This window comes from Phlebotomus argentipes, unplaced genomic scaffold (genome assembly GCF_947086385.1).
Source record: "Phlebotomus argentipes unplaced genomic scaffold, Phlebotomus argentipes genome assembly contig_6, whole genome shotgun sequence".
NCBI classification, from domain to species: Eukaryota; Metazoa; Arthropoda; class Insecta; order Diptera; family Psychodidae; genus Phlebotomus; species Phlebotomus argentipes.
Window position 1 is genome coordinate 1122374 of NW_026776145.1, and position 141446 is coordinate 1263819.

General features: G+C 39.8%; 15 protein-coding genes and 1 non-coding gene across 17 annotated transcripts; 6 read left to right on the forward strand and 10 right to left on the reverse strand.

Moving 5' to 3' along the window:
• The first annotated feature begins 2522 nt into the window (after positions 1-2522).
• On the forward strand, positions 2523-2602 carry Trnal-uag (transfer RNA leucine (anticodon UAG)). Its single transcript has one exon. It is a non-coding gene; the product is annotated as a tRNA-Leu (tRNA).
• Positions 2603-27310: 24708 nt separating this feature from the next.
• LOC132262728 (WD repeat-containing protein 5) lies at positions 27311-28840 on the reverse strand. The gene is made up of 4 exons (XM_059762130.1): positions 28436-28840; positions 28271-28367; positions 27586-28211; positions 27311-27532 (listed from the first exon to the last, which is right to left on the reverse strand). Exons 1-4 carry the CDS (start codon positions 28580-28582, stop codon positions 27344-27346), a joined length of 1059 nt encoding a protein of 352 aa, XP_059618113.1. The 5' UTR covers positions 28583-28840; the 3' UTR covers positions 27311-27343.
• A 569-nt stretch (positions 28841-29409) lies between these two features.
• On the forward strand, positions 29410-30098 carry LOC132257397 (uncharacterized). Its single transcript, XM_059754280.1, has 2 exons — positions 29410-29626; positions 29682-30098. The coding sequence occupies exons 1-2, from the start codon at positions 29459-29461 to the stop codon at positions 29817-29819; spliced, it is 306 nt and encodes a 101-aa protein (XP_059610263.1). The 5' UTR covers positions 29410-29458; the 3' UTR covers positions 29820-30098.
• Positions 30099-30415: 317 nt separating this feature from the next.
• On the reverse strand, positions 30416-30997 carry LOC132258011 (allergen Api m 6.03 / Api m 6.04-like). Its single transcript, XM_059755108.1, has 2 exons — positions 30758-30997; positions 30416-30692 (listed from the first exon to the last, which is right to left on the reverse strand). Exons 1-2 carry the CDS (start codon positions 30959-30961, stop codon positions 30444-30446), a joined length of 453 nt encoding a protein of 150 aa, XP_059611091.1. The 5' UTR covers positions 30962-30997; the 3' UTR covers positions 30416-30443.
• Positions 30998-32889: 1892 nt separating this feature from the next.
• LOC132257343 (uncharacterized) lies at positions 32890-36088 on the forward strand. The gene is made up of 3 exons (XM_059754209.1): positions 32890-33310; positions 33379-33522; positions 34229-36088. The coding sequence occupies exons 1-3, from the start codon at positions 32996-32998 to the stop codon at positions 35924-35926; spliced, it is 2157 nt and encodes a 718-aa protein (XP_059610192.1). The 5' UTR covers positions 32890-32995; the 3' UTR covers positions 35927-36088.
• Positions 36089-37956: 1868 nt separating this feature from the next.
• Positions 37957-41881, forward strand: LOC132259874 (uncharacterized). Its single transcript, XM_059757683.1, has 5 exons — positions 37957-38424; positions 39107-39193; positions 39284-39601; positions 40253-40998; positions 41498-41881. Exons 2-5 carry the CDS (start codon positions 39131-39133, stop codon positions 41862-41864), a joined length of 1494 nt encoding a protein of 497 aa, XP_059613666.1. The 5' UTR covers positions 37957-38424; positions 39107-39130; the 3' UTR covers positions 41865-41881.
• Positions 41882-43242: 1361 nt separating this feature from the next.
• Positions 43243-46682, reverse strand: LOC132259856 (actin-interacting protein 1). Its single transcript, XM_059757657.1, has 7 exons — positions 46509-46682; positions 46015-46136; positions 45814-45904; positions 44420-45477; positions 44098-44358; positions 43423-43573; positions 43243-43362 (listed from the first exon to the last, which is right to left on the reverse strand). The coding sequence occupies exons 1-7, from the start codon at positions 46522-46524 to the stop codon at positions 43253-43255; spliced, it is 1809 nt and encodes a 602-aa protein (XP_059613640.1). The 5' UTR covers positions 46525-46682; the 3' UTR covers positions 43243-43252.
• Positions 46683-46893: 211 nt separating this feature from the next.
• LOC132259882 (GPN-loop GTPase 2) lies at positions 46894-49482 on the reverse strand. Its single transcript, XM_059757694.1, has 2 exons — positions 48302-49482; positions 46894-47030 (listed from the first exon to the last, which is right to left on the reverse strand). The coding sequence occupies exons 1-2, from the start codon at positions 49118-49120 to the stop codon at positions 46998-47000; spliced, it is 852 nt and encodes a 283-aa protein (XP_059613677.1). The 5' UTR covers positions 49121-49482; the 3' UTR covers positions 46894-46997.
• A 220-nt stretch (positions 49483-49702) lies between these two features.
• LOC132259865 (serine protease inhibitor 77Ba) lies at positions 49703-53304 on the reverse strand. The gene is made up of 8 exons (XM_059757669.1): positions 53033-53304; positions 51663-51904; positions 51198-51344; positions 50937-51127; positions 50605-50881; positions 50172-50534; positions 49969-50107; positions 49703-49904 (listed from the first exon to the last, which is right to left on the reverse strand). Exons 1-8 carry the CDS (start codon positions 53046-53048, stop codon positions 49768-49770), a joined length of 1512 nt encoding a protein of 503 aa, XP_059613652.1. The 5' UTR covers positions 53049-53304; the 3' UTR covers positions 49703-49767.
• A 570-nt stretch (positions 53305-53874) lies between these two features.
• Positions 53875-57392, reverse strand: LOC132260004 (alpha-soluble NSF attachment protein). Of its 2 annotated transcripts, XM_059757905.1 has the most exons (5): positions 57197-57392; positions 56596-56914; positions 55793-56113; positions 55542-55717; positions 53875-54151 (listed from the first exon to the last, which is right to left on the reverse strand). In XM_059757905.1, exons 1-4 carry the CDS (start codon positions 57286-57288, stop codon positions 55568-55570), a joined length of 882 nt encoding a protein of 293 aa, XP_059613888.1. In that variant the 5' UTR covers positions 57289-57392; the 3' UTR covers positions 53875-54151; positions 55542-55567. The 2 variants fall into 2 exon arrangements, with proteins under 2 accessions (XP_059613888.1, XP_059613880.1); XM_059757897.1 differs by having other exon boundaries at positions 53875-55717; positions 57197-57375.
• A 37-nt stretch (positions 57393-57429) lies between these two features.
• Positions 57430-59213, forward strand: LOC132259998 (peroxisomal biogenesis factor 3). Its single transcript, XM_059757882.1, has 2 exons — positions 57430-57591; positions 57875-59213. The coding sequence occupies exon 2, from the start codon at positions 57926-57928 to the stop codon at positions 59036-59038; it is 1113 nt and encodes a 370-aa protein (XP_059613865.1). The 5' UTR covers positions 57430-57591; positions 57875-57925; the 3' UTR covers positions 59039-59213.
• Positions 59214-60240: 1027 nt separating this feature from the next.
• LOC132259988 (glycoprotein 3-alpha-L-fucosyltransferase A) lies at positions 60241-65833 on the forward strand. The gene is made up of 6 exons (XM_059757872.1): positions 60241-60731; positions 62450-62581; positions 62644-63279; positions 64239-64422; positions 64500-64697; positions 64772-65833. Exons 2-6 carry the CDS (start codon positions 62469-62471, stop codon positions 65081-65083), a joined length of 1443 nt encoding a protein of 480 aa, XP_059613855.1. The 5' UTR covers positions 60241-60731; positions 62450-62468; the 3' UTR covers positions 65084-65833.
• An 11-nt stretch (positions 65834-65844) lies between these two features.
• Positions 65845-69555, reverse strand: LOC132259983 (probable DNA mismatch repair protein Msh6). The gene is made up of 3 exons (XM_059757859.1): positions 69319-69555; positions 66145-69254; positions 65845-66060 (listed from the first exon to the last, which is right to left on the reverse strand). Exons 1-3 carry the CDS (start codon positions 69479-69481, stop codon positions 65932-65934), a joined length of 3402 nt encoding a protein of 1133 aa, XP_059613842.1. The 5' UTR covers positions 69482-69555; the 3' UTR covers positions 65845-65931.
• A 118-nt stretch (positions 69556-69673) lies between these two features.
• Positions 69674-106398, reverse strand: LOC132260580 (uncharacterized). Its single transcript, XM_059758839.1, has 9 exons — positions 106302-106398; positions 92191-92891; positions 91141-91495; positions 79647-79777; positions 74634-75123; positions 73445-73588; positions 73078-73387; positions 71896-72253; positions 69674-71771 (listed from the first exon to the last, which is right to left on the reverse strand). Exons 1-9 carry the CDS (start codon positions 106387-106389, stop codon positions 71106-71108), a joined length of 3243 nt encoding a protein of 1080 aa, XP_059614822.1. The 5' UTR covers positions 106390-106398; the 3' UTR covers positions 69674-71105.
• On the reverse strand, positions 76285-78027 carry LOC132257092 (cilia- and flagella-associated protein 157). The gene has a single exon (XM_059753825.1). It carries the CDS (start codon positions 77827-77829, stop codon positions 76285-76287), a length of 1545 nt encoding a protein of 514 aa, XP_059609808.1. The 5' UTR covers positions 77830-78027.
• Positions 106399-120627: 14229 nt separating the features above from the next.
• Positions 120628-126446, reverse strand: LOC132257250 (uncharacterized). The gene is made up of 2 exons (XM_059754092.1): positions 126404-126446; positions 120628-121343 (listed from the first exon to the last, which is right to left on the reverse strand). Exons 1-2 carry the CDS (start codon positions 126444-126446, stop codon positions 120745-120747), a joined length of 642 nt encoding a protein of 213 aa, XP_059610075.1. The 3' UTR covers positions 120628-120744.
• Between the last annotated feature and the right edge of the window lie 15000 nt (positions 126447-141446).

The window sequence follows — 141446 nt, forward strand, 5'->3', positions numbered from 1 at the left end:
CAATTTGACAAAAAGGCTGATTTGTTGCTCAATTTGGATCTCATACGTTCGCCGTCAACATGTGAAAGGTCTTTGGCGTTTTTTTCCTTAATTTCATTCGTCAAATGTGTGCCACATTTGTATGCATTCTCCTATGTATCATGGCCTTTTCTGAATAACGAAGAAGAAAAAAAAATCTTTTCACGTGGTGCACAAAAGAGGAACGCTGTCTAACTCAATTTAGATGTTTATCGTGTAATATGATTGTCTTTCTTCGACGCTAGAGACACCTCTTCTTCCAGAGCCATCGCATTGTTTGGGGAATAGTGAAAATTTTCCACCAACACGTGACTCTTTTTGTCTAATTGTCGCTGCCTTTCGGATTTATGAATATTGAAGGATCTCCGCCTCAGAGGCAAACAATTAATTTGTGATGAAAATTGCTCAAGGGGTTGAAAAACACCCACACACCATTTCACCATAAATCTATATTTGCGCCAAGTTGTACACTCTGTGGCATTAATTAATTTAATTGGTATCTACCCCAGATTGTTTGACACTGTCGACAAACCATCAGGATGCCATTCCTCGGCCCAAATATAGTAATATAGGGGTAAGTGGGGCAGCTTCAGATTCAAAATGCTGTTCCAACTTTAGGATTTTTTCTTGAAAAATTGGCTGAATATATTGAAATAATCACAACGCTCAAATAAACTCTCGTCTGTTGAGCTTCAGAAAATGCCTTTCATTGGGCATTAAAACTGATCCTTTTTCCTCTAAAGGAGAATGAAAATAATATTGTAAATAATCTGAAACTGCCCCGCACGGGGATGTTTCGGATTGCTCTGGGGCAGTTTCAGATTTTCACTGATATTTACCATAAATTCCATTGTGGAATTGTCGAATCGCGGGCAAATGATCACTTTGATATCTATTCTACACACTGACACTGTTTATTTTGCTAAAAATCGCCTTTAAATTACTATTTTCGCGACTTTTCTGGACCCTTGCACGCACTGTCAAAATGTCTGAGCGAAAAGCAAGTTGCCCGTCATTTTTCCTGTGTCGCAACGCCACCATGCGTGAGTGGTGGCAACTTCAGTGCCACCACAAATCAAATCAGTGCAAATCAGTGTTTTTCGCGTGTATTTTCTCACTTTTCCACTAAGAAGTTGTTTAACGTGATGAAGCAATGCAGCACAGAATGGCACTTTGTGAAAAATCTTCAATATTTGCCACAAGAAAATTTCCACCGTGATGTTGCGTCAGACTGTCAGAGCGCGCTGTTGTCAGTCCGTGGCGATCCGAAACTGCCCCGTGTGCAGTGTTTGTGCATTTTCCACCACCCACTGAAAGGGCCGTGCCAAGGAGGAAAAGTTCGGGCACATTTAGAATCTCTACTTAACTCTCAATAACCTTTGATTGTGTTTCACGCGAATTGTGGCTTTTTTAATGGAGAAAACACGCAATCAATTCGGCAGCAAAATTCTAGTTTGTGAGTGATTTTCAATTTTCACTTATTTTATCTAAACAGTCAAGGCAATCCTGTGCAAATTTTCGTCAATTGTAGTCCTTAAGGACTACAAACATTGTGTGAAGACCAGGAATTTATTCATGTAAAAATCTCTGAGAAAATTAAGAAATCTGAAACTGCCCCAATCTGAAGCTGCCCCATTTACCCCTACTTTCGGATGACCGTGGCGGTTTTCTGGATTTATAAATTTATAAGTTGGATATTTCTTTTGTGCTCAATTGACATGTAGAATATTTATCAATATTCTTGATTAGCTTATTTCGAGGATAATAAAAATGCACTTTTATTTTCTCCCAATCAGTAGATTATCGGAACGGAAAGCTGTCACCATAACCCCTTACTTCAACCAATATCCTTCCATCACTGGGAGTCTGAAGGGGCGGCAAAAGAGGTAGAACGCCTGACAATCATGGACGTCCCGCAAAGTCTAGCAAGCGAGTTCAGCCAAGTAGAAAAATCGCAATAAGCTAATTGCGAATGAATGTCTCAATGCAGCAGGAGCAGCATAATTCTGTTAGCCGAAATCAGTACAATAGAGTGAAAGGCAATTGAGGGTGGAATCCTACAGGCAATCGATCTGTGGTACAAATTAAATTTTGAACACTTTTCACTGCCTTTCATCCCGAATGCCAAGAATGATGGATTGACTAAGAAGAGGAGGAGACAAATGAAGCCATTTCAATTTGCGACAATTACATAATAATGCTCAGTTAAGGGTTTAAGATGAAAATATTATGCATCTCCACTTTGGAAACTGTTATTCTGCGATTTAATAAAGCCTTGAGTAACAAACACACACACACACACACACACATTGTGTAGTTTGCACAGAAAGCATAATTTCGAATACTTACATACATGAGAAAGCTTTATAGTCGTGAGGTTTTTGTTTCGCGAGCGCAAAATGCGTCATTGATGTTGATAGCTATTCTTATCGCGCACTGAGCGAATTCGCGCTTGAGCAGTGGCGCCTGAGTTTATGTGGAAAGTTTGACGCAAAATACCATGAGGCAGCGTGGCCGAGCGGTCTAAGGCGCTGGTTTTAGGCACCAGTCTGAAAGGGCGTGGGTTCGAATCCCACCGCTGTCAATAGCTTTTTCTTCATTTTTTACCACTCTCTTATCTATATTATATCCACTTTTTGCATTTGTTCTTTATGAAAATGATCTCCAGAGGCAATTTGGGTGTCCAATTGCCACCGATAGAATTGTGAAATTCACTATTTCGAAGTCGCATTGGCGCCCATTTCAATAATGAAGTGGGAAAGCGCGTAATTAAAAGTGTCACGGGCAAATTTGCTGTATCTGGGCCTTATGAAAATAGCCAGGGAATTCATAGTGTGACACATTGTTTGCAATTTACAACTCACCACATCATTTTCCCGCTTAATTGTTCTACGGGATTGTCAGCCACTCTATAATCTTTCTCACTTACAAATGTGACTCTTTTGTCGTGACACCGGCTAACCGATGGCTTGGAGGACTTCAAGGCAAACAGTCGAGACAGGGGAGCCTCACTCACCCCAGGAAAATCTCTGTTCGTGGCAAAAAGAGCGAAGGATGTCGTCTGGTCGAGATAGTTAATTAATTTCCAGCTTGTATAAATATATTTTCGATCGGCATTAATTAAAAGCAAGGGAGATACTTCACTGGTAAGAGCGGAATTGTGAACTCAGGTGTGGCGATGAGCTGAGAGCTCTCTTAATCTCTTCCACTGCACTCGCATCATATTTGAAGAGAGATGTACACACAAGAATTATTCCCGAGATTTCTGGCATTGGCACGGATGCCTTCCACCCACTTCCACTGTCACCAGTGTCACTCGACAGGCGGATAAGTAACTAAGCAAAGCGTCACACAGACATTTATTTAGTCAACTTGCTCTTCCTCAAATGAACTACAATAAATTGCAATATATCACAAAACAGCATAAGTAGTTTAGCTGGAATTTGTTAGTTCTTCCCTCTCAAGAACTAATTATCAGCCATTCACGAAGGTGTCAGCCAAACGCCAATGTGTAAAATAGACTAAATGAATTATTCTCTCTGAATGAAAATACAAAAGAAATAAAAGGGAGTCAAATCTGTCTTGGCAGCTCTCATCCTCGCACAATTCGCTTTCATCCACGCTCCTTGGGAAGAGGGCGAGCAGGAAATTCTAATTCGCCCTCAGAGACTCGGCACGTGACTCATCTAGAATTAACTATTCTTCAGCACAAACGCAGTTAAATCGCAAGTGAAAGTGTTTGTTGTGCCGTGCAATAAAACGTGGAAATATTCATACTTTTGCTGCGTGCGATGATGCGGGCGATTTACCCTTATGATCTATCAATTTGCATATGAAAATCCTACAATTATTCTTTCATTCACTCATGAGCCCATTCAATGATTTACAACTGCACGAGTCGCAGGAGTGGAAGAAAAATCAGGGTTATTTTCATACTTAATCCTTTCGGAATCTGCTAAAGAACTTTTTCCTTTAGAATCCTCCATTGATTCTCCGCCAAAATTGAGGGTTTCATACACCGATGAAACCCTCTCTCGATTTCCGCTAGCGTAAGTTACGATAATGATGGCCATTGGAAAAGAAAAGACACTCCAGTGTTGGCACTAATTGAGTTCTCTTCATTAATTTTATCATCATGTTCGCCACCGCAGCTGAGTCAGTCTTGTAGCGATTCCCGTTTATTGCTCGGCGACATACACGGCTCATTTAAGAGCTTTCGCCAATGTCTTTTCTGCGATTCAGAGATTTTCATGACGATGCTGATGGTCACACTCGCTATCACTCTCATGGAATCTCGTATTGCCAAAAGGTGGTTTTACTGCTTTTACTCTCAGCATCTCAAACATTTGGGCGCCCTCCCAGTAAATTCACCCTGAAATTCAGGAATTCCTGCTTGTTAATTAAAGGAGGATTCCCGGAGAATGCGGAAAGTATTTTAATTTTATTTCCCACTAGAAGAAGACAAGTACTTAAATTTTAGAGCGTTCTGCTGATGCTGAGAAAATTCCCTTGTATGAGATTTCTCCCTTAAAGGGCAATGCAGGTTAATGGTTACTAATTTATTAGGCGTCAGCATTCGGATAGTTTTTTCGGGGGAACATTCCACAGACTCAAATGAGTCGTATGACAGCTTCTCGGGACATTTATCTAGTGTGGGAGATCGAGAGTTCAAGAATCTGGGCAATTATTCAGAATTACACGCATCCGATGCATGGGTCCAAAATGCGACAGTTTTGTGTGAGGAAATTCATCCCAAATCTCAAAACCTAAATTATTCGTTTTACTTACATTTTTGAAGAGAAAATTGATTTAGGAAATACTATGGTTCACGTATTTCGGCCTGTAATTGACGAACTTCTGAGTAATTATTTTACTGCTTCTCGAGTTCTTTTACAGAGTGTCTCGCCTTTGACTATTCGCGAGTGAAATTAACAAAAAAGGATGTCTATAGCAGAGAACCCGAGAGTGCCCTGATGAATTATCCTCAACCGCGAAATCTATTTACCTAATAATCCCTCTGTGGCTGGCAAATAAGCAAATACACTTGAGCAGCACCCACTTAACCTCTCCGAGAAATTTTTATCGCATTACCACCCCACAAACAGCCCGAAAGGGTTGAAATTTTTAACCATTTTCGAGTGGTTTCAAATTTCGATACGCTTAATTAAGGAGGGATTTCACTCAAGTGCAGGATTTTTCACCCTCCAAGCAGTTTTATCATGGAAATTAGAGGCGCATTTTCTTGCGATGTTGCAAAATATACAACCATTGACGCGAGTTTCCTCTGCAGCGAGAGAGACGCTTTGAGACTTTATACATGGAAATTATGTGTAGATAATTTCTGCCTGTATTATTTAATAATTTTAAACGTGTTTTCCAAATCACTTTATTATACTCCTTCTGCATGCACTTGTGCACAATGGCCAATGCGCCGTGCAAGGTTAAATTGCATGATGTCTTTCTGGGCTGCAATAAATAACATTTTCCTCTCCGCTAATGCCGGTTGCTCAATCGCGCGAGCGTTTTTATTGTGACGGCGATCACTTGTGCAATTTAACATCTTCTGTCGTCACATGCTCACAATAGAGACATTCGGTCTGCATCGATATTTGCCACTAATGAATGCTGCACATATTAATTTTGCGAGCGCTCTTTTGCGTCTCCGAACATACAATATGCAATTTCGCAGCAATTTTCTCGCAAGATTTATTTTACAATCAGCTGGATTCTGCGAGAGTGGATGGAATTGGATTTTGGCCTATATAGTGTACAATTGTTGATTGTCTTTTACAGTAAAACAAGGTGTTGGCGTTGTTGGTCAATTTTGCGTGCTTCAATTGTTCCTCTCCAGACATGATAAGAAAACTTAATTTCCGCTCGAAGTAGCGTCATGTCTCTAATTCAGCAGCAAGTAATTCAATTTTTCCTTCAATAGCATTTCTGTGTGGATGCAGATAAAATAAAACAGTTGAAACAATCCTTCGGTCTCTTGGCAGAAAAAGCAAAATATCAAGTGAAACCTTCACCTCGACTTTCGACTGTATAAAATACACCGAAAAGTTTATATAAATGATAGTGCGGGAGGGAAAGCAGTGAAACTATATCCATGTGCAGTCATAAAACCCCTCCAACTCAACGTCAGGTTGGGCGCTTGGCTTGAATGATAAGGACTTGGGAGTGGGCGGCCGCCCGTTCGGGCGGCGATAGCAGAGAAAGAGGGAGAGAGAGAGAGAGAGCAAAAGAGAAAATGAGGAATATTTGCAGTACGACCACGTATTATATAAACAAAGGCTCACTGAAGGATACATTGGGGTAGGTTACGGAGAGCTTTTATATTGTCTCTTTGTGTTGCCAAAATGTGGGCGACTGGGGGATGATGTTGCAGCATTGCTAAACTTTTTATTTAACACGGATGAACTGGAATGGACGAAACAATTTTCCTCGGATGGAGTTAATTAAGTTTATCAAATTGTTTTATTCGCTCAGCTACCATGCATTGCAACTAATTTCTACACAAAAATTCACAACAAACTCCCTCTATTCTACCTTTAGTCGTTTCATGGAAGATTTTCAGCTGGATTTACTTTTCCACACTGGCGAATCAAGCTTGAGGGACATGAAAACTGACTGGATTAGGAATGATTGAGTCAAATAATGAAGCGTGAGACAGAAGCGATGTGTTTATATGACCTCAAAGTTCGTTCAACTCAAAGCATTTGTAAATTAGTTAAAGTTACATTTTAGGAACAAAAATATTCTGTTTAAATTTATTCTCAAATATGAAATTTCCTATTCCTTTCTTCAAAAGGTTTTCGTTATAATCCATTTGACATGATTTGATGTTCCTTTTATTCTTTGAATAAAAACGCGTTCTTTGTTCGATGACATTCAAATTTCTCTGAGATTGCAAGCAAGGCCAGAAGTATCATTAATTTTAATATTCGTCTTGAATGGCAAAAGAAATGAATTGTGCATATTTTTTTATGGAAATCATAAAGCTTTTTACCGCCCTAATAGTCTATCGCGATAAAAAGTAGTAGAATGTAATGATAATAATTATTTTACAGCACAATTCGGCAAAGAGCCACTTGTAAACAGAATCCCTCTCGAGATGCTCTCTCGTAAAAAATACTGCCGATGGACTAATTAATTTCCCCCTCGTACTCTACATCTTTTCACCCTCAGCTCTTCGATCTTCTTGGCAGATAATCCCTAGGAAATAAGATAAATTGAGGTGTGGCGCGAGGAAGTTTGTATTTTTAATTTCTCATTGCTCTAATCTCTCTTCTTTTGCTCCCCAACCGCCTGTGCTAATTAAGGATTCTGTTTTGTCTACAGATGGAAATGTTTGCAGCTGGATGTTTGAAGAAAGAAAAAAAAATGACGTAAAAATTTCATACATAATTCCGCTGAAGATTAAGTTGTATTTCTCTGTCTCGGATATAACGAATACCTCAAGATTTTCCAGCCCAAACTCCGCCTCGCCTTTTGAACACTTTCCTCTGAATGAGCAGAGAAATTGTGGGTGGAACTGTTGATTAATAGTTTGCTGCCACTGCCAGCTGAAAAACTATCTTTAACTTGTGGTTTTGGCTGAATTTACATACAACTTGGTAACTTTGGCATTTGAGCATTTCACTTCTGCCGAGGAGGTATTTCGGGGATCAAAGAGCCACCCACAAGATGCTGGAGTGACATGAGTGAAAAGCATCTCCTTTTATAGGCCTTCTTCTGACAGCTAATTTACAATCCTTGGAGGAGAATATGTGACTCAAGACACCCTCCTTTTAATTATCTTTAATTGGAATGTCACTACACTCTGTAATTCTCATTAATCCGAAATTTAATTTAAACCACTTTGCGGAGCATAAATTGCTTTTGGGTGTCAGTTGTTGGTGTTGAGAATTAACATAAATTATATAACTCAGTCAACGCACAACGCGATATTCCATTTGCTTGATTTGAGAATTGCCCGTTAATCGACAAGTGTGTGTGTTGCTAAATGTCCGATAAAATCAATTATTAACAACTCGCGATTTAATATTTAATATCAGTGTTTTAGCTGATGTGGTGAGACACAATTGCACGGAGGACCCCATCATCTGCATCATGGTAATTGATGGAGTACATAAATCGTGTTTGTATAGCAGCAAATTCACCACAATTGTCTCATCACGATCGATATATTTAAAGTGGGCAAATCTCCGACACTCGCATTTAATGCTAAACTCCAACAGCTAGCGTATGGCTTCGCTGGCGAGTTCAGGGTTTCATAAATCACGACTTCCATGCGACTATCTCAATTGAGCTCTCTTATGCAACACTGCAATCAGCTGTGGTGCTTGATTGATTAGCTGTTTTTGCTTCGCATCGCCAACGCCATTCAGCACACTTTTATTATCACATACACACCGAAGCAATTGAGATGTTTTGCTGCTCTATTCTCAAACTGAGGATCAAGATTCTGAAGAACAATTGAAAATTTCTCACCCATCGAAATAATCTAAAAGGATGCGATTTTTTTAATCAATAAATTCGTTTTTGTCAAACATCATGTTAAATTTAAAACCTTTCCTCAATGTGCGTTTTACACTATTTTTCTCACTTCAATCTGTCCCTCATAGGCATTAGTGCATGGCTTGGTGTTTTCTACACTCCCTGCAGTAAGGACATGTGCGTCATGTAGCTTGCGAATTGCTGTTGCGTATGCTTTTAATTAGAATCCCCCCCGGGAGATGCTCTCCAAGGAAGTGAATACACGCATTGATTGCGTAACGGCTCCCACTTTCAAGTACATATTTGAGTGGTGGAACACAAAGGCATCCCCCAGATGTTGCAGCTGAAAAATCCCAGTGTTTTCTGCACACTCTATTGCTGAGCAAACAATGGGCAAAAATGCAAAATGCGAGGGTGTTTTGCATTGGGGGAAGGAAATTGCTGTCCCATTTACCCACTGACATATTAATACGGTTCTGTGGCAACATGAGGGGATGTGTGGAGTAGAGTCATTGTTGGCATGGTGAAGGGTTGACTCACTTGATGCACCGCGCTATATGCAAAGTGCATCGAATGCACAGAGTTCAGTGACCCAGTTGGGCGAACCGGGGATGATTTTCTTCCCATTTGACAGCTCAATATACACAATTATGCACATAGCGTCCATTCAACCCGCTGAGAGGAATCTGCCGTGACATGCATTTGACGCCCTTTTTCCACCCCCTCGCTATATCCAAAGAGTACAAATTTCTGCAAGACAATGCAGTGGCGAAGGGGGATGAGCCTCTGAAGACCTGCACGATTGTTCCAATTGTGACACAATCATCAAGTCAACTGACACATGACACCATCAAGTGATATGAAGACAGAGTGGAATATCAATGAGGAATTAGAGATACTAACATGATATTTTGCAAATCAGTTCACACCATATTATGTAAATTGTTAAATCATTATCAATTTCCGTTTAGTAGTGATGTAAAGATAGATATAGTGCACCATTCTCCTCTGGTTGTTCTTGAAAAAGTCCGTAACATGTTCATGTTTTAAGGAATAAAGGATTTTATCCAATTGCCAATCACAGAAAATATAAGAAGTACAGTAAAGAACGGAAACGGTCCAGTCTTTCTATTTCCCTTTTCTGAAAAGGAAATTTCCACTCTTGTCCAACAAATGGAATGGAAATGCTGGTGCACAAGATGTATAAAGCGACAAAGGACAAATGCAACACTTGAAAGGACCGAGAAATATGGCAGCCGTCAACTTAATTAATATCTCGTTACATTAACTATTTCATATTCATGGGGCGTCTCACTGAAATCTTCCCTGTATCCCGCTTAAACGGTGTATTAAATTTCAGGTGGAGACGCGAAGATTAAGTATGAGCGTATGTGATGAATTTTGGCGAAAAGAAATCCCCATACAACGTATAATTTGTAACTCCATTTTCGCTTCACACCTTTCCGACATGCATTAACTCTTCTGCCCTGAAGGGCGAATATGTGTCTAATCCGATGAGAATAGCCAAACATGCTGAAGATCATGCATTTTGCAGGAATTTTTCGCCCTGCAGGTCATAAAAAGCTTAATTAAAACATATAAACGGGGATATTTTATAGCTGGAACGCCTTTTGCATATTTAAACAGGGAATTCAGCAAGTCAGGCATGAGTTTCGAGCGTTCCGAGGCACCCATATAAACCAGTAAGCTACCAAACCATTCATATGAAATTTGCTCTTATTTATATGTGTGAAATTGCAATGTTGTACCTTCGTTGTCTCCCACATTTTCCACCCACTGTCGTCCTTGCATCGCGTCATAAATTCAAATTCAAGAGCACACCGTCCAAAGAGAATGGCAAACAGTGAAATGCTCGCCCTCCATATCGTAAATTTCTTCCACCTCGCTTTTTCTTCCTCAACAATGCGACCAAAAATGGAAAAATGTCTCGCATGGGGAGAACAATAAAATGAAAATGCACTTAAAGAAATATTTAACATTGATTTTCATCCCACTTTCCTCCGCATCCACGTCAATCACAGCATGACAAAGGCGAGCAGCGTTCTCACAAGAAAATATTGATTGAAACTGATGTGCAATTTCACAAGAAGGAGCGTGAAATTGGAATTGAGTGTGGTGCATTAAAAATTCACAAGAATTGACAGATTAGCTTCTGAAACCCCTTCTTCTCAACCCCTTCCGTTCACATCGATTTCTGCTAAATCGATAGATAGGCGAAGGGATTGCGATAAAGTAACATAAATACCCACTGTTTAGAAATTTGTGACAGAACACAACCAAAGGGTGTTTTTTTTCTTGCACTGTAGCAATTTTGAATGGTAATAAAATTATCGATTTTTAGCGTTAAAAACGTTGAAAAAAACATTTCTCCTCCTCCCAAGGAGACCATTGCAAAGAATTTTCCTCACGACTTTTCCCACGAGAGAGAGGCAAGTTTCAACTTTTCCTGTCAGCTTTCTGGCTGGCTCAATAAATTACTTTTCACCATGTTTCACTCCATGCTGAAGAATTTACTGCTCCTCAGGGTGCATTTCGTCTTTCAGTGCATTCCGTGAGAGGAACTCAACAGCGTTATTGGCGACCTTGGCCAGAGGATGAAGCTCACCTTCGGAACAGTTGGGAACTTTTACAGCAGGTGCTCTGGCAAGTGCCCACCCACTTTCATGGTTCTGTTGCGAAAGGTAAGCACATTTATGTTTTATGTTCTCTCTGTTTTAAGCTCGGAGACATCTGTTGAAGTGCTTTATTTCCTTTTAACGATTGCATGTTAGAGAATCAATTGGTGGCATTGACGATGAAACTTCCAACGAGTTCTCCATATGGGAAATGCCATTGGGAGTTTCAGATATCTGTGGAATGCTTATTCCGGAGCTTCCATCCCTCATTATTACGAATTCTTTGTCAATTATAATGCCAAAAGGAATTCTATCTATTCGTGCAGAAGACTATTTGCATTTTAGCACATCAGAGTGATATTCAATTACTAAATCGTCAATCAAAATCTCTAAACGGAGAGCTTTGAGGATTTATGTAAAGCTTCCTCAGACTCTAAAAGATAAACTCATGAGAAACATGTCTTCTGGTCCACTTAAGTAAGCTTCTCATCCAATCGATTCTCTAGCAATTCTCCTCTTATCGACACACGCTTTGTCTCCACATTGGAGAGATGATATTAATGAAATATTCATTGTGCTAGTTGAATAGAAATTTTCGCTTGGGTGACTCTTTCAGAATAATACACCAAATATAACTGCAATATTGCTTGACACTCCGCAAAGAATTATTGATTAACATTTTCTCGACAAGAACAAACTCTGCTCACGAGAAGATTTATTGGAATTTTTACAAAACTTTCAGGATAATTTCAGTGCATTTTTCAGCGTCATAGTCTATTGCCAGGGAATTTATGACCAAAACCGAGTTGAATAAACAGCGTCTTGTTCTCCGACAATCAAAGATAGAGAAAAATATAAAAGATTTATGTTTACGAATCAGTGCGAATGAAGTTGATGCATCTGCATATCATTGGGGAAATCATTCACCACCTTTCGTGTGCATATGAAATTTCATGCAGTGAAATGGCTGCAGCAGAATGGCTACATTGTTGCAAACTTTGTAACAAAGTATCTGAACATGGCTTCTTTCAATAGTGCCAGCATGGTCCTAAAATTTGCATTTCATTACATCAGGCGCTGATTATGAGCTGCGTCTCCATCGCTAAATATCTTCCCAGCGGATCTTTTCTTCAACAATGTATGTCGCCCATAATTTGAGACGAAACAAGGAAAATCCCATTATCGCAGCATGGCGCCCCGGAACGGAAAATTGTAAGAGTGCACTGGATGCATTTTCACGGAAGCTGCAGCATGAGCCAGTTTAACTGCAATCCATGGTTATGATGATCGAATATCGTATATTTTTTTGCAGGAAATTGGAAATAAAGTAATCAAAAAATGATTTTCAACATATCTTCTATCTATCATTCCTCTAGATTTCGCAGCGCAGTTATCTCACACTGTAATTACGTGTAAGAAAGTTCCTTGTTAATTATCATTTCCTGCGTCCATAGGAGAAAATTGTCAACATGTTTTTCAATATCCCACCATTGTCAGTTCTCATGTAGACACAGAGTTCCTCTCTTAATTGCCATGGATTCATTTTATTACACATCCATAATGCCGTAATCTGATGCATCTCACTGTTCGCTTATACGTTCCACACAATCGCACTGTTAATTAAAACACTCATTTTCTCCGTATCGCGCATGGGGAATCCATTCAATTGTGCACCAGTCTTCCGGTGGAAAATCCATCAGCCCCGGTGGGTGGGCGTAGCTGCCGAAGGCATTTCCCGGGGATGTGCGTCCACTTCTGCATAGAATTCAGCTGCGCCTCGATGGCATTTGATGGTGTTGGCGGAGTCAATTTTGCATCAAAAGAGCGGGGGAGAGATGCACGTCTGCAGCCCCGTTGCATTTCTACCCCGTGGCAGTGCCGACCATGATGGCTAAAGTGGATTATCGATGATGCGCTGATTTAGTTTAGAATGGCGACAGAAATGCAACCATTCATTCTAAGTTGCATTCAATGCAAATTTCTCATGTCGGGGATTTCATATATTCGCTTATGCGAGCGTAATATCATTACAGGGGACTTGTATTGAATCATTAGCAGGAGTTTCCAATGCTCCGCGTCTAATTCCACATCCAATCCTATATTTCGATTTGATTAGACGGATTGAGATTGTCAAATGAAGAGGATTTCACCTCACACCACGCTCATCATCCGCTCCCCACAATTAACACTACGAATCTCGTTAACTACCCAAGATACACCTACAAATGGACTCTCTCCACCATTTATCGAATTGTGCTCTGCCATTGCAAGTGCATTTGTCCTGGAGGCGCGAACAGTGGCAGTTGAAAGTGTGTTTTGATGTACCTCAAATTTACTAAAACCACAGACTCTTGCCAATTTTCTTTCAGTATCTCTCATCTTTTACTCCATATTAATTTCTCTATGGAAGAACTGCAATGAAATACAAATTAACTGCAATTAAATAATCCTTAATTGATTCTCGAGCTCTGCTGTGTTCGTGCGCAAAACTTAATTGAATTGAATAAGGCCTTAATTGGACAATTACTTTATCGTCAGGAGAGGCAGAAATTGAAAGAGAAGCGGCACAAATGTAAATACAGTATCGCCGAGTATGTTGACGAGTGGTATTGAAAAAGTTAAATGAAAAATGTCATAAAGATCTCTCTTTCTCTCTCTCCACACTCTCGAAATATTGCACAGTGCAATTGCAGAAGAACTATGGCAAATATGATTGAGTGCGTAGGTCAGTAACCTATAGGGCTCACTCGTTTTCCGCCAGAGAGTATATGAATATTCTCTCCCCCTATGTACTAAACACCCTTTTACTCCATATATTTGCTGGGTGGCTCTCTATTTGTATATGTTGGCATCAAGGCAAATTCCGCTGCTTTGCTATTTGAGTATTTGCCATTACGCATAGGCGATATTTTGCGCCTGATTGCATCAATGCACAAGTGGAAGGATTCACATATGCATGTATTAAGGTGGTATACTTTGTGCAATATCGACGCATTCAAAGGCAAATTGTAAACCACTCTCTTCTTGCGATTACCCCGTCCACTGCATAATTATGTAAATAATTATGCATTCGAATAGGTAAATAGATTCTGGAGGGAAGTCCTTACATGTGGTTTGCCCACCCCAGGTAATGCTTGTATGCAGCTTCAAGGATTATACATTAAGTTATAAGTTACATCAGTACCTCGGGGTATTAGAAAATTTACAATGCACCAAGTTTCATCATATATTAAGAGCGTGATCCAGGTTTAGTAACTGACAAGGTAAAGCGCGATAAATAACATATGTGTCATGCTTGATGGATAGCGAACATTCGGACAGTATTTGATTCTTGGGCTCACAGTCACACTTATCCTCAGTATATGTATGTTATTTGCAAGTAAATTCATGCGCGAAGCAAAAGGTACAAATGTGCTTAAGTTATCCATCCCTTGGATAGAACTTGCGACATACGCTCTATAGAATTATTAATTGATTTTCCCAGACGCTGATAAACTAATGCATGTTGCTAAATGAATCCCTTCTGACGTTCTCCTCGGGTATCTTTGGGGAAAATGTGTTAAAGCGAATCCTGAGGAAAGATATTTTGCATCACAAAGTGTTATCAAAACGCTCGGGTAAATGGAAATCTAGTGGATTCCTTGAATGGTAAAGTTTATACTGAGACCATCCCCTCACATGCAGAGGTACTTATTATGAGCAGTACATAAGGTGTACGTGGGCGAACGCGGAGAAAGTGTGGGAACTTCAATAAGAAATCATAAAATGCGAAAGAGCTGAGATAGAGATGCTATCAGATGGTGAAGAAGCTCTACACATAAAATGATTCTCAATGCACAAAATTATTCAATTTTCTCCCCGGTTTATGGCCATGAGAGTTGCGATTTTTATTAAAAAGTCGCGAAGAAAAATATGGTAAGAGTGACTATTTTGATGTCTTTCCCACCCGCATAACATTGTCTGATATCCCATCCCCTCTTGTCATTTCCCGTCATTTTGAGGTTTCCCCAGGAAAGCGCATTCACACTGTGATGGAGTTCATTTAACTCAAATCATTCCATGTGCAAATGTTGTCATTTGTAATTGCCAAAGTAATTACCTCGGCAAATGCATTTCACCAAAATAGAATGTGAGCACATGAGACCAAAAGTATATGAAATGATAGAGTACAATCGTGAAAAGTGGAGTAATGCTCCCTTGTGAATTGGATGCCACCCGGTGGAAAATGGCTCAAATGACAGGAAACTATTTATCGACTGGCGCATTAACATTGTGGTAAAATTCGCACATTCAACTTAATGAAATTCATCCGCAGATTCGTTCAAATTATCAGCAATTTGGCAGCAGGAAAAGCACTCATAACACTATCAATAAATCCCTTTTATTCTCACAGCCAAATTCAATGCTCGCACCGTCATAAAAGCCACTCCCGCCCAACGCCCATCTAATCTTCCTTCCACATATTCTTCATCGCAATAAAATCATATAATTATTGCCCAGCCACTTTGCAGTGTCCGTGGAAGTTTAATGGGAAAACACCAAAAGCAGACGAAAAGCAAACATCATTTTCCCAGTGTTGCGATGGTTAATGTGAATTTTGCTCGCTCAACAGAACACAGGTATGTAGCATTAGAAAATCAAACCATCGCCAAACAACATGAAAATTTGCTCACTGGTGACATGTGGGGGTGAAATGCAAATTTGCATTTGGTTAACTTTTTTCCCCACTCTATCCGGTGTCGAAAGTGGAGGTAATTTAGGGCCACCAATCCAAATGGAGCAATTTTCATGTGAAATTTTTATAGTGCTGCCCACATGCGAGTGACATTTTTGCCCAAAACCCACAAATTCTATTGATAATGTGATTTAAAGAGAGACACCAAAGTTAAGAATATAGATTAAAATTTAAAACACCCAAAAAGCTAGAGAAATATTCAGAAAAAGCAATATGCAAACCAAATAAAATAACTTTCTTTAGGTTATTAAGGTTAATAAAAAAACATTTGTAAACCTAATCCAAATTTGTCTACATCGCAACTTGTCCTTTTGATCTCTTCCGGGCAATATTTTCCCGGATTGAATTTCACATAGTGTCCACAAAGTGTACACTTTATGGCAACTGGATCCGCTCATTCCATGTGCATGGGCAGAATTCTATCAATTAACGCATGGGACATGCTATGAAACCTGTCCGATGGAGTGGACTGGCGCCCCCGAACTTTGGTGGGGCTTCAGATCAAACGGGCTTTTGCAAATTGTGACTGACACAGTGATACGCGTGCGATTTTAAATCGCGGCCAAAGATTAATTAAATTGGTCACCGATGCGTTAACATATGTCGTCGCTATTACCCACAACAATGTATTGCAAAGGGGCGGAAGTGCCAGGGTGAAGTAGAAGCCCTGCACCCGAGTGGGAGCCGCATTAAAATGAATATAAAGTGCGCACAGGAATTTGATGAATTTCATAATTGTGCAAATTTGCCTTTCAGAGGAATTGAAAGGAAATCATTTGCTAGGCGAGCTCAATTTCATATTATATGCTGCTGTGATAGGGTATCTCATGTTGCGGGAAATCAAAGAGGATGGAAATTGGAGAAAGAATTAAATTAACTTTTGTCGTTTGTGACGAAAAAAAAATCGTAGTCAATCAGAAGGCATTTAAATTTCCAATTAAATTGCACCCCCAAAACATCCAACAATTTCACTTCATTTACCCCCGCACCACATTAGTGACTGGACCGAAGGCCTCCACTCAAACACGAAAATAATCATTCCCTGACCATCGTCAAAACAATGTAAATACAATATGCAAATTTCAACAATCTCCATCCCACCCACCACCGCCCACCCTCGGACAAATAACGGCAATCTGTGAGCGCGAATATGAAATTTGCCGAAGCGTTATAAAACAATTTCCTTGACTCAATCCGGTGCCAATTAAAAGATATGACTATGCGAAACCCTACATGAAGCGGAGAAGTCAGAGACCGACGCCCAGAGTGGGCGAACATTGTTGCTCCGGTCATCCGGCGTCCCCAGACAAAAATCCAATATCTCGCTTATTAGCCACATACAAACACATTAAAATGGATGGGAATTAAAATTACACGCTTCATGGGCTTCTCCACGACAATTCCACACAATCAGTCCGAAACATGCTCGGACAATTGAAAGAAAAGCAGGGATTTGCTAATGAAAATTCATCACCAATGCTGGAGACTCTCAACTGTCCAGTTCACGCTTCACTTGCAGATATGAAAGTTCAAGTAGCAGCAAAAGTACTCAAAATCTTTCTGTGTTACCTTAAAAAAGCATCAGAAGACTTATTACACTTTGCGCATAAAAGTGTTCTGCACACTCTTGATTAAAAGTTATGCAAAATATCATCTACGCTTTTCTTCATCATATTCCATGAAAAGCATGTTTTTGCAAATGCCATCATTAATTGACTTTTCTCCCCCGACACGCTTTGCCAAAGAGGTGAGATGTTTGCATTGCCTCTAATTCTTCCATTTCTGACGCCCCACAAAAAAATCTATTGCGCCAAAAAATGAAAGTACACTATTAAGCATTTTAATTACGCGCCACAGTCAGTGAGTCTACACTTGGGAAATGCGAAAAAGACTCCCTAGAGGCGGACAGCATGTCAGGAGTGTTACGTATTCTCACTTCCTCCGAGTCTGACCGGTGCTTCCTGCCCACCATCGGTCGAGGCCACCCATAAAACAGAATAATTACGTGGATAGTCTCCTCGTGCGACATTTTTCGAGTAATTATTCTCTACTTTGTAGATGGCGGAGGCGAGCTCGTCTATCTCCAGCTCAAACATACCTGCAGGACATGGTCAAATACAATTTATGTTGCGCATTCACCATATGTCTGTTGGGCTATTTGTGCGAATGACGAAAATATTGCAGACCAAACCAGACGTTTTTTATGGCATCAATTTTTCCCCGACAGAGTGTGGGCGCCCCCCTCGTCCCTGGGCGTCGGGTCGGCGGGGTATGGATTTGAGAAAAATGATAGCACGGAATTATCCACGAGCTCTGGCATCGTGTGAGTGCGGCTTTGACAGATTACACCCCGAAGCTGTGAAAATAATAAAAGAGATGGGTATACGAAAGTGAGCTTTGTGCAAACTTTGTGCATTTTTCACCATCCTTCCGCAAAAACGTGCACATCCCATTTCGCAGAGATATGCGAATTGTTGCGGAAAATATCCTCTGGGAAGGAAAATACACGGTGAAATTGCTGAAGATGGTTCGGGCAGAAACCAACCCATTGTACTGCATTTAGGAAGTCAAATTGAAATTGTAATCCCTCAATTTTCCCGGCGCACAACATCAGGCGGAGACCACTTTTTGCCTTGGAATAAATCTTCATAAAAGTAGCACTTAATCCATTTTGATATGGGGCTACACTATTCATTAAAACGGAAGTTTGCATTACATTAAACTCATAGTGTTCTTGTTCACACAGAAATGGTGGAGCACTATAAAACCGTTTTGAGACGAAACTTTGCATTTATGGGAATGAAATTTGCATAGTTATCCCTGGCTCAGGGATACTCCTCGTGAAGGACATAAACTTGACAAAAGTGACCGCTTTCGCAGACGACGTCGTAAAACATAAATTCCCACAATATCTCTTGAATGGATTTATGTCCATCATGCACTGGGAGAAAATTCATCGATATAGGAAACATAGTTAGGAAGTTATGCCATATTCCACCATAGATTGCTAAACAGGTTTAAACTATACCATTATCTTTATAGTAGGCGGAACAGTAAGTTTACTGATCTGAACACCCCTTCAAAGATCTGTTCGCAAACCAATTCATGGCTATTTGTTCTCGCGTCACCAGAGACATAGACAATCAATCTCACCGATTGACTACATGGACACTCACTCCCTCTTCGCTCACACAGAAAAGCAGATAAACGGTGTGAGAATCCGCGTTCCGTCGCCCAAACAGTGGACAATGAGCCGCACGCAATTACGCTCTCGAGTCCGTGGATCTGAATGCTTTAATGATGCCCCGCGATGGTCTGGGATTCAACCCGGGTGCGATGACATTCTCAGTGACCAGAAGGGTTGCAGTGGGCGATTTTCGCATAGGCGACCGATGATTAATTCGAGAGAAAGTCAGGGAACGACGAGACGTGAGAGTGAAAAAAACGTGACCACCCTCGGGGGACATTATGTGTAATTGTTTGCACGTTGAGGGTGAAAATATTCATGTAAGCCGGAGAGTGGATTTTTCGGCGTACCATGTTGCATAATATTTGTTTTCCTTTTCCAGGAAGCAATTGATTGATACAACGTCAACACCGAGTCAAAAATGAGAGCAATTATGTATTGTGATTAGGCCATAAGATGGAATTTATTCATGAGGCGCCCCAGCGGCCTCAAAACGTGATCTATTTCTAATCGGCGCTGAAAGTCAGATGCAATTAACAGCAATACACCTCCTGGACTACTTCAGCGATAAGCGCAGTTAATACCCACAATTTTTCTCTTGCACTCTAAAGTGGGGGTGTAATGAGCCTGCACTGACTCACTCGAAAAATTTATTATCTACAGTGAGCTGTGAAAAATTATGGTTGCGGAGAAGGTGAAGAATTTCACAATACTAAACTTCAATTGAACCTTCCGATATGAGTTTGCTCATTTTCCAATTAAAATTTAAAATGTAAAGAGAATAAACAACACACAATCTAATTTAATTTTTTCTTCAGCATATAAGCCTTTAATACAACTAATGATTACCCTCTTTTGTGGGTATATCTGCGAGAGTGAATCTCCCATTCCTGCTATCCCGATTTTCATCGACTCTATGCCAGCGGGATTCATCAATTTCCCGCGCGCGAAGTGAAATCAAATTGATTGCTTATTTGAACGGAGCGGGTGCAAATAGCGATTCTCATTCAATTAAACCCATTCACTTGCCTAGATTAAATTTTTAACGCGCACATACGACTTTGCTCAAATGCAGAGACTAGGAAGTTATCATGCCTTGGTTGCGGCATCACCAGGAACGAGGGGAGTATTTCTCAAGGGGTGGCCAGGAGGAAATGAGACTCCTTGTGAGATGGGAAAGTGACCGGAAAATGGTTGAGACGAATTTCACACTTGCTAGGATATTATTACATTATTGTACCATGACTGAGCAAAGGGTTGAAGGAGCTTTTAGTGGAACATTTGGTTTGGGGGGTCAATCGGCAGAGGATGTAATCACACAATTTCAATTACCGCTGCAGATATTGATGAGCATTACAATGTATCCCACTTGATGGTATGATAATACATCACGTAGAATCTGTGTAAATGTATTGCAGCTCGGAATCACTTTGGGGATAATCCTCGGGGCTGGGGTTCTATGCCTAAAGAGTTAATGCATTGACCATCTGCATAACGGAAATTTGATGCTTCGGCAAATTGAATTGATACATTTGTGGCCGCGAGGAGAGTGTTTGCACGGCTCTGCGACACCTAGTTTACATAATTGGCATTAGGGCAAGCAATGCATCTAATCGGAACCCTTTCGGCCTACACGCCTTGTCGCCCGCCAGCGTCGTAATCCAATATCGCAACGTCCATCCACCACCCGAACCCACGTAAGCCCCAGTCCGTATTTGCATACAAACCCAGGAATTGTCTCCAACTCAATCAGCGAGATAAATTTATAAGCATCTTAGTTGGGAGAATTTGCCGGAATGGGAAATATTCATGCTGAAAAATAACTTTTCCGATTGTTTACCTCCTTTAGAGAAATTTACATAACATCCACTCAGCCATTTTCCCCATCTTTCCACAATTTTACATTTACTTAATCATCCTGAATCACAATTTCACCGTCATCTTTTTTTCATCATTGCTCATTTCACCATTTTCTCCATTTAACCTTCTCTCTTATCTGTGCAGAAACATGCAAATGCAACCATTTTCATTGCAAATATCCACTCATATAAATCATTCGATATAAATCGATTGCATTGAACAGTGTTTTCGGGGAAAATACGAAAGCCCTTGAGAAAGTTTTCAGTCCAACCCCACAAGAATTGATTGGGTGGATTGGAGAGTCAAGGCCAATAGCACTACCATTCATTCTGATTTTTCGCAATTCAGCACCACCATTCAATACTTTATGGAGCATTTTGTTCTATCAAAAGTGTAGAAAAATGTTGGACATTTGCATAAATGCTTGGTGCTCCTTGTTCAATCACACTGAACGAGATAAACATTCAACCTCTTGCATTCACTTCTATTGAGAGAATTACTTCTCCATGCATTTTAAGTTGATTACAAGAGGACAATAGAAGCATTTTACAGCGAAGTACGGGGATACTTTGCACATACTAAGTCGTTCAAAAAGCGGAAATCCTACACACCAGCCACTTTCGAGGGTAATAATCTATTAATGAATTATATTGATTTGCCAGAATTTCATATATTCAATTTTCCCTTATGTTAAAAAAAATCTACACCCAAAGGCTGCACAATAAAAGATCCAACCATGCACAGAATATTAAATGAAAATGTCTTATCACGGCCTCTTCCCTGTCGTGTTGATTCTGCAGTGACAAAAGGGCGGGAAACGCCATGCCTGCAATTTGCTATCTCTCGCCCCAATCTAAAAGTGGAAGTGCCTCGGTGTCCAACTGTGCCATTAGTGCGATTGCTCCCCATATCTTAAGCGCTGCCCGCGTGAAGAATGCCCCCGCCGGGAGGCGTTGTGCGGCGTTTGATTTGCCTGATGGACATCCCCTCAGGGTTGGTTGTGAGTTACATTTTTGCAAACACTCGGCGGACGCGTAATTAATGGGCCAGCGACACGGCACAGACTGTTGCAAAATTTTAATCCCTCTTAAAATTACATTATAAACACTGCGGTGACACGACGCGGGCCGTGGATGGTGACTTATGCCGAGCATTTGCATTAAAAAGGCGGGATTGATGCGTTTCTGCATGCAACTCTGTTATCATGATTCCCTAGACAGATCTCGGCATTAGAGGGTGTGGTTTGTGTATTTAAATCGAATAATTTGTTTGGTTTTGCATCCACGACACGAGAGTGATATGTGGAGAGTTGGGTGTGCTTCGAGGCGAGTGTTTATTTAATTAAAAAACACCGCAATGGACTTGCGAACATTGTCACAAGAGATGGTCAGACGGACAAGGAAATTGCGCTTGCAGGGAAATGGGCGGGAAAACAGATGGTTTCCATGAGACTTTCAACCCCACATTTCGGCACCTTTTTTACCTAATTCACGCCACGATGAAGCTCAAAGTCAACAGACTGCAACGGCAAAAACTCCATTCATTGCTGATTGAGTGACGTGAAAAAGCGCTAAATGTGTTCTGAGTGGTAATTGATGTTCAATTGATTGACTCTTTGAGCATGTGAAAGCTCTTGATTTCAATTTTGATTATCTCGCCATCTCGTGTTTACAGACGCGCCACTGTTCCAGGGAAACACAGTTCACTTTTCCAGTTAATGTTATTTCACACAAAAAAAAGTTCTCCACTTTTCCCAATTCTATTCACCGGTCATGCTTTTCCCCAGCATTATTTTCACTCACTCTCGAGCAAAATGTTGCACGGCAAAACTGTTGCTTCCGCGGTTGATGTGCTACACTTTTTCCCCCCACCCGGGAAAGTGTCATTACAATATTTTTTAATTAAAAAAATCTACCGTTTTTCCAAGCGATTTCATCCTTCTGGCACGTTCACATGAACTTTCCGCTTTGCGCATCTTTGCCAGCAACATCCATGATTTTCCATTTGATTCTCCGGGAAAAATTGTGTAAAACTCATCCCGTCATGGAAATATACAATGTTGCAGCACAAAAGTGCAGAAAAATCTGTCTTTTCCACACAAATATGAAATGTTGTGTTTGTGGAAAAACTCCTCCTTTCAATTTATCCCGAACGGAAAACGCACACTTTACATCGGATTTCTGTGAACTTTATAAACTATCAGAGAACAATCATTTGCATAAACCTCAATATCGTGAAACTTCATAAACATCTCACATTCAAATTATTCCTCTAATTAAATTCAATAATTTTTTTAATTAATGTTTTGTCTGTCCCAGAAAATATGACACCGTCTATGCTATCACAGGAATGTTTTCTCTCGTGTTTCGGAACAATAAACTGGAGAATAATTGAATAAACGGCATATCAACATTGTCTCTGGAAAAAAGAGACTCTTTACATTGTATTGACTGGCAGCCAACATCGCAATTTGCTAAAAAAAAAAATTGCCTCCCATTTTTCTGTCACAATGTTTCAATATTAATGATACGATGTGCATTTATTAGCCAGACAATCATGACCAGAGCAAAAAAGGGACCCAATGGAAATCTCATTTTCCAATTTTCACCGAAAAATATGAATGTAATTAAAATTTGCCGGATGATTGTAATTGGAAGTTGAATTATATGTGTCGATTTTGCACATGGTGATAATGTTGGCGAGATTGAAGGATGGCCACTCGGCCTCAAGTGGTGCAAATTTCCCATTTAAATTTATTACCGACCGAGTGCATTCGTGGCGAATGGCTTTAATATTAATATGCTATTTTGCTCAGGCTTTAATCTCATCCCGAAACCCCCCTTTAAGGTGAGTGATTTCCAATACATTAGCATTGTTCAATTTTGAACATGCTGTATTACATTCATTCGGACGCAACAATGTGTATTGAATTGTGTGGACGAATAGGGTGGCGGTGTGGGTGGCCCACCGCACTTTGGTTTGGCGCAAACGAACATTCATCAAGTCTGTGTATCTCTCTGTATCGACACTTTGTCAGTTCGGATTGTCAGGCGGCCAACAAAGGGGTTTTGCATGCGTTTTTGGGGAATTTACCAGAGAAGTCGACACCCAAAGGGTGCGCGCCCTTTCACCACTGCACCATCAAGTGGATGAACTTGTGTACCCAGCGTCAATTCATAGAATCAATTAGTCTCCAATGGTGGCTGACAAAAAAGCGCCACGCCACCCCTCTCTCTCTCCCTCTCACTCTCCACCCCACACGAATTCCAACTGCTTGCGAATTAATTCAATTCATTTCGCGAATGCGAACCTCGAGGCCACATAACTCACATTCCCTCAGTGCAGAGTTGATGAGGAACTCCCCAGGAGGGAGTCAAGTTGCATTATCTCGATTGAGCCACCTGCCGTCACATCCAAATTCGCTGAAACCCATAAATTACTCTTCACCCATGCGATTGAGGTGATTTCGCCACTTGATTCCATCCTGGAGGATTTCAGAAGAACATCCATTTGACCACTTTGAGCCTTCAGCAGGTCATCTTTGTGAAACAGTAACTGAGAATCAAAGCATATTGAGGCAACTGAAGTAGCTTTGCAAATCATTATGACTGATACATAGTTAATTAGCAATTAAAAGCTCGAAAGCACAACATAATTACAAGAGTTAATTGAGGTGAATGGGGGATTCTGTATTTCAAGTTACGATGCGGTGACATTAGTGGGATTCGGCCGACAGAGGTCATTTGAATGCATCAGACTTCATTAGTCAACACTTTAATTGTGCATTTCAGAAGGATAAACTTGGATTCTGGATTATAGATATAGTTTAGTGCATTCAATTTAAGATAATTACATTCTGCAGTCTGTTTTGAGAAATAAAAACCTATTTTTGATCTATTTAATTGAATCTTAAATTAAATTATCAAAATTTTCCTTCAAAACTTCAAACAACGTACAAGAGATGTACACTATCGTCACTGTAAAAACCAATCTCAATCCAGTCGGGTCACTTTATAATCTGCTATGACCTTTCTAAATGCGTCCAGGTAAAGATAGTGGTTGACAAGAGTCAGAAGCAAGGTCAGAAGGCACTTGGATTTCACAGCGAACGGACGAACATGGCGAAAGAGTACATTTCCATCCAAATTGACAGCGAAGATCATTCTTCTGCCACTCAAGGTAAATCCCGAACACTTTTTGGGCTAATTGTGGACTTCTTCAGGAAGGAACTGGACATTGTGAAGCAGAGCTTCCAACAAGCTGAACCCATTCCCAATCTTGATGATTACGAGCTGGATTGCGGTGAAGGTTTCCTCTTTGGTTGAAAGTCGCACTTATCAACTTGTGCAGACATGATGTTTTCCGCAGGAATAAAATGTTATATTTGATTATCTCAAATTGCTTGTTTGCCTTCTCCTCGTGCCAGCATTATTGTCTCACGGACGTGCGTCTGTAGCTGAAGAGAGATTGTTTCTGGGAGCCCAGAAGGGAAATTGAGGGAATGATTCGCTGTTTCTCTTCACACTCCAGCGATCACGAGGGTTTTTCGATGTCTTCGGGCAAAAAAGAAGCGCTCATACTTGTGCGAATACATGTTGGACATTTTTGCGTGATGCTGAAACTTCACCTCCGCATCTGCACGAGACAGAATTCACCCAGGAGCCATTTATTGTCACACACCATTAGGAATATCGCGTTTTTATCGTCTCACGAGAGTCTCCGAGGCATGGAGGTGCTTTCGACGGAGAATAGGTGAGTAGAACAAAGGGAAATCGCAATCTTAAATGCGGATAATTGCCTGTTATCATCCTTTTGGGTGGAAAAAGGATTTGAGCTTGGAGGTGCACAAGTTCCTTTCTGACTTGACATGTTGTAAAATTACTCAAGCATCGCGATAGAATGTTCCAAAATATTCATGCAAATTTATTACCCCATAATGATATTTCCCATAATGAACATCTTCCCCTTGCAGTGCAACTGCAAAGGGGAGAAATTATTCACTTGAATGCCCAAGACATTTGATATGATAATACTCTGCCCATCAAGAGACGATATGACGAAAAATAGCCCAGGGAATGTTATCAAATCACAATCCACAAGCGAACCATAGAAGATGGTTAGTGATTCGGAAAAATGATGCATTTTGTGGTCTATGAAAGTCTCACATTTTCTTTCTCTTCTCTCTCGCTCCCTGGAATATTAAGCCATTGCACTTCCACCACCCCAAGCATTTAGCCCATCAGGATTCGTGTGATAGAGGAAACCGAGGAGTTGAGGTGGTTCTCTAAATTTCATCCCATTGCGGAGGGAAATGTTTATAAATGATACGCTCAACGGTCCTTTGTGCTCTCTCGCAAAAGCCAGGAGTTGGGCGCTGGAGAAAAGAACTCCACGATCTAGCGGGTGGGTTATTGAAGCAGTAAAGCTTAACAGTGGAAATGTTTTTATGCTATTTTCACTTAAATGCAGGACGACTCTGCCCATTTTGAGCTCCCTTGGAATCGACCCACTCTCACACGCCCGCTTGGCAAAGCATGAGAACTCTATTAAGCATTTTGATACTCCAAAGAACATTTTGAGAGACGTGAAAGAAAAAAAAACAGAGCTGCGGAGGACGAGAATAATGGGAATCATTCTCAGGAATCTTCCCACTTGAGTGATTTTCTCCAAGTTTCAGAGAAGACCAGTGGCGAAATAAGTTCAAAGGAGTTTGAAAAACATATGAAGTAATATTTACTTAAGAACTTTGGCTATTATTGAACCTTTGCGCTGTCGATTAAACTGAAATATATAACAAGGTTTGTCAACCCTTTTCCTAAATGTGCTTCAGTGTTATTAGAAAGAGTTTGCAATAGACTTCACTGCAGATTCTTACGAGATCCATTCGATTTTTCACTCCTTCACGAGAAAAACAAAATCAAAAAATCTCCTTCGTTTATATACATATCTTCAGCTTTTACTGGATGAACATTAGATTCCAAACTCACCACATTACTATAAAAATATTTATCTTTATTATTAATTTGAGATTTTGTGGCTTATAGATTTATACTTGAAGTGATTTAATAATAGTTGCAATAATTTAATTTATTTTTCTTAGTTTTCTAGGAACACTGCAATTTTGAAAATACAATTTGATAAGTGTTCACATTCATTCTCTTTTCCAAAAGGAATGCAAAGAAACATTCAAGTTTCACTCTGTATCTGCAAAACAGAATATTTTTAAGGGACAATTTTGCATGGAGATAAATAAAATATCCACAATCTCTTAAAGGAAGTGTATTTAAAATAATGGCGAATTTCCACAAAAGCATGCTGCCTCAGGAAGCCCTGAAGTCAGGGTTCCCAAAAGAGGCTCTCTATAAGAATAAAGTGTCGTGAGAGAGAATTTCATGTATTTTCGCGAAGATTTTAAGTATCGCTCTTCCAGAGTTTGATGGTTTTGTCATTCTCAAGGGCCGCGGAAGCGATAATGTTCTCAGTTGGGTGGCAGGCGGTGCAAAGAACTGTGTCAGTGTGTCCCTGAAGACGCTGCACCACTTCTTTGCTCTGCAGGTTCCAAATGTAAACCATATTGTCTTCACTCCCGGACACAATCCACTAAAACACAAACAGTTTGTCAAAAGAAAATAAGCATTAGGCGCAAGACTCACCTTTCCGCCGGTGACTGAGAAGTTGGCAAACACGCAGTATTTCTCGTTCTTGTGGCCCGTGTAGGTCTTCAGGCATTTGCCCTTGGAGTAGTCCCAAAGCTTGAGGGTGTTGTCCAGCGTGGCGGCCAGGATGTACTTTCCGTTTGGTGAGAACTTGACAAAGGACACTGGCGGATTGTCGTCATCGATGAGCGTCTTCAGACATTGTCCACTGGCTGTGTCCCAGATGCGACAGAGACCGTCATAGCTGGAGGAGACAATCAGCGATCCATCCCGATTGAAGTGCACTGCAGAGACGGGATCCGAGTGGGCGGGAAGCGTCTTCAAGCACTTCCCCGTTCGTACATCCCAGATTCGCACGGACTCATCGAAGCTGCCGGACACAATGAGATTGCTCTGCGGATTGAAGTTACAGCAGAAGACATAGTTCGTGTGACCTTTGAGCGTCTTCAGGCACTTGCCGGAGCTCAATTCCCAAATCTTCAGCGTCTTGTCATCACTGGCGCTGACCAAAAGACGACTGTCACTCGACCACGCCACATCGCTGATGCCCAGCTTGTGTCCGGCGATCGTCTTCTCGAACTTGCCATCATAAGCGCCCCAAATCTTGATCAATTTGTCCGCAGCTGTAAAACAAACACACGAAGTGAGGTTATGTCGGTCCGGGAGTCGGCCGTCAACTCACATGAACTAGCCAGCCATTCGCCATTTGGGCTGAATTTTACAGCGGAAACAGCTTTTGTGTGCCCAGCAAGAGTGAATTTGAGTGTGTAGTTTGGCTTCTGAAAGACACGAATGCGGAAAAACATGAGAAACTTCCCAAATGGATCACAAAAACAGAGAGTCTCACCACGGATGTCGAGGATGCTTTGTTTGACTGGCTATTCGTTGACAGAGTGTTGGGTCCCGATGGTGTACTCTGTATTGGCGGCGGAACACCGTGCACGGAATGTGGATTGTGTGGCCCGGAGCCCCCCAGAGGCCCCATTGGAACCATTATGCCGACCGCGCAAATCCTAACCTCACTCCCGCACGTCACACTTTCGAGCGATTTTTCACCCTTATCCCACTATCTCGCACAAACACCCCAATCACCACTCGGTAAATAACTCTTTGATCTACCGAATAAAAGTGATTTCACTCACAAAACTGCAATAATTGCGTGGAAAAAGAAGTTCAGAAAAACCGTGTTGTCAAACAGAGCGAATGTGCATCACTTCCAGAGGCGTCCAGTGGTTGTTTTCAACCCGTCTTAAATTCCCATTATTTTACGCAGTAAATTACATATTCAACGCATACTCCTTGACATACTCTAGAAACGGGTAAAGTAAAGAAATAAATTCAATGCCGTTTTAAAGAGAAGGAAAACAAGAATAAAAATTATATTTGTTTGTTATTTTATACGAAAAATTATCAAATTAAATCTACAAATAATCATTTTAGTTTTTTTCCTAAAAAAAGAATCTGATTAATTTTACCCTATATATTATACCGATATTTATCTACACACAATAAATTACCTATTGTATATTGCAACCATTTGTCTACTTTCTGGCTGCATTCAAAACAAGTTTGATTAGAATTTGATAAGTTTACATCGGGTTTGCGAAATTGATATTTTTCATCCACTGAAAAAGTAAAGAACCATGAAGAGCTGATAAAAACCACCTTTAATTGAAGAACAATAAAATACAACCTTTGCATGCTTTTGTCAATCATGTAAGACACTTATCAAATATTTGCATTAACAAGACTACACGAAAACAATGGGCACAATTTCACTTTCAACTGCCTCTCCGTTCCGCTTCTCACTCATCTTGAACATATAAAAGCTGGAGAATTTTGTGCCACCACATTAGTCTCTTTTTCAAGCATGAACGCTAAAAGTCTGCTAATTTGGACCGCTCTTTTCGTGACTTTCTGCGTGGTCACCACGCAGAGAAACGAAAACATGTTTTCACCAGCAGGATGTCCCCAAAATTCTCGCCCAGTGGATTGCGCCCCGAAGAACCAGAGATATTGTGGAGATAACCAGGAAGAAGTAAGTGATGCAACTCATACTCAAATTTTTTGCTAATTTTTTCTCTTTTGTGTAGAATCAAGTTGTGACCAATGAGGAAAAAGAGGCCGAAGAGGACAATTGTGAGGAAAATAACTGCATTTGTTTCGAAGGATACATCTGGAACGAAGATAAAACTAAATGTGTAGAACCCTCAGAGTGCGATAACAACTAAGAAAGAATCTTGAAAATTCGCTTAAGACAATATTGATAAGAGGAGCAATTTATTGTTCGGAAGTATTTGTCTTGTTAATTTAAGACACTCATTGTTTTGCGAATCAATAAATATTTATTCAGAAAAACATTGTCAGAACCTTGCTCTATATTTCAACTCTCACATTAACAGATGTCTGAAATTGCGTAAGCTTGAAAAGAATATTTGGGTTTGCCATTAACAGAAAAATATAGCATTAAATTGAAGGAGGACCCAAGAAAATGTAAAAATAAGTATTTGAAAAATGCAACATGCGACGTGACAGAATGAATTTCTCTCAAACGGCAGGGGAATGACCAACAGCACAAAAATATTTACAACTTGCTCCACGTGTCACAATATATATATTTTCTCAACAAATCGAAGTTCAATGCGTTCAAATTCGTAACATTTTCCAATTGAACCTAATCAATCTAAACTATTTTTTGCCCTGTGGCTTGAGAAGACTTGACCCATACAGTTGAAACAAGTAAAAAATTCATTTTTCTAAATTTATTCACACTTTTTAACGTTTCAATTCATTGCAGATCTATGAAGCATTAAGGAATAACAATCAAGCTTACAAGACCTATTGAAAGAATCGTCTTAGTATTTGTTGTAGTCGTTGTAGTAGTTACCAGCATCGTACTGGTTTCCGTACTGGAAGTTCTCGAACTGAGACTCGTACTGCTGCTGAGGGTAGAAGTAGGGCTGACGGTTGCCACGGGCGTGGTGGAAGTCAACGGATCCGGAGCACTGGCTCTTGGGCACGCACTTCTCCTGGTTGTTGCGAACGTATCCGCTCACGCACTTGCACCTGGGCACGCAGTTGCGGAGGCTGCAGTCGTCCTTGTTCTGGTAAAATTGATAGAAAAGAATGATGTAGGAAAGAACGTCTCTAAGAGAAGTCGCAAATTTACCTTCAGGTCGTAGTAGAACTGGGTGTTGTAGCAGGTCTCCTCGCAAGGGCTGGCGCACTTCTCGAAGTACTCGTACTCCTTGGTGCACTGGAGCTGGTTGGGGTAGGCATTGTAGCCAGCGGCTCCAGAAGTGGGGAAGTTGTTGAAGTATTCAGCACTGACGAGGGTGCCGAAAAGGGCGAGGAAGACCACAGCAGCCTGCATGATTATTGCTTGTTCACTATTGCCTGAGCTTCACTAATGGAAGAATCCACAGAACTTATGATGAGATGACTCCCGAATTCACTATTTATAAGCACGTAAATCCAAACACGTCGGCATAAAATTAATCTGAATATTTTTTGAATTGGAAATCACACTTGCTGATAAGACAAATTCGTGTAAATTATAACTATTCCATGATGTCTCCCCGTGAATTTCATGATATAACTATATTTCATATACATAGATATTTTCAATCATTTCTGGAGATAATTCTCATCCATTGATGAAAACAAGGATGAGAATGAGTATGCCTCGAGATGTGCTCGCAGGTGTTTATTGTTCCCAATAATAATTAAATGCCAGTCAGTTTATTCAATTAAAATCCCATTTCTCGAATCTTACCAAAGGGCACAAGAAGGTCGAATTCAATCAATTCATTCATCCCACTCATAGCATGATGAAATTCTTTTTCAATTTCTCTCATTTCACTCAGAGATTGTAAGAAATCTATGGGAGAAGATGATGTAAATCTTATCAGTTCACGTTTATATTTGCACGCGCAACCAATTTTTCACCCCAAGGCGACATTGCTGTTTATTTTGAATTCTACTCGAACAGTTCATTAATCCTCAACCCCGATTCATCACATATTCTCCACAACAAGAAATCAATCGATTTAGTGTATTACACCCTTTAAATGGACGTGTGGAAATAATAAAAGCATGTGCAAATATCAGTTTAGTGTGGCCAAGATGTCCTTTCCAGGACACACTACGATTTGAGGGTGGTCAATTTGATTCTTCAATAGAGAAAGGCATATTGATGCTCTTGCATATTGTTAATGAAACATCATAATTTTGCGGTGACGAGCACACATTGCACTATAATGCATCATTGCACAGACTGTCCTTTGACCCTCAATCAAACGCAGAGGATGAACCCAACCGCAAGATAATACGTGTGTCTATTGAGAAGATTTACATGAAAGGGCCCACCATTTGCTAGAGGTGGGTCTCTGCGTGTAAATGGATTACAAGGCATTAATTTTGAAGTGACTTTCGTTATTATAATTATATAATAAATGTGAAATTTCTACGACATCATGGTAGATAACAGAAATTCCTCATAGCTCGCTTTATACAGAATTTGAGTTCTCATTATTTCTCGTGCAATTTTATCAATGCAATGTAAAAACATTTAGTATAAACAACCATATGTAATTCAATAAAAAAAACTGTTTCCCATAAGAATTCTTGGAATCAATGAAAACACAAACGACGGATAAAGATATTGCAGAAATTTTCTTAGTACAATTACATCAAAACTCTTTAACAGTTGCCGTTGAAATTTCTCACACAAACAATTGAAAGTTTTTTTTTGTCTTTTCTCCGTGTCAGCAATGAATGTGTAGTAATAAAATACAACAAAATAGAATTTGTTTAAGATAATTTTGAATGATAAAGAAAACTATATTGTGATGGCATTTGAATTCATAAAATAAAAATTTGGGTATTGTTGACTCCTACCGTCGCCCCTATGAGAATCGAATACATTGTATACGCCATGTATAATATGTGTAAATAAATATTCTACGCGACACCACGACTTTTCAGCTTGACAGTTCCGCCACTGCTCGAGTAGTCTGTCTCTGTCTGCCACAAATTGAGTAACATCAGTCAATCCGTGGTTGGAAATTCAGTTAATTTAGCCCAAATTCCTTATCGCATCCGAATCACCCTCCGTGTGCGCCTTCGCGAAAGCCCTGGCCACGAATCTATCGCACTAGACAGTGAGTTGTCGTGGCAGAAAGTGGCAAAATCGCATGAAAATTTGTCGTCTCAATTGCATCATGCATACGTGATGAAGTGCTAGGAGGAAGTCTTTGCAATCAATGGAATCAATTTGTCCACTCCGTAGTGAACAATCCGCGAGACTGTGAGTGTGTGGGGCAGGAGAAGTAGGTGCTGTGGGACACGTAGTCAGGGGCTGAATCAGCAGAAACGGGCAGCAGCGAAGCCAGTGAGAAGTGAAAAGATGTCAACAAATCGAGGAAGTCAAGTGCGCACCAAAAGAAATTCCACCACGAATTTGCTCGTTCAGGCGAAACGCCCAAGATATGACACCCAGGTGGTGCCCAGCCTGGACGCCAGTGAGGGCGTGGAGGATTCGGAGTTGGCCAGCAAGGTGTGCCTGAAGAGTATTCCCAGGAGTGGCACTCCTGTCAACCGGAAGATCATGAAACGGGCAGGTCCGTACATTCTGGGCCCGAAGCTGGGCAACGGTCCAGTGGAGAGCATCGCACAGTACCTGGCCAGGAAGGAGAACACTGGAGACTACTATCAACTCAAGGTGACCTGGCAAATACTTCCGGACTCCGCGAAACACCCTGTCTTATAACCTGTCTTCTTCCTTTGCAGATCCTCGTCCTCAACGCCCAACCGGGATGCGTGAAGTCACAAGAGGACGAAAAGCAGGGAAAATTACTCCTGCACTCGGAATACCAACTCCTGACCATGCTGCAGAACGAGGAGGGCATTATTCGCTCCCATGAGCTCTTCAGTGTAAGAATCCTTGCAATACTTGCATTCACGAAAGCATATTCCCGCCCAAATTTACCACCTCAATGTCACTTTTGGCATTGATATAGAAGTTCAGAGGTCAATTGGCCAGAGACGCGAACAGAGTCACTGCATTGCATCATCTGAGGCAAATTAGAGCGAAGAAAAATGTTGAGAAAGTTTTTGCTTTCAACGGAATTTCAGGCATTCTCATTGCCTTTTTCATGACAAAGGCAGAAAAGGTGTTTAACAGCTAAGCAGAATTCTCTGCAGATCAGAAAACTTTCAGGGAATTCGAAAAATATGCAGAGGATTATATCTACTTTGACGATGTTACATCATATTTAACAATTTCAACTAAAATGTTTTGTTAAGTTGAACTCATTATTTCATAATGTTAAAAGCTATGAAAATGATCTGTCTTTCTCTGGGTGGTCAAGAGAAGCACACAAGTTGACGTAATTCTACTAGTGTTTTACAAGAGTAGATAAATTCTTGAAAATCTTACACAAACATTAAGCCTCTCTTCATATTCACATCAATGTCTTTGTCGCTATAAAGTATTTTGTGTTTATTTATGAAAACAAACAAGATGAACCTATCAATCAAGAAAGCGTGGTGTGATCTGTTTCCTCGAAACTCTCTCCTCATAGCAAAAAACTAAGAGAAGATTGCATAATTCTGAAATCTCCTTTTTTATCCCTTCCAGGACATTGCATTTGAGGAGGAACCAGTGCCGGGAAAGGTGTCCGAATACGTTTACACTGGTAAACTGAAGAGGCGGATAATTCTCGTAGTCGACTGTGTCACTGCGCACGAGTTCTGCGATAAGACTTCAGTATTTATCAACTTGCAGCAATATCTTATCAGGGAGAAAACACTGTCGGAGAACCGCACGCTCCTCATCTTTTACGAGATCATCAAGATTGTGGAGAATCTCCATCGGAAGAATATTGTGCATCGTGACCTGAAGCTGGGCAATATTGTGTACAACACACTCACGCAAAAGGTCATCGTGACGAATTTCTGCTTAGGCAAGCATCTGCTCAACGAGAATGACTACCTGAGGGATCAACGAGGCTCTCCGGCGTACATTTCGCCGGACGTTTTGGGAGCATCGAGTCAGACACCGTACAAGGGAAAGCCTTCAGACATCTGGGCGCTGGGAGTTGTGCTCTTCACGATGTTGTACAGTCAATTTCCGTTCTTCGAGACCACGCCAGCGGCGCTGTTCAAGCGTATCAAGTCAGCAGACTACAAAATCCCGAAGAACACGAAGGTGTCGGAGGAGACACAGTATCTGATCAAAAACATGCTGCACTTGAATCCAGAGGAGCGTCTCACGGCCTCGGAGATTCGGGATAAACTCGAGGGCATCATGAGTGGGAAGCGACAGCAAGTGCTGCAGGTGGATCAGGTGGTGCCGGAGAATAATGTGTGCGTGGAGGATGTACAGATGAAAATCAATCAGCCAGATCCCACGCTGTCTAGTAAAGCGTTCACGGGACTTCTGGATAAGGTGATGAATAGCACTACGAGTAGTCTGCTGAAGCCGCCGAACATCTCTGTACAGCGTCTAGGTAGAGATGCCAGGCGGCTTACGCCAGACGAACTGGGGCAATTTCAGGGATTGATCAGGAATATGACAGACAGCATAGGGAGGAATAGGAATCCCAGCTCGGCGCACATTAATCAGCAGATGAGCAATCTGTCGATTAGAAACCGAACTGATCGACAAATCGCAATTGTGCCCAGGCAGGAGGTGCGACGCGGTGGCGTAACTGAACTCAATGGCAATGGGACTCTCCATCAGTTCTGCATGCGCTCCATTGTCAACACAGGACTGCAGCTGTACTACAACAACATCAACCAGACGGCGAGTGGTTCGACGGGAGGACAGCAGAGCGCCCCCGCTCAGGGTGGGAATAGCTCGAGTGGAGGCTTTGAGTTCTGGAATCGCCGACGATCTGTTGATCGATTGGCGAATTGGCTCTCGAATCTCCGGACAATGGTGGCCACGCGGCGGAGCAATGCCATCCGTCTGGATGAGCCCGCGCTGCGGCTGTTCTGTGCAATGAACAAGATGTACAATCAGGGACGCATCCCGTCGCCCAACGCAGACAGCCTCCAGGAGTTCAGTGGCGTGGTGACGAATGACTTGGCGGAGAAGATCGGCGAGTGGCTGATTGCCGACTATAGCAATTTGGCAATCGTGCGGGATATTTTTGGTGGCTCAACGGTAAATGCCAAAGACAAAGTGTTTGAGATACTGCGTCGCTGCGGTGTCCAAATGGAAGTCACCAACGGAGTGACGGAGATCAAGAGGGCCCAGACCATTGAGATGCTCATCATTCTCGCCTACATGCTGAAAGCTTCGGGCTACAACAATTCCTACTTCGTCTCCTGAAGCAGTGCAGCTGGTATTGTGAACTGGACAGACTCTCCTGGGGATCCAGGAAGCTGAGAGTCACGGGACTCTGGCTCATGAGAAAAATACCGCGTGTGATGTAAAGAGTAAAAATAAAAAGTATATATATATCTCAACTGTGAGGCATTTAAATATAGGCATTGCTGGAGTTTTTGAGCCAGTCCCAAGAATTTATTTTTAATTTGCCGCGCCATCTCGCTCTCCAAGTGCCGCGGCGCGGCCCAAGGAGAGACGTCCATTGTGATTTGGGGCCAGGCACGAGGATCACGAGGCGCCAAAACAAGCAAAGGTGAGCCGAGACCCCACAATATCCCCAACATTCACACGCAAAAGCCCATCTTTTTATATCAAACGCCACAGTGAGACACTCTATCCACTTGTCACGCGCACTTGTCGCCAATATTTCACGGACTCCTCACGCAAAAAATGTAAATCACCCAAATATTTCTCCCCCGCCCGCCCTTCGGGGGGAATTCTGTGTGTTTTGCGGAAGAAGATCAAGCGATGTCAAATCGACAAATCAAAAATTTTTCATATCTCTCCCCCGTCCACCTAACAAATTCACCATCTAACATAATATCAAACAGCAATTTGTTATATAGAATTCCTCCTTCACGTCATAATTTATCTCACGACTCCGCGATAATTCGGTGAATCATCAATGGGCGGGCGAAGATCACAGTGAATATATCTCAGATATTGTTTTGCACAATCAATGGACTAAATGAGTTTATTCTTTCACACTCACGGTGAAACCAATAAATGTCATAATTAATGAGAATGAAAACAATTTGCCGTGATAAATGACTCTTTGGCTGCCAAAGAGTTGATTTTTTCTCAACTCTCCCCGCCCCCAACTCTCGCTCATCTTTAATAGACTGATATACAATTTGTTATGACGGCGATTATGGGTGAATGCGATTATATGAGGCGAAACCCATAGTCAAGAATTCATAGTCAAGAATCGGGAGCCAGAGTGATCTTCACACAAATGAGAGTTTTCAGATCGCCAACAGTATTGATCTTTGTAGATCTGCGAACAAATATTTTATCAGTCTATCGAAATTCTGAAAGAGTGTTGTTTATTCGTTAACAAACGGTTTTGAAATAGGTTTTATAAATTATATTGTTTATCTATAAAATCATTTCAAGTAAATCAGCATAAGAACAAAATTTAAAAAAATTTATATCATTTTTAGGACCTTTAGGAAGTAAAACAAACGTAGAAATCCTCAATATCTAATCTATACAAAGCGTGGCAATCTTCATCAACTCTGTCGCGATCACCGACATAAATCCCACTCTCGCGTCCTCGTCATCTGCAGATAGAGTGTTGGCTGACAAGGAAAATGCGGAAAAGCGGACAGTTTCCCTAGAGTATGTGTGTCCAAGGAACTTCTCCGATTGCATAGAGATGCAGTTTGATGGATGATGATGAGACAGTGTGCATTGTCTCTCCTCCTCGAACTATTTTCGCTAATCTCGCGCGCACGAGAGCGAGAAATCGGCGCCGGCGTCGTGACGACCATTTCGCAATATGAGAGCAATTGCGCGTCTCGTGAGAGATTGAAAGTTCGCGAGGGACATGATCGCAGATGAGATCGCAGGAGAGGAGGCATTATCGGTCTCTATGTGCACAATAATTTGCCCAACAGCTTTTGTGCTTTTAAAATGTTCTGGATGTGAGTGTGACAGAGAGACAGCGAGATCGCATAGTTCCACCCGTGGTGGGGCTGTTGGCCACCGCCATTCCTGTTCTCTCTTTCTCAAATCTGTTTGTATAATGTTGGATGTTTATTTATAACAGAAATCGTCAGCTCCAGGTCAGAAATAGAGGTGTAGATCCGAATTTTCTCTGCACACACTGACACTGAGAAAAGCTCCGCGGCAGTATGGCATGTTGAAGATACGCGAAACGGATCGTCATCGATACAGCCAGCCAATTCCGTTTCGGCTGCTGGGCCACCGTTCTCCAGGCTAGACCCGACTTATAAATAGTTTAACCGGCCTGGATTCGCGCGATGCTGGCTTGTAGTTGTATAGTGTGGTGTTGTGCTCGGAAATCTGGACCACCTATTATTATTATACTTTTTGTGTTGGGCAGCATCGGCAGCAAGGCGGCCCGTTCAGACTCACACAATACGTCTCACTCGACGCGGATCCATTATTCCCAGTCGCAATTTTTCGATTTCTCTCTCAAGGAGTGCGAATGAGGAGTCGTGAACATTTCATACAGTTGCTCTCCGTGACTCACTGTTCAGTGCGTGCAATCCTCCACCTGGAGAGGGGAAATACAGTGCTCAAGTCGTTCAAGTGATCACCATTTGCGGTCAGGAGTGCAGTGGCAATGTGCAATTGGAGAAGCCAGTGATCAACGACTCAATAGATCACATCGATCGATCGCACTCGTGAAAAGTGGTCGCGAAATCGATTTGAAAGAAAGAATCCCGCACATCTCAAAGACAATCTATTTAAAAGTACTAAATGGAATTCTAATTGCAGTTTCTGCCATCGTTTTTCATCTCACACCCTTTGCCTTGTGTGTGACGCTCGCTCAAACTAACATTTACGTTGCAATTTTTGGAGCTTTTCACGTGATCAGCGCGCGGGGATCTGCCAATGATCACGGCTCCCTCGTGTTTCCGCTGGCCGCAATCCCACCCTCGTGCAGTGTGTGTTCCTAACCATTCTCAATCGAGAGTTTATATAAGATTTTTTCCTTCCTCCCCAAAAACTCTGGCCTCAACTCAGCGGGGCTATAATGGAAGAGAATTTTCACGATGCGCGCATACACTGTCCTGCTCCCAAAGCCACTCACATGTCTGTGAAATTTTATTGGGTGTCTAAAATTAGATTCAACGTGCGTATTATTTTAAATAGAATTTGTAACAAGTGTCCTGAAAAATCGTGAATAGTTTTAAAACAGTCATTCGGCTAATTAACTATGCACATTTGCATGCGCCTCTGTATTGTCTGCGTGTCTTTTTTCGCTGCGCGATCACACTGATCCGCTTTGCCGATCGGCTGATCACACACGCCCTCACCTCCCCCCGCACACGCCAAATGCGACAGAGTGCGTGGCGAGATCTCATGGATCCTGTGATGCAGGGAGACACTCACATGCTCTATGCTTTTCTCTCCCCCTCCGCCGATGATCAGAGACAGAGATCATCGATCGCATCAATGGATGCTGCTCAGCCGTCCAACAACACCCAGCAATTCTGCCTGAGATGGCACAATCATCAGGTATGTGTATTTCGGGGCGCTATAATTAAATGGCATGGGAAATAAATCCTCCTGACGCGCTCACATGATCGTCTCCGAAATAATCCAAAGGCCAGCCTGTTGAGTTCGTTGCCCCTCCTGCTGGATCAGTCGCATCTCACGGACGTGACACTATCCGCCGAAGGGAGAACCGTGAGGGCACACCGTGTGGTACTGAGTGCGTGCAGTACATTCTTCTCAGAGCTATTTCGAACGCTTGATCCTCCGTACCATCCCGTCGTGGTGCTTCCTGGCGCCTCCTTTGGCGCCACCGTGGCCCTGCTCACCTTCATGTACTCTGGCGAGGTGAACGTCTTCGAGGAGCAGATCTCCAGTCTGCTTTCACTGGCCGAGACGCTGGGCATCAAGGGATTAGCAGACTTCAATGGGGTATGCTTCATACATATACTCACCACACGTGATGGGCATGAAAATGTTTCAAAAGTTGCTTATTTCCTTAAAAAAAATATGATTGTGTGCGTTCAATGTGTGAAAATGTTTTCCAAAAAAGTGTTGCCATTCTCATGACCATCACTGTATTTATTTTCCCAACAATTTTCTCTCTGGCGCTCACACACAAACACACATACACAAGTCGGAGAGAAGGAGAGAGAGTCATAATCCAAAATTAGTTTTGTGGAAAGGCTGTACGAGAAAATTCACAAAATAATAAATTGATAATACGGCTGTTGGAGTCTCTTGCGGAGACTTCAAACGCCCATGTCGAATTTCACATTTACACATTCGCTGTCCAAATGAAAGGTTCCATCCGGGGGAGAAACAGACAAAAGTCATTAAAGAAAAACTCCCAGCCAGATCCCATAGAGATTCTTGGCGCGGAGAAAAAGAAGAAAAAACGTTAATTGGCCACACAGATAAGATCGCAAGAGAGAGAGAGTATCTGATTTCCAACTCTGCGAGATTTGGGTCACTAGAGAGGAAACATTTTGGATTGTGGAAAGCTCACACAAGCTTAAAATACCAGACTTTTCTCCATTCTAACGACTGTCGACAAAAAATGACGCGGCTATTTTTCCTCAGAATGCCCCGAAGGCATCGCCAAAGCGAGAAACAGCGTCCGCTCTGAAAGACACCTTGGATATGCCGGCGGCGATCTCGGCCAAAGTCTCATCACCCCTGGAGACACTCTTCTCCAAACCCTTCCCATTCTATCCCAATCTCCTTCCGCAGCCCATAAACTTCTCCCAGAGTGCCAACCGAGCGTGTGACTTGTTCGCGCGCTACCAGAGTCAGGCCGGAAAGTTCAATTTGCTGGCGCAGGATGGAAAAAACCACGATGACCATCTGGATGAGGAGAACAACAACAGACGGATGTACAACGAGCACCGGAAGCACAAGGCAGACATGAAGAAGATCGACAAGATTGCAGAGAACCTAAGGACATCCAACAAGAACTATCTGGACCAGCAGCAGCTGCAGAAAGGCGCTCTGGTGCCTCAGTCACCGCCCACTCAGGCTGTGTTGAAGCCTCCGCCACCGCTGCCGGCCGCCCTGCAGCATCACTTCATGTCTGACGACACTGGCACGTCTCTAATCAAGTCCGAGAACACCCTCATGGAAGCGCCACATCCCTCTCATGCGCAGCCCGCCACTCCCGCTATGACTCCCGACCCCATGACTGCCGAATCCATGCTGGAGAAGTCCATCGCGAGCGCCATCAGCAAGCCCGGAAACTCCAAACTCTACGCCACATGCTTCATATGCCATAAGCAGCTCAGCAATCAGTACAACCTAAGGGTGCATCTGGAGACCCATCAGAATGTCCGGTAAGCGAAACTGCTACGTTGCAATTTGATCAAAATTTGCTGCTTTAAGAATAGAAGTCCTGATTCTTCTTCATGCTGTGATTAATATCAGCCACACCCCACCATTTTTCAAGAAGTTGCCTCAATTTTAAAATGTCATTGTTCTTAGGACAAGACTGCACTCAAATATATGTACATATATCCATATAAAAAAACATCCTGTCAGTATTAATAGTCTTCAAACTGAGCTTAAAATTATACTTTGAAAATAAATGAGCCGCCTGAAATGCTCGGTCACGGAGAATTTTCCAACAAGATGAATGAATATAATTTAGAGAAAATTCAGTGGAAGAAATTCAAAGGAACGTCCAACACAGTCTCCATAAAATGTTTACGAGGCAAATTCTCCGCAACATCTTGAGCACGAGTAAATATTGCGCAACGCTCCAAGTGGGAGGAAGAGGCATCTTTGCACAGCATCACAGAAGCGATACGATTCTAATTCCGTCTATACTTCCAGATATGCATGCACCGTCTGCTCCCACGTGTCGCGCAGCAAGGATGCTTTGCGGAAGCACGTCTCCTACCGACATCCGGGCGCTCCAAGTCCCTGTGAGTCGGAGACCAGACGGAAGCGCGCCAAGATGATGGGACAGCCCATTAAGCAGGAGATGATCGATCCCCAAACCCTGCTGTCGTCGCTGCAGCAGCAGCAGGTGCAGATGGCGGCGGCATCGACTTCGCAGACGCCAATCGCGCCCCCTTGCCCATCGCCGCAACAGGCGCATCAGATTCCCACTCCTCCGGACGGCCCGTCGGCGGCCAGCGGGGATCAGGGAGCGACTAATCTGTCCAAAGACACGAAGAATCACGAGACTATGCAGTAGGGGGCAACATCCTGTTGACGGAGCGCACCCCGCCACCCCACAAACTGACCAAATGAGCATCAACTTAATCTTATACCTACGACAAACAGTCAGCAAAAGACTAAGTACCACTGATTTCTCTCTGACTTTCACTTTTCTTCTCTCTTCTTCTCTAATAAGAAACTCTCCCCTAGCTGTGATAGAATTTTATGATAGTTTACAAGCAAAAAGAACATGACAAGATGTATATAGTTAACCGTCTTGAATATCTGAAGCACAACATCAACATTTTCTCTCAAATCTTAGCGTCCATCAAAGTCAAATATTCGAATAGTGAATGAAAATGCCGCGTTTCCGAGGAAATTGCAATATGTTTTCTAGACAAAATGAAAAAAAACTTAATAAAATCAATTTCTAGTCATAAATTTTTACCTAGTCTAATTTTTTTTCTTCATCCTCCTACAAATATTTCTCTAATTATTTATTGCAAATGCGTGTACAAACATAAATGCACACAACAAACTCGAAACAATGATCATAAAAGACAATATTAACTTCACTATATATAACTAAGTAGCTAAAAAGAACAAACAAAATAAATCAAGGTTTAAAAAATATTAAATTATAAATATGTTGTATATAATTCATGTTATTGTTAAATATTATATAGTCTATGATAGGATTGTTGTATTTTGATTTATGATTTTACTTCAAAAATAAAGGCAAAACCATTCAAGTTTGTTTGAATATTTTTATTGTATTTTAAAATAAATATTTTTTCATGTATACAATCACACAACAATATTAATTTTTATACCTTTTCTTCAGTGTTAAATCATAAATTTATCCTTTCTTGTGTTATTCTGTAAACTGAACAAAAAGAAGAAAACAATACCGCAAAAATTTACCTCTATTTTCTTTTACTTTGTGAACTCCTAGAGAAAAAAGCTCTTAATACTCAATACATGAAGATTTTCAGCAAATTATTCAAATTTTATCTTTTCTTTCTCTCTCTCTCTCTCATAAATATGGTATATATATATAGAAAAGTTGTTATTCATTATTCTCTCATACAAAAAATGCTCTGCATTATTACACTAATACCTCCATTATTCATTATCAAAAATATCAAGTTAATAAGTTGTGATATTACTTATGTTTCATCATTAGCATTGACGGTACGATTATGAAAAAAAATGCGACACACTCTGGTTTTAGGCAACTACGGAAAAACTAACTTTGGTGTTGATCTCATACAGTGAAAAAGATAATTATTATTGTAGCTCATTGTAGAATTTTACCATCGTTAACTTGGTATTTTTCATGCATTTCTTTAGAAATTTCTATGTCGTTTATTTGCTCATCTCTCTCAGTTTTTCTCCAACGCAGAGATATGATGCTCTTCCAGTCTAGATAGCGTCCACATGCCACACTTTTGTATTGCAATCCTGACCAGTTGAGATCACAGTTTCATTATCTAGCCACACGAGGCGAGTGATTTGTGACTGCGGATGGGCGTCTGAAAAGAGAAGAGCCTTGAGCCATGCTTAAAACATTTAAATAAAGTGTCCCATCATACTCTTGATAATGGTGTGTTTGGCCGGATTGGTGACAGACCAAATGATGATTGTGGTATCGAGAGAACCACTGGCCACAAGGAGAGAATTCGGTGACCAAGACACGCAATTGACACGAGCATTGTGGAAGCCCCATTCCTTGTTATGTGGTGGCTAAAATAGAGATAAAATCATCAAGTATAAAATTTTCCTAACAGTCTTTAACACCTAATAAAACTACAGGTATACTTACAATCTTTATCAAAATAAAACCATTAACCGGTGAGTGTTAGCATGAAAAAAGCACAGACACCACAAAATAATTAGACGTGGAATAAGATAAGCGAGATAGTAATGCATTTCACTCGTACGCTATCAATTCTGTGAAATCATACACAGATTTTCAGAGCCATTTAAAAAGCCATAATAAAAAATGCAAGACAAGACATGGCATTAAAAATAGAAATGATATAGGTATAGTAATAAAGTGTAAAACAATTATATATACATACGTGTAAGCATTAACATAAATGAAAATTAATTGCCCTGAACATTTGAAGCGACATAAATTTGGGTCAAAAAGCATATTTTTCAAAACATATCTGCCACACATAAATCTCATAGGTGCGAGAGAGTATATCATAGAATCACCCAGTGAAGACAACATGCAGTGGTAATAATAGATGAAATATACTCACTTTGTATTCTGGCAAACCATAGAGAATGACCTTCCGGTTGGCATCGCAGGCCACCAAGTACTTGTGATCCGGCGAGTACACGCAATCAGTCACTGGACCGAGATGATCCAAGTCGAGCTTGTGCTCCAAATTGGTGCCGGCCAGTGAGTACACGTGAACCTTGCTGTCATCCCCACCGACGGCCACTTCAAGGGTTTCCGGATTGACGGCCAGAGAGCTGGACTCATACTTGATGGGAAGAGTAGAGACTTTGCGGTTGTCCTGGAGGAAAAGCCACAATCAGTCTTAAAGATACATCAAACAAGCATCGTTACAAAGCTACCTGAACGACAGTGATTTCCTTGACACAGGGCACAATCACCATGTTCTGCTCCTTGAGCACATCCAAGCCCCTCGGCTGGCAGTTGAGCTTCACCGCGACATCCGTGTAAGTGTTTCCCTCTACATTAATCTGCCTGAGAGTGTCGTCAATACCACAAGAGTAGACATCTTCTCCCAATGGTTTGATACCATTCACTTGATTTCCATGCCCCATTCCGCCAACGCGATCATTCACGCCGTTCCCAGAATTCCAATTGGTAATCGCACCATCATGACTGCCCGTGTAAATCGTGCTGCGATCCTCACTCAGCGTCAAGACAGTGATTGGTTTGTTGTGACCCTTCACCACTCTCAGCGGTTTCGTGGGATTGTTCACGTCCAAGTAGTTGATGAAACCCGACAGAGACACGGTCAGGAGGTGATCTCCCTGCCAGAGGCACGACACCTGCTGATCGTCCACAGTTGTTCCCATCGGGAATTCAGAGATTAATTGTTGCGTGGACACGTCCCACAGACGACATGTTTTATCTCCCGAACACGTCAGCAATTGACTTCCGTCACCTTTCCACGCTACAGCATAGACGCCACCCTTGTGCGCTGGACTCCCGAACTCAGCCACAAAGTCCGACGACTGCCCATCATACAGGAACACCTTGCCGTCGAAGCCCGCGGAAGCGAAGTGACTGCCACTCGGCGAGTAGCGGACGGCCTGAACGAATCTCGTGTGCTCCTGCTTGGTCATCTTGAACTTGAACGGAGGTCCCTCGAACACGGCAATCGTGTTGTCCTCACTGCCCGTGACAATCCTGAATGGGCGACTCGGACGGAAGTCACAAGAGTTGATCGGCTTCGACTGGCCACTGATCTCACCAACGGACGTTCCCGTCTCAGCCATGAACACATGTCCGAATCTCTCGCGACCCTCACCCACAATCACGATGCGCTGGTTGTCCGGTGACCAGGAGATGTCCTTGATCGGCCCGCCGATCGGTTGAAACTCATTCTTCAGGATATGTTCCTTGTTTACCGTGTCCCAGATGCGAATCTTCCCAGATTGATCTGCAAAAGCAGAGCAGAACTTAGTCGTCTCATTGTCCAAATTCACCTCTAGTTCATATAGGAATCAAATAGGCAGGGTTTGAGGATAATAAATTCATATAACCTGTGTGACGAAGACATCGTCACATTCTTGCTCGATAAAATATCAAATCCACACATTGAATGGCCAAAAAAAAAAAATTAAATTGTAGATAAGATTGCAAATGGCAATTTTATCTGGAACGTGAAATGTTATTCCACCCTGAATTTCAGTGCCAGCGAGCGAAATGAGAGCCACAAAAGCTTTTAAATGGTAGAATCCTGAGAATTGCGGAGATTTCTTGGGCAGAAACTCACCTCCCGAGGCGATGTAGAAGCCGCTTGGCGAGTATTTCGCCACATTCACAGCACATGAGTGTTCCGTATAGATGTCGGCGATGGCAGGATTCTATAATTAAAGAGCACGCGTTGGCGTATATTTATATCGCGATCTCGCAATCCTCAGTCGGAGAATCCCGGACAAGCCGGCCGCTCCAAAATAACACACTCTGCGCTCACCTCGATGTTCCTGATGATCACCGAGTTGCCGTTCGTGTAGAGGAAGTTCTTCCCCTTCGGATCGCCGCCCAGGACGATGGGCTGACCTCTCTGGGTCCTGGGCAGTGTGGCATAGATGAACTCTGCCGGCGGAAGAGAGAGACAGATTACTGACCAGAAGTCCACAGCCGGCCGCAAGTCAGAGTCCCTCAAGCGTAGGGGAGCGTCGAGCGAGGTGACGACCCGACCGACCGAAAGGCCATGAATCACCGTCAGACAAGATTATGCCCATATATGGGGTGTTGTCAGTCTTGGGGCCAGATCGCCCCACAAATGGCTCAACGGCGCGCCAATTCGGCTCGCCTGGCCCCGTTTTCACGCTCAATTGGGCGCGAGAGCGTGAAAAAGGGGCCGCAGAGACCCAAATAGCGGTAAATTCCGGAGGAAATGCGCTCTCTGACTTGCTGGCCGGCGTCCACCTTTTCACCCCAATTTTCACACAGAAGGACACTCACTGCTGGAGTAAGACATTCTCTCGCGACGAATTCACACACTCTCGTAACTCCCTGTATGGTTTCTCGACAATTTTGTGGCCTATTTATGGAGTTATTTTGATATCTTTTTCAGCACACTCGTCGCTTCTCACCGACCAACTAAGCTCGACTGCTGACAGCCAGGAAAGGCCAACCCGCCGACAGTCAATTGACCACTGGCGCGAAAAGGCGCGAATTCTAAATTGTCTTATTTGATTGCTGTATAATTTTATCAGACGCTCTTTTGTACTCTTGGTGCAATATTAAAGACCTCACAGAAAACCACAGAAAGACGAATAATTACAAATTTAATTAACTAAAAGAATTTGAAACATTTCAATTTTATTCTGCTATTCGTTCTTTTACAGGGATTTGAACTAACTTTGACTATTCAGGAACATTGACCTTACTTTGGAACTCCTCAAATTAGCATGGAATGTGTAGGATCAGCTTCAAAATAGCATTTTACAGTTAAATAAGCCGTTTCACATTCATCTTTGCCATCTGAAAAGAAAACAACAAATTTTAGAATGGCTTGTAGAAAAATTCATTCTAAAAGCTTAAACACACGAATCGTCCTGCATTTCGCTGTTACAGCTTGAATGATTTCCTTTCCCTCTGTCGGAAGGAGATGAGCAACTTCCTCTAACATTATATGGCCACCCTCGTCAATCAATCCCGTCGTCCGGAAGAGACAGTCGATATAGCACTGGAGAGTGCGATCATCCGGAAGATATCCGTTAACACTGGCTAAAATCAGAGATTCGTCCACGTTCGTCTGAGCCACGCAGTGTTCATGCAGAAGCCGTGCACCTTCTCTCAGTTCCTCAGGAATCTCTAGTTTTGCACCACAAGGAATGCAAACAGTCAAGGAAGAGACTAAAACCATAAGAAGCACTTTGGAAAACATTTTCACTCACTTGAAATCATTCAAATGACTTGAAAGCACTCCAGAGGCCTTTTAAATGTCTCTCAAGCATGCAAATGTGTAATTATTACATTATATTAGGTATATGATTAAGCACTAGATTAAGATGCACGCAATTACATACAATGTCTAACACACTGGAGGCGAACTTGGAAAAATTTTGTGAACAAAAATTCTTATTACTCTAATGATTTTTCATTATAACACACCGATCACACTTAAAGTGAAAGAATTTCTTATTTACAAATCAGAAACTTAAAAAAAAAACTGTTTAAATTTTGTATTTGTTCTATTGTTTTTCCCACCACTGTAAAAATCTGTGTAATTTCCATGCAAGGATGCAAGTCATTTTTCTTGAAATTTCCTCATTTAATGCATTTGATGTTGTTTCATCGCGTTGATCGCCTTATGAAATTGATAATAAATAGATAATAAAACCCATACCGAGGCCAAAAACTGCTAAGGCTGAGTGGGCTGAGTTTAAACTAATTGATATGTTCAAAACCACAAAAATATTCACAGAAAATCACATGGTGGATACGAAGGGATACCGATTCAGAAAACTATTAAAAAGTCTTCGAGACCAGAAATTTTCCTATCATTCGTTTCCATTTTGTCCAAAATAAATGTTTTGCTTAACCGAGACACAAACCTAATTTTTATTCACGAAATCGCCGACAGTCAAATTCAAATGTATCCAAAAAGCGCCAATTCTAAACAAACATTATTATCTTAAAAAATTCACAGAGATTTATTATGAGGGCAAATATGGTTCTATTCCTTTCTCTATCCTTTCGTTCTCTGTTTCCGCTCCCACAGCACAGGCCAGGAGGGAATTGATGCTCACCTCCTCTCCGGCAGCGTAGACATATCCGTTGGCCTTGTCGATGGCGTTCTTGAGTCGCAGGAGACTCTCAGTCTTGTTGGCGTCCAGCAGGTGAAAGGACACGAGGCTGTAAGACTCAATGAGGGACACGATAGCCGCATTCAGCTTCCCATACTTCCCCATGCCAGGCGTTTCATCCAGAGCCTCCAACAGGTACTCGAGATTCAGGACTTCCGTGTAAAAATCCATCCCGAAGGCTAACTTTGACTCGAATTGTCTCAGCAGGTCAGCCTTGCTGAGCACATTCACTTGCGGCAGCGCCATTTGGAGCATCGTGTTGAGCGAGAGGAAGAGCGTTGAGATGAACTTACTGGGCTCGGAGCAGTAGTGAGAATCCACGAGATGAACCACGCACAGATGGTAGCCCATCTGTTCCAGCTTCGCGAACATTCGCGTCATGGAATCGTGATGGGTGTACAGCTCCACCTGTCCAGGACAATCGAAGATGAAGTAGTTGCTCTTCGAGGCGCGGATCTGCTTCACTAGCCAGTCAAAGTTCGTCTCCAGGTATTCCATGCTGTAAATCAGGGCACCGTTGGGGCCCAGCTCCAGGTGATCCATGGCATCCTCCACTGTGATCAGCTTCATGATGTCAATGCTCGCCTGGTAGTCCATGCTGTCGTTGGCTGGGTCCAGATTCACCACTTCAGCCCTCCTGCCCAGCTGCTGGAGGAACTTCAGCATCCGCTCGCAGTACGTCGTCTTCCCTGATCCCGGAGGACCCACGACCAGCTGGCCATACAGGGGATTTTGCACGTCCGCATTCCTATTTGTCGTCATATCAAAAATTGATAACAATGCACAAGAAATACAAGATTTCCACTTTTTGCGAAAACAAACGCAAACAATAACAAATCAAACTTGTGACTTTGACAGCACTTTATCCAGAAACCCGATAAAAGTATGCCGAGTTAGTTCAGAATGTCTGAGGAACGATCTACGAACAATATGGACAATTCCGTCATATTAGATTTCATGAATTTGGATTTCATTTATGATCTAAACAGAACTGTTCCTAATTCTAGACTAAATGATTCTCTCATCTGAGATACAAAAACCTCAATTAATCTTCACGGTGCTGCTGAGATCGATTTGGTGATCGAGGATTTCCTCAAATACAAGCATTTGAATTTCAACGGCTTCCACAACACCAGATACAAGATTTTCCGGAAGTTCAGTAATTTTTTGCAATCACAATAGAACTTTTAAGCATTTTTTGTCTGTTCTTTTCAACACATTCCAATAAAAAGCAAATTTATTGTTCACACTTACTTGTAAATATCACGAGAGGTATATTTTTGTCACACCAAAATCTGTAATTTCGCACTGAAAGCAAGTTAATGAGTCACAAAAGTTTGTGTTAAAAAAATTTCAATACAAATTTTAATGTGAAAAATACATTTTATCACTTGTTAAATGTACATCATTTAGAAGTAGAAAGTGTTGGGATTCTTGACTTGCCCGCAAAACAGTAGAACATTTGTCGTTTTGTCCACGATGAGATATGCAAACGGTCGATTTGCATAGAAGCGTGGCGGCGTGGCTTTGTTGGCGAAAACGCCAGCTATTGTGCGAAATTTACATGTTAATGGATTCTTGGAAATGTTGTTGGCTTGAGCTAGAAATACCTGTGACGGCTGATGCTACAGTTCCTTCCTCGTTCACCTCTATTGTCGCTTTGTGAATGAGTCGCGAGAGGTATATTTGGCTGTTGGTGATCTTCGAGAGGTTTGCATTTGTCGGACTGAAGAGGTCTAGTAAGCCCATCTGCAAAATTAATAATTAGTCGTTAAATTTGTCAGTGACAGAAGATGTTATGTAAGTTATTTACCTTCTCAAGAACTCCGTTTAGGACGAAATCGGCGGTGATCTTAAATCTAGGCAGATAAACCTCAACTTCGTCGTCTTCGTACTCATCAGCAGCCTTCTTCAGTTCGTCGTAGACTCGCTGGAGTCGAACATTGGCCAACTTTTCCACCACTTGGTTCAGAGGAGTACCCTTTCGTGGCAGAAGAATGATCATGCTGAGTCTATTGAGATTGCCATACGGCAGCTCCAGAATATGAGCGTCCAGTTCAGCGATAGCCGTGTAGGGGAAGCTTCCTCGCTGGAACATCATATTCACTTTCCCCTGAGCCTTTCCGAATTCATCGTAGAAGGACTCTTCGGTAGTTTGGGAGACATTGAAGGGAGTCTGTAAGAACGAATTTTCGCTTAATCTATCACAAACTAATGCAAATTATTTGCCTTCCCATCTGTCATACCTTCCACTGTCCCCTGAAGAAGATCGCCGAGATGAGGATCATGTTAGCATCCATGAGATCACCTCTCTTGAGTATCTGATTAATGCGTCCTTGGGTGGCTCTTGCCACGTAACCGTTGATTTTCTGTGCAGTTTCCGGTGGATTCAGGTAATCCACGGGAGACACATCAGTCATGTAGAAATTTAGAACAGTCCTTTCAAAGTCCGGGTAAACTGGACGATTCTTGTCCGAGAACATCACATGAATCGTGGAGATTTCCGTTGTACTCGTGTTGACACTGCAGCAAAAGTTATCGGTTATGATTTATCTAGATAAATGCAGTATTTTCTCACTTCAAGGCATTTCGGATTTGTCTGTAGCCATCCCGCACGTAAGCGATGTTCCGAGGAAGCCCCAGGACCGTCTCAATCTCGCTCAGTGTCCTTCCAGCCGAACCCTCAACCAACAGCACAATCAGAGACCACACAGAGAAGGGCGACATGATGAAGTTGTAATTTTGAGCTGTATTCTCCTGCAGCACTCCCTGCAAAAGGATATTTCAGATTTATGTATAGAAGATATAGGAAAATTCATTAATCGATTATGGACAGTACCTTGAAGAGTTGCAGTGCGAAATTCTCTGATCCTTGCGAGATCACTCGCAGGACTTCCTTCTCCAATCCCGAAGAATTTGGCAGCAGATTCGTCTGTGGAGCATCGTGTTGAATCTCCTGCAGCGAGGGCAGTCTTGAGTTAACTTGCTGTAATAATTGCAAAAAGAAACATCGTTAAAGCATCGGCTTTCCTCGAATAGATCAATGCTACCGGCACACCTTTGGAACACACATTAAACAAAATGAGATATAAAAAAGTGTCTTTGCGGTTTCTGTGTAGAGAAATTCTCAGTACGCAAAAAACGGACATTCCAGATTGAAACGTCTTGGCAAAAGACAAGACGAAACTGTGGATTTCCCGAGCTATTACGCCAGAGAGCGATAAATACTCAGCATCACGTTCTGAATTATCGCTACGCACACATGAGTTGACCAAAAAGCCAGCAGAGGTTCTCAATACTTCACCTGAATGTGCTGCTGCTGGAGTTGATTCTGCAGAATCTGGCTCTGCTGCTTCTGTTGCGCTATCTGCTGCTGCTGCTGGAGAATCTCCCTAATCTCATCCTGCTGTTGCTGAAAAGTTTGCTGCTGAAAGTTCTGCTGCTGACTGGAGGGAATCTCGATGCCCGACACTTGCTGGACTTGAATACCCTGTGTCGCCTGCGGCCTGGCCAATCCCGCGAAAGTGACCAGAAAAAAGCTGAGAGCTGCAAGATGATTTCCTCATAAGTCAACAGGCTTTCTCAGAAGTCTTGAATTTAATTCTACTCTAGTCAGGCATTCACCTATACCCAGACCCAGGCCAGAGAACAGTTATGATGAGTGGTTTTTTTTAGAGATCCCAGAAACTCGCCTTTCTTATATTGGCGCACATTAAAGAGCGGCGAGCTTTGGGCAAAATGCTTAAGCATGGCGCATTTTTTAGGGGATTCCCAGAATCAGAGCAAAGGGTGCGTCATTGATAAGAACTTTTCCCATTGAAAAGTGTCTCATCGACATATTGCGCGTGTTCTATGTGCTTATATTGCAAATGCGTTAACAGCCAGGCGCCATTTGAGGCTGGAATTGTGATTAAACATCACTTTCTGAAGTTTTCCATTTGAGCACGGCAAATGGATGATTCAAGAGTGTCTATTTTTATGTGATCATCACTTGGGGAAGTACATCAAGTGTATTGATCTCACGTTATAACCCGAAAGACTAGAATAAACATAAATTGATGACGCCGAATCCCAGTAAAGCCGCAATGTAATGGCCATCAAGGATTATTGGTGAACTATTGCGCATGGAAATTCCATTAAAGTGGAAAAAGAAGAAGTCCCCAGAGTCGCGTATCTTGTTAATCAGTGCGAAGAGACATCGAAAGGTCATGTTTTATTTTGCCAACCACAGTCTCTTTTTTTTAAAGAGCGACAGGCATAAAAGTCAGCCCAATTTTCACTATCGCGCCACGGCTTCCACGGCCAGAATTTGCCGTTTTTTGGGTCACGCGCGGGGAAATGATGTGTGGATTTTCCAAAATACACAATTGAACGCTTAGGTGGGAGGCGGAGAGATTTTCACAATATTAATGTGTATTTTTTCTCTGTTCCTTAACAAGTTGTCGGGGCCGTAGAGATGGCATGGAAGCGGTCAGCGACAAGGTCAACTTGTGTTTGTGTGCAGTCAATAAGCAAATAAGTGAATTTTTATTTAAATTCAGCACAAGATAACGCCGAGGCAGTATCCAGTATAGTGTCTCGAGGAATTTCCGAGCTCATGAGACGATTTCTGAATTGCTTACTGGGCTCCGATCGTAGGTAGAAGGGGAAAACCAAGGCATGATTGGAACTCACTTAGGAATTTATCCATTGTTTCACACACACTCAACAGCTCTGCCTCCAATGCTGAGATGAATTCACAGGAAAAATCACTTGGTCTTGTGCGTAGATCACTTTTCCACCCGACCTCCTTTCCTCACACACTGGCACTAGGATCACCGTTCACTGCTAATCACCAGTGCGAATTCATTTCCAATCCACACAGGGTCTCGGAATATTCCCCACAGAAGCTGCTCGCCACCACTAATCAGAGCCACACAAGTGTGAACAACTCTCGCCTGCACTCTGATCCAAAAATATCTTACCAGAGTGAACAACACAGCTCAACTGACGAGCGGAGCTCCGATGCTCTGGCCACAGAGTCTCTCGCGAGAGCAGAAGCTACGAGCGCGCTTTTGGCGCGTGACAACTTCCTCTGGTCGGCGATGAAAAGCCTGTAAATCCAGTTTTTCTCTTTCCAACCATGTTCTCAATCACACTTGAGCCATTGCTCATTGCGGACTTCACCTGCCCTCTCAATTCACATTTTACTACTGCGAGCCACCAGGTAGACGGCAGCCGCTGGCGGCTCTCTCGCTCTCATCGCCTCTCGCCAACCGCGACGGTGGGACAATAGCGCAGAATCCGCAGAATCGAGAGACTTGAATACGCGATTTGCAAAAAACCACTCGATTGTGTGGTAAAAGTTGTCATGTATATCGGTTACGGGAAATGCTGTCTCATCCACTGATACTAGAATTAATGCAGATCCTGAAGAGTCTAAGAAAAAACAATTCCCCATTGATAAACTCCTTCTTGGCATTTGTCGAAACGACAAACCTTTCTTTTGCTCAATGGCTAAGGAGTGAAAATCAAAATTTCACTATATTCTTCTGTATCTTTATTGCAATTTATAACACATATAAAGCAATAATAGTCACTTTTCTTTCCATGTTTAATCTATCAGACACAATTCAAATTTATACAGATATTTTTTGATAATTATACATAAATTGTTAATTTGAGTTATATTGATAATTTCTTTTGAATTCCTTGTTTTTTTTCATTTTCAATATACTTCAAATATCTCATATAATCATGTAAATATTGCATTGCGTACGGATTATGTTGTTTTCAAACTGCAAAGTTGAACTTCTACAAAAAAAAGTATCAATTGAATGTAAAGTAAAATAAAATCATATGATTTGATGGATAATTTGAAAAATACGAGATTTACCTCGAAACTCACTAATTATGTTTATCTAAAATGATAGCTAAGTCAATTTCACTGTTATGTCTCCAACCTATCTTTTCAATTTAAATCCTCTTGTCAAAATGCACAGATTCTAAGTTTATAATCTTTATAAAATATCGTGAAGTGCGCCTAATATTTAATGTTTACTTTCCTTCTATTAATTAATTGAGGAGTGAGATATTTGGTTTAAGATTATAAAGAACTTTTAAATTGATAGATATTCATAATTTCGTGTTTTTTCCCCATATTTTCTTGCATCTCATCATTTATATGCTAAATTTTTAATGGAATATATATCATTTTTGTTATAATTGTTTTTTTTTACCACTCAATTGGTGAGTTTGTTGTCTTTTTTCTAAGCCCTTTGACTGATATTTTTCTTTATTAGTGACATTTTGTTTTATTCTTTTAATATTAACTTTACTAGAGACGAATATTTAATGTTTTTTTTTCTTTAATTTCTCTTTAGTAAAAACGCACATTATTCTTTTACATCAATCCACTTGAGAATTTTTGTTTTTTTTTCAATAACAAATATCGTTATCGTAGTTTTGTTTCCTCTTTACCGCCGCTAATATTTCTCGAATCTATTTCACTACTCCAAGATGTCTGTCATCGCAGAAACAGAGATCATTCACTCTTAAAAATGTGAAACACTTTCCAATCATGCAACAATGTTATGATCATCAACTTCTCGGGCATCTGGCAACAGAATGTAACTGATAGAACCCATATTTATTTAAAAATGACGATAAATTATGATAAAAAAGGAATTGTTTTTGATCTTCTCAACAGATTTAATGCAGTGATTCATGGTAAATCCCTCGCTATTTTTCACTCTCGCTGAATCACTCGATGACAAACGTCTGGAGTGTAATATTTTCAATTGAAGGAATACAAGGAGAATATTTTTCATTATATGCACAATGTGGCATCGGTGGAAATCTCAAATCTAAGATGATATATCTTTCAATAGTGTGTCACCAATTAATCCAAAACAACCAAGGTGGCAACAGAAAAACACCTCAACAAAATCATCCAGGAACTTGAGGAGCAAATAAAATAGAATAACAAAGAAAAGTAGTTCTTCAACAAAACAATGTACAAAAACTTCATAACAAAGTGGAAATGAGGCAAACGCACTGGACCGACAGAGTCCAATCACTTTTCTCTTGTATCAACGTTTCTTTTTTTTTGCAAACAATATGCGTGGCTCAAAATCATATTTCGGTCACTCATTAATTGTGTTTTTTCCCCATTTTTTTCATCTCTGTGCAAATAAATACGAACCTGTTGTGATTTTCATCACACGCAATTTATCGCAAGTCAGGATTATCGTTAGCCTGCTTCTTGATCCTCAAGAGAATTGTCGTGTACCATTGATCGAGCCGCGAGATGCTATCGTAGTCCTTAACCGTTTCAGTGAATCCCTCAATGTTTTGCTCCTCGAGATGCTCACACAGCGTCTTGAAGGTGAGATAAGAAAAGGAACAGCATTCAGATTGCGAAATCTCTCTTCCATTTGCTTCAATGAATCTCACCTTAACTAGCTTATATTCACGCGAATCCTGGAATGCCGGATACTGCTGTGCGTACTTCTCCAATGCGTGCTGCGCATTGAGCAGATCCACGCTCAGATGACACAGAGCCGCACGGAAGAAGTAATCCTTCGCGCTGTACTTCAGCAGCGAGCTGTCCAAACATGAGCTGGCCACTTGCTCATAGATCTGAATCGCCTTCTCATAATCCTCCAGCTGAGCAGCGTACTGAGCCACTTTCAGCATACACTTATTGGCCGAGGTGGTAGATTCCTCACCCTTGAAGTAGTCAGCCGCCTGTTCGTAGTGCTGAATGGCTCGTTGCTGTTGAAAAGGTAAAAAAAAAGATGCATATATTGTACCGGAAAACTCGGCAGAATTATCAAAAAATCATTGGGCATTTTTGTATCAAGTGCAGTTCTGTCGCGCCGTATTGATTCAACTTTGAACTCTGAGGTTAAATGAGAGGGTCACAAGTCGCTGGAAAAAACCGTGGGACTTTAATTTCATGGCCAATGTTTATGTAAGTAGAATTTTTTTTAAGTTCAGATTTAAAGAGTTATCCATCAGTCGCAGGAAGGTGAAGATTTCCTTACTGGTAAATTATACTTTAATTTTAAGGATTTTTATAATAAGAATAAATATTTTCGTATTAACTCGAGAGGAATTGTATAACGCTTAGCATTCCAAAAACTATATAAGGCCTTCTCTTTAAATTGATCTGCAGTAAGGTCACTTTCTTTCCAAACGACCTTGCTTTGCGCCCATTTGTGCATCCCCTTTATAGAAATGACTTCTTTACTCACTAAATCATTCGCCTCGTTCTCGAACATCTCCGCAATGCTCTGGTGTAGCTTTGCTGCCATCGTGAAGCGCCCCATGTCTGTGTAGATATCGATGGACTTGAGAAGGCAGGCGACGGCCTCATTGGGGTCAGTCTTCTTGTAGCAATTCGAGGCGTCTACGTAGTTCGTCGCCGCGTCGTGACGAGAGCCCGCCCTCGCGTGCAGGTTGGCCGCATCGCAGAAGGCTTTCCCGGCTTGGGACCACTTTTTGGCCATCTTAAACATATTGGCCGCTCTCTGGTAGCACTCAACTGCATCCTCCACGCGACTCGAGCCACCTCTGTCAAAGATATGCATCGCAATTACTGTCCGGACATTTGTGAGTGATGAAATTTTTGGGATGAGTCACAGAACATCTATACTGCAGTGTTGAACACTTTTCACTGCATTGTGACGAAATATGTCTATGAATGGGTGTTTATTCAATCACTTGGATGATCCGAATTTGATCATCGAGTGGAAAAATACTGAGAAAATAGGGAAAAACATGTCTGGAGAAGCTACAACAAAGCATCATTTGTTGATGAGGGGGGCCACCCAATGTTCGCCACAGAAAACTCACCCAAATAGCGATCCAAGGAAGCCCTTCGACGAGTTGAGTTTCTTCTCAGCCTCAGCTACCAATTGGAGAGCTTTTTGCTCATTATCAGCCATTTTTCACACAATTTTCACAATTTTCCGACCACCAAAAAATTCTATTGATTTCTCACACTCTGACAAGTGATTTTCTCCGCAGCGCGGCGCTGAGGATCGTGGATAATTCTTCTTCTTCTCCGCATTGCAGTCTGGGATAAAGCGAATTGTGGAGAAAGAGCAAGAAGAAAGGGTCTGTGAATGAAAATTGAGAATTTTCAATAATTAATGCAAGGAAACAACACCAAATGAAGTGATATCATCGATTTTCGGCTGAGTCACCGGTGTAGAATAGTGTGCATCTAAACAGGTGTGAAACTTCAGGTGAGTAGAGCTGGAAAAGTGAGTTTTTCACGAACAAATTGATCCTTGGCTGATAACTTTCAGATAAAGTTAATCACTTTGTTTGGAGTATTTCTCCTTTGAAATTCACACAGATTTATCATTACTTTACCGATTTTACCTCATGTTTCAATGGTGAACACTTCTATGTCACTATCACCTGCCATTATCTTCCCCGGTGTGTGCCCGGAGAGGCGGTATTTATCTATGGAATGTAAGCATTGCCCACGATGACGTTTTGCTTCTCCACATTTTTCTCTCGCAGATTTTCACGTGGGAAAGCATGCAAACAGCCCCTTAGAGCAGGACATCAATCATGTTCGCTGGGGTGAGAAATTTTCTATCGCGCCACAAGCGAAAGTTCATCGTCGGTGGCGTGATTGTGGGAGGAAGTGTCCTTGCATTGCGCTATGCTCAGCGGAAACTGCGTGAGTTCCAGGAAGAGCAGGCGCGCGAGTTCCTGGAGAAGACGCGTCGTTTGCAACACTTTGAGTCCACGGAGAGGACCTGCAATCAGACGATCATGGGCCTGGCGCCGAGTGTGTTCGAGGAGATCAGCCGGCTGCTCAGCACTGAAGAGATCCTGGAGCAACTGCGAAAAAAACCTGAAAACAAGAAGGAACTCTGGGAGGAGATGAAGGTGGTCTCCTTTACCCGACTTACCACAATGGTGTATGCCTCCTCCATTCTCGTAGTCACTCTGCGGATCCAGCTGAATCTGGTCGGTGGCTACCTGTACAGAGACACCACGAAGACCACGCCAACAGGCATGAGTGTGACGCCAGAGGTGCGACAGATGTATCTGGCACTGGTGCAGCACTTCCTGCGCGACGGACTGAAGGAGCTGAGTCGCCTGATCGAGGACAAAGTGAGGCACATTATGAAAGACTACGATCTGAAGAAGCGACTCACAATCGGAGATTTGGAACAAATCTTCTGGTCCATTCAGATGGCCGTGAACAATGACGCACGCAATCCAAACAGTCACTTGGCCAGATATGTGTTTCCCGAGGACGTAAATGGCAACGATGTCCTCATTCGTCTCTTCACGGAGACCCTGGATCTGCTGGACAGCGAAGAAGTCAGCATGCTGTGCACGAATAACGTGAGTCATGGCTTCTCGGTTGTCGTGGACTTCCTCGTGAGATACTACACGGAGCCAAATGGAAAACGAAATGGCCTGGCTGACGTCCACTCACCCCAAGATGTCCCTACCACATCTAAGGAGCAACTGAACAAGATTTTTGACATCAACAGCGTCGAGAGTCCATTGGCCAAGCTGATTCCCATCGTCAATGGACTCGCGTCGAAGCACTTCAGCGAGAGCTCAAAGCCACAGAGCCTGGCCACATCCCTCGTGATACTGTTCCTCGTGTCGGACAAGATCAAGATCCTCGGCGCCAATGTCTACGAGGTGTTCAATCAGTAGGACACCTCAATCACAGCTCCTTGACATTCCACTGAGGAAGAGCGGCAACTTAAGTGTTTATATCTCTCTGGTTAACTGGCAATTGGCAATATTCTGGGTATGTCTGTTCTTTCAATTTCCGTTTTACTTGTGTATTTTAATTTCTCTCAGTGCAATTAAAGTATGATAAAGTGTATTTTACTACAGATGTGTTTATTAGAGTGACCAATTGCGGTTGTTTCACCTTCGCATTTTCCGATAAGACACGCAGGCGTGGTTCTTTTGGAGGGCGCGCTGTGACCACAGGTTTTATCAGTCCAGAGAAATTTGCAAAACTGCATTTCCTTGTCATACTGATTGCAACATTTCGTTATCACTAAAAACTGTTCGCTATGGTTGTAATTGTTGAAATTGCAAGCTGAATTCGCATGATAATATATACTTTTCAGCTTTGAGTCATGCCTTTAGTGGTAGGAAAACAATGACAGAATAAAAATATTCTGGCTATTTAAATTTTATAACTTATCGTAAGAAAATTACGAACATTTCTTTTGAGGAACTATGGAATAGATAATTCCACTGATTTTAAATTCTCTGAAAGTAAAAAAAAAATATGTGGAATAATCATTTATTGTAATTTGTCCTGATAAGAAATGCACGAGGAAATGTTTTATTAGCATACTGTTCCAAATGAGCAATCTTCGTGTTCTGCGAAACAGCGGTATTTTTTCACGTGTCTACTTATCTTATTAAATTCAACCGGTGATAACATTTTGCTGAAAAACGAATTGTCCAATTTATGCAATACAAAGTGTAAGCTTTGAAGCGATTGAGAGAGATGAATTGGATTACTCGCGTCCTGATTGATGAATCTCTGATGAGTTTTAGGGTAATAAGATGCGAATAGTGTCAGTGGCCAGACAATAAGTGAACCTCTGAGGCTCAGAGATAAGAGGGTGAGCCATCTGGCACATGCGTGAATTTGCGGCGAAATCCGCCCCTTTTCCGACTCTCTCTCGCTCTCTCGTAGAACATTCTACCTCGAGAGGGTTCTGAAGTATGCACTCCACAGTGCCACTCTCTTTCTCTCTCTCTCGAGTGGCTCTGGTAGTGCGATATAGCATTTTACAACACCTGTCGGGGAAATAATAAAAATTATGAGCTTTGGGTAATCGCTCAGAGCGACAAAAATTCAGTCTATCGACAACTCTCGATAGAAGATGAGGGAGTGTCGCGGTGTAATTGAAGGCGTGCTGTAGAGATTAGAATTGGGAGCTGTGAGTTGCCACGAGTTCGTGTGACGAGAGTCGAAGTTCAGTGGGGAAGGAACAACCCCTCTCGACAAAGGTGGTTTTTTTTCGGAGGGATCAGCCGAAAGGAGAGCGCAACAATTCTCTCTCTCCCTCTTCAGCACACGAATCATCAACATTATAGATTTTCCGCTCAAGGGGTGGTGAACTGTGTGTTCAGTTCTCTCCAAACATCCGACACAGTCAGGACGGATCGGTTTTCGCAAGTTCTTGTGTGAAGACTTCAACTTCAATGGAACAGCCTTTTCCACCCTGCAGCAGCCGCTTTCCACAGACTTTTCTACTTGCCATGGAGTAATGCTGTCGCCGCATAGTTTAGCGTATTGTGATTACAAGAACGAATTGACTCATGTAGAAGGTTCTCGTGCTGATAAACTGCATCATATTCGCTCCTCTTTTGAAACGTAAGTACACTTTATGGGAGACATGAGTGGCTAAAGAGCTCTCCATTGTCCCTATTCACAAGTATCGATTGTTTTTACCTTGAAAAGTGCGGTCCGTTGAGAGCAATAAGATAGAAATTTGCTTGAAGGATTCTTATGAAAAATACCATCATCGTCCCCATGCCTCATACGCAAGACCCTGCCGGAATTATTCGCCCAAACAGAAATTTATTGATTTTTCCCGTCGCGCCTCACAACAACCACCAAAATATCCTTGTTGGGAGGCGAAACTCCCAAACCAAAAACGTCATTTTCCCCGAAAAAAAAGCATGGAGAACAGATTTAATGCTCTGAATAATTACCATCATTGCTCTTATTTATTTTTATTTCTGCCTGCCGAAATATAATTGATGGTTCCGGACCGAGAAACATGATTGTTATGTAATGTGGGCAAAGTGAAGTGAAATGTTTGACTGCCTCTTTCACCCCCTTATCATTATCTCACAATTGATAGGCATATCGTATGAAATCATACGGCCAGCGCGACCGCGGGCTCAAGTAACGTTACGACCCGCCACAACATTGCGTCTCGGGGGAGTTATTTGGACACACAACACTTGGAGAGCTTTCAAGGAGTAATAACGGAGTGACTGCGTGAGCTAAGCTCAGGAGGAGTCGAATTGCACGCAATTGAGGCTTGAAGATCACTTTTCCCGATAAGAAAAGTGTACTTATCTTTTGAATTGGGAAATAAAAGTGTGTCTCCTGCTCTTCATTCAATAAACTCAATCTAACCTGCTCACAAATGAGGGTAATAAAATTATCTTGATTATTACTCTTGAATTTATCAGACAGATATCAAAAAGCATAAATATCGAGGGTAATTTATCACATCACAAGAATTCCACAATCGGTTTCATGTTTCTTTCACTGGAATTGAGCAATTAAAAGGCCAATAAACACCCGATTATTTAGAATATATCAATAATTAATTCTTTGTTAGATACTTCCTAAGCTGATAAGGGGAGTTTATTAACAGATCAAGCTAGGCTGGGTTAGTAATCAAGCCAAGCAAGAATTCTAGGGATTTTTATCTAAAAATAACATGAATTCTAAATTAAATTATGTTAATTGTTTCCAGTGCGCTAAAATATATCATTTAAAGGCATTTTTTATCAAAATCAATAAACTTATATGTAAGTTTCTGATAATAATAAAGCACATTATTTCTGGTTGAAGTGGCTTGTTATCACTTCAACACCAATCATTTAATAAATAAGATTACAAAAGTTGCACAAAGCTTCCGCCAAGAAAACAAGGACTTCATCAACGATTCACAAGAAAGCAATAAGCATTGATAAAACTGAGTTTATCAAATGGTTAAACTAGTTTGTGTATAAATCATAGCACTCGAGAAAAATTTACATTGAAAATTGGGTCAATTGCTCGCTAAAATCATATTCTCTTGTCCAAAATCATCACTTTTCGTGCTCAACGAACCATAACATAAATATCATACATAATCACACGCATCACACATTGTATAGTTAAACTGGCTAATCTTATTCAATATTAAACGATTTTAGCAATATTTCGGGAAAATTATTGCACATAAAAGCATGAAACACACTAAAGTTCTGATAAAGATAATCAACACAAACATTTATTCAGTGAAAGTTACAGAAATATAACAGTCAATGCGATGTTGCGGCAATCTTATCAATAATAATCTCTATCAGTTTCAGTTTGTAAATACACATGAAGATTGGTATCAAGAATAGAACGATGAGATTCCCAAAAGTGTCGCTGAAAAAATGTTTCCTCTTCACTGTGGCCTTTGCCGTGTTGCTCCTGTTCGGATTCACACTCAGGTGAGAGTTTCAGGAGATTTCAAGCATTGTTGAGATGCATTTATGAGGTTTCATACATTTAGGGAGAAGGATCTTTGGACCAACAGGACGCAGCATCCCCTGTTGTCGACAAAAACCCAACAGAACTCCGAAGAGTCTCACAATTCCGCTCTGCTCACGCACGTACTTACAACGACATCACACCCAATGTACGAGGACTATGACAGGGTGCAGGACTCGGACTCCCTCCTGCCGGAGGGTAACGGCCGGCCGTGGTACTTCTCCAATGGGGTTCGATGTCCGCTGCCTGCCAGAATGAATCGCAAGACGAAGAAGCGAGTCGCCAGGCTGTTTCCCTATGAGGACTCCAGCAGCGACAGGATCACGAATCAACTCATGTTCGTACCGCCGAACTATGAAGAGATCCAGCAGCAGGAGAAGCTGAAGACTATCCTACTGTACAACGGCCTGGGCCCGTGGAATGTACGTCAGGGCAGGGATGTCTTTCTCAATGCCAAATGCCCCGTCAGCACTTGCTCTCTGACATCAAATCGCGAATTCTCCAGCACAGCAGACATGCTGCTCTTCAAAGACCACTTCATCGCGCCCGGAGTGGTGAGGAAACCTCACCAGATCTACATGCTGTACTTCCTTGAGTGTCCCTACCACACGCAGAATATCAAGTTCCCCAGTGTCTTCAATTGGACGGCCACGTACAGGTAAAGACACACTGGTCTACTAATGCATGTCGTAAATTTTTCAACAAATTTACTCAGCTGATTTCCCATTGCGTGATGCTGTCTCAATTCAGAGCAAATGTGTTCCACTTTGGAACTATTTAAAGAGATATGAGACTATATTTAATTAGGAATCAATTTCACGCTTTGCTTTAGAAGCAGAGACAGAGCAGCAAATGTTCTTTGATGTGTGTTACAATCATTACAATAATGACGAGATGGAAGTTTATCATTTGCATGTCGAGTTGGAAAAGTTCTAAGAGGGATCGAGAGTTCTGCCAACACACCTTTGAATATGTAAGACGTGAATTTCAAATTCCTTGAGGCGCATTAATTGTTGATTAAGTGATGTGATTCTTCAAGAAGATACACAATGTCATAACATTAATTCCATAGTTTGGGGAACTGAAATTAGTTTTGGGAACTTTGGTGTTGGGAAGTTTGGGTTGCTTCTACTGTGGCTTCTGTAAAAGTGGGCAGTAAAAATCTCTCACGGTTTTGATGGCGTCTTGATAGTTAAACCCTCTTGGGAGCTTGGGAAGTCTAAAGCAAAAGAGTTTCTTTGTATGCACAGAGCCAAAAGCAGGGAATTGTGAAAAGAGTGTTTGAAATGTTTTTATCAAATTAACACCCATTTGTCCTCTCTCTCGTTTTGCTATAAATGATATCCTTTTATTTTTATTAAATTTCCACTGTCATTTGCATGTTGCTTTGTTGGCAAATTCAATTAAAATTTCATTTTCAGTAGAAACAGATGAATTCTCTGCACTCAAACTAATCCATGTCCTTCGGGCAGTTTCTGGCAAGAGAATGGCACTGAAGCATCATTGCAATGTGAAAAAGCATTAGCACACAATCTGTAGTCTAGAAATGAGTATTTGCCCACGAGGCAGATGGGAATCCACAATAAATTAAATAAAATTTCATTTCTCTCCTTGCAGAAAGGACAGCGATATTGTGGCTCCGTACGAAAAATGGGAATACTTCGATCCGAGGGTGAAACAAGTGGAGCAGGACAAGAATTATGCGCTGAACAAGACGAAAAAAGTGGCTTGGTTCGTGTCCAACTGTGGGGCCCGCAATGGGCGCCTTCAGTATGCACATGACTTGCAGAAGCATATTCAAGTGAGAGCTCTGAAATTCACTCTAGAATGCATGGAAGCACTTTTCTCCACATCCTTCCTCTTTCTCACTCTCCTTAGGTGGACATTTATGGTGCTTGCGGCAACTTCAAGTGTTCCCGCAGCACATCGGATCTCTGCTTTGAACTTCTCGATAATGAGTACAAGTTCTATTTGGCATTCGAGAACTCCAACTGTAAGGATTACATCACGGAGAAATTCTTCGTTAATGCTTTGTACAGAAATGTTCTTCCAATTGTTATGGGCGCTCGTCCTGAGGTGAGGGAATTTCCCAAATACGACCCGGAAAGGGTGAAACTCTCTCACTCCCTAAATTGACTCCAAATTTGCAGGACTACTTGTCGAGTGCGCCATACAAATCCTACATTCATGTGGATGACTTCGCATCACCCAAAGAATTAGCGGCTTATCTGCATTTACTGGATAAGAACGACGATCTCTACAACTCCTACTTCAAGTGGAAGGGCACAGGGGAGTTCATCAATACGTTCTTCTGGTGTCGCGTCTGTGCCATGCTCCACGACGAGGCGGCGCTGCAGAAGCCCAAATGGTATCCAGACATCAACGATTGGTGGCGCGGAAAGGGCGTCTGCACCAGCAACTCCTGGCGCATCGGCCGTCACGATATCATGAGCGACGATTGAAGTGCACTGAAGTCACACTTATCATTGCCGATGTGAGGAATTATGACTTGAATTCTCAGCGTATTTGGCTTCTTAAGCATTCAACTTATATGTGCGCATATTCGACTGAAAGTCACATAGACTTTGAGCGCCATCAGAAAGATAGACCTCAGTGCGGTCAGTAGGCATTAGTTTGGCATGAAATCACTGGCAAAAGTTACTTATTTTTGTGATTCGAATTAGTGGAAGAATTGCCTCGAGTACAAAAAAAAAGTCAAATAACACACAAACACACGCGAAAGATCAGTGGAAATGCAATCAATGGTTGAAGAAAACAAATATCTCATAATTTTTTTTTGTCTAAAGAAAAATTATAAATTACTAGGTATTAAGAATTGAGGCAAAAATTCGCGCAATTGACTTTGCAAAATACTGAAAGAGTGTAATTGATTCACGCGCAAAATCCAATGTGATTTTTCTATTCTTCTTTATCTCGTTTTTTTTTTCCTAGGAAAATATGTACATGTAATTATTTGTATCTGTGATATTGCCCCCAATTTTTTTGAGCCTTCTCATTTTTGACCTCCAACTACAGGTATTTATCTCCCAATTATATTTTTTAGTGTGGAAAAAGAGTCAAAATGAAATGACTTTCTAGGCAATTTCAGTGCTGAATGCGTGTAAAATGTTGACACACACCAAAGAATTATATTGTTGCTCGTAGATGATGTAAATAGGAGATAATCAAATTAGCAAATAAATTTGTAATACAAAAGATATATTCTTAAAGTGGCTTTTCTGTGAGAGACAAGCGAATCGTATACAACTTACATTTAGAAAATGGTAAATATAAAGAAGAAATCTTCTGTTTATGGCGTTGAGGAACCAAAAGCCTTGAGTTTGGACAGTAGATTCCGTATTTCTTCAACATTGGCAGTGGAAAGGATGCGAGAGAAGATCTGTCTCTTTAGGGCGTTGGATTCGACTTTCTTGGAGAGCTGTAAGGGGAAAAGAAAGAATAATAAGTTAACCGTGATCTGTTGCAATCGAACAAATTAAACTCGCAATGTCATTACAATTACCTCGTGGGCTCGTCGTATGATAGTAACCGGCATTCCAGCAAGTTTTGCAGCATTGAACCCATAAGATTTGGGACAAGGTCCATCGGCGTACTTGTAGAGGAACGTCACAGTTTCCTGTGTGGGATCATCACTGTCTTCGTTCTCCACCATACACGCCATGTGGCCAAGTGTGATCCTCTCGTCCCCGTGGAAGTTGTCCACGAGACTGTGATAATGAGTAGAGAAGAGAGTTCTGCATCGAAGATCTGTCAGAAAGTTCACCACAGAAGCTGCAATTGCTGTGCCATCGTACGTCGCGGTTCCACGGCCCAATTCATCCAAGAGAACCAGACTGTTCACTGTGGCGTGCTTAAGAATGGCCGAAGTCTCACTCAGCTCCACCAGGAAAGTGCTATGTCCCGCCAGAATGTCATCCTGAGCGCCTAGGCGCGTGAAAATGCGATCGATCAGACTCATGCGGCAGCGAGTGGCCGGAATACGAGAGCCTATTTGGGCCATCACTGCCAAAAGGCCCACCTGGCGCATGAGAGTGCTTTTCCCGCCCATGTTGGGCCCCGTGAGAATCGTCATTGCTGTTCTTGGAGCTCCTAAAATGACTCCATTGGGAATGAAGTCCTCGTTGCTCGCCAGACAAGGATGATACCCATCTTCTATCTCCATCAAAGGCTCAGTCTCGCCCTCGATGATCTCCGGAACACAAGTCTCTCGGGAATTCCTCGCATATTCAGCCAGAGACGTTAGCACATCCAGTATAGCCACATTCGACACACACTGCTTCCACAGATCATGATTATTCGAAAACTTCTCAAAGATCCTTCTCATGAGGTCCTTCAGCACCACTTTCTTCTGATCCTCCGCCACTGTGATTCTTTTCACAAGGTCTCTGGTCTCATCCGTATGATATCTCTTCTTCTTCCCCTGCTGACCCTCCAGACTGTACTCCGAGCCCGCCTTTTTAGCATACGCCTCTGGGATTTCCAGCTGAAAGCGACTCTTGTTGGCGCCTACACTTATTTTACAGTTGAAGTACTTCTCCTGCACCTTCACGTACTCCTTCAATTCTGTCTCAATGTCTGTAATTTCATTCTCAATAGCATCATACTCTGCATCCACACCTCTTTCCGGAGCAATGAAGCCACTCTTGAGAGCTACTTCATGGTCAAAAGACTTTTGGAAGAAATCCAGAATCTCAGAGAAATCTGGGAAGCTTCCAACCGGAGAATTTTGAGTAAGACTAATCAACAGCTCGCTAGAACATTTGGCGGCGATCTCAGGAAGTCGCAACAGACTTTTGAAGCCATTGAGAACAAATATGAAGTCCTGGATCTTCTTCTTGCTGTACTGAGTTTCTTCATAGAGAATCGCTCTGCTGTCGGGATGATCTCGGAAGCGACCACAGCTGCTGAAGGAATGTATTTGAGCCAGTTGTCTCTCCAAGTCTGACAGTGAGCCGAGGAGAATCCGAATATCCTGCAGAAGTATCGGCCTGTCCAAGAGCTCAGTCACTGCCTCCTGACGCTTCCGGATAAGTGAGATGTTACAACTGGGAGAACACAGCCAATTATGAAGAAGTCTCTTGCCGAATTTCGTGCAGCAATGATCCAATGTGTCCTTCAAAGATCCCTCCTCTCCAGTTATCCTCAAATTTTGCAAAGTAATCGAGTCCAAGACCATATTTTGACTTCTATTGAGCTTCTTTGAGTCCTTGGAGATGTCACTCTCCAGCTTGGCAATAGATTCGGTGGTATCTGGTGGGATATAAAACTCATATCGGGCTAGAGAGAGTATTTGCTGATCCAGAAGACATCTTGAGAGGTAGAAAATACACCCTCCCAGTGCCTTGAGAGCTAGAGCGTAATCCTTCTTTGGAGTCAAGCCCAAGTGATCACAATCATCTTGCATTTCCTTGAATATCTCAGGCCAATTCGTGCCTTCATCAGTGTGAAAATACTGTTCAGCGAGATTCTTAAGAGTTGTGGAGGCATCCCACATCTGTGCTTCGCTCAGTGAATCCTTGAGAGCACTTCCCAGCATTGTTTTGTAGATCTGCTTCGTCCTGTCGCTCAGGGTATTCTTCTGAAATAGCACCAATACCGGTGTGTAGTGCGCCAGAAGAGTAAGCATTCGGGAACTGTGCTTGTCGTCTTCAAACTGTCCAATATGAAATAGTCCAATGGAGGTGTCAATAAAGCAAATCCCATAAGTGCTGCTGATTCCCCCGGGCACTTCCACAATGGCTAGCATGTACTGCGGCTGAAAGTCTCCTGTGAGCTGCACTTGCTGACCAAAGACTCGTGTTCCTCGGTTTGTGATTTGACAAATCTCTCTTCGTGACACTTTGTCGAATTTCGTGACGCCCTTCTGCTTCTTGCACCGCTCCTGCACCATGTCTGGAGTCTCTGTCTGCTCTACTCTTGCCACTTTATATCCCTTCTCCACCAGACTCGTGGCCATGCGGTCGTACGCCTGTTCCGGGAAGCCAGAGTGAGCGAAATCTCCCTTCATGAAGCTCAATCCGATCTCATTGACGCCCACAACAGCGTCCATGTGGTACAGCTCGTAGAATTTTCCCACCTTGAAGAGAAGAACGCAGTCATAGTGCTGAGACTTCATTCCCCACCACTGATACATGGCCGGAGTGAGAGTCTTCATAAAAGAATCCGGAACAAAAACGGTATTCCCATCGTATTCCGGATGATCGGGCTTTCTCTTCTTAATATCCCGGATGTTCTCTGGCTTGATGAAGTCCAGTTTGTTGTGTAGCCACACTGTGTCTTGATCTTCGACAATAGCCGTGGAATCAAGCATATCCGGGATTTCATTAGGCTCAGACTTGGTCAGACTGGCAAGTTTCTCTTCAATGCTCAATTTAGGAGTCTCTGTTATCTCCTTTTTCACCTTTTTTGCCCCCATCGGTGTGGCAAGGGGTGAGACTGGTAGTCTCTTCTCAGGATTCGACTTGGGGCTCTCATTCTCCTGATCAGAGTCCTCAGAATCTGAAGTGATTATTCTCCTGCGTTTCTTCTTCTGCGTCAAAACTTCATCATCCACATTTTTCCCCGGGTTTTTAGGAGTGAGAGAAGATTTTTCCGCGCTTAGAATACGCTTTCCTAATGTGAAAAATACATCATAAATGTCACATCTTTACACCATTGGACATTATTGAGAAAATACCTGATTTCAGTCCACTTGTAGCGGTTTTGGGGGTTGATGGCGAAGCGTCATTCTGCGAAGGAGTTTTCGACGTGAATTTACCAGAACCCCCTGATACTGGTGGTGTTCTGTTGAAGTAATTAAACAGGGTGTTCTTCGGAGTGTCGCCAGAACGCTTGGACATGCTGAATCAGTGAGTTTTTCGTCACAAAGTCACAATTTTCTCCTGCGAGAAAAGCACTTGCAATACCTAGAACTGTCAACAAATGCGCGCGCCAAGCCAGCATTTTATCCAGAAGCACGTGCGGATAAATAGGATAAACCATGGAAATTCCGCCAGAGGGCTGCTGAGAATTTTAAACACTGTAAAGACCGTTTGTTCAATGTACAGATTTATTAAAAATTCAAGTGGTAAATTCCAAATAAATAATAATGGTGGTAAAATAACAATCATCTACATTCCATCTCTCTAGGCATAGTTGTAGAAATGCCATATGCTACACATAACAAAATATAAATTATGACTAGTGTTTTGTCTACAGATATTTTTGCTTTCTTATATTTCATACTTTACTCCTAAATTTATTTTTCCATATTTCTTTATTATCTTATGCTATGTTTATTGGTATCTTTCCTCACTGCAGAATAGCTCTTTGATAGAATTTTTGAAGCTATTCGCGTCTTCTTCCCTTGACAATTTCTTCACGACATTAACATAAGTCTTCCGAGAGAATTTCTTCTTGGAGGCAATCTCGCAGGACTCTCCACCCAATCAGAATACATGTACATAGCTTATGTGGTGGGTATAGGCTAATTACTGGAGATTAATTACACGTTGCATTACTTGCTACTTTATACGAAAATGATTTAACTTTCTTGTTAACAAACTACAAAGTTGTTGGATGTGAAATTATTTTATATTTTAATTGTATTATGTATGTTGCAGCAATTAATTTCCTTATTATTACACACATCTGGAGAGCTAGAGTAGTTTTACAAACGTCATCTTCAGTCTCGACTCACAGAACATTATTATGTAGACAGACTGGGGATAAACTTTCCGCCCAAAACTTTCCTTTCACATTCCTCCGGCTGAGAATGGGGATTCCCCTTTCGGGTGTTGGGAAAAATTTATTCATATTGCACAAGGATCCAACTCTCTCGTTTCGAGTTTGCAATTTATCGTATCACAATATTAATGACTGCTAATGATTTTCTCACTTTGGATGATGAAAAACACACTTTCCAGCTTTCACACAGCATTTTCACTCATTAAGAGAGATTTACCAGGGGGTCAACCACTGTTCCCAAAGCAACAATACGATTCAGGAGTAATTACGAAACCCAAGAATTTTGATAACATTGAGAGAAGAACTATAAAGTCATTTGAATACAACAATAATGTTAATTAACCCAATTTTGATACTTAAATACTTATTTTTAACACAGTCCCACAATTTCTTTCACTGATTCCTTTGCATATTCCCCGATTTATGGCAAATTAAATTTATTATTCAATTTCAATTCTAAAATAAAGTCGGATTTCTGTGTCTATTCGAATCTTACCAATCATAATCCTCTGAGACAACACAGACTTAAAATGAGTTCATGTAAATTCAATGGTGTTATCAAGGGTGTTATTAACAATTCAATATTCCAAAATCTAACAATGCAACACACTGGAAGAGTTGCAAACTCAAATATTCATCCATTTTGCAGCCCCTTGACTCTCTAGCGAAATCTCTTCATAAGACCTGAAGACCATTCATTCTTCATAAGACCACTCACTTGCACTCCGCGAGAAGTGCCTAAGTTTTAACTGGCAGGCTTTTCGCTTCTGCATACTCGGTCCTTTTATTGCAGTCATCCTCGTGATCATCGTCTACAAATTTTATGTCATCCATCTCGAAATAATTGCTGGGTGATTTCACCACCGAAGTCTCTTTCTCCTGCTCCTCCTCGTCTTTCTCCCGTGTCGGGATGAGTTTCTCCGCCAACTTCGTAGCCCTCATCTTTGTGAAGTCCTCCATTTGAATCATTCCTGGTTCACCCGGCGACTTTCTCATCATCAGGGAGTTCTTCAGTAGAGTCGGAATCTCCTCGTCTGGCGTCTCGGTGTTACTGCCTGGGTCGATGTTCTCGTGCCTGGGCAGGATTTCCTCGTATTGCGGACTCTCTCGATCCGCCGCGTCCTCTTTCTCTGCCAGTTCGCGGATGATGTTGCCCTGATCGAGTGGTGGAATCCAGACCAGATAGGCAGGATCCATGCCGAGATATGATCCCGGTGCCGCTCCTGCGTTGATCACATTGTAGTCGTAGTAATCCAGTTCCAAATCTTCAGGATTCGCCAGAGAGAATTCCGATCCGGGACCAGCGAGCAGTTTCTGACGATTCCTCTTATCCTTGCTCTCTTTCTGGCTCGTGGTGCGAATTGTAGCTGTGCTGGTCAGACTAAGAGCCGGCGAATAGCTCCCCTGTTGACCATTGGCAAGCGAAAAAGAGAAGATGCCGGAAAAAATTAATTCGCAAGGCGGACAAAGGCAATCGCCAAGGGTAAGATGACTTGACCATTTCTATGCAAATTGAACTGAAACTTACATTCGTCAGCGTGACATTGCTGACACTCAGCTTTTTATTGCGTGCCATCTGGACTCCAATCATCATCCTCTTGAGACTCTCCGTGTCCGTGTCCCGGCGGACCCTCGCGGACTTGCTCCCATTGACACTTTTCGTTTCCAGCACCTCCGAAGGCGTCTCCAGCTCTCGTCGTCCGGGCATTGGGGTGTCCAGCGGCGTGGGCGGCAGACTACTAATTGAGCCATCCGACGGTGGCGTGTTGTTCGCCAGGGACGTGGGCGACACAGCGCTGGAGGATTCTCCCGGAGTTTTCCCACTGTTCTCATTGATTTTCTCATTGGTGATGGTGAGAGAACTCATTACACTGCCGTCATCATCGCTGCAAGGAAAAAAGCACAAATTACAGCACGTTCACAGCGAGGATGATTATTGTGGGTGAATTGCTGACTCTCAGCCTGCCTCCCACCCAATGCACAGCGTCCCTAGGTTGCTCGGAAAGTTCATTTTCCCTGATTTATTTTTCCGGGCTAGACTCGCCCATCGAAACTCTTGCATTACTGCCTCCGGAGGAAGTTTCAAGTTGGCCACTCAAAGTTCGATTCTGCCCATTTGAATACAATTTTCAACACAATTGCCAATTAAACCATGCTGAAATGTCTGAGAGGGACTCTCAATGGTCTAGCATTTAACTAATTGTGATGCTGAGAAAAGTTTTGTGAAATTAATTTCAATTGAAGAGAGCTTTAACAGTGCATTTAAAAGAACATATACACAATGTACATAAACACCGAACTAAACATTTGTAAGAGAATCTCAACCCAGGTATAAAGATTACTTAAAAGAGAAAGAATCCAGAAACCAAGGCAAAAATATGTATAAAGTTAGCACTAAAGTTCATAAGTCTTTAACTTTCCTCGGGAGAATTTTCAATTAAAGTTCAAGCTTATGTAAAACGTAGTGTTCAAAATCAATAGTTTCTTTTCTGCCAATAGTGTATATATTTTCTATATTTATCATCTGAGTGAAAAAATCAAGAAACACTGAGAATTTTTTCTTCCCTAAAATTGTGTATTTTTTCCATTTGTATATTGTGAAGGGGTTATTGTGAATAGGATTTGCTACTTGTGTTACAAACAAGTCCCGAATCTTCCGGTCAACCACACTTGCGTTTGGCAAAATGTGTCGGGCTGTGAATTCACATACCTGTGGGACTTATCGGCTTCTACTTCATCAACTTCGGCCCCGTGTGCGTCTCCCTCGCAGCTCCTGGTGAGTGTGTCCGTGTCCGTGTTCTCTCGCAACCTGGAGTGTTTCATCCGACGTCGACTTCCCGGTCGGAACTTGACGAGGGAGATGACGTCCGACAGGAGGGTGGTGGTAGAAATAGCCCTGGATGGCGGACCGTTGCCCGCTAACGAACCCAGTGATGTCCGAGGCGTGTGAGCCGGAGAGTCAGGTTCGCCCTTGTTCTCAGCCAGCTGATACTTGCGATACCGGAAGATGTATTGCGTGCCTGAAAATATACACATTGCAGTGGCGGTGCCAGGCACTAAGAGCAGTGGAAACTCACCGAGCATAAGACTCACAACGATGATCACACTCACAAAGGCGATGGCAGCCACATGAGCGATGGTTAATTTCATGGCAATTGATTCTATCGTGGAAATTGGGATGATGGCTCTGCTAGTTACAGGAAAACTTGCATTCTGATGACCTAGTTGAACAAGAAGCCACGTTCAGTGGATGCAAATGCTCAGAAACTTTAAATTAGAAATCACAGTTGATTCTTTTATGGCACAACGCCTTTCTTTGCGCCCTTGCAAGAGACCGGAAGGTGCTGCAGATCAAAGATAAAAGCGCCTTCCGACAGGTTTTAAATTGAATGAAAAAAAAAGTTGGAAGGTGTCACGATAGCAGAAAGTTACGGAAGATACATTTCATTATCAGTTCCACAGCTCCGTGAGATATATTAATTTCCTCCCCCATCCACTCGCTCCAGGTGCAATTTATGCCCGATGAATAATTACCAATACTTTGTAGCAAAGTTTCTGCCAACAAGATTAATGTAATTCTCTATTAAACTTGTCAAAAGCATCATTCAATGCCTGACTCATCAAAGAGTCTCGTTTGAAATGGATGGTTAAAGGCGGTGTATACACGCCAAAGACATCTGGCTATAGTTTAGAGTAATATTGCACGTCTTAATACAGGACAAAAGTTTAGGTATCTACATATAATTAAATTGATTCAAAAAGGAAAAAATGATGCTTCAAAAAGTTGTTCTTTCTGTTGCTTAAGCGAGATCAGTTATTAAGAAGACTTTAAAAACTTTGCTAACACTTGATTGACTCATTTCATTCAAAGAATTTAATTTAACTTTACAGACTTTAATTTGCCTCTTAACTCAAGTTTCATTTTATATCCTCATAAAAGTTTATTTTTTAAACATGTTGAATTAAAGAGTACGAGGCACGCTTCAAAGCAGAAACTTACTTCCACATTGATAACATAGCTATTCGTATGTTTATATATTTTATCAACAAGCTTGTCCGCATACAAGTTACTTCTGTGTTTATTGTGCAATAGAAACTGTTTTGACTTCTGAAAAAGTCTAATTCAACCTTTTAACGTCATACTTTAAAATTTCCTCAAGTATTCAAAGCATCATGAGATGCAGCTTCGGTGCACATCAACTGAATTGTAAATTAAATCGTGTTCCTCAAGAAAGAATCAACAGAATTTTGCCCAACATTACGTACATATTTGCTGAACGTGAGCCAAGAAGCCGCCCCCGCAGGATTCGCCCATCGACGCGAGCTCATCGGAGAGGAACTCGAGGAGCATCTGGGAGCCGCTGGTTGTGGCGCTATCCGGCACTCTTGTGTATCCTCCAATGAACTCTCCAATCAAGTTAGATGCCAGGGAGTCGCCATCGCGAATCTTGAGGTACTGCGAGGCGCACGGCAGGCGGAAGAAGTCCAGCTTGAAGCGGATGTGACACCTGTCGTCTGCCTGTACCAACCAGAACGTCCTGCCTGGACAGCTGCGTGACGAGGAGGCGATAAGACGGCGAGACTTCACAGCTCCCAGATGCACAATGCATCCACAGCGACAACCTGGCCCAATTTCCGCTATCACCTCTGGCCTGTCGGCTGGCACCTCGCCAGTGAGTGAGTTGCCCGAGCCATAGAGGCACTCCCAAGTGCCAGATTCTGGACCACCACAGCGCTCGGTCTCCACGGCGGGACCCTGTTGATGAGCAAGAAATTGGAGAGGAATTAATTTTCGCCATGCATTGTGATATTTTAATTTACAGCTGCGACCTATGCAGACATCATAGAATAATTTCACCATTAGCGACACTGTCACAAATGATGATAAAGCAAGCTGAAGTGGCGGGAAATGAAAGTCGCCATAATATAAAGGGTTAATCTGGGATTCATCTCCATTCTTTCTACCCAGCTTCCGATAGGCGGCGATGGTAAATGTCCCCTTCTTTGCTCGCGGGTTATTGACTGAAACTCAATAGAAGAGGAGAGGAAATTGGAATATTGTTGCGTTAATATGCTAAAAGTTTTCCATGAAATACAGTATCCTAAAAGCGTAAATGATAAATGAATCAAGAGTTCGCTGAATAGCACAGAAATATTAATTTTGGTTGGAAATTGAGTGAATTATAAAGAATTCATTTGCAGATTTGTTTTTCACAAAGCACATTTCATATTGAATGCTGTTGTACAAAGGCTGTTGATTTACCATACATCGAGGAAATATTCATGAGACTGAATTACAATTTCGATAAATTGTGCTGTACAAAAGGTAATTGTTGATCAATTTCGCGCATTCAATGGATGTTCTTTTATCAATGAATTTATGCGTCTGTTATCGACATTTATATTTTGTTTTGAAATGAATAAAATATTACTTTTATTTCTTGATGACAGTCTAAATTATCAGTTCGTTAAACGAACAGCTGACTCGATCTATTTATCAGTATATGTAACGTGATTATCTATAAACAATGATTAATGTGATGGTTGTAACGTTCAGAATTTTCATCACTCAAAACAAGACTCAAAATATGAAATCTGGTCGAGACAACTCGCGTAAATGTGAAAAAGTCATCACTCTAAAAGCTAAAACTGCCAATTCTCCAAGCATCGCATACTTTTGACACCCTCAAATAATCACATTTTGCAGCAATAATAAAGTTTTCTTTATTGAACAGAAAGTAGAGTAGAAAGTATATAGCAAATTAGGAATTTAATTGGATGGTGTGGGCATTTTTCCAGCTGAGATGAAAAGTCTTAAACACTTCCGCCTTCCCACAGATGCATCCCACTCTCCGGTCTATAGTGGAATGAGCAATTTGTCAGTGTTTCTAATTGAATCGGAAATTGGTGATTCCTCCTACTCCCCCTGCTCAACTGACAATTTCGACAGAGCGTCAGATGGTCTATCCGCAGGCGTGTCATCCTCACTATCCTTGGTCTCGCCACTGTCATCCGCATCGTCTCGTGAGAATTGCTCTGAAAATGCCGCGGAGCCAACATCAATAATTGCGCCGCTCGAGTAGCGCTTCGATACACCTTTGTCAACGTTCACATCAAAAGCACCTGTGGTGGGAACAGGTTCTGGGGGTTGTGGTTCTTCCTCCGCCACGTCAACTCGTGTTTGCTCTATTTGACGGCACGGAGTGTCATCAGTGCTGAAGAGAAAGCCCAAATCTCCGTGATTGTAAATAGAATTGACCATAGATACTGCCTCGGCCGAATCAGTGATTGAAATTGCATTGAGTCCCGTGAGAATGTTCATTATCTCATGCAAGATATTCCGCTGCTGTCCATCCAGCAACGCCTTTCTCACGCTGGATTGCAAGGCTTTCAGCACGGACATGACGTGTTGGGACTCAGTTTTAAAGCGCACCGAGGCAGCTCTTAAGTCCTCTCGATTGCTATTGATGATCTGCAGAGTGTGCTCCAGGTGTTCGATTCTCCTGTGTGCTTCCGACAGCTCACGCTCAATTGCCTTCTCCCGTCCAACTGCTTTGTCATGTGTCCTCGCCTTTCCCATCAACACCTCATGGCTCCGCTGCAGATTCTCGTACTGTCCCGCCATCCGATCGATGACCTCAATCTGCTCCTGGGTGCTCCTCACCAGTCTCGCCTTCTCCACGGCATTCACCCGCGCCTGGCTCTTCAGCTCCGTCAGCGTGGCCAGCATCTTCCGCTTTTCCTCCTGAAGACGCTCATGTGTGACCAGGATTTTGTCCAGTTCATTTGTCAGTGCTATATTCTCCCGGACAAGTCGCTGAGTGTGAGCGGCCACTCTTAAATGGGTGCTTTTAGTGAACTCATTAGAAAGCTGTAGGAGTCGACTTTCCACCTCCTTCTTCAGTCTGTCCTTCCCAATCACGTTGTTCCTCTCCATTTCGTACAACTTGTCCTCATGTCTCCTCTGCTGATCCCGCAGCTGCGCCTCCTGGGCATCAAACTTTGCCAGAATTTCATCTCTCTGTATCCTGAATTCTTCCAGTGAGTTCAGTTTCCCCGTCAGCAGCTTAATCTCCGAGGTGAGCTGATCATACATTGCCTTATACTTCGAATCCCACTCTTTCAGTCTATTCTGAGCCTCTCTGCCCTCCTCTTCTCTCACATTATTCAACTCTATCAGCTTCTCTTCCAGCTCCCGGATAACATCCACCTTCTCAAGCAATGTCCTGTTGAGGTATGCTGTGATGTCGGACTTGTCCTCCTGCAACTGCTTCATTTTTGCCTCAAGGTCTTCAATCTGCTCCTCTACCTTGGCGTTGTGCGTTCTCAACCGAGCCAATTTGTTGTTGAGATCCTGAATGGTGAGCTCGTAGAATTGCTTATCTAGGCTGGGCAGGGTGTCGCCCTCCTTCTTCTCCTTGGGCGGCTTCTTTTTTTTCTCCTTCTTCTTCTTGCCAGCCATATCGCACAATTAACTCCCAGGAAGAAAGTGTTGTTTCAGCCACGTCGTTTTTGCAACTAAACAATCCCTCACCCACGGGGGTTTCTCAGGAAAAAGCTTGTACACAATTCTCCGGTGGAAAAACCACTGCCTGTTATTCGAAGCTCAAGAACCCACCTACACAGCACACAAGTGTGGTTTTTTACTCAATCCCACCCTATTGACAAAACAAATTTTATTTGAGATACTATGGAAACCAAGTCGAGTGCGGCATCTAACTGTAAACTTACCCTCAGCCACATCAACTGCCAGGCAATATTGATATTGATTCCCGGCACTCCTCAATCGACACAACTCGCGAATATGGCAAATAAATTCCCAATTCGCAACAATAAATAATACGAAAATTTAACACTACACGGTTCTGCTCTCTCGTCTTGAGGACCTCGCCATCGAACCCGCACTTGGTTGTATACACTCCTGATACAAATCAGATTTTCTGCATAATGGCATTTGTGCCACGCAGTATAGAGATTTTACACATACAACTGTTTGCATTTCCACTTTGGCTCGACATTGGGATACATTTTGGCCGTACTTCCCTGTATTTTGATTAATTTTCCGATTTAGCCGTGGTTCCCCAGCAGATATCTTCCCACGGAATACATACACCTTATATGTGTTTCATAGCAAAAAGCAATCGCCAAGGGGTCTACAATTGCTTTTATTCGGAATTTTCTCGACGTTGTATTTCACTGTACGCGCACAAAATCCATTTTTGGTATTTTGTGCGATGTCTGTTGACTTTATTTGCGTGCAAATAAATAATTATAGAGCTCCCCTAATCATAACAATACACGTTAATAGAAATTTTCCACCCAGGAGAAATTGCATCACTGAGCATTGTATTCGAAAACGCGCATCCTAAAAGCTCTTCCTCAGTGAAATGATGATTTTCGGAATTTGAATGCGTACATTGCCATAAATCTTCACATCGTACACATCGCACACTTTGCTCAGCACAAGAGGTGAGGTGGCACAAGCCCTGTAGGACTAGCTAGGAAAATTATGCGAAATGAGTTTATAAGGTCTACCCCATAGATATTGCTGCTCAAGTAAGACGGATTGCGAAACAAGCTCTATCTAACTCATACACGGATGCCACTGCACGAAATCCCCCTAAATACCACACAGAATCATTTGCAGACTCATAAATACTGAATTCAAGAGAGGAAAAGTTGATGGCAAGCACTGTTTAATCACTGTAGCACATGCTGATACTATTGATTTTGAATTACAAATCTAATAGCTCTTTAATGGTTATCGCTCGTCACCACATTCGACGAGAACTAATTGTCGATAAATATACATGATTTAACGTAGTATAAGTTAAATTCGTGATATATTTTATGAGATGGCTTTGCCAAACGTATGAGAGAAGTTGAGATGGAGGAATAAAAGCGCGGAATGGAAAATAAACTCAATTTTGACAAACCAAACAGAGGTGTTGTTTCTCGGAAATTCCAATTTAAGATTGGGATTTGATGGCTCTTTGCGTGGATGGCATGATTTTTTCTCTCGAATTCATCCACCCATAATCCCAGATAATAGAATGGAAGTGCCAAGTCATTCACTTTAAACTGTTTGATTTTCATGAAAATCAGAAAAATTTCAACTATATATCACAATTTAAATAATTTCAGAGTTGTTAATTCTTAAGCTTAAGAGCAAACTAAATATGTAGAATTGTTAGTCAAATTTAGCCTCATGCACCTAAATTATTCATTGAAAAATGTTTGTGAAATATTTCATATCTTTCTTTAAATGGTGCAACTTACTTCGCAAAATTTGGCTCCGTATCGCGGAGGTGGTGAATCGCAGAATCGATAACGATTCCTCGTGCCCCCGGCACACGTTGTGGAGCACGGTGTCCACTCGCTGAAGGGTCCCCAACCGCCAGTGTCTTGCTCTGCAAAGAAGAGAAGGGAAAAATATAGCGTTAAACGGAGCATATTCACTGTTTTGTATACCATCAAAACTTTAGCTTTTATAGCGGGTATTGTGCAACTTTTAAATAATGATTATTTGATCCTGTCGCAGTTGACAAATGTTGATTAATCACCAAATTATAAATGCGATGGCTTTCCGGTCGCAATAACAGTGGCTGGCTGGTAAATAAAATATCCGCCGCTGTGACACGGGTTCTAATTATCCTTTCAGTGCCGTCTATAACTCTGTGTTAGTTCCAAATAGCTTTCGTGGGGAAAAGTGACTGTATACGGACACTTTCGTGTATTCCCGGACGCCTGCATGCCTTATTGCAGAGCTTTTCCTGCATTTACCACGTATTAAGAGAATCAGGTGTATATGTTCGCCAAATCGCATTCACAGACAGCACAGAGCCCCTCACTGTTTTGCCATGCATCCAATAGGCGTTCACCTCATTGTCACATGGCAATGTGGATGGGGTGTATGTGTACGAGATGTGGTGAAAACTCCACATCCGCAATTTGTGCGATTCCATGAGTGAACACATTCACTTGTCTATTTGCATCCAACTCATTGTCCTCTAAACTATAGTGTCATAGTGAGTGATTTTCCGTGCATTCTTTTCACAGAATTTCATTACCTTCATGTGTACATCATTCCGTAAAGATATCTGCACAGCATCAAGACAATTCCTATTATATGTGTGTTGCTAATTTTGCAAATTATAGCAAAATGAGATTAGCAAATGAGAAATTGCAAAGACTAAAAGACTTATTAAAACTATTTGCTTTTTAAACAGAAAATAATTCCACTGCTTCCTGCATATTTCGCATATTAGCTCACACATCATAATTGGGTTATTATTACAATGAGTTGACCGCAAAATGCAAACGAATAAAATATATTTTATCGGGAAATTGTGAACCACAATCTGGATGTGCAGAATATTTAGAGAGAATACGTTCATTTAATTTAAAAAGCATGTTTCAACTGCTTTTTATTCGGAATGATAAAGCACGCTAATTTTTTTTAAAGGAAATACAATTTTATGAGAATTTTCAAGACTTTATTTTTTCTTAGGGCACCATTTTATATTTACGTAACTCAAATCAGAGAAGGAAGATACTTTAAAACCTTGCAAACTCAAGTTTATTTAGTTCGTTTAAATTACAATATTCTCGCTTTTACTAATAGGTTTATTTTCTGTGCTGTTGTTACAAAGTTGTAGTTCACAAATATTTTGATTATGGCATAGAGTGATTTAGATAATTTATTTGCGCACAAAATCATTTATTTTCCCGCCAAAGTGTATCCCTGGGCAAAGGTTCTTTCTCAACAGTAAATACTATATTTTTGTTGGGAAATTCACCATCCTGAACTTTTTCTTATACATACATACTATTTATATATTACATGCAAACGTAAAGTACGATGTTACCGACAGAAATTGAAACCCGAGGCTTACTCAACTCTCAATGCAGTTTAGTTGCAGTGCAGTAAGCCGATTGCTGATGGTTTTATAATGTAAGAAGTCCTCAGAAGTACAGGACGGGAGATTTATACTATTTCACTCAAGAGAGATGCTCCATAATACACAGAAGGAGGAAAAGTCGGAGAGAAATTAAATTTACAGATTATACGAGGCATGCAACATTGGCAGGATATTTGCAGAGGCATAAGCCTACGAATATCAACTGGTGAAACCGCCTAAGTGTTTATTACCAATGTAATTGACAATGGAATTTGGAGAGGTTTTTCCCTTTTGTGTGCGCAATAAAATTAATTTTCCTGGAAAAGTATTCCTAGTTCTTCCAATTCCGCAAATTCGCAGATAGAATTTATTTTTCCCATGGAATGGGAAATTGGTTTGCTGACTGTCCTCGTTAACTTTTTAATTAATATCAGACGGATTTACAGTAATGTCTTTGTGAGCTTAAGTCATCCAATACCATTGATTGATAAATCATGAAATGTTGCAAAATAGCATATTGATTTTGCAGAGTACAATTGATTGCACATTTTCAAATGTTCAAAAACTGTGATGTAATTCCTTTTCATATTTCAATTTTCTTTGTGTGAAAATTGTATGAACACCACCGACATTATGTATGCCTCTCTTGGATGCCAGAACAACGATTTTTCAACACAGATTCTACGAACGACAGAAGATAGTGATCTGGCGTCCTCAGACGAAAATTGAATGGAATGAAAAATTGACTTTGGGATTAACAATATGCTCTTGAGCGACTGACAAGAGTACTTCTGGAAGGACAGGCAAAAGGGAAAATCGATTGGAACAATAAGAGAAAATCCTGGAAAATCTCTCCATTCATTCTATTGTCATTTTTGCAATGGAACAATTAATATTATGTTGCATTCTCTATGCTTTTCCCTTCAATTTCGTAATACTTAAATCCTAGGATTGTAATATTCATCAAATGATTGTTTTTTTATTATCTCTTTTTTGTGATAAATTCACAGTGTAAGTCTGCTGTTATCGATTAGTGAAAATATGCACTTGATACACAGTCATGATTTATATTGCAGTTGGTGAGTTTCGCCAATTACTCAAGGAAAATATGTATGTACTTTATCATAGTCAACGCTTACGGCGAAATGATAACTCTCAGAATAGGTGTTAGAGATGGATGTCAGTAATCATGGCACTGCACTGCATTGAATCGCAAAAATCTAGACAAATCTCGAACAAGGATCATAATCAGTGAAAATTTAAGGAAGATTGTGTTGATTTGCAAAACTTTTGCTACCCTTCTGTGAGCTGCTATATTGTTGCCTATCGGCAAAGTGCGAAAGTATGGGTGAGTAGTTTAGAAGGAAAAGTATTCTGGTCATGTAGGGAAATCTATATGATATTGTGGGATGATATTAAAATATGGGAAATGGAGCAAAGTTTTGATTGATTATCACCTTCTCCTAAGTCCATCAACATGACATCATTGACATTCAACTTGTGATGAATTTATGGCAATACACAACTTTTCTCTCCACCAACTTATCTCCAAGAGCCTATTAATCAAAAGTGTTGGAGTGTTTATCGCCAATGGGAAATCTTATGATCATTTGTTACGGATTATTTGTTATTATGTCAACCATGATAAATAATTAAATTTCCTCTCTGCATTTGCTATGAAGAGTGAAATGTAAATCTCAACCAATTACATTTCCATTATATCACTTTCCTTTGTAATCTTCTTCGTCTTGCTTGTGCTGGAAATTGATGGTGAAATTTTGCTTGGCATGTAGAAATTTATAAATAAAATCATAAATATTTGTTTCGTTTATGGAAATTTCGAGGAAAAATTAAATGGCAGTTTTTTCCCCGTGAGCTGTCGGTGCGAATGAGTATCCTTCAGGCCCAGGTTAGGTGAGGCAGCTCCATCAAAGAGGCACTCACCATGCAAGAATGGAAGGCATATCAGGTTCACGTCTTTAGAGTATTTGAACAGATTTTCCAGACATATTTTTTGTATAATAACATTATAACGATCCCAATTCTCTCCCACAATTTGCACCTTGAGCGCTTGAGTGTGGGGGACGGAAGTGAGAATGAAGAACACAAAGTACATGGGAATTTCCAATCTGAGAGCAATAAGGAGAATTTCTTAAACGATGGATGGAAGATATGGCGGAAAAACATTTTGTGCGTATGTTTCTCCGCGTGGTATGATTATGATGATAGTGAAACGTGTTTGAAAAGTAACGTGTTTGAAACCATGGCAAATACAATGGGTGGGTGATAAATATACGACCCTCCAGTGGGTACAATATGAGCTGAAAAGATGCGAAAAAGGCGATAATGGAGGTAAATTGTGGGCCCAGTGCCTACAAAAGATTCACTTTACAAAATGATGCGGTGATTTGTGTTGCCATTAAATTTGAATATGAAAATGGAAATGTTTATTCAACTGTACACACGATGGTTCTGTCGCCCAAGGAAAGCTTTTACCACACTCTTTGCCGCCACTTTCGCCCATTCACCTCCTCCAATCACTCTTTTTTCGTCACTTTTGCCTTTGTCATTGCATTTCATATACTTTCCTGTCTTCTGCGTCTTCTGGTATTGAACAAACAGAAGAAGGGAAGCAAAAAAAAAACTACATGCGTCATTTGCTTCCAGTTTTCTTCAATTCATCTTGATGCTGAAGCATGAAGTGTACGCTATACAATCAGCATAGATTCACAATTGATTTATGTTGGAAATTACATTTAATTAAATAAATGTAATACTATGCAGAACATATTAATATAAATTATGAATTTGAGTTTATTGGGGGGAGGGATTTTTTAAAATTCATTCCAGTGTCAAAGAATAAGCCTATTTTATATGCAATATCTACATTTTTTCACTTGATAGTTGCACAAACTCTTTTTGCTCAAAATTGAACGACTAATCTCAATGTCTGTTCCATCATTTCCCACTTGAGCAAATGTTTATTGCGGTGTGTCCCAAAGCTTTTCACACAAGTTCCAAATATTTTCAATTCCCAACAGCATTTAACAGCGACGATGGTGACCATAAATCTTCATTCGATTCCAAAATTGAATCGGATTTCTAGGTTGTGGGTAAAGTGATTGATTGTTAGCGGTTTTACGTTATGAGTCCATCATTCCATTTTGAGTCTGAACACTGAAATCGTGCTTCACTTTTTTCCCGCTATCATGCATTTGTGGTAAATGCAAATGAAATAGTAAATTGATTAGCGGATGCGGTGAAATGCAGTCTCCATCCACTCCATGTAATTGCGACACACTCTATTTAATCGGCTCATGGCTTTCCTATTGTTACACCCCATGGAGCTTGCTTTTAAATAAAGTATAAAGAAATTACTATTATATGGGCTGTCCATCTCTCATTCATGTCCATTATGATATGTATGTTTTGTGAGAGTCACAGAGCATCATCGGAAATAGCCGATAAATCATATTCAATTCTACCATGCTATTAGCATAGCTGCGGATAATCACAATAAATTCCCATATTTAGCGAATGAAATGAAAAACAAATTTTCATGATGACACGCTTCTCAAAATAAATTAATATGTGTGAATTATATGTCAATATTATCTCTGCAATATATGTACGTGAAAATTTGCTTGTGGCTAGCAATAATTTTCAATTTGAATTGGAGGTCACGAAGAGGAATCGATATACAAGCGGATGAGGTGAAAAAAAGGTCTTGGTATTATGCGAAAATAACTTAATAAAAGGGATATAAAATTTCACCTAATTTTCCTGTCTTTTATAAATATATTTTTACGACTCCCATTTGCTGACTTGGCTCGGATTCGGTCCTTACTTCTTCTGGGGATTTGAAAGAGATTGGAGAGAAACTAAAGCTACGGTTATTACTTCAATAAATTTGACCTTTCTCAATGCTCAACTTTAAACTTTTCTTTCGATTTGTTATTTCATGTGAATTTCATTTTCTCTGATTATTTGACAATTCTTGCTTAAGCTCTTATTATTCCTCAATTTTTGCGTGAATATCTATTTAGGGAGCTCATCGTTTTCACATTTTCATTGTGATTCACCGGTTTATAGGATCAAGGATTAGCAAACAATTACGCTTTTTATGTGAAATCCATATTGCGGAGGTTTTACGATGGCACACCAATTTAGACACAAGACGAATTTTCCATACAAAATTGGGTCATTTTATTGGTTAATCAAATGATGTGCCGTCGAAATGGTTCGGGATGTTCCCATAGGAACATTTTCACCATTTTCAGGAACCATGGAGTGTAAATGGCAAAGCAATGAAAAGTCCAAAACAAAATGAAATTTTCCCTTTTATGACTATTAATTAAATAGAGTCAAGTGTATCGTTAAGTGGTTGTGGAGAACCCCACAATTATATCGACCTTATCGTAAATTGGACACCCACATATTGGGCAAAGGAAAAAGGTTTATGGCGAAAGCTATCAGAATGTGTGGAGTAAAATTCCTCTTGAGAGACATATAAATTCTACTTTATGTATGGGAAGAGAGTGAGAGAGAGAGGGAGAAGAAATATCTTTCATTAATACTTTTTCAGTAATTGGCGTGCAATTCTCTTTCACGAGAAAACAAAGCTTTCTTTGTGCAACACTGAATGATAGTACGGATTCCGATGAACATCATGATCGTGCTCTTTTAAATGTGGAGAAAAAAAACCAAAACCATCAGTTAAATTGTTGTATAGAGAGCTTCGACAGGAAACTGAAAGGAAGGGATGTTCATTAAGAGCAATCTTTTCTCAAATTTCACATTCAATGATTTTCAACAAATATTCATTATATACTTCTATTGATACATCTCATCACAATTGTATATCGTAATCTCTTTCCCAACAACCCTGAACCATACGTTGCCAAAAGTTTCCCATACATTTTACCGTGCTGAATAGCAGCATAAATTTTTAATGAGAAAGTCTGCAAAATTTTCTTCCTTACATCGCAACACTTTCCGCGTGATGGTGAGTAAAATTCACTTGATATTGCGGTTGAGCGTAAGACAATATAAATCATGTTCTCGCACTTTCTTGCATGAAATTTACAAGGTAATATCAACATTGAGGATATTAAGGGAAATTGCATAAATGAATAGATTTGTTTCCATTTAACGTCTCCACGTAAAGCAAATTTACCACCTCATATGAAGCTCTTCTGTAACATATTGACATCATGAGACATTTTGCATAATTTTCATATAACTTAATAAATTCTTCATTGGAATACATGGGGGAGTCATTGAAAATGCGTCCGTATAGTATCTTCAGGTACGATCTAAAACTGATATATTGATTTTGGAAAGCCATTTTAAAATTATTAAATGAAGATATATTGCGATGAGATATAGAAGACGGATTGCAGTGAGTCAATTAAGAAAAATATAACTTTTAATTGAAAAGTTGAAATAATGAATTCAGTTGAAACTTTTTGACAATTTCACATATTCTTTATCTCACAATTTCATTTTATAAAATAACTTTTCCTCTAATTCATTCTTATATATACATACAACGTCGATACCGCCTTCGTATGGCAAAGTTTTCACTCCTTTGAGTAATATTTTTCCGCACTGAGACTCCCTTTCATGTCACTGATATTGCGATGCGAGCGAGTAACGAATAAGTATCTTGTCTTGTATTGCTTGCATGGCGAACATGTTACCGATTGATTGCAGAAAGGTATGTAATTGTAGAGCAATTGAAAGCTCATTGAGAGAAACTTTCCGTTGCAAAGTTACAGAATGGCAAAAGAAACATAAAATATACTTCACATGAGAGGATAAATATACATACAAGTACACATATTTAGGAGGATTGTATATTTCTCCACTGCTCAAGTTGAAACTTACTTGGTGGCTGTTCACAATAGTCGACAAATCAATTTGTCTGACAGAGAAATCAGTAAAGCGAAATGTCTCACAGAAAGGAAATTTCTTCTTCCATCCTAACAGAATGCTCCTCTGCACATAGTTTACTTTCAAGCAGAAAAGTTGGACAATACTATTTCAATTTATTGCTGTGTGGTCTGAACTAAACCATCAATCTATTGTACACTCTCGGTAATCTTTTCCTAGTATTAAACGGATATCGATTCCTAAATGTCCCTAACAACCTGCAATCATTCACCGTTTGACTTCAAAATTGGTCAGTTGCAAAGTTCTTGGCCACCAATATTTACAATTCGCATTAATACACATTCACCGTGTGTATATAACGAGTGCTTTCTCGTTAGGTGGAAAATCATAGATACATTGAGAGTTGGTGTGTACAATTTGCATTCTCTTCATCTGAATTAATTAAAACCCATTTCAAATATAATTGAACCGCATTTTATATTTCCGTTCATTTTCATTTATTTTACGTTCTTACTTTTCCATGACGCAATTCCATTTAGATTTTTCCACTGAATCCGCGTATTTTGATCAAATGTATGAATGTGTAATGAGGGCAACAGTGAAAATGCTGTGCAAAAGTTCGCAGAAAATTTTAGAGTAGTTGTGTTTATGATCCAGGTTTGAAATTACATATGTAGTTACGTTCGGGAATAGAAGCCACGGATGAACATAACTATCTCTGCAACATAATACTTTCTGCATAGGATGGTGTTATGAAATTTTAATAGATTGTCACCCAGCGAGACGGTAAATAAAATAGCTTGCCATAAAGAGCTCATAACTGAGGTGATTTGTAGAAAAGGGGACAAGTCTCCGAGGACAGAGGTATACTTCATAGTTATTGTTTACAGCAGAGCCACGCAGTTTGCTTTCCGAGGAACATGTTTTGCATTGCAACTCCGCCCAGATAACCATCCCTCTCGCCCTCAGAAATATGTACAAGCCGAGAGCGACAACCTGTACTTCCGACCATCCAAACTAACATCCAAGCCAGCACACAAGATGATAAGATATTCCCATTGCTATTTATCAAATAAACATAAAAGGGCTTCATATTCTACTAACCCGAAAATATATTTTTGTTTACTCTCGTGATATTTCATCCATCTTTTGCAATATTTCTTCATATTCACCCCATATGGTTGCGATGGAGAGAAAATTTCCGACACTGCCTTTTGCTGGAAAATGAGATTGGAAAATTCTTGCATAGAAACCTCTCAAGAAAAACATTATGTGTGCCTCTTCCCTACAAAATTGCTTCAAGGAAGTTACCCCGAAAATCCCATATCACATACAGGAGAGACTTATGAAGAAAGAGTGCCGCAATATATCCAAATTATTCACTCATGCATTCGGATACGTTCTGCAGAAAGGAATGCATATGAATGTGTTATTTTCATAAATGGCGATGACTGATGGAAATGCTCATTGCATGAAGTTTTATATGAATTTTTATGAAATTTTTATCAATGAAAATGTCGCAAAATTTGCAATATTCAGCATAATCACAACTGCAGTTTGCATGTTCCTGACAAAGACTGTAATATTATAGTTATTATTGAGTGTAGAGTAAGATTAAATTCCACTTTTACGTCTTTGATCTAATCCTAATGAACCATTAATTGAACTACTGTAAATATGTACCAATCGTAATTCAATACACACACTCTATCGTCCACTCTTGCCCGCATATTGCCTGAAATAATGTTGTATTTGTATCTCACAAATGAGTATACATTGAGTGAGTTACATGACAATGCAATTTCATCTCTAACAAGAAGAACTTTAATTAATGCAGTGAGAGAGGTTACAAATTCTGGGTCAGTGTTTAATGCTTTGCACATTAAATTAAACAAATACGTATTTCCCTGTACAATCGCATTTCCTCCCCCAACCATTATATTATCCATAAATGTGGTAACATTGGGATATTTGAATTATTCTAACATGGAAACCGCACTACCTGTTTCGAGATTTTACCATGTTTAAGCAATTCGACCAAATGTGATATGAGACTTTTATGTTCTACTGACCTATAAAATGTGGCCTAATGTTGATTTGTGGTCCGTTTCTGTGGCATCAGTTTAACAACATGGACAAGCCATTGCGTCCTTTTATGACTCTGAGTCTTGAGAGATTGCAAAATACTTCTTCAATTGCCAGTTTATGTAACCAAAGAGGAAGTTAATGTTCCAACTTGATTCAAGATTAAATCGCTGGGCTCACAGAATGAGAAATTCATGCTAGCATTAACCCCCATATCAGCCCGTAAAGTGGTTATGGAATTTTATAAGTTATCTGACAAAGTCCTCGTTTGCATTTCACGCAGACAAAGCGCATGTCGGCGAATAATTAATAGGGATTATGAAATGCATGGATATTATTCTCTCATCATGAATGCAGATAACATAGTATATGGCACGTTTCCTCCATATCCAAACGTGCACTCATTCAATAGGTGAGGCTGGAATATGACATTTCTTACCCAGAATATCCTTAACTTAAAAGCGATCAATTTATATTGATAAGGCGAGCATTTCTACAACAGTCTATGTAGCAAGAGTAATTTCAGTTAGCTTTCATACAGAAACAAACTCGATATAATACCCAATTCACGTATGAATTTCGGATTTGCAATATTATTTCTATCAATTTTCTTCCTATTCGCAACTTTCCGAAGTTTTCCTTATGAGAATCCGCCACAAAAGCACGTGAACGCTTTTTCTATGAGCAAGTTGAGTGAAGCTGAAGAACTTCCAAAGTGTTTTCATAGCTATATGCAGAGATATTGTACGTATCTATGTATAGGGATACTTTATCTCATATATGTGATACCATAATAAAAATACTCACTCCTAGCGAGGTGTAGAATAAAGGGGTCTGTTAAATGTGAATATTACATGAACACATTGTGTATGTATGAAGACTCGTGCTGAGAAAGTTAGTGAGAGATTTCATTTTGTTCATACCGAAAATTAACCTAATTTGTTTGTGAGTATCTCAAGGATAAGGCGAAAGCATAATATTATTTGCGTTAGTAATCAAACCACGGAAGAAGGTGCCAAGCATCCTCACGTTACATCTGCAGAGCAAAACTTTCACCAAAACTGTATCAAATGCATTTAACCAATGTTATATGTATATCATTTGTACGTGCGAAGCTTTTACACGAATTTCCTAATTGGTTGTAATTATTTCTATATTTGTTTCATAATATATTTCGCAAAATATGAATTATAACATTTCTTGCTGGAAGATTCTTTATAATTCACTATGTATAAACAATTCGTTCATCTCTAGTTCCCTCTACTTTAAATATTGTAGTTTAATACTTTTCCAATTTCAAGTGCAATTAGTCACAAAGTCTTTAACAGCAAATGTCATGTGCAGATATTAAAACCAAAACTAATTTCCACATAATCCAGTGAATTTAGAATGTAGTATTTAAACCCTTGCTATGCAATTACTGGGCTTTTGTTATACTTGCGCCTTTGTTTAATATTGAGCACGAGAGAGGATGCCAAGAAAGTTTCTTCATTCCCGTGAAAGTTAGCATCAATTTCAATACACTACATGTGAGTCTTCTGTGTACAAAATCAATAAATTAGGATCAATTATGAGTGGACGTGTGTGTGCAAAAAGAGCAACACTAAGTTATTCGTAAGTGGATGGACTCACATGGTATCAATCATTCTATCAGTTTCACTGCAAATAGGCGAGTCTGGAGGAGACAAGCTAATAGAGGGCACATGTTTTTAGCCATGCTCTACCAAACTCTCCCTCTAATTGGCTTTCTCGTGGTCGTAAGGAGGTGTTCTTGAATTTTTCACGAAAACTATACTCTCGGTTTAAAAGTGGCCAAGTACTCAAGGGGCCCTCAGGGACAGGACAGGGGGCGATATGCGGATGGGAAAGTTGGAAAAGAGTGCAGAACTCACCACTGACAGGCAGCGTGGGCACACAGTCCATACGAATGTCCGCTACTGCACCGGAGATGGCTTGACTCACATACACGAAGCAGTATTCCACATATTTTTCGGAGAACAGGTCGCAATCGAAATGCAGGGAATGCTGTCCACGGACGACACGTTGCTCCGTGACGTAGTGCAGGGATGTCGGTGGCGCCAATGAGGCAACATCTGCACGCAATTTAGCAAATAAACGGACACGATCCGCCTGATCAAGGATGCATGCCGGATACTCAAACAGCACACCAATGCCACCAGTCATTGGATCGCATGGGAATATGCTGCGGGCGTGAACGTTGAACACAAATTGGTCGCTCCAATCAGCCTGTGAATCAAAGGCATGGCGTTAATGCAATATCTCCCTTTCTAGATTAGAGATGGAAAAGCCCCACGGGGAAAAATGCAATTTCTCCACCACGACGGCATTTCCGCTCTAAAATCCCCTCTTCCCCCCCCCATTCTACATACACACCCAGGAAGCCATTCGCTCTCTTTTTCTTGCCTTCCCACATTTTCCACCCGAGGCCTCTGCCAGGCCAACAGTTGGGAGTGCACTGAGAAAATGCTCCACCGCGATTCATCCCAATTCCGTGGCGATGTTTCAACCCTTTCGGGGCTGTACATGGGCTAATTTAATTTCTTACTACGAGGCCTAAAAGGACTGCTAATAGGAGCATTTGGTGGTAAATTATTTCTTCACCCAAGCAGAAGGATTGTCTCCGGCAATGTACTTTTGGCTGTTATTCTTAATTTTCACATTAACAGAAAGGATTGTTTCAAAATAAGTCATGCCCTGAGAAATTGGATAATTATGAAAATTAGACGCTTTTATTCTATTTGAGAAAAGCCAAAAAAGAAAACTTGAATCCTTAATGGCTTGAAAGACACTGAATAGCTTCAACCCCTAATTTACTTCTACATTATTAGTAAAATGGAGGGAAAGGACATTTACAATTTCTTTCTGTGCATTTCATGATGGCTAATAAGAAATCTTATCGGAAGACAATTACTGGGATATACCTTTATAAATGCTGATGCTGACACGATGTTGGGCGTGGGTGAGGTTGGGCGTAATTTGAGCACATAGTGTCCGGCAAGACCAAATAATTCACATCGCAGCTTAACGATTCGAGTCCGTGGGAAACCCCTAACTTGTTCAGCATATAAAATCTGCGACTTGGTTACATTCATACTGTCACAATAAATCTCATGGCCGCAGTAGTTGAGCTCAAGCCAGAACTCGGGCACATCCAGTGAATCTGTGTTTGGGAAGCTACACTCAACACTTGGAAACTCCAAGATAGCATCCACCGGCTCCTGCGGGTACGTTCCAATCGATTCCGGTGTTACACTTAATTTCGCCATGGGCCATCTCACATCCAGCTGCTGCCTAAGATGCTCCCTCGGCGGACTGTCTCGGCCCTGCTGGGCGGGCGATTCGCCGCCCACTACCTCGAACTCGTACAGTCCGCCACGGAGGAAGTATTGGCAGGGAACGGTGATCTGGGTGACATTGGAGACGGGGTCTGGGTAGATATCGATAGTGCTAACTGTCGTGCGAGTTGAATCCTCTATGCGCGTGATGTGCAGCCGATGATCCTGAGTCCTGTGGCCAGAATCGTCCAGCTGGACATTTTGCAGCTGAACGCGTAAATCGCCCTCCAGCGCAGTATATGTCACTGGCACCAGTAATCGGCCTCGCTTTAGGGCATTCACCATGTCTGTAATTGGCAAACAAATACCATTAATTTTTTCACTATCATTTACAGGCCAAAAAGGATAAATCAATACGCCGCGGACAATGCCGAGAAGTGAGACCGCCTCTCGGGTGGGAGATTAAAATTCTCACCATGGAACAAAGAGAGGCCACAACATATGCCAAACTCACACCCCGCAAAACTTCCCTGAAAGCTCTGAAAATTACTCCAAAGTATGACACCAAAAGTTACTCTTTATTTTTGGCAAACATGCCCCCACGTGGATTTGTTACTTATGTAAGTGCAGACATGTTCTTTGTGTATACACTTCCTAGCTATGCCTCCTCTCGGTCGATTCTATTCGAAATTATGTACACACGAAGTGGATGCAAAAGTGAACATCAGTTGTGCATTAAAGTTCAACGGCTGAGTTGAAAGTAGTTTTTACCATTTTTGCCTCAATGATGCCGAATAGAGTGGAATTCACAAGTCTTCTGCTACAGTCAGTCAGACAACGAGGAAGATCTGAACTGTCCAAGTTAAATTTTCAATCTTCTTCATGCGATAAGTAGAGACCATTTAACCGTTTACTATTAGACTTTAGAATAGATTCAGGTGCAAAGTTTGCAGCGCAAATGACAGTTACATTTTATTTGAAAGAACTTGAACCGCTTTTAAGAGGCACAAAAGGCATAATTGAAGTATCTTTCAACACAGAAGGCATTTGAATTAATGCATCATACCGTTTTATCCATAATTTCATTACCGTAAATCTCATTATAGCTTTTTTGCTCGCTCGCTCAACCCACAGTTTTCACATAAAATATCATGTCATACTGGCAACAAAAATAAATCCTATTAGCATCCCTTTGTCATTTTCATGTTTTTAATTACCGTCGCAGAATTTCATTCAAATAGACAGTAATTAGTAAAATATTAATTTTCCTATTATTAAAACAAATTGAACTCTGTCCTTTTGTAAACCCTATCGTATTAAAAAGTCAACGTCAATTTGTGAACACGTTTGGAATAATTTGCTAAATTCTTTGCCACTTTCTCAATGGAGATTTCATAAATGCAACAATAATAAAGTACTTCCTTCTCAACTGTTAGGAACTTCTCTGTGTATTTCTCATATTTCTTTTCCTTGAAAAGATGAATTGTTGTTTGTCAATGAGTTGTTGTTTTTATTCTTGTAAAAGTTGCTTTACGCATTTTAATGATGAACTTTTTTCCAGGAAGCAGCAAATTGGCTTTGATGCAATTTTTGCTCTTTCTCCATTTCACTATATACTTTGTCAATAGAATATTTTTCACTGATTGAAAATTTGCATAGGAAATTCATACGGTTTTTGCACACTGTTTGCTTTCAACATAGTCTGCATTTGATTTTATATGTTTAAATAAGAATAATTGAAAAATTGGATGAATATTTTTTTTTTACATTTAACACAACTTTCGCGGATTGGTTAGTGAGACAATTTTTATTATCCTTCAAAATTTAATTAATATTTTCATCCGATAAGTGATTTTAATAAGGCAGCTCTTTTAGAACAAAGCTTTTGGAAATGTATCCAATGCGAAATATGCTTGCAGTGCAAGAGATATGCGAAACGTCACTGATTGTGTTATTTAAGTAGTTTATTAAATATACATTACACATCAAAACTCCCATTTAATGGGAATGAAGAGCTTAATGAGTAAACAGAAGCATTATTGTACCAAAGTATATTTCTTCAATGCCCAGAATGACTCTATACCGAATAAATGCTCTCTGTCTATATACAATTCCAATGTCATTTACATAAAACATTCATACATAATAAAGTGTCTGAAATATTCCATTTGCATCTTTTGCCTCACTCTAGCTTACCAAAAAGCGCTGCTGAGTTGACTTTTGTGTTAATTGAATTTAATGCTATTTCACATTACGAAGCAATAGAGACAGTTTAGGTGCGGTTATCGGGAGATGAAGAAGTTACGCATTGAGTTGATTAGGATATTAAGGCAAAATTGTCATTTGTCATATCTTTTCATTGTCTTTTTCTACATTTCCAGCCTTTGCCCACAGTGTTCTTCACTTCTCCTAAATCTCATCTTATGTTATATAAATTGTGTTGTGACAGGGGAATTGTTGGGCACCTTTTTAGTATTTGATCTGGTATTCAATCTACGCTTTAATATCCTCTATTCTACCATGATTCAAGTGTTTTCCTCTCGGTTATATCGATGGAAACGTAAATATGTCTCTTAGCATTTCCCATTGAAGGTTTACGTGAAAATGATCTTATTTTATAAACTTATTGCCATTGTTAGCACACCTGACAAAAGGCATAATCTCTCTGCTTCTCAAAATTGCGCTTGCACAGCACAAAAGGGTGTTCGGCGGGAAAGTATTGCCGAAGTGCTTTCGAGAAGGTGTTACTTTTCACAGTTGCGTCACTGAGATTCGACAAAATTGGTAATTGGCCCGATTCTGCCTCATATTCTCCCCATTCTTTTTGCCCTCCATGGAGTATAAGGTGAAGTAATCAAATCACCAATTTGGTGAAATTTAATTCAAGTCACGATTTTCCAAAACAAATACATAATTTTCATTTAGTGCTCTTCGGCCTCGTCTTGAATTTCGCTGTGTATGAAATGTCTACCCCCTCAGGGCGCATCGAAGAAGAAATATCACAGAACGCCCCGTTCGAGATGTTCTACAATGGCAATCACCGATAAGGTGTGAATAATTAAATTTTATGTATTGATTGTATTTGTACTATTGTCTGTGTGTGTGTGTGTGTTTGTGTGTGAAACTGAGTGTGGAACTGTGAAGCAAGTTGGTAAACATGTTGCATCATTCATATATACACGTTTGCATGAATTGTATCAATTAGATGATGCGGTGATGTTATATGAAGCTGATATTTTATCAAATGGTAATGTTGTACGCCCTCGGGATATAAGCACTCCTCCAAATGTACATCAGTTGTGGTATTGTGTAGTTTGCAGCAAGTAAGGAACAAGGAACCTTCACACAATCTTGTTTGCCTACATCAGTTAATATCAGTTCATTATAGCCTCTTGAATGATGCATCAAATCTAAAGAACTTTGAAATGTGAAAGTTACGTGAAAAATTCTGTTCAAAACAATTAGTAAAATTACAGATCTTGACTGCTTGATAATATTTTCTTACAAATCATTTATTGTGGACAAGATGAATGCATAACAAGTATAATCTACCAGTGCCTAATTCTTATCAGTATTACTCTATATACAAACTATTGTTGTATGGCAATGCATCCAGGAAATAGTCTTATGACAGAGGAATTTCTGGAATTCATGTGATTTCCCAGCAATTAATTCAGTTCCTTCCGAGTAAATTCGTTCTTTGACACACGACATTGTAGAGTATGAAAGTTATCCAACAATTTATTAAGATTGATTCATTGGAGCGTAAAAAGTATTCATAATAAATACTTTCAGGCATTCAGTATCTACAACTTAAATTTCCTTGAAATTCCTTACATGTTCTTGCCGTATACATTCAAAAGGAGAGAGGCGAGTCCTTTAAATTTGATAGCTCTTGCGGATACAGATATTCTGTTCTCCTCTTACCATAACACACAATACTGAAAGCATATTAGTGAAATGAAATTGAGATATCGTGCTGAAAGCAATAGGTTCAGTCAGACATCCTCTCCGGCACTCTACAAATTCCACCTCCATGTAAAGCATTTCTCATATCATTTCAATAGGTTTCGGCACTTTTTCATTCAAGTCAAGGAGATAGAAAAACCACCCACAAACTCCCATTTAAATACTATACATGTTGTCTGAGAAAAAATTCCATCCTCCAATCCGGCATCTCTCCTCGCATCGCATTCTCGAAATTTCAACCCAATACACCCTTAGACTTTTATGCCTATCAACAATGCCAATGTATCTCTTGGACGGAATTCCTTATCTTCAAGGGGTTCTTCCGTCCCTGATGCCCTATAAGAAAAAGGCGCACAGCGGAGGGAGAAAATGCAGTAATGGAATAGAAAGGATAATATTTTTATTAAAAAGAAGCCCTGAGTGAGGAGAGAATGGAATTTCCTCCGACATCCGAGAATGCAACAGTTTGGCTCAATGGAATTACAGAACATGGCATCGTACTTGGCTTTTTCCGAGCAACTCCCATAAAAATAGTGGCGGCGTGTCGTACCCACAGCCGGGCTAGAGATATCGTGAAAGCAATTTCTCAGGATTTGTCGGGTTTGTTTTACATACTGTTATTACGCGCTATGCACTGAAATATTACACCAATGAAAATAAGCGAATGAGTTGAGCATCAATTGAATTTGCTGGTCAAGTTGGATTATATATGAACTTCCAAGTTCCCCATAAATTGAAGCATTATTACATTTATGCTCTGATACTAATAAAGCAGAAAGTTATGCATTTTTTGAAGTTCTGCAGGATCTACTGCCTTCCATGATATTAAAACCATTATTTGTAATCATCAGTTCCGAATGATTCCAGATGATAAAGTATTCTCGCGCTTTGAGCGTAAAATCAATCAATCTTTGCACTGTATTTCTCTGACAATTTCCTTTATCTTGTAAAATGTAAGACGCTTTGATCTCCGTATTCTCATCGCTGATAACTCTCTTCAAGTCTTCCTTGCAAAACATTAAGCATGGAAATCTGTTGGATGTGAAAGCCAAGGACAAAGCATTGTTAATGTTGTGCACAAATAACCTTCCTGGAAGCAAACAAAATAAACTGCCTTTGCGAGAGACATAACGAAGACATTGTGTTGGGGTGGTACTTTGTGCTGATGAAGCGCATAAATTTCTATGCCACTGTGCATGACCATAAATAGAGAAAATATAACCCAAATATCGTGGCTCATGGCCTCAAACTCCATATTTTTCTTACGATTTCCCTCCTCTCGCTGTCAGTTCTTGGAGATAAAATGACAACATAGTTTCACTATGCGATTGCATTCATGTCGTATCCCACATTAGAGATTGTCAAAAGAAATATTTCTTTGGATAAAAGCACATGTTTTACCAACGAAATTAAACGGATATCGCATGTGAGTTACTGAATAACTTTGTGTTTTTGTGAAAAATTTCAAAAACAAGATTGATTTCTGTGTTTTGCGTGAAATGTTAAATACTTCCCGAATGAAAGAAATGTGTTCCTTTAAAATCTCACATTTTATTGTGCCATAAAGAAGAAGTCGACGATTCTTTATTAATATCCTTCGAAAACATCACAAATGCCTATAAATTGAAAGTTGAAATAAATAAAGAGATAATGTTAAATTTCGCTTGTCTTGAGCTTGTCACCGATGTAATGGTGGAGAAATGTATTGGATTTCCATTAAAAAAGACATGATTTCTTGCAGAAGTACATAATCTGCATTCTAGCGTTTCAGACATTGGGGAAGATATTCATTATGACAGTATACTTGGGGATTAAAATGGTTGATTTTTCTTGAAGGCGGCAAGGAGATAAAACGCAATGATATTGCAAAGGAGAGAATGAAGTAATGAAATTGTTTGTCGTTTTTTATGCGTTTATTCTCTTCGTTTATTCATTCGTAAGAAGTGGCGAGTGAGCGGAGGAAAGCAACTTTCTTCTTCGTTATTGAATTTTATATTCACACTTTCTTCGCCACATCAGTAAATGGGTGATGCCATCTCATTTGGCGGTGGCGTGGGTGAAAGAGACAGGATCTGACGGGCTTTTCGCATTGCCAAACACGCTTTAATGCCCAGTGGCAATTTCCTCCACTGTAGGCACCCCCAGAAAAGTTGAAACGGATAGAGTGAAATTTCCCGATAAAATTTTTCAAAAAGTGCCGCCCCAACAAAACACGTTCCACTCTGGGGAAAAGTTTCCGCACAAAGGGCCTCCCTCGTGGTCTGGGCCGAAAGAGTTTTCGGCCCACAAGGATTTAATTAATTTGATGGAATCACACTCCTGATTGCTTAATACATTCACATTTCGCCGTTGGATCGGGCGAGAGAATGGCTAAATTATAAATATATACATATATATTGTGTTTATCTTCTCGGGAAAATTTTGGTGTTTTTAGTTCCAGCCCAAAGTTGCTCTTTGACTTTGTCCATGGCGGGCCAAAATGTAGTTAATATTATTAATAGTGTTGGCCATATTGTTACATTTTGTATGAGTAGCCGGAGTATTCACAAAACTTTTACTCCATATTGATATTTATGTTTGTCGATTGCGAGTGTAGAGTTTTGCGCCCTCAGAATATTAACATTCTTTCTCTCCATTTTCCATATAACTGCCATATGTTTTTCCACCACACATATGGCATGGGAAAAAGTATCGTGAGACAATGCAAAATAGAGATTTATTGTCCTATATTTGGTACATTTTTGCAGGTCATTCTTTTTCTCGCTGCGAGTGAAATTTATTAACTGGAGTAAAAAATATAGTCATATTTTCATTTGGAACTTTAAAACAATTAAATATAGCTTTGGTGTTTTCAGACATTTCGCGAAAATATGTTGTCCTAAACAAATGTAGACTATGTATATTCATTATCCAAATATCTGGAGTTTGCTGAAAATCTTGCCAGAGATTTCGCTTCTGATAATACATATTTCCACCGCCTTATTAATCTACATAGTTTATAGGGCAAGCACTTCATCAGTAAAATGTGAATTTATTTATTTGCTCACATAATTTACAATCATATATTGTGATTTATGCACATGAGGAAAGCCAGATTCATACCTGATGTGAAACAGATCCCTATGACACATTTCGCTGTCGTCGAGCGAATCTTGCAAAATACATGAACGTTAAACGTAATCAAAATACACATATACATATTTTCATTCTTCAGCTCCTCAAGATTCATCCGTCTATACTGAAAATATTAGAGAGTGCAATTCTACAAGTTGAGAATTTATTTAGAGAGAACCGGATCCTAAATGAATAAAACATATACTACAAGTCTCTTCTATATAGGTGTGGATCCAAGGATGCATATATACAAGTGTACATGTTTATATTGTACAAACAAACAGTCTATGTACCATCGAGCTATATCAACTTGCTCTCTTTGCCACTTTACAAATTCATGGTGTCATTTGTTTAGCTGAGAATTCCCGCTCCACGTGCGATTTCCTTTGATACAGTTCAACTGCTTTACTATTAGCCAAATTCAAAGAGTGCATACAATTAAACATTTCTAGAAACATGCCTTTAACATTACGTTATAGCAGAATATTAATGAAGTTCGAGAATAGGGGATTAAATTCATGTTGTCTGCCAATGTTTTTAACATATATTACATTATAAATATGTAGGTAGATAATTGGAAAGTATTGCGAAATAAATACAATTTTTACAAATAACATGTTTTTTTGCGCGCAAAATCTTCTTGAGCCCGTCAGACTGGAAATTTAATTGAGAGCTTTACTTCCCAAACTCAACATTTTTTGCACTTCCATCTCCCAATTCTAATTGCACGGGGTTGGAAACTTTTTGGATTATTTTTCAACAGATGGAAAAATTAAATTGTTATCATATTTCTATGGTGAGCGTGAGGAAATATAAACGTCAGTGTAGAATTTACGACCACAAATGAAATGAATATTTCGTCGGGAATTGCTGGGTAAAGTGGGTTATATTTTACAATAGAGGTGGAAAAGGTGCTTCTCAGATAGCCTAATTGAAATTTGTAGGATTTTAATTTTGAATTTCAACAATGATTAATTGAATAATCAAGTTAAAATTTACACAATAATTTTTCAGCCTGCGTTCACGGCCGAACTTCTTAAGAGTTTTGAGACCTATCCACTGTTGTATTGATTTAATGTCACAAATATTAATTGTAATTTTGCAATTTATCTAAAGCACGTACAGCATTGTGTGCAGAGAATATGTGCAGGATTTTTCTCTCTCGCCTCCTAATTTTCTTTGCAATCAAATGTGTCAAAAATGTGAAATACGGAGATCCAACGGAAAATTGCCAGCCAGAAGGAAGAACGTGGTGAGATGAAATTCTTCATAGTAGGGACTGAAAAGCACCACGGAGTGGAGCAAAAGGATAAACTGAAGAAGTTCATTGGGGTATTCTCAAGAAAATAATTATTTTTAACCCTAGAGCATTTTATGTGAGAGTGTGCGGTATAAATACAGCCACGCCACAACTCCATGTGGGGCAGTCTTTTTATATAGAATCTCGTAGTATTTATCTGGCTGTTAGAGCAAACAAAGTGAATCGTATATAGTCTCACAGGAGGTGCTTACTGACTCGTTTTCATCGGGCTCACCAGCCGTAATTCAATATCCTCTTTGCCTTGTCTGCCACCGGGATATGTAGTTGGGAAACGTATCAAGTATAGTTTCCTGAAAATGGTGTGACGCCTTTGTTCCACAGAAATATTTTCCACCTCCCACTAATAGGGGACAAATACTATACAACATGAAGGAGTGGAGCTCAGAGAACTTTAACAAAATATCTATCTTTTCTATACTGCCGGCAGAGGATGAAATGGTTGCAAAACAAAGTTTTAAAATTGAAAATGGATTACGAATGGCATGGTTTCCGTGCACAAAGGGGAAAAAAGGAAAACGGAAGACAGCAAAATCCAGAGAAGAAATGACACTTTGAGCTTTCTCTCCGGCTAGCGGGTGGAATCGCCAAGAAGATCAGTATAATTAAAGCCGGAAAAGAGGCGGCAATATTGCACGTGCTAATAAAAACGGATAATTGTAGAACAAAATATTAAATTCTGAAAGGATGCCAGCAGAAATATAATTAGACCATCATCTAGATATAGCCTTGGAAATTAGAATTGTGGCGACTGAGAGGGAATTTTTGCTGAGCTCTGACTGTGGCTCTCCACTTTTATTTACAATATAAAACACTCTTTGTATGAAATTGGATTACAAAGTTTTCCTCCACTCAGTTTCGGGAGAACCAAATTTTTGATGGATTATTCCTTTCTCTGCATCTCAAAATTCAATTATAATGGTGTAAATAATGAAAGATATTATTTGTGAAGGAATTTATCATTCTATATATCTCACAATAACGCTAACTTAACGAAATTTAAGAAAAAAAAGAATATATTGGAATCGATTTCTTTGAAAAATCCATTTTAATTGAAACGATTTTTCTTCGCATAAATTCGAATAAATATAACCATTTAAATGGAAAAGAAGCGCATTCCATCTCTACACATCGCAATTGCGGTATAGTCTCTAAAACCTCATCAGAAAAGCAAATCACGCCACAAAGCTGGCGTTTCGTATGCAAACCGTAGTCAAAAATATTTGTGTGCGAATCTGATTGGAAATGTAATTTTCCCTCCTCGGGATTACATATTCTAATTTGAAATTCAGCAGTATTTCACAATTTCTTTCACAATTTCATATTTTATTTCACCGCCATCATCTCCAGTGTCTCGGAAATTTGCAAGTTCTCGTTTAGAAAGGAATAAAGGGAAAATATTATAAATTATTCATTCTACCACAGAGTCTTATTTGTCTACAAATCTCCCCCTTTTATTTCATAAAAGTTAATTTGAAGGTTAATTTCGGAAATTTCCAACTCTATTACGCCGTGTGTTTTTTACTCTATCTATTGAGAGTTCCGGAAAGAAAAAAGTCCTTGAGTGAATTTGGAATTATCTGGCAATGGTGAAATAAATTATGGTAGTCTTGGGTATTGTTTTGATACCCAATTGTCTGATTTAAAAATCCATTTCGCAAGATTGAACATTCGAGTTTGTTTTCAAATCTACTTCTTTCGCTTCTGCCTTTTAAACACTTTCACACTCAAAGTCGGCGGAGTCTTTCAGTCGAGAAACCCTTGGCACCCCTTTGAATAGATGTAATGTGAATGGACGTTCAATAATTTATATATCCATTAAGTGATTACTTTTTTGTTGGCTCCTTTCTTGCTAACAATTCAGTGGCCATTCATCGATTGGTGCTTCCAGTTTGCAAAGCTCACATCAAAAAACCACCTCTCGATGCACTGGTAAATATGTGGTTTGTATGTATTTTGGGACAGAAAACCATGAGCTGAATGTGACAGATGTTTTAAAATGCTTCAATTGACATTTATTTTAATTTATCTGTCATTAAATCTAATTTTTCTAGCTTTGTCGCCGGCTTGCCAATTTGCATTTCGTTCCAGAGAGAAAATAGGTCTCAAGTCACCCAAAACCATTAGAATTTGTCACTTGAAATGGTAGCAATTTGTGTAAAATGGGCGCACGGGAAAATCCATGTGCATCAGTGAAATGCTGATGGGAGGGTAACTTAATGGAATTCCGATCATGCAATAATCTTAAATGTAGTTTCGGTAATTTGGGAAATCCTCCACTTCAACAAATAGTTGAAATATTCCGATTCCCTCTCATTCAAACTTAAGTAATTTATGATATCCAACCCTTAAAACCGGATGGAGCGCACGAACGTATAGTTAGGCGATGGAAATCAAGCACTTTCGAGGGTGATTCCGCGCTGGTGAGGGGCTAGTGATTCGTCTGAGAAGAGTGTTTTCCAATAATCGAAATTTATCACTTGATAGCTTTAAAGGGAGTAAGAACCCCAGAGTCGTAAGATGATGCAAATTTTCTAAATTGAATTACGATTCTCGGTCAATGATTTTCCAAGCTTAGCACTGAGCATCCCCTAATCTTGATCTGTACTCAATGCTCCTCTAAAGTGAATTACCCACCCATGTGGATTTTCCACAAAAGAGGGACAATATCACGCCTATATAAGTGGCCCCTCGCACTTTTCGCTGACTTTTCACAACTCTGCATTGCTATACATCCAAAAACGATAATAGCACAATAATCGGCTAGATGGGTGATATTTATATGCTAATTCCCGTCTTATCTCCCTCTATGCTGCGCCCTATTTGCGCCCCATACAAACAACCAAAAATGTTGCCCGAGGAGATAAAATTCTGGCCACACGAGGAGTAATTTGAATTCATTTTTTGTCTGTCTCGCATGCACAGACTGTCTCTCAGAGACTGTGGACTGTCTCTGAGACTGTTAAGCCCTGTGACTTTGCCGGAGCGGTAGATCTTGAAGAGGAGCATAATTTGTTCGACGAACAAAGTGTTTTGTATGCAGCAATAAAGCCACCTTATAAAGCCTTATTTATTCTAATTTCATTCAATTGTAGCGTTTTCATCTCACACCTTACCAAGATAAGGAGGAAAATACCACAATATGTTAATAATAAAGACCTTCTAAACCCCCATTGCAATGTTGGAAAAATTTATTTTGAATGAATTTAATATAATTTGAGGTTTTAAAAATTTGTGGTATATAAATTAGTTTTGCACCCATCTATTTAAGATTATTGAGTTTCTTTAGCTAAAGATGTCACATCGCGCTCTTGATCCGGAGATTTACTTAAGTGATTCAAACCTTTTCGGTTCCAAGTGAGAAATAAAATAAATTACCCCGCCAAACTGTATGTAAGGATTCCCAACTTCCATATTCGCAATTCACAAATTTATTCACACGTATTAGGACTTTCGCGTATTATTTAAATTCCACTCAGGTCATGGCAATAATTAAGGGAGTTATAAGCGGGGAAAATTTTTCCGTGCTGGGGTTGAACGTGGGTGGGAAATCGAGGCTCTTTTGGCTCGAAAACTTTCGGATATTTATTCAATAAGAGGCCCTGGTAGATGGGAGAATCTTGCAAAAAAGGAGGAGAATTTCGAGAGGCGAAACATAAATTGACGGATAATCTCTCTGGAAGCGATGGTATCAATAACGAACTTTCAAGCAGAGCGAAAACTTTTTCTCAACACTTGGTCTGAGACAGCAAATTTATTTACACCTTCATCAGAGGCATTCTACTTCATTTGCAATATAATTCCTGAGAACCGTAACTATAATTGCATCCATATGAGTAATGAATGCAAATAATTTGCTTCGCAAGTTTGCTTCTCAATTTTCAATTTGTTCGCCCACTAAAACGCGAACACATGTATGACATTTATTTTATGCTCATAGTTGTAATTGAGTTCTCTTGTTCTCAAATTTATTATCAGTGTATTGTACTAAATGGTGATTTAAGGGTAATTTCTGGCTTAATGGGGCACGGTGTATAAAATCTTCGTGTCATTGACAAATATCTGCAAATTTCCCCTGAATTTAGGGCCACTCTTTGCGTGGGATGATAACACTGGGCTATACAACTTGATTAATTAGCCACTCCACTTATTTGAAATTGTTTTACGGCGATTAACCGCCCTATATTTTTGTCGGAGTGCAGTTTAATTTGCTGGACATTTAGCAGAGGCCACAGAAACATTGAAAATTGCTTGGAATATTCCTCAAAGTGCCAACAAAATTTACATGAAAATGGTTTCCTTGGACACACTTCAGCTCCAGCGAGCGTTCTTTGATGAATATTTCCCTTGAATGCCTGACATTTTCCTCTTGTCACTTTCGACATCATTATTATAATTCCAGTTTAAACTTAGATTGTGTTATAATGATTTTGTCAACAAGAATTCAGCCCTCCTAAGCGTCATATTCCCGGCATTATAATTGAATATAAGTCGTTAGAATGTTGCTCATTACAGGCTCATGCGACGGTCCTTGGTTTCCCGCCATTAAATTATTTATGTGGCTTCATTACACTCTTGTTCACATATGAATAGACGGGTAACAATTACTTAGGCAAATTACCCAAAAATTACATATTCCCCAGCACCGACAAAATAACTTACATTGAGCCAAAAATTATATTGTTCCACTCGGAGCTTGAATTTTGCTGTGCGGGAATAAAATTAGGCACCCTATAGAGCTTCATTGCCCTTCTTCGTTATACAGCATCACTTCCTGTGGATTGCAATTTCATCCAATTCATGAAAGGTATAATCAATTGCGGAATATGTTTCCTACTCTCAATGTTTCCTTATTTCAGAGAAACGACACTTGCACGACTTGCACAAAATTGCAACTCCATCAGTACAGAATTTCATTGTATTTTATGGCCAAACTATTGTGCGGTTGCTTTTGAAAAATATAAGACAGTCAAACTCTCTTCAGCATTGTTTTTTTTTTGGGTTGAAATTAACATGTGTACCTCAGAGAAAGAATTTATTTCCTGGAGAAAAATTTCAAGTAGTGGAATAAAGTCTTTACTGCAGAATTTGCAGTATGAAAAGTATTTCAAAGTCACAGTTTTCCGCACATCAATTTGAGTTTCACCGTTGAGAGGTGTTCGGTAACTTTTCCATTTTCGGTGGAAGAAAATTTTCTCCACCCTCTATTTGTTAAATTAAATTTCTGCACAAGTTAATTGTCGTGCCGATCGAGAGCACACGAATATTCTCGATTATCAATGGTAGTGAGGAAGTGATGGTGGAAGTAGAAAGAGCGTAATCTCTTCTGAAAAATTGCTTTGTCGAAGGGACTTACCAATTCCAGAGAGAATGAATGCAATGACGCAACTCAACAACGTCCAAATAAGCCCTTTGGGCTTTATTTTCTTGGAGCTTCGTGACATGTTGAGTGGCACAGTGATTAAGTCTATGATTATCGGTAAACTCCACCACTAGACGAGGCGGTCTCTGTCAAGCTCCGATGCATGTTTCATCCATGGTGTACTGGCATTAATTGCAGGTGGTTTTTCAGCAAACACCGCCAATACCTGCAATACAGAGGAGAGGTTACGGAAATGTGTTAGACATTTTCAATTTCCACCCCCACAATTTTTCGTATTAATCTCTCCCAAGTGCCCAGAGAGAAGTAGCTGTACTCTCGATGCCTGATCACAAATCACACGAGCCCCAGCGATCCCCAATTTTAAATAGATGGGGTTTGAGTTGGCTAGAAAAAGCGGTGTGGGAATTGAAAGGGAAGATGCACTCTGCGGAAGACGATGTCTCCCTTTCTCGATTTTTACACCAAAACCATATAAAACTCAGTGAGTCATCAATTGATGCTGTTGAGTTCTCCTGCAGTATATGTTGTGTCTGGGGCTATTAACTATTCATTGCGATGGTTACAATATATTCTCCAGCGTTCAGGTTTATTTATCTCGGAGGGTAGAACGGAGGATTTACTGGTACACCAACTCCTGTATACATCCTTATATTATGGCATCCTCCGCCGTCTGCAATGCCACCAACACACCATTGGGCCATGCACAACCGGAAGACTTATTGTTATCGAGCTGGATGCCACCCATTTATAAAAAGACACACACATATGTATATTCGTCCCCCCTTTCCAACACGGTATAAAAGTCTACACTTTGCCGTTACACCCTTACAAGAGGGTTGAAGAAAATTATATGGATGCGAGGTCGTGAAATTCGAGATAGCTTTCCTATATCGTGCCATTGGGATGTTACTTCCTGCATCAGACTTCTCGCTTATTGAAATTTCTGTCAACATTCACAAACACTTGAGAGGTTTCGTCTTAAAATCTAGACTTTGTCCAATCTCTTGTGCCGCTGGTTCTTCCTTGATGTCACAGTTAAGGTTAAATCTACACGACTGAATTGAATTTACGACTGAATATAAAGTATATGAGCCTTGCGAAATTTTTCGTTTGTCTGAATTGACGCATGAAGAATCGATTGCGATTTTCTCAGATTTTTCTTTGCATATCCAGTATGTTTTTTATTCACAGTTTCCGAACATATGTAAGACAATTCAGCAAACAAATTTTCCAAATGCTTTAAAAGCTAATTAAAGATTAAACTCACATTTACAGTTTAACGTCTTGGAAAATGCATAATATGGTAAGTTTAAATAGTTGTCGTTTATTTGCACAAAGATGTGATTCAATCATATACAGTTTAGAGTTGAAATGTTCAGAAAGTTAAATGTTAACTCAAGACTTTTATTTTACATTCCAGAAAGTTTGGATAAGACATTTAAAAAGCCACAAATTTGCATCTCATTATTATTAAATGTACATCTTCACATTGTTTAGAATACTAAGCTTTGTGAATCGTATGAAAGCAATTGATTTAGAGAGTGTGTTGCCACACTATACCTTTCGTCGCACTACACAAATGTTTATCCAAAAATTTAAATCGTCTTAGGAAAGGTGAGCTTCCACACATGTTGAGGAAGAGAAACAAAGTTATCATCCCTCCGGCAAACAAACACTCTGAGTATCTTAATTAAAACCAGAATATTGTCGCTGGGATTGTGCCACATGGCAAGAGCATACTGTCTTCTTCTCAATACCCTTGGTCAAACATGGCGACACAACTTCCTCTGTGCATTGGGCATTCTACACAGGATCCCGTGTGACACGAGTAGGTGATGACAACGGTGAACGAGATGCGCCAGTGGAATGGTTGCTGCATAAGATTCTCTCAGTAAGTTTACCGTCTTTCGGCCAGTGGGAGGAATAAAAAAGAATCTCTGAAAAGTTTCGCCATCTCTATCGTCACTCTAGCAAGCGCGACGCCGAAGAAACTTTTGAACTTTAAAATTTCCCCCATTTAAATTTACAATGGAAAATCATTTGTGAGATAGGAGACAAAAACTTTCTCACACCACCTCGTCATATTTTTGAGCGCATTGTATGGATCTTTTTTTTTCTAAGTATATAAAATTATGTGGACAAGCGCAAGGTGATTTGCTTTTTTCCACTTCCACATCTTCCAACAAACACAGCTTCCCGTGTAATGCATTTTCTCTCACTCTCGCATCGCGAATTCACTTTGAGACTTACACTGTTTTAGCACAAATATGCATTTCCGCAGCAACTTCCTTTCCGCGAATGAGAAGACAGAGCATGTCCTCGCCCTGTAATATACCATCTTGCTACCTTCAGTAAGTTTCGAGAAAATTGTACATTTTTTCGTCATTTATTGCATTTCATTTTAAGTTTTGCTTTCTCTGGGCAATTTGCATTTCCCTTGCACAACTGTCGGGTGAATTTTTTTTAATAAAGAAAGTGCAAATCCACCGTCTGCAAATGACTCTCAGACTCATAATTTACCAAATATTTCACACATTTTATTTACTACCGTGCACAAAGTCAGCGGCATTTACCGGAAATACGTACACAAGAAATGCTCATTCAAATGACTTTCACGAAAGTTTTTCTTTTCCTTCGCATACACCAACCCTTACAGGCTTAGTTTTGGCTATTACACTGTTTCTAGAGAATATCTATTGAGATTGCATTTATTTCCAAAAAAAAAATGGGAAGCCAATCGTTTTTTGGAGACGTTATGTTGAAGGGACATTAGAAAATGTTTATATTTTGTCCACATTTTGGAGTGAATCCAATATTTAAACATTTCCCATTTGCTTTAAATGTAAATACAACAGCAAGTGGAGTAAATGTTTTTCCTAAACGAATGACAATGAGATGGCATTTTCAAACTAAATGTGGAAAAACAGTACAATAATTGAATTTATTCCTAACTAGGCTATTTTCCACACAAATACCACTTTGTTTATCGTGTTGAATATTGGAGGCATTAGAATTCCACATAAATACAGCGAGAAATTGAATTTATGTGCATTTGCATGTGAACATTTCATTCTCGAGCATCTCTTATGTTTCTCTCCATACGCAAATAATCTCCAAGTGCACCCACAAATCGGTCTTTATGCCTCAATAGGAGAGCCATTTATCAAAAGTGTTTTGTTGTTGCATCTCAATGTTTCCGATATGCATCAAATTAATGCACACCACACAATGCTGACAATGAAACGTGAGCGGAAATTACTTAAATTAATTAGTCAGAAGCCACATTTCAATTTTAATGGAATGCAGTGGTTTCATCTCAAAAACAAGAGTGGGCAGTGGAAAATTGAAATTTTAACATTTTACCATGTATAATTATTTTTCCTAGACCACAAATGGAATACGGAATAATTTGCATTACGTGTGGCTTCAACATGTGGTGTAGGGCACAGCGTCAAGAGCCTTATGCTGGGTGAACAAAAAAAAAGCGAGGAGACTGTGGCAAATATCATGAGATATCACAGGCGAATGCTAAAAATTGTGTAGCAAAACGTGATTCTGAGCAAAAACTCCAGTTCATTGTTAATCATGATGAAGGACTTCTAATCCAAAGGTTGCGTGTCTCATTCAATGGAATTCTTTCAAAAATGGTAATTTGATAGTCCAATAATCGCATGAAAACTATGAAGAAAACTATGTACATAAACCTTTGACACAAATTGCTGAAATTTTTGGCATTTTCAGATTGATAAACCTTTTATTGTGGCACACGAAAGGTTCAGACGAGTCTAAGCAAATGCTTGTGAGCACAATGGGAGCTCTCCTAAAAGACTCCCAAATTATTCTTCGGTAGCCAGGTTAGAGCATTGGGTGGCGGAGGCGGCAGAAGAATGATTATTTAGTGTGTTACATGTTGCCATGAGAGGAGATATCACGACGAACAATGCGGAAGGACACACCTTTTTGTCGGTGGTCAAACCATTCCGTACATATAAATTAGCATTGAGAAGAGATAGTCCTCTCATGAACAATGTATGCAGTGCATGTAATTTAATTCCATTAATGCTGTAAATACATTAGGTTAATGAAATATCAACCTCTTGTTTGTCTACATGGTAGACCCCAGCCCGATGGAGGGCAACACTATTTCGGGGGTTGGGCATGGATGCAAACAGCGCCGCATTTGGTGAGAACGAGAGGATAGACAGGCGTTGTGGATTGCTGTGCAATCACAAAGCAAACAGCCTTTTTCATCACGTAAATCAAACTCGCTGCTAATCGAAATTGCTATATACCATGCACGTCCACACCCATCTTCGGCGTCACTTCCTCTCCCTTTTGCCAGCATCCGAAACACACAGACATGATTGTAATATCCGGCTGCGCTTCTTCTCCTCGTCCAAGCGAAATGAGAATTTGTGGAAAATAATTTCTGTGTACCACCCAAAGATTAAAAATCATAATTTATGATGCCAAATTGTATGTAATTTCTCATCCTTGATAATATTCTGCGGCACGCCTCAGCTCTTTCCATCGTTCTCACCGAACAGACAACCCCAAAACGCTGCCCACGTGTCCGAACCGGTCCATCAGATAGCGCTTAAGGACCCCCTTCGGTACGAATGATCACATGAATCACTATAAGCAAACATGACTAAAACTCAAAAGTAAATTAGGCATTTTAATCAGTTGAAAGAGGACTTCCTTCCTCAGTCTGCCTCTCATAATCCTAGCTATTAAGTTAACAATTCAAATGGTCAGAATCCTTTTCTCATTACGCCCTACATTATTTCAGATTGCTGTGTTTATTAATGTATTTTGGAAATTTCATATATTATTCATACTTTACAAAAGAAAATAAAGTGACATAAATAAAAGTACTTGTTGTGAACTCTTGATACTTTTTTTTGCTGTTGCTGACCTCAATTGAAAAATCCTTCTCTCTTCTATCCACTTCCTGTCTCTGGATATTTACTTCTTAGCCATTGCAATTTCCAAGGCAATTTCAGAGGAAGTTGCATTATCGCTAAAGCCTCGATCAATATCTTAGCATCAGCATCAATTTTGAGTTAAAACGACGCTTCCGCAGGAGCTCATTCCCTCTTCAATATAATATTTTTAAAATGAAGAATGCCAGATGGTACAGCATACTTTCACGACTTGGTAACCACAATTTGTTGTAACAATATATTCAATAAATACTTTCAATATAGGCAAGCTTCTCCGCATGAAAAGCGGAACAATTTGTGGAATTTTTCGTCCCACATTGACTGCTCGTCTTTCATATTTTTATCATCTCCTCCAGGCTTGTCTCTAAATTTATCCTTTCATTCAAATGTTGCCTGATGGTAAAAAATTTTAGACCCATAATGTTCATTCTCTCAGCACAACTCCCAGTTTATAGGGTAACTCCGTAATGAATGTTAACAATTGTGAATGAGAAAAAGTTAGCACAAGAGTATGCAAAAAAATTTCAATTGGGAAAAAATTTAATTAAGATTTCCAGTAATTCCCTGGACCGCCCAGAAGTGATTATTGCATTAATATAATCCTTTTTATCATCAGGCCGTGACATCATTCTGCGCACTTTCGCCCACCCTCCACAGTGCCAGTGAAAGTGAATGGCGGTGAATGTCGCCTCGTAAGATGCTAATGCCTTGGGTAGGGTAGATCTGCGGAATTTTTCACACATTTACTCCAGGGTTGGCGCCCTTGTCACTCCGCATCAACACGGTAATTGTGGTAATCACCCGTCGTGATCATAAAGGCTTGCGGAATGCAATGTGACATCTTTTTAATTAAAAGAGATTACATTGTGTGTGAATATTTAAAGTGGATGTGTATGTTGGCTTTAATGAAAAAGGACTCCTGAATTACGCGAAGAGCTTCCTCCGTTCTTTCATACGGCGAGCCTCTTTGCTCCAATGCCACGGTTGGGAAGGGATTTGTCACTTACATAAGACCCTTTCGTGCCACAATCCTTTTCCGCGATTCTCTTTTGATATTGCGCCTAAATGTGTCACGAGGAGAGCAAAACATGGTTACACGAAAAATGTACACAAAGGAATTTCAAATGTTTGGGAGAAAATTCAATGAGGGAGAATTTTGGATTTAGATTTTTATTTTAGAAACCACTGGACTTTCTTCTGGGATTATTCTGAGTGAAAGGGTAAAGATTTCACATAATCGTATTTCCACACAGCAAAGTCGACAGCAAATATTGAATTTGACGAAAAGCTCAAATTTTGAACGATGTAGTTTTTAAGCTCTGAACAGGAACTCTATCGAGTCCTTGATTAATTCAACGTGTGTCTCCAAATGCTACCTAATGCCAACTGAAGTGTCAATTTTGATGAAAAATTCAAATTTGAAAATTGGTTTGTGAGAATTAACTCTGTATTTTAACTGGAAATCACCTTGATTTGTGATTTATTCAATACCTAATTTACTACCAACTAATGTAAGAGCTAATTTTAATCCTCCACGTTACAGCAATTTAATCATCTTGGCAGTCTTCAACTCGCAATCTCATAAATATTAAACGTGACCCCGGTGAAAATTTCCTATTTACGACGATGTACACCCGAATTTATGTGTCTCGGTGAGAGTGTATGCTTCCAATTTGAGCTGATTACTCAGAGTTTTCGTGATCCACCTTGAGTTTGGATCCGCCTCATCCTCCTCTGATGAGCTACTTTGATAACTTCTCCAGAAATACCCCATATAAAACTATTATTTCGCTCTCAACAACTTGATCAACAGTATCAACCGAATATTTAAAGATTTTATTATAGCACTGAGTGCTCAGGAGTGAAGGCCAAATTCACAACTTCATGCATTTGGCTCGACAATAGGGCTCTTAATTGGTGCTGGAAAACTACTCGAAGAACGAGAGTATTCGACGAGAGCGATTGGAGGAGGTTGTATTTTTGGTCATTTAGCAGATGAGTGAGTAGGGGTGCTTCTATTATATTTAGAGTACGGTATTATGGGTGAGGTGGTACACGTAGCATGAAGGGATACTTTATCGCTTGGTAATATGTGAAAAGTTTTGCCGCTTGACACAATTTGAAATAAATCTGGCAAGCAACCAAGAGAAAAGTTACAATAAAAGTATATACAGTGCGGTGCGGCGGTAGGGGTGGCGCTGATAAGGAGTCTTAAGTATAAATATCTACGGTCATATACGTCGCCCATTTTGGATACATATAGCCATCGTACAAGAGCCCGAGCATGTAAGCAAATCGATCTATCCCACTTCTTCTGTGCCACCTCAGCCATTGTTGAAGACCAGTAGGACATATTCGTCAGGGATGCTTATTGATACACAGGGAGTATAAGATGGCCATATTCACATCACTGAAAGCACACTAACAATATTACACATGTATACAGTGTCGCATGACTGATATAACGTCCCAATAGACCAGAAAATCACAATGATCGGAAGGATGAACCGGGGAATTCATCTAAAACAATTTCTTCAGCTCGCCCAGTGGATCTTCACGATAGTCCATAAATAGTTTTGTACCCTCTCACATGTCTTTGCAGTAAAGTTGAAACATTTTCTGCACAATCAATTTTCCACTATTTCTCTTTCCGCTCCTCTTCGCTCCACTCTATATCGATTGATAATAAAATTTTCCACAGTGATAACCAAACACCCATATGATCGCATGTTGACGTGTCTTATTTCTCCACATCTACCACGCCATCGCCTAAAATTGGTGATGCTGTAGATACAAGATATGAGTAGATATGAGATATAATTTTTTCCCTATTGTGAAACAGTTTTCAACAGCGACATTCTGTTTATACATTGGTTGTGGAAAAATGTACATGCTCACATTTTTGAAGCAATTCTTAAGAGGTGTACAATCTATTGAACATATTTGAAATGTGATAATTCTACTAACTTTCTTCATTCACAACTGAGAATAATTATAGATATTGAATCATACAAAGGATAGTAAATAACTTTTAGGGAAGGAATCGTTTATATGCTATTAAATTTCATACCAAACATAATTTTCGACTTCTAGAAATTCCATTCACATTTGTGTTCAACGAATGATTAGTAAGAGTACAGAATTAGATTTATAGTCTAAAAAGTTCCCATGCAACATAGCGTATTACATTTCAGACCTTCAATACAATCCCCAGATTTAATTAATGTTCCGTATGTAAACTGCAAATGCACATCTAATCAATCGATTATGTAGGTATATCGATGCTTTTGGCCTGTACTTCCAAATTGAATTGTATTCGCTGCCGCTATGAATTGTAATTATAAACTTCATCTCTGCTAGGGTGCCGTGTAGGTGCATGTGTGGTAGGACCAGGATCGGATAACCACAGCTTCAATTTAAATTTACACTCTGGACAAAGATCACATTGTGCTACCTTTGGTGTTATCCAGGCTTACTGAAACTTTATGATTGGAAATATTCTTTTTGAGACAATAAATGTTTTTTTACTAGACTCTTCATCGCATGTTTTGTGTGTACATATATGCAGTTAATTAAATCTCAAAACAATTTCTAAATTGTTTGCTTAAATTTGGAGTGTATTTGCTGATGAAGTCTATCTTATTTCTCACGAAAATCTCTCTTGCTCCCTTTCCACAAAACTTTGCAAGTTGTCAGAGCAAATACACCAATCTTCAAGTAGATTGCAATTAAACCACTTAAATGTAAGGAGTGTAAAAGTTATCTTCGTCTATGTTGAAATGCATCTAACCTTTCACGTGCATGCCTGAAATGCTAAATCAGAATTTGGATGAAAGTAATTTACAAGCCAAAACTCTCCGAAAATTCATTGGGACAAGAAACATGTCAAGTATGTGGATAAAGAATAAATTGCATCACACAAGAAAGATTCACAAGAAACATTTTTCGTTCTTTGGCACATACGTACGCACAAAATGCCATTTTGCTTGATGTGCCGAGATGGACGACTTGTCATATGTAGGTGTTGACGTTATCTCATTGCCCAGAATAGAGTATAGAAACGTACTTATTATTGAGAGAGAATTTTGCCAGAAGAATTTCATAATTGCCTTCATGCATGATGTATTAAAGGCGAACACTTTACCTCGTCCTTTTTGTTTTGTCACTTGTGTCAGAGGTGTCAGAGTTTGTTTTTGTCGTGTGTTACATTTCGTTGAAATTATTTCATATTTAAAACATCATGCTATTTCCTAGAGAACGAGCGTTTGTCACAATACGATGGTAAGAAATTCGATACAAACAGTTGAGTTTCCAACAATTACGAGACGAGAGTTCATTTCTTTTTGCAAAAGACAAAGGAAGAATATGATTCTGAGAAATATGACTGTGAGAGTGCTTCAGAGACGTCAAAAAATGTTTTTCTGAGAAATCACGAATGATAGAACGAGAGATTGTATCAAATTAAGAATTTCTGATGAACCTGTATTCTTTTCCAAGTCAAATGCTTCATTAGACAGCTTTGATAAGCTATAATATGCGTCATTATACTGAGAATATGGAAATTGTATCGAAGAGGGAGGATAAAGTCAATATTTTGCAGTTCGTAGTCAAATTGGATAAAGTTGTTGGCATTAAAGTAATATCAGTAGAGTCTATAAAATGTTTTGGACAGAAAACAAAGCAAAACTCTCATCTTATATTGTTAGATTTTTCACATAAAATATGCACAAAATATTTCAAGTGGAAACTCAAATGGCAAAAAGCATATTGTATGAAATTTAAAGCATGTCGCTTTTCTTCAAAAACTAACCTTTTGATATGCAAATAAAAAGACGGGAAAATGCAATTTCCCCCATTGTTTTCATATTTTAGTCAGATTGTAAATGAATACGTCTCACTTCATGTTTCCGCACTTCCCAAGTCCAGGAAGTTTGTCAGGAGCTTGACAAGAATAAATATGTGCGGTAGCTATAAATAACACATCTTTCGAGGAATGGTGGCGAAAGAAGGTGACAGTGAGAGGCGATAGGAGGAAGGTGACAACGTATTATGACCATAGTGTTGTGCTATTAAGGAAAAACTTTGCTATGACATTTTCACAAACTCGATTTCCTGGGTAACTTTTCAAATTTGCTCTGCCAATTCGCTGCGGAGAATTTTCAACTTGCGTGTACACATACATATATCATTGGTCAAAGGCACCTTTTCTTGTCCACACGCCCAAAGTCAAAGGTCTCATATGCTCTGTGGTACATTGACTAAAAATTTTTCACTCCCTTTGCCTCAAAAAGTTACTTCACACCACGGCCAACATTTGGAAAGTTCCATCGTACCCTTGACCACAAGAGAGGTTCGCCATGTAAAATTAAATGGGGTATAAATTGTACGATGAAAAAGTCAATATATTTCTTTTTCATCGCCGGAAAATGTAGACAATTTTCGCTCTATCCTTCGCTGTATACAGAAGTGATTTACATGAATACATTTATGTTGAAAACCCCCTAAATGATTTCATATTGTTGACGTATACATATTTCCTTTTCAACTTCTAAATTTAATAAAATGTGTTACTTTAGCGGCATTGTCATGCAAATTCACGAAATCGTTAAGAATATTTCCATTTGCAGAATTCCAATACACTTCTTCTTTACAGTCGCCAAAGAATTTTAAAGCCATTCTTATACATAAATTCCTCAGTTGACACATTATGTTTCATTTGTGAAAATCACCTAAAATTATCTAAGAGATTGCTGAAAAATATATTGCATTATTCCTCAAAGAAATTTCAACACAGATGAAAAGCAACCCCAAACACAATTTCTGTGCTATTTTGTCGAGATTTCAGACAGTAAAAGTTAAACAATTTCACAAATTTTGCTTATAGATCATCATAAAAATATTTTTGTTCGCAAAACATTGCGGCGGATAAATATAGAGTCATATAAAGTTTTCAACAACACCAAGCAAGGGTAATAAAGTATCTCACGGAGCAGCTAGTTTATGTCTGAAAGTTTTCTTCCAGCAAATAAAAAATCAACTAACTGCTCACTATCCCACTAATAGTCCTTGAATACACTTTTCCTCCTGGGGAAGAGTGTCAGATTTCGGGAAATATAGTCTGCTGCGAAGAAATAATACGAAACAGAGCGAGAAAAGGGAAACTATTGTTCTCTAAATTATCCTCTCTGAAAAGCCAAGTGAAAAGCTTCTGGCACAACTTTATGAGAGAAAATGCGAAGCATCGAAATGGATTCAGCCCCCAAAATCCAGGAGAGCTTAAATTCTGTCAAAAATCTGTTAAAAATTGACTAAATCCTCTTCTAGAAACAATCTCTAAAGTATTAGCTCCAATTTTGATTCGAAATAACTCCACTCTTCACAGATACTTTTCTGATATCTCATATCATACAGATACGTTCCGTTTTCCAACAAATAATACCCTTCGGTGAAATTCAAATCTCTGGAAGTATGGTGTGAAGTGTTGTTTTCAAATTTCTGAAACTAGATTTTCATCCTATCCACGGTCATCTCTACCCACAGCACAGATTCACCCTGGCTGATGACAAACCGCGAGCAAGTATGGGAAATATTGCAACAATATATCGGACGTTTTGCAAGAGGAAATTTATTGTATGGCGATATAATTGCTGTTCTGAGGTAACAATCCGGCTACAAATTGAAAATTTAATTGTTCGTCCATCCACCGCATTAGTGCACAACGTATAATCGGTGTCTGATTGAGCATAATGACAATTTAAGGCAGCCCGTAAATTAATGTTTCATGCAGTAACACATTCAATTATTTGTGCTTCGGCAAATGCATTACATAACGCAATTTGCAATCCTAAATTAGAAATTTTGGCTATATTGTGCTAATATTTATTCAGCACGTAGTCGTGGCATTGAAAATTACAATACCGCAAGAGCACAACTTAATCATAAATATTTATGAGATCGACATTTAAGGAGCGATGGTCAATGGCAAGTTGCAATGTGTAAAGTTCCTCTTAGTATTTGCTCCCAAGCTAAATTAAAATTAATTTTCCAACTTTCTGACTTTCAACAATCAATTTTAAATAGATCAAAATCTCATGAATTTTAATTTTGCCGCCAACTTTTCCTAAATGCTCTAACATCCACGAAACATTTTCTCCTTCCTTTTCTCCATTTCTCATTATACTTGTATGCTAATGCCGAACTTGTAGGGCAAATATTCAAGTCATCGAGCGCCTATATTTTTTTTCTCGCCACTCGCTTTTAGGGTACAAAATTCCGCCACAGGATCATGTTCCTTATATTTTAATTTTTAATTAATTTACATTAACTGACACCCCTCATCATCATTACAGATATCCTTACATAAGCACTTCACGGGCTCATTTTTTCTGATTTTCCTGTAAAGGCCATGCGAAATGATTCCGTGAAAAATTCATTAGTCTTTATGACATTGTCAAAGATATTATTACATTTCCAAAGACTAAAGGTCATGATACCAGAGAAAAAGTGGGCGTTAAAGACATTCAGAAGCCGTATAATTGGAAAAGAACAATTTTCCATAGAATGGTTTGATCCAAAATATTTAAATTTCTTGCGTAATATCTTACGTTCTATAGAGACCAAGAAGGTGTTTTAGAAATTATCTAATTTTCCTATTACACTGATGGACTTTCATTACACTAACTCAACTTCCTCGCGCGTACCACAAATATTTCCCTATTTATGGATCTCCTGCGACTTTCCAGTCAACGAGGCGCATGCCAATCTCCGGAGACCAGATAGGTGATATTGTTTGGCAAAAAATGGCAAACTTTTGTCTCCTCTCTGCAAATAAAGACTTATCCCAATCGAGGCATTACGCCTGTATACACAGCACGCAGACAATTTATAAAATTCCATCATGTACTGGTTGGTGGGACTTTACAGGAGATTCGCAGAGTGAAACAGATGGGACTTTGCTCTTGAGTCTGTCGGCAAAAAAGAAAAACTTTTTAAGTATTTAAATAGAGGCCATACATTTTAGTATGCCGCAGAGAAATTTCTTGCAGACAAACTTCGATATTGAGCCACTTTATGGGATACTCTTTCATGCTTTCAATATTAATTTATTTCACATTGAAACTTAATTAATTTCCAAGTTATTTTTCGTCCATCCTCATAAAGTGGCATCCATTGCTGAGGAGTTTTGCACTTTATATGCAAATATCTCGAATGAATTAATGCCCTTAGCGTAGGTGGGAATCGATACTCCACGCCGGCAAACAACTATTATTCACCAGAGTCTTTGAGAGATTATGCGAGTGAGCGCCATAATCCACCCGGACTTATAGACTCCATTGCGATGCAACGTTGTGGCAAATATTGTAGGTCATAACTTACCAACGCCTGCAAATTGTGTAATGAAATGTAATGGAGAAATTGCGACTGTTGCTCAATACTCAAACAAAGTCCATAATCTTATTTGTTGTCCGAACTGAGTATCTGCATAAATTGCTGGTAATCTATGCTCTGCACTGAGACTATGCAACACTCTCTTTATGAATTATTTAACAAGGCACCCTCTTCATAGGTGTCAACCGCAAAAATTTCATTTTCTCACTATTTCATGCTATTGCTGTTGACGTTTCATTTTCACACCCAGAGAATATTCCCTCACTATGGGAACGAAAATGACAATTCGGCAAACTGCTGGCTCCGGGCAATTTTTAATGAGACACAAGACTAAGCATAAACCCACAAGTAAACCCATGTTGATATTCATACAAACAACTATATGCATAAAACAAGAGGGACAAATACAGCGCTACAAAATACATATGCGGGTTTTACGGCGTGGCCAAAGTAGGGACTGAATCCCGCGGATTACAAAACGAAGAATTGCTCTTTTTGGAAAATCGTACATCCAGCGATTCTCCAACATTTATGGTCACCTCCTGCCGGTGTTGAATAATAAATTTCATCGCAATGCGACTATGGGAAATGCAATTATATTTTATAAATAATCCTTATTATTGCGCTTTAAACTGGGCAACCGGACAACAGAATTGCTTATTCAACAGGACTTTTTAATATAAAATCATACAGAGCACAGCAATTATTCACTCTCTTGAAAAAGCACCAACTGGAAGATAGTGAGAACAACAGGAAGAAAGAGTATACTTTAATTCATGTGAAATGCAATAAATAATCAAGTCGAATACAAGGTTTATAAAAGAATTTAGATACGAAATTAACAACAAGAAAATTGTTTAGATTGTGAATGTTTTTTTTTTCTTCTTTGCAACAATGTGAAACACTTGAGGATAAACTCCTAAGTTACAAGTCTTCTTATGGAAACACAGAGAGAGAGTCGGGGTCCAAAATAATTTAATTCACAACGTTCACAATAGCATTTATTAGTCCAATGAGTATTATCTTGTCATTCATTCAGTTACTCGCAAGCGATTGATCAATCCGATTGGAATTGACGCTCTCTACCACGTCTGGGTAAAGGCGGAATTGTAGGACACGTACCTAGATGGCACTACTACGGGGTTAGTGAGGTACACTTGTTCGGTGAGAGCCACTGGACGGACCCTCAGACTAGCCGGAGCCACAGACTGAGGCACGGCGAGCTGCACAAAATAGTAACCATTGTTGGGTTGGCCGCGGACTCCCACTTGCTCCACTTCGCTTAAGTTCTCAGTCTCGGGGTTGGGCGTCGGAGTGTCCTCGTCCACGTCGTCATTTGGAGTGGTTGCCTCCTGAGGTGGCCCATATGCACTGTCTGGCGTGCCATAGGATGTCGCCGGTGGCTGCTGCTGTCGCTCCGTGGGCAGCGTCAGAAGGCGTCCCGAGGGTTTCCAGCCAGAAGGCGCGTATGGAGCTCCTGCGGCGGGATATGGAGCTCCAGCATCTGCTGTCTCTGTAGCATCTTCAGCATTTGTGGTGCTCTCGACTTCCTGCCGAGCGAATTGGGAGTTTCCACTGCGGAAGCGCTGCACTCGACGAAATCTTGGCGGTTCTGCCCACACTGCACCCACAATGAGCACAAGAACTAAGACACTGAATCCATTCATCTTCACGGTGGCGGCTACGGTTGATGGGACACAATTGGAGGAACTGATAGCGATCAGCAGAAAATCAATTGTTTATATAGCGACCAATTCCCATGCGATTGGCATTCAATGGGTGCCACCAATGCAAGGCTTCGCCACACACTTATGGCAGCGACATTGGCCGATTTTTTCGCGTCGCTCCACACAGAATTGGTTCCCCCGAAAAGTGAATTTTGGTCGATTGTCTCTCCCAATACCCATGGCGCCCGCTTCCAAATTTCACCATTAATTATTCATAGCGCGTCTCCGTGACGATAGACGAAGATGCCGCATGACTCGTCTTATTGTACACCGCGTCGATTTATGATTTATCGCCAACGACCAGTATCAGCCCAACAGTATGCTGATAACCAACAACTAATCAAAAGTCTCTTACCCACAAATATCCAACGTGGTGACAAAATGGAAACTTTTCAATCTAGCTCCGGCGCTCATTAATCCAATTTAATGATGACAATACATTGTTGTTAATTAAATTTCTGGATTCAAAAGAGGAATTTATCAATTTTGAGAATTCTCAGTCATCATATTCAGTGTCGAGCGTCTCCCAAGTGATTTTATTTATCATCGCAATTAATCAAGGACCTCTCCAGAAAGTCCTCACTGAAATGTGAAGATGAACGTCATACTTCTGCCTCCACGCTCATTAACGCCAACATAAACTTTTTCCCTCTTATGCTAAAGACATAATAGACATAATGAATTATCGATTCAATTATTTATTTAATACCAGAGATACATTGCACCTATTATATCACAGTATACGTATTATTTACTCGTGATGAAAGGACACAGAGTGGCAGAACGAATAGATGATAATAATGATAAATGCTATCATATTTGATAAATTATGAAGCTGTTAGAAAGTTACATTTTGTGATATATAATTTCACCCGAACATTCCAATCAGAATTAGAGAATCTCACATTGTTCTGATCTGTTCTGATTGTGTATTACTATGGATTGGTACATGTGTGGTGCTCATGTGAAAAAAGGGAAGACCCCACCCTTATGACCGGGGAATCGTGCATGTTGGGCCACAGTGTCGAAAGCAGCTGGGCAATGACCGCTTGATGTGTTTTTCCCGCACAGCTCAGGGCCCATATTTTCCCGACTGGGATGTTTGTGGGGTGCTTCAAAATGCATATGTACTTCGTGTGGAGTGGATGAAAAAAATGTGGGGGAGTTGAGCACAAGACAGTAGCATTTTTTGCTCTTCACCCCCCTGAATGGTCACAATTCGGGGGTAGTTGCTTTCACACAAGAGGCGAAAAGATAAAATATGCTACCAGATACTTGATAACAATTTTATTTTTCCTTCCTCAAAATGAAAGGGACCTTTTGTCTCCGAGAGCTTTAGGCAAGGATTGCAAGGAAATTTATTTAAAGGTCGAGCAACGACACAGACACCGCCACGAGATGAAACAATTCGTCCCATTTGGTGAGATGGTTCATGGAATAGAGAAAAAAGAAGTGCGGAGAAAGTTGGTAAGTGGGAGAGGTTTTCCGGCGAGGGTGAAAAAAAAACCAACAGAAGGGACCCCCCAGTACACATTCATGTGGAAAAATTTAGTGTGTATGAATTATCAAAGCGAAGTGTAAAACACCCTCCATGCATATTTATGTTACGTCAGTGAAATTTTGCCTTTTGAGAAAATAAGTTTTGACAGGATACATTTTTTTCTCGCAACATATAAAATTCAGCGCCTTTTTGTCGCCCATTTAGAGACAGAAAATGTCTTTCTCCAGCCTATATAGCGTTTGAAACAGTGGAAAAGGGCCCATGGTTTCAGTGAGGGGGAGAATAACTAACATAACAAATACCGCTGCAACATGACAACATTATTACACCGTATTCATTCGTGCAATATTCAGCTTTATCCGCTTTAAAGACTATTATGAATAATAAAACTGGACCTCGATTTAAAATTGTTCACTCATTTCTTCCACACACGGTAAATATTGTGCTTAGTTACATTCCCCAAAGCTCCTTACATATGTATACAGAATGGGGCATAAAATATCAAAGATCAGGAAAAAAACAACAAGGAGAAAATAGCTGAAAACACAAGCATGGTCATGAAAAAAGTTATTTTACTGATAAAATTGTCCTGCCTCGTCCTCTGAATTTGCTCTGATAAGATATTGAATTCATCATACACATTTTGCAACACATTTCACAATATTACAAAATTATTAGTTCGAAAATGGGAACGAAGAGTCGCCCATATATTTTGAGGGACAATCAATTGAATTGGAAAGTTTTCTGGAATTTCCTCAAATTGTCCACTTCAGTGAAGTGTTGGAGTATCTCGTAAAATGAGGAGTATAACTCAATTTTCAGGGAGTTTTCCACCCATCACTCCCCGAAGAGTTTTGCCAACCGAGAAGAGAGAGAGAGAGGGAGAGGAAAAAGTATAAAAAGCCTCTTCCCATTCGAAATTGAGTATCACCGATAGTTGGGTTATTTGCAATATTTCATCTTCTGAATAAAATACTCAGTCTATCCAAAGACATTTATAAAAGAATCCTCTTCTTGGAGATATGAGAATTTGGTGGAGGAGAAAAAAGTCCATCTTATTGATTGATTCCCATGGCATGCATTATTCACAATCTAAAGAATCCACCAATAAATCTTGTCTGTAGATTTCTTCACAAACACAAATTTGTTACGATTTTCCAATCATTTTTCGCTTTATGTACAGAGAAATATCTCGGTAATGTCAAAGAACATACAAGAAAGAAAGAAATTGATCAAAATATGTCTCCTACAATTGGAATATAAACAACATTCTCGAAATGTTTAGCAAGATTATTGCGAAATTTTACATTTTTCCTTTAAGATTGTAGTCTTTCCCAATGAAACTTAAAAATCTCCATGTGACTCTAAATCAACTGATCGATTTTCGTGAAAGAACCTTATTTCCACTTTTTCTCTACATTAATACTCAGTATAGCATAATATACAATATAAGATACGGGAAAAAAATGTAATATCCAGTCCAATGTAGGCAACTAAGCAAAAATAGGACTTTATTTCCAACTTTTCAATAAAAATGCTCTGTCTGCAATGCCTGGGGGCACTTCATTTTTAGATTGGGGCAGATATGAATTTTCAATTATAACCTTTTTTTCGTTGGAAAAAATTCTTGAATTCTTCTCAAATAGCACTTCTTAAGAATGTGTTCTCCAACTCAGAAAACTGACGTCTCAAGACACCAATAAGGTGCGCACTTCATGAATATTAATTAAATGTGAATCAAATCAAAAGTTGTCATCTGAATTGTATGTAATTGAAAAATTCATGAAATATCCTGCATATTTCATAGTAGGATATCATTTGTGGTTGATTTTATAAGCTTGCCACTTTGGAATAGTCAATGCATAGACACACAAAAAACTCCTGCTCTAAAAGTGGGAAAAACGGAGGTGACAGTGAAAAGTTTTCCCGTGCTTGATGCCTTTCACGTCAAAGCAATGCAGAGAGCCCTATTGTTTCCATGAAAAGTAATTTGATGCATTCATAACTTTATGTCGCATCACATGCGGTGTTCATATGCAAATGTGCTATATGACTTGGCTCATGTATAAATGACAGAGATTTTCTATATGACATCACCCCTGTCTCTCCACTGAGACTGTAGTGCTAAGGGATAAAGACGTCTGAGCTCCCCGAGAAAGCTCATACTGTGTGCCTGAAAATTAAAATTCAAGTGGGATGGCCGTGTGTTTTATTGCGGGCAAAAAAGGTGGGTATTTAGCCACAGAAGGGGAGCACACATAAACACCGAGTGTCTTTTTACAGTGTCGGCACAACGCTTTTTTGTCACGCCAATTTGAGGGTCTCCGCTTGATGAATGCTGAATGGCCGATTCAAGAGGAAAACCACCCACCAGTCTTATCACTCTCACATGTTGAATGCTTTTTGCACGAATGTCACCATCGAAGGGCTATTTAAAGTCCCCTAGATTACTCGAGTGCCTTCTATTAAATCAGAAAGCACTGTTTGGCACTCTATATGGCCTTGTGTTGCTTAATTTAATGCTCAACCATAATACCTATAGAAATAAACCACCGATGAATGTAAATTAATTATAGCTCATTTTCGAAAAGGACAACAATGTCTACAATAATATGAAGATAATCTTCGGGAAGGAATCTCTATTAGTTGCACTACAATAACCAAATCAATTTATCTATCGATATATCATATATTGTTCCTTCTCCAACCACTCAATTGAATAGAAAAGATATTTAATGAGTAGAGGCTTATAAACAGCAAACTTCAGCCTTTCACTGTGGGTTGAAGCATTAGTGCTTAATCCTATTCGTCATCGAAATAACTTTTAATTCATCTACGTTCTATTTACATAAAGGCGCTCAGACGAATTCCAGTTAAATATTGAATAAAAAAAAATCTGACATGGCAGAAATATGTAGAGATTTTATGAATATATAAATGTTTGATGGGATAATATAAAATGCAGGGAGCGCTAATAAAGAGAGGCAGAAAGAGCTTTCTGCTTTTATTTTTTTACATCGACAATCCAATTATATTTTGCATAGTTTCCAGATATTTTTACAATTTTGCTTTCATTTCTACGGCAGTCTATTGAAACTTCATCTCAACTGTTAGGGAGAAAAACGCACATGAAAAGCTGAAAGCTTGTATTGAATTTTCACATTTGACTTTTCCATCTATCGAGCTTAAGCTGTCTAATGCAATTTCCACGTTATTTGTATGCTCACATGAATGAATCTGCAGACTTTAATATTTATAGAAAATACTCCAAATCATGTGTGTATATATACATGCTATTCTCTCTATCAGAATGTGTTTTGTGGTGTATATCCACCCATTATTGATGGGAGTAAATTTACGATGCTGGGGGATGTTCGTTCGTGAGGGGGTGTGAGAAGAGACACTGAAAGGGAAATTTTATTGCTCCCTCAGGAAATCACGCTACGAGCTTTTTCTATTCGAGACATTTTCCACTGGGGTGTGATTGAGGGCTTTCTGGGGGATATTCTTTACAGCTGACTGCATTATTGAGAGTCGTCACAACTCCCGTAGTCATGCTGGATGTAAATGAAATGGACTCATTACACCTCAAATGCATCTCTTCCTCTCACTCATGTGTATCTCAAGTCGATCTTCAGTGATTTTTCCGCCCCGGGGGAGACAGAGAGAGAGAGAGAGAGAGAGAGAAAGGGAGAGAGCAAGATTGAAAAATACTCACGTAGTGTCATTGACTGAAGAACAGTTTTCTTGGAGTCCTGTTGAAAGCTTCTTTCGTTTAGCGTACTTGCAGTTTAATCTTTTGATCTGAAAAGAGACGAGAGGAAAGCGTAAAATTGTTTTCGTTCTGCTTCTTCGTCTTGGCCTAATTGATAAATATTATTTTTCATTCAATCTTGAGTCAATTTGGTGCTCTTTATTTTCTTCCTTGATGCATGAATGCGATAAGATTGAATCTCATGGGAAAAGAGAAAATTTCGTTTAGATTAAAACGTCTGCAAATAGCTTTCAGAAATAAACATTTTACCATGCTTTTGACAATTCAAATCAGACTGTTTTTGTATTACACAATAATATTAGGGTCAAATTTGAATGGAACACGAATTCAATTCAAGGCATTATTTACGCACGATGTACAAGTAATTTTGAGTGCGTCGCGTGAAATTGACTGAATTATTGACAACTGCTCTGTGACACTCACTGCTTATGTATTCCATGCAAACGATAGACAAATAGAGTGGATGATTATATAGCTTTAGCTCCATAACTTAAGATATCATGCTAGTGAAACAAAAATGATAGATAATGATTTTGTATTGAACCATTTCGTAATTAACAATACAATAATTTGTATTGCATTCTTGATTTACAACATTACTTTATGAAACTCCACTATTTCTTTGTCCCTTTTATCCGCCAAGCATTAAGTATTGGAGGAAGTTATAGGTGTATTGTATTATTATGCATTTCTTTGACTGCCTTACGTAACCTATATAATTGTCACACAGCCCGGATGGAAGCAAAACGGTGAGGTATGAAAGTGCAATGTTTTCTGGGCTTCCCTTCAATTGGCAACTTAATTGAGAGTACACAATGCGAAATGCTCTCCCAACAGAGATGTGTGTACCACACCGTTTCAATGATCTATATGTACACACTACAAATGAACGAGAAAAATATACAAACAGCTAGTTTGAAAATTGAAGTCCGATAAACTATCCAAGTAGAACATTGCATTTACCAGTCCATTACTCTTTTTTGTCCTTCGCATCTCTGGTCCCCAGAAAGGATGTCGAAAGTGTCGTTTGGTTTGTACATTTTCCACATTCGTGCGCCACTATCCATCAATGACACTTGATGTGGTGGCACAATGATGGCGAATCGATACACGATTAGTTCTTTCTGCATTATACGACTTTTTTTTGCCGTGAAGCAGCCACTTCATACTGGCCGCCGAAGCATGTATTTTATTATCGTCGCATCGACATCGGATATATAAACAAAAGGGCTGTGCGAAAATAAAAGAGGCGAGCAGATGGGATGGGTGGTTGAGCTGAAATTGGAAAGATTCGTGTGGCGCACAATGATAGTTTCACGGAGTACCGATTAGAAATATTCCACTGGTGAGAGAGGATGGTGTACTAAATAGCATCAAACCAATGCCGGTAACATCCAAAATAGGTTGAGGGGAGAGGATTTATATTCTGGCGGGAATATATGTGCATCAGATAGTGTCTTAACTGGATATTGGATAGAAAGTTTGCATGAAATTAAAATTTCCACTTTATACGCTGGCTCTATCGCAGTCATATCTTGCCACGTTTCGGGCATACCTTCACCTATGCTAAAGCATGATAATCCACTTGCACAAAAAGTGTATTTTCAACATTTTGTACACCTACTTTCGAAATTTAAAAAAAAGATCTGATATCAAAAATTGTCAAAATATTTCCCTGTTATGACTGCATTTCCATTGCTCTCACTTGAAAATCACACATTCTATGAGCTTCTCAACCATCTCAACGTTCACTCAGGATGATAAATCTACTGTGAAAAGTCTGCGGACTTGTGCAGAGGTTATATGGAAGGGACGTTGAGAAAAAAGTCCCTGGAAACTCATCATGTCAGAGTAACAGGAGAGTGAAAAAGAGCTTGAGAGTTGAGATTTTCAATTTCTGCTTCATTATGTAGAGATTAATTTCTAACAAAGTTGTCAGTTTCGAGCCTGGTGCTTCCAATGTAAATGGGATAGTCTTTTACTTATGCCACAGGCACGAAGGAAGTCCATGTTGGTGCAACAGACATGCCTTGCCTATATCGAGTTGATGAGATACGAAGTTGTGTCTATGACAAGAGAGAATATTGTCGTAATGTTGCGAAATAGTTCCGAGTAATTTTGTTTCTTTTTAAATTAATAGATGAGCGTATAGATTAAACTTTTAAATTGAAATTTGCCTTGAGCTGCACAAAAGTTTTATTTTGCTTTCATCAGAGGCGCGAGTCTGTATAAATATTAATGATTTTTATTCTCTGCGTTCATATTCAATGAAAAGATTCATATATTTTTGCAAAGGCTAGAAGACTTTACCGTGAAAAGCTAAAAAAAAGCTTCCGTGTGCTCTGAATAGAGATGACTTGGAGAACGTCTCGTGGAGTGATAATTGAAATGCAAACTCAAGTTCGCTGTAGTTAATTTAAAAGCTAAAATCTTGCAAAAGCTCCCACATTTCTTTTCCTAATTCATTCACACTCTCTAAATGAGTTTTCCACAGGGTACAATTTTTCCCACTTTATACGTTTGACGGTAAAAGATGAAGTCCATGATTAAAGCAAAAATGGAAATTCCCTTATCTCAAATTTCCATCATAAAGTGTCTCTCATTGAATTATCTCACCCAAGAAAATCCACATTCTATGCATATTCGGTATGAGTCTGTCCACGGAGTGTAGTTTTGATTGTGAAGACCATTTTCAATGGAATTAATTAAATCTGCCACCAAGAAATTCTACTGCCCGTGACTAACTACAATTACTTCTGCAAATAGGCCCAAAAGACCGAAATAATCTACATTATGCTTGATGGTTGGTGAACGTATTGTCTACAAAATATCCCATGAATATGTTAGGCTTCATAGAGCTTAAAACTATATTTTGCAACCATATGAAGCTATGAGAAACTTTTTGGCTAAAACTTAAAATTCCGATATTTTATAGCTTTTGTAACTGCTCAGCCCTGCATACAGTATGTCAACAATTGGTAAAGTCGGCGAAGCACATCCTCTCGGTCTGAAAATGTTCCACAAATGTATGGGTATAAAGTTAATGAAGTGAATCGGATGCACAGATGCAATGAAACACCAGATGATTCTGCAAAAGACCTATTATGGCCTCTAATTAAGCGTAAAATGTGAAACAATCAAACACCCTGAATTTTTCCCATCCTCCAGGGCTTCGTTTTAACAGTGGAATGGCTTTGGAAAAGGGCAAATAATTCAAGCCTGGATGAGCAACAGAGCACATTCAGCTCAGGCAAATGATAAATTTACTGAAAATGTTAATAGCAGCTCAAATTTCTCTTTCAAAGCACTCCTCTTCAACTGTTGGCATTAATTTGCAGAAGGCACTTTTTACCCACCGTCCAACACCACACACACACACAAATCTTTTGCTCGCCGAGTGTGTAAAAACTTTAAAACATTACATTTTTATTGCCACCGGGAACTTCAGCGGAATGGCGCAAAAGCACACGGAAGTGCTTTTCCAATTTCGCACTTCACTTCCACTGGAAAATACATAGATTCGCGTGCATGTAGAAAAGTTGAGAGTGCAGAAAAAGTGGCGAAGAGCAAAGGAATGAAAAGTAAAAGCTCACTACTTTACTATGGAACCAGTGTCCTCAAAAATGTATATTCTCTTCTAATGTGTTTTATATTTAGTGCCGCAGAGCACAGAATCCATTAACTTTATGTGTATAAAATTTTAATTAAATGTTTATGATTGTATATATGATGGTAATTTGTATGGCCTTTTTTCTTCTCAAGTAAAAATTATTCTATCTGCATTGTACAAAATCATAAAATTTACCCTTTTCTCCCCCGGGGACGACCCCAAAACAAGGGGTGAATTGCAAAAAGTTCGTGTTATTAAAAGCAACATACAATAGAACAGAAATATTTACACTGTATAAGACAAGCATTAAATCACATTAAAGCCAGTAATGGTTAAAGAAAATAATTTGCATCTGCAGTTCACTCATTTCATTCATCTCCAGTATTTTACAATTTTCTCTACCACTTCAAATTGAATGTTTTAAAAAGTTGAATGGTAATTTACTGTGCTTTCCCAGAGGAGTTTACAAAAGGAATTTGTAATTAGATAGCAACATGATATATAAAACGTTTCCTTAAAGCACAATGTTCTTCATCGATGAATTAAAAATGCAGAATTTAAAATCTAAATGTAACATTTAGAGAGCATAAATAAAAAATTGTATGAACTTATTATTATGCAAAAAAATCATATTTTACTTCAAGTGAACATTTTGCAGATAAACATATATGTAATGTACATATATATGTAGTGGTCATTCGTCTGGACATTGTAGCCTTGGTGGCAATCAATCTTTCACGCAAATACGTATTTGCTAATAAATTTACTTTAACCATTTATTATGTAAATCAAATAAAGCTACTGCACAATCCATTGGAAGCTTGGAACATTGCAAAATAGCACAATAAACGCAAGAGAATAATGATGGCATCATTTCAATGGGAGTAAATGAGAGATGGAAATATTGAATTAAATCACGGGCATTCAGGATAAGTGCAAACTCAGCAAGAACATTGCTTTTGCAGCCAAGTAATGCCTTCTTAATTGTGAAACTTGAGGAAAAACAATAAAGCATCTCCTTGGCTTTAATTAAAGTCCCCAATCTCACACTGAAATATCCACCTAATGACCATTTTAATGACTGCAAGTTCATGGTGTTGCAAAGTCACTGATATGGCCTCTTCTTTAATGACTCTGGGGTACTTGGAATTGCACCAAGATAGTATCCAATTTGCACGAGAATTGATGAAATTCTGCAACGGAAGCGAAGCTTCAAATCTCGCATGCCAAGCATTGGGAAATCATCAATTCCACCATGTGTCTTGTGAAATTATGTTTTTGCGGTGAAAGTTCAACATATTTCTCACCTCTTGAATCCCTAACTCTCCACTTCTGGGACCCAAAATCCAGGACTGTTGAGAAGAATATAGTGTTTCAGAAGCACACACACACACACACTGTCCCCAAATGTCAGCTTGAGCACAGTTGAGAAGAGATTAGAGAATGAGATTTCTCACCACACGTAATATGAGGCTTTCGCACAATCTGGCGTCTGTAGAGAGTTCGCACCATGTTTATGAATGAGGTCAAGAATAATTGTAATTCGAGTAGGTGTGGCCGCCAAGTGCCAAGAGATGTCCCCATCAACGGCTCATGTTTTCTGCAACTGACTTTTGCTAATTAGTTCTGAGCTTTTTAATTTCCATAATGGCACTATTGTGTGCCAATTCACTGAAAGCTTCACATCCCTCGGCAGAGTGGCGATATATAAAATGATGGTATCCATTCCCGATTGGGCAAATGGACCAAATGTGTTACAACCCAGCAATCCACCAATTGCATTTACACTCGGCAAACTCAATTTCAATCAGCATAATCACAATGTGGAAATGATTTATCCATGAGAGCAAAAATTGTGATTAATTTCCGGAAAAAATGTGCTAGTCTGGCAGAGATGGCAATGCGATTCCGGAAAATGCTATCACATTTGGTTATTGTAATAGAAATCACATTTCGAATAATGGAATTAAAAAAAAAAACATTTATTTCCTAAATAGTTTATTTTTAGAAAAGAAAGTGAAATAAGCTTTAAAAGTAAAATCAAAGTACCCAATTTTTCCTGCAACACTCGCTGAAGTACCTTTTCTAAATCTGTTTTAGTCCACAAAACTTTCATTTAGTTCATAGTATTGCGATAATGAAGGATAATTAGCAATAAATATTTAACGAAGAATCCTTTCGCTCCCACTTTCAATTAGTAGGATATTAAATTTTAAGTCTTTCTATTAACAATTTCACCGACTCGTTGGTAGCAATTAAGTTACGGTGTCGTCTTGATTCTGTTCCAAATACACTGCATCTTGCCAGGGAAAATTGTTTCAAGTAGTATGTATGTAGTATGTACTTCAACATGGAATTAGTTGCTGCTCAGTGACATACACAGTAGATTTGCTGCTCAAGATTGCTTTTCGCCACTACATAACAATGGCATGAATATGTCTATCATAAGTAGTGTAAGCTTCATACGAAAACTTCTCGTCTTGATTTTGCAGTATCTGGAAGTTTTGATATTTTAATATTACATTTTCTCCGTAGTCATTTCGTGGCAAATTCATACAACTTCCAAACCACCCTTTCCCTCCAAGGGGGTTTTCATGGAAACTTGCGCATGGTGCTAATTAAGTCTCTTCCATACCGACTAATTGATTAGTTGGCAAATTCATGAATAATAAATTATTCACAGAGGCTTGTGACAATTTTTCAACCACCCCATGTCGATGCGTGAGAGATTCCCACTTTTTTTTTTGGAGACGACAGACTTGCCAAAATTTTAATTGGATACCGTGATTGCTCCCCTCAGTGCCATGGCTCAGGGGAATGTGTAGGTGCAAAGCGGTTGAGCAGAATTTGACGCCAGCAACATGAGAATATCATGCCGCATCGGCAAATGGTGATGATAATGATGAGAGGGGCTTCATAGAAAACCATTAGCTGAATAACTGTGTGGAGCGTGTGTTGGAAATTTCGCACAAAGTTGTAAATATTTCAGTACTATACATTCTACGTGGCACAGCAGGAGTTTTTCATGATTGAATATCTCGGCAAAGTGCATACTTGGCGGTAAACTGCCCTATTGGCGGTTTTAGGGTATTGCCATAGGAAATAAAAGTACAAATCATTCTTGTCGATTAGCGCCAACACTACAAGATTGATTCTTCAGCATGAGTGAAAATTAGGAGAAAAAGTCCCCACACACACACACACCTCCATTAGCTACATGATTGATACTCAACCGATCCACTTTTCGCATCTCTTTTTACATTGCCCAAAATATTCTTTGCTAAGAAACCTTAAGGCATGACCATAAAATCACTTATCGATATAGAGTCGAAAAGAAAATTGTGTAATTTAAAATCAATACTTCAACGAGTAGCACCGAACGCAGTTAAGAAAAGTTCACATTCAACTGAAGGTCCCTAATGATGGCAATTTGAGCCTTAAAATAATAAGTGTCTACCCTCCATCCATCTCTCACCTGGTGTCCCCTCGTGGAATAACACAAGCAAGAAAATTCTTAAATCATTAATGCCAAGAATTTATTTCAATCCACAAGAGCGAGAGTGTGTTTATGTATAATTACAATCCATTTGGTGTGATAAATTGGCAGAATTTTCGGTTATACAGTCGCGAAGGTGCTCCAACTTGTACACAGTCATTAGGTTTAGAGATTTGTCTTCTGCGCTGCCTGGATACACTCTATGGCGAGAGTGTTCTCCAGCAGTATACCTGTAAAATAATTATTGCCCTATTCAGACGACTTTGAATTACGTCAAGGGTATAAAAGCAATGTGTTGCTGCGTGGGAAATACATTTTGTGGCATCAAGTCACGAATGCGCTAGCTAATCACTGGGGAGTATTTCCCCAAATCACGTGATACTCAACTACTAAATCAAATCTCTAAATCTGAACACTTAATCCAATCGTCTGATATTTTAATGAAATTAATCGTATGCATTTGCAAATTTTGCTCATCACGGCACGAAAATGGTCAAAGTTTACTTCGCGTCAAACCATTTAACTTAAATTAAGTCCTAATTAAAGCCAGATTATTTCATAATATAAACTCAATACTAGAGCATGTTCATGGCGTTACGTGGAAACAATTCATCGAATTTTCACCTAAATCTACTCCCTGTGTTATTCACTCTATTTCATGTGTGAAATTACAATGAAGAATGACTCTGTGAGATGATATTATAAAGCATTGCACGTATCTTGTCTGGGTGTTTTCCTTTTTGCGGAAAATTTGTTTAAGCAACACAAAACAATTAATATATACTGAAATGAGAAAGCACTCTTCTGCTGCCAGTGAGAACAAAGCATTGAATTTTCACACTCTGGTCTAGTTCTTACCTGTATATAAAGATATACAAACATATTAATCAAACACATTAAACTTATTTATTTTAATACACAATTCTCAACTCCTAAGAATCATCAAAACTGAGCAGGGAAAATTGCTAAAAGAGGTAATATTGCTTCCATTCTCTAATTGTTGCCATTGTTCTTGTATTTGATTTATATCAAGAAAATTGAAAGGTAATTCAATAGAAGGATATTTTCATTGTGTGTATAAATTTCAGGGAGAAATAAGGATTGACGTGCATTGTGCATGTCGATAGTTAGTGAAAACCAGCTAAAGATGCCACAAATGTGGGTGCCTTTGAAAGTGTATCGATTGTTGTAGAGCTTCTTATTGTTTGTCTTGGACGTCGTGGATATAAAATCCATTATTAATTGTCCGAGGCAGACACTTGATACAATGGGTAGGACTCAACAGCGTTCATATTCAACACCACATCGGTGGGGCAATGCTTTCCGTTCACGTAGAATCCTATTAATATTTTATCACGTAACTTCCTTGGAAAATATATGTTATGTGACTCCAGCAATATTTATTGAGAGAAGCACAATAGCTCGCCTTTCGGATAGCATTAATAACCAAATTGATATTTTTATTTTCATGATATTGCCAAACGGATTTATTTAATATATCTCCCATGAATCATCCCTAATTGATTTTCTCGATTGGTTTATCAACTATTGATGAAACCTTTTTTGTACAAAAACGTAGCGAAAGAAATCATTTCAGTATCCAATAATTTAATTTTTATAGCCAACATAAAAATGTGCTAATTTTTATTTAAGAGATAAATAAAATGTTGCAATTAGCAACTCTCATTTGGAATTTAATTACTTCTGCTAATGCATGATAATCAAGAGAACCATTGGGAGTAAATCAAAGTCACTCATCTTGGAGGAGATATTTCATCAAACTGACCGCAAATTAGTCCATTCTATTGATCAAATCCCAATGCCTGTGCATCAATTACAAATTTATTAATGGAAATCAAAATAGATGAGTTTCTACTAAAATCCTAACAGTTTATAATGACTTCTATATCAAATTGAAATGGATAACAAAATGTTTTGATGTTTTCTAAGTAATTCTTGAGTAGATTAGAATAAATGTCTGTGATTTTTCCAATCACGTCATTAATTTCTTATGAAGTCGAAGGTGTGCTCTTTCATAATATGTGCAAGTAAACAAGAATTTAATCTGTAAATGGGAGACCATAAATCAATTGAGTTGATTATGCACCTGGCACTTTCTGGGTTTTATTATACAACCCATCTCCCACGGGATTTCATTCCAATTTATCCACTGTGTGGTAAATCAGCACATTTAGGTTTTGGGACGGTGTATTGAATCTGACATCAACGATTTGTTATGCGTTTTACGGGTTTAACCTTCTCACCCCGTGTTGCCTTTGTTTTATGTTATGTCATAGTAGGACTTTTGCTATGTATTTCTCCATCCGCCAGAATATACCTTCAGGACCACCGGAGATATGTATTTGGGATATTGTCGTTAAATTGGGAAATGATTTGAAAATTTGTTTGTCGATCACAATCAAATAATGACAACATTTCCTCTCATAGCCGTTGGGAAAACGGGCCATTGTATAGATTTTTATTACGGAACTATATAAGGGTGAAAAAGGATGTAGAAATGTGTTTGTTGAGCTTATAGCATGGCTTTGATTGTTATGCTGGCTATGGTCATACGATGAGCAGGTGTAGTTGCCTGCAGACTTGATTGCAATTGTTGTTCATCCTTCTGCAAGCAAGTGTACTAAATTTTAATAGAGCAGAGGAATCTTCTGCTTCGCACATATCTTGTAAAGGGAAAAGGAGTCTCATATGAGAAGGATTTGTACGATAACTTGGGATTTGATGCGTTGACGGCGAGAAAAGCCTCATGAAAATTTTATGTACAGTCGTTGCATAAAGCGATGTTGCGAAAATAGTAGTTATGCGATAGCTTGGCGGAAAGCAATGATGGCATAGATCCTTAGCATAGAGTGAACTGATCCAGCCATAATCAAATAAAGTGATGATATGCAACAGCAGTTTCATACAGCGAAAACACCCTCAAATGTAATGTCTTCATTCTACAAGACGCATCCCTTTGGACCAATTGCCACCCACTCTGCTCGTCTCATAAAAAATACATTCCATATTATACGATCTGGCGTGATACATAATGTACAAACATTGCTATGTGCTCGTTTCGCCTAGACACCCGCATACCGAAGGTTACATAAAAATATTTAGCCTGCTTATGTATATTGAATAAATATCATGGATAAATATCATAAAGGGAATTGCATTCGAAAGTGACACTACTTAGGAGGAGAGGTCCTCATTCTTCATATCGTCTCATTTCCTGTCACCAAATATTAAATCGGATGACACTTTTACTGCTATTTTATTATTTATCTATCTCCATTGTGTACACACGAACCAAAAATTCCTTCCACATGATCGGGTGGTTGGGAAACTCATCATGGGATACTGTAAATCAAATGCCTCGAGGACCGTTTTGTTTCCGCTCCCACACCTTGCCTGAACCAGGAAAACAGACTTAGGGCTTGGCCAGGCGTGACGGTCACCAGGGATGGATAGTTGGGCTGTTCTCCGGCTGCCAGCTCCAAAATCTAACAGCGGTCTAAGACACTCTCACTCTCCAGGAAGTTGTGATGACGTTCGAGATTAGGCGAAAGCCACACACCCAAGGGGTTAGTAAGCAGTCCAAATCAATGTATCATTCATCTGAGACCCTCCCGAGGAATAAAATGAGAATTCTTGTAATGGTTATCACCCCACCACACACTTGTCAACCCCTTGAGCACGTCTGGTTGAGCAAATGGACCTAAGAGCCGCTTAGAGCAGTCACAAAACTTTTCGCAATACCCTTCCTCAGACACTTTCGTCCGCACCATCCGCCAATATACGATGACAAATCCATAGACAGTGCAATAAATAAATTTTGATTGCTACGAAAATAAAACGATTGTATTCTTTATCCATTTACTATACGGAAATTGTGTGAGGCGCTATATAACGCTGTATAGTGACTCGACTGTTTATGATTGGATTTCCTATATGTGCGACTTTTTTACGATTTTCGCCAGCGACAATTTGAAGCACAAGCGGGTGGGATTAAAGAAACTGTCAGAAACACAAGAAAACCCATTGAGATAGCATGACAACTTTTCTATCCGCAAACAATCACGTAAAAAATTCATATGTTTTGTGATAAGCGAAAAACAGGAAGGAGAAGGACACATGCCATTCGGGGGCCCCATGTGCAATCTCAATATTTAATCTTTAACTAAATGTGTAGTCTCTAGACATAAGCTGAAAATTTTAATGCGTACAAAATTCAATTTTTTGCGGTAATTGTAATGGCACTCTTGACATGCCGTAAATGAAACTGTCATTGGCATTAGTTGATTTCACATCCAATCTCGCTGCTTTTTTGCACAAATTCGAAAATCTCTCCACAATATTGTATGGTTTTGCATAGGAAATAGATTTTCGAATTATTTTTTAAAATAAATTGCGAGAAATTAGTGACATCCTTTCACACGAATAATCAAAAAATGATTGAAGGGAAACACGTCAAAGAAAGCAGTATAAAATTTTTACTAAAGTTGAGAATATCAAAGATAGAAGAACAGAAGCACATAACAGACAAAATGAAGATATCATGTTTAAATAGCAGTTTTTTAAATGCTACAACAAGTTTCCTCTCATACGTTGATTTGATTCACATTCACGTGCTAATTTTCGACATTTTCTATCACTCCGGGCAACTTTATTCTGGTAGCCATGCAGAAAAATAAAAACTGTTTATGGCTCTGCAGAAGCGTGAGTGTCAGTGTGTATGAAAATTAAATTTTCATTCACATTAGAATTTTCCAGTGAAGCCCATATACATTTTGTGCCTGAAATGAGGTAATATTTTATCGCTTTGGTGAGTACCGACGAGAAACTGAGGCAATTCACGTTGATATTAAATTCTATTTAATCTCAATACCTCTACTGGCTGTTTCGCATATTTTTATCAAATTAAATATTCACATTTTCGAGATGCAAATGTGGAAACAGAGGATCATTCTGCTGATTGTTTTCAGCAAATTCTACAGCTATTTTTGCACCATTAGCTGCTGACTATCGAGATTTAATTTTGACTAATGGCCTCTGGAGTGTGGAGGACAGTATATGTATTTAGACGGACCATCTGGTGTAAGTTGAGAGTATACATACGTCTTGATGACAGTGCAGTTCGGTGACAAAGAGGCATTTCCAATAAGAACGATGCTTTCCACTTTGGTAAATTTTAATCACTTTTCTCTCCTTTCGAATTCTTTTCCTCCTCAGCGTAAGTCATTTCGAATTTGGAGATACTTCCACATGAAAAATTCTATTTTCCCTACTGGAGGAAACACCATCAGATGGCAATTCAGTTTCATTATATGCTTCTTCTTTTTTCACCTCGCCCCAACCTTGCTGAAGAAAGCCGTAAGCTTTCGTGGATATTGCCCGCTTCCTCACTTGCGGCAGTGAGGTTGTGGTGTGATCGGATTTATGGTGTCAAGCACAAGCCTTGTAGGCATTTTTCAAAGAGCCCTTTATTCTATGCTGCCACATCCCCATATATAACAGCCCACCCATTTTCAGCCAGCACCACCTTGAGGTCGTCCCATGTGAGCTGTACCTCCTTATATATGCCACAGCGTACGGGGTTGCGGGGCCAGAGAGCCAATATGTGTATCTATCCAGGAACATTAACTCTATCAATCCTCCCGCTTCGCACCACCCCTGCCAGTATATAAGTGTTTATTACACTTACATTCCTAACATGCCACCGAAATTCACCATCTCGACCACTGCTCAAAAGAAAAAAGAAAACAATAAATCTTGGATTTATGCATGAAATTCACGCCTGCCATTGTTGGGGCATCACGAGCTCCAGCCCGGCCACACCACATAATAAACATACATTATGTGTATTATCGAGTTGTATGGGCCTCTCTGGAGGCATCGGGATCCCATAAAAAGTGATGGATATGATTTGTCATCAAAATACTCCAGAACAGGATATCCTGATGTGTGCATACTGGCTACCTCTAGGTAAATACCAGGGACCAACAAGGCAAGTGGTTCAATCAATAAGTGATTGTTGTTGAGTCGCAATCAACCTCAGCTCAGGGCAAACAAAAACCACAGAAGCCCATCAGACCATACGGCCCCTCCATCTCCCATATCGATAAATCCCCGCAATATTTGGTCTGTGAATTTTGCCTTAATAAACATTGCGAAATAGACCATTTGCCAAAATATCCACTAATTGACCATAATTTCACGATGACAGGAGATATATCAGCAAAGGTATTGTTTACAGACGTGCACGTCAAATCTCGGCTTGTCCAGCATGGCAAGGATACCATCATTAATTATCCGCCTTAATGAGTTTGATAAATCAAACCATATTCTTGAGTACATACACTTGCAACTTTATGGCTATAACAGCTTTACCTCTATAAAACTTGTTCAAAAAAATATTTTACATTCAGCTATTAAAATGTTGTCTTGTTTTTCCATACCTCTCTTCTGTTAGCATTGCATTGCATACATTGATTGATTTCCCGGTGCTACGATTTCTGTTGCCCTTTGTTTGACTGTAGGTGGTCTTTTATATATACCACCCACTGATGTTGATTTCTCGCACTCAATCAAAAACTACTGAGACCAGAAAAGAGACGCCAAGAAATCCTGCGGCGAACTTATTGACTAAGAGACATTGTAAAAGGAAGTTTGCGTGTTTACAGCGCAAATTACAAGCTTGTATGGAAATGTGTGGAAGAAAAATGAACACCAAAAAAGTAGCGACGTTATCCCTTCATCCCCCATATTTTTCTCTGTTTGCACTTAAGTCTCTCCCCCAACGCTGTTTTCCCACCTTTTTGCCGTGCACCTTGAATTTCCGATGCGGTGCTCCCTTTTTCCATGTCCACTAGTGGACTTAAATGCAAGCCGTATCTACAGCATATCGATCGAGTCTGACGCCAGTTCTGGTGAAGACTGTACAGGGTCTAGGTTGTAAGTGCAAAGGGCAACTTTAGGGGTGGTGCGGAAGTGCAAAGTCCAGTTCATAAGCTCCTCTTAAGTATAAAAGATTATTTATAGTGAAATGAGCAATGAAGCTGTTAGCATTTCGAATTGACTAAACAGGAAGATGCACTTAACTTTTTTTCATACACCATCATCATCATTCTCTAGCTCCCAGGGGAGCATATAGAGATATTTTCCAACTAAATGGGTACATATTGTTGAGATTGAGTGTGTGGGTAAATGCATTTACAGATGAGACATCCTTCGCATGCCTAGGCTCGGATGAGTAAAAAGTTCAACTTGAAAAAATGATAAATGAGCTTCTAGGCTTGAGCACGCATATAATCATCAATTATACAAACACTCAGGATGTTCTTCTCTCCGCCCACTTGTGCCATTCAAGAAGGAAAAACTCCATACCACATAGTCCACCACTTAAGGCCTCACATACACGTTGTGTAGAGTATATTGAGGTGAAATTTTCTATGCGAGCTCCTAAAGAATAACGTATACATAATAATAATGTCTCGCTAACGTACTATTTATTATCGTTAGCACACACGCAAGGAGAATTCCCGAAAGCCCTGTATAGCAATGAATATAGAGATAATATTGAGGGTGGCAAATAGAGCAGTACAATATGTATAGGAACAATAAGATATTCACTCAAGGAGGGAATCCATACTCCTTCTTAAAACACACATTT

What these genes read in the sequence shown, in the direction of transcription:
- LOC132259865 (XM_059757669.1), bottom strand. An exon ending in TCTTCAGGGGACAGTGGAAG is followed by an intron (nt 50,535 to 50,604) that starts GTATGACAGATG and finishes TCGTTCTTACAG; the next exon opens with ACTCCCTTCAATGTCTCCCA. An exon ending in TGTAGCATCAGCCGTCACAG is followed by an intron (nt 49,905 to 49,968) that starts GTATTTCTAGCT and finishes TTCGCACAATAG; the next exon opens with CTGGCGTTTTCGCCAACAAA.
- LOC132260004 (XM_059757905.1), bottom strand. Translation starts at nt 57,288, where the DNA reads ATGGCTGATAATGAGCAAAAAGCTCTCCAATTGGTAGCTGAGGCTGAG. An exon ending in AGAACGAGGCGAATGATTTA is followed by an intron (nt 56,114 to 56,595) that starts GTGAGTAAAGAA and finishes CCTTTTCAACAG; the next exon opens with CAACGAGCCATTCAGCACTA. An exon ending in GTGAATATAAGCTAGTTAAG is followed by an intron (nt 55,718 to 55,792) that starts GTGAGATTCATT and finishes CTCACCTTCAAG; the next exon opens with ACGCTGTGTGAGCATCTCGA.
- LOC132258011 (XM_059755108.1), bottom strand. Translation starts at nt 30,961, where the DNA reads ATGCAGGCTGCTGTGGTCTTCCTCGCCCTTTTCGGCACCCTCGTCAGT. An exon ending in AGTTCTACTACGACCTGAAG is followed by an intron (nt 30,693 to 30,757) that starts GTAAATTTGCGA and finishes CAATTTTACCAG; the next exon opens with AACAAGGACGACTGCAGCCT.
- LOC132259874 (XM_059757683.1), top strand. Translation starts at nt 39,131, where the DNA reads ATGGATGCTGCTCAGCCGTCCAACAACACCCAGCAATTCTGCCTGAGA. An exon ending in TGAGATGGCACAATCATCAG is followed by an intron (nt 39,194 to 39,283) that starts GTATGTGTATTT and finishes AATAATCCAAAG; the next exon opens with GCCAGCCTGTTGAGTTCGTT. An exon ending in GATTAGCAGACTTCAATGGG is followed by an intron (nt 39,602 to 40,252) that starts GTATGCTTCATA and finishes ATTTTTCCTCAG; the next exon opens with AATGCCCCGAAGGCATCGCC.
- LOC132259882 (XM_059757694.1), bottom strand. Translation starts at nt 49,120, where the DNA reads ATGACGACAAATAGGAATGCGGACGTGCAAAATCCCCTGTATGGCCAG. An exon ending in TCTACGCTGCCGGAGAGGAG is followed by an intron (nt 47,031 to 48,301) that starts GTGAGCATCAAT and finishes TTTTCTTTTCAG; the next exon opens with ATGGCAAAGATGAATGTGAA.
- LOC132257343 (XM_059754209.1), top strand. Translation starts at nt 32,996, where the DNA reads ATGTCAACAAATCGAGGAAGTCAAGTGCGCACCAAAAGAAATTCCACC. An exon ending in GAGACTACTATCAACTCAAG is followed by an intron (nt 33,311 to 33,378) that starts GTGACCTGGCAA and finishes CTTCCTTTGCAG; the next exon opens with ATCCTCGTCCTCAACGCCCA. An exon ending in GCTCCCATGAGCTCTTCAGT is followed by an intron (nt 33,523 to 34,228) that starts GTAAGAATCCTT and finishes TATCCCTTCCAG; the next exon opens with GACATTGCATTTGAGGAGGA.
- LOC132259983 (XM_059757859.1), bottom strand. Translation starts at nt 69,481, where the DNA reads ATGTCCAAGCGTTCTGGCGACACTCCGAAGAACACCCTGTTTAATTAC. An exon ending in TACAAGTGGACTGAAATCAG is followed by an intron (nt 69,255 to 69,318) that starts GTATTTTCTCAA and finishes TTTTCACATTAG; the next exon opens with GAAAGCGTATTCTAAGCGCG. An exon ending in TCATACGACGAGCCCACGAG is followed by an intron (nt 66,061 to 66,144) that starts GTAATTGTAATG and finishes TTCCCCTTACAG; the next exon opens with CTCTCCAAGAAAGTCGAATC.
- LOC132259856 (XM_059757657.1), bottom strand. An exon ending in AGGAAATCACTGTCGTTCAG is followed by an intron (nt 44,359 to 44,419) that starts GTAGCTTTGTAA and finishes CTTTTCCTCCAG; the next exon opens with GACAACCGCAAAGTCTCTAC. An exon ending in CAAACACACCATTATCAAGA is followed by an intron (nt 43,363 to 43,422) that starts GTATGATGGGAC and finishes TTCTCTTTTCAG; the next exon opens with ACGCCCATCCGCAGTCACAA.
- LOC132257397 (XM_059754280.1), top strand. Translation starts at nt 29,459, where the DNA reads ATGAACGCTAAAAGTCTGCTAATTTGGACCGCTCTTTTCGTGACTTTC. An exon ending in GTGGAGATAACCAGGAAGAA is followed by an intron (nt 29,627 to 29,681) that starts GTAAGTGATGCA and finishes TCTTTTGTGTAG; the next exon opens with AATCAAGTTGTGACCAATGA.
- LOC132257250 (XM_059754092.1), bottom strand. Translation starts at nt 126,446, where the DNA reads ATGACTACGGGAGTTGTGACGACTCTCAATAATGCAGTCAGCT. An exon ending in TCTCAATAATGCAGTCAGCT is followed by an intron (nt 121,344 to 126,403) that starts GTAAAGAATATC and finishes CATCAACCGTAG; the next exon opens with CCGCCACCGTGAAGATGAAT.
- LOC132262728 (XM_059762130.1), bottom strand. Translation starts at nt 28,582, where the DNA reads ATGGTTCCAATGGGGCCTCTGGGGGGCTCCGGGCCACACAATCCACAT. An exon ending in AAGCATCCTCGACATCCGTG is followed by an intron (nt 28,368 to 28,435) that starts GTGAGACTCTCT and finishes CGTGTCTTTCAG; the next exon opens with AAGCCAAACTACACACTCAA. An exon ending in CGAATGGCTGGCTAGTTCAT is followed by an intron (nt 28,212 to 28,270) that starts GTGAGTTGACGG and finishes TTTGTTTTACAG; the next exon opens with CTGCGGACAAATTGATCAAG.
- LOC132259998 (XM_059757882.1), top strand. Translation starts at nt 57,926, where the DNA reads ATGTTCGCTGGGGTGAGAAATTTTCTATCGCGCCACAAGCGAAAGTTC.
- LOC132260580 (XM_059758839.1), bottom strand. Translation starts at nt 106,389, where the DNA reads ATGTCACGAAGCTCCAAGAAAATAAAGCCCAAAGGGCTTATTTGGACG. An exon ending in ATTCATTCTCTCTGGAATTG is followed by an intron (nt 92,892 to 106,301) that starts GTAAGTCCCTTC and finishes TGCCAATTACAG; the next exon opens with ACATGGTGAATGCCCTAAAG. An exon ending in GCAATGTCACGCTGACGAAT is followed by an intron (nt 71,772 to 71,895) that starts GTAAGTTTCAGT and finishes AATGGTCAACAG; the next exon opens with GGGAGCTATTCGCCGGCTCT.
- LOC132257092 (XM_059753825.1), bottom strand. Translation starts at nt 77,829, where the DNA reads ATGGCTGGCAAGAAGAAGAAGGAGAAAAAAAAGAAGCCGCCCAAGGAG.
- LOC132259988 (XM_059757872.1), top strand. Translation starts at nt 62,469, where the DNA reads ATGAAGATTGGTATCAAGAATAGAACGATGAGATTCCCAAAAGTGTCG. An exon ending in AATTGGACGGCCACGTACAG is followed by an intron (nt 63,280 to 64,238) that starts GTAAAGACACAC and finishes CTCTCCTTGCAG; the next exon opens with AAAGGACAGCGATATTGTGG. An exon ending in ACTTGCAGAAGCATATTCAA is followed by an intron (nt 64,423 to 64,499) that starts GTGAGAGCTCTG and finishes CACTCTCCTTAG; the next exon opens with GTGGACATTTATGGTGCTTG.